This window comes from Carettochelys insculpta, chromosome 9 (genome assembly GCF_033958435.1).
Source record: "Carettochelys insculpta isolate YL-2023 chromosome 9, ASM3395843v1, whole genome shotgun sequence".
NCBI classification, from domain to species: Eukaryota; Metazoa; Chordata; order Testudines; family Carettochelyidae; genus Carettochelys; species Carettochelys insculpta.
The window spans coordinates 13,925,082-14,054,974 of record NC_134145.1 but is presented as its reverse complement, the minus strand read 5'-3'; the positions used below and the strand labels follow the sequence as shown (position 1 = coordinate 14,054,974).

General features: G+C 43.3%; 1 protein-coding gene and 1 long non-coding RNA gene across 2 annotated transcripts; one reads left to right on the top strand and one right to left on the bottom strand.

Annotated features, from left to right (window-relative positions):
• Positions 1 to 21,729: 21,729 nt before the first annotated feature.
• Positions 21,730 to 28,162, bottom strand: LOC142017462 (uncharacterized). The gene is made up of 4 exons (XR_012646535.1): positions 28,024 to 28,162; positions 26,685 to 26,871; positions 24,982 to 25,098; positions 21,730 to 24,880 (listed from the first exon to the last, which is right to left on the bottom strand). It is a non-coding gene; the product is annotated as an uncharacterized LOC142017462 (long non-coding RNA).
• PLPP3 (phospholipid phosphatase 3) lies at positions 27,911 to 96,375 on the top strand. The gene is made up of 6 exons (XM_075002331.1): positions 27,911 to 28,563; positions 64,458 to 64,615; positions 75,034 to 75,314; positions 76,515 to 76,572; positions 87,452 to 87,628; positions 96,157 to 96,375. The coding sequence occupies exons 1-6, from the start codon at positions 28,425 to 28,427 to the stop codon at positions 96,280 to 96,282; spliced, it is 939 nt and encodes a 312-aa protein (XP_074858432.1). The 5' UTR covers positions 27,911 to 28,424; the 3' UTR covers positions 96,283 to 96,375.
• Positions 96,376 to 129,893: the final 33,518 nt, after the last annotated feature.

Below are 129,893 nucleotides of genomic sequence, written 5' to 3'. Positions count from 1 at the left end.
GTCCGCCATCTATTACTGTCAGCGGACTAGTAGTCAGTTGCAAATGGCTGATCTTTGGCTTCAGAAAGATTGTGAAGAGCAATAATTCAGACATCATGGATGCCACTGGCATCCAAACAGGTCTGTAAACAACACCAAAGGGATTTCAATCTTCCAAATGCAAATTCAATCACTATTCTGTGCCCATGGAGAGTGTAATTACAGGTTGCACCTCCAAAATCTGGCATTCTCTGGTCTGGCAACACCCCCTATCTGGTAGGATGAGGGATTCTCCTGGACCAGAGGGTCAGCGCAGGAGGGCACCCAAGCTGGCCTCTTGTCAGCCCAACGGGAGGCAGCGGGGCTGAGTCCAGAGTCAGTGTTGCCTGGCAGCCCCACGTGGGGGCCAGGACTGGGGTGCTTGCATCCCCCTGCAACTCCACATGGAGCAGGGGCCAGAGTCTGGGTGCCAGCATCCCCTAGCAGCCCTGTGCAGAGCCAGGACTGGGGAGCCAGCATCCCCCAGAAGTCCGGTGCAGAGTCAGCAGCCCCTGGCAGCCCTGCATGGCTGCATGTGGCAGGCCAGTGTGGGCAACCAGAGACCAGAGGTCAGTCACCTCCCCCAGTCTGGCAAAATCCCTCATCCAGGACCATTGAGGGTGCTGGACCAGGGATGGGCAACACGTAGTCCTTCTTTTGCCAGGGCCTCTGAGACCACAATTTGATTTCATAAACAAAGCAAAATGCAGGTACGTGGATCCCATAAGAGTGAGGATGGTAACTTTGTTTATGACAATATCAAGTGGTGGGAATGACCATGAATGTAGACTGCCAGTCATCAGAAAACAGGCATCAGGAACTTTTGCAGCACAGGTTATTGTGGCAGCCATACTTCAGCAATAAGGGCCTGCATAATGAGTAGTGTGGTATCTCGTGGTTTAGATACTCGTGCTCCTTTAGGGATGGGGTGTGTGTGTGTGTGCGCATGCAAACTATGACCATGATTCCCACCAATGGCCGTGGCATCGTTTGGAAAATCCCTTCCCTCAAAACCAGCATTACTTCAGGCCTAGTTTTTATGTCTCCCTTCTCTGAGTAAATCAGATGCCTGCTTGCCTCAGAAGCTTCTGCCACTGCTTTGCCCACACTGGGCTTTCCAACCCCAAACTGGTTAGCAGCTGACCTATAGCTGTAGTAGTCTGGTGTAGCCAGCTTCCAGATGCTCATATCTGCTTGTTTCTGGACCAGCAAGGCCACCCTCATGCATGTGTTGTGATGCTAGCGATTCGGGCAAGCTGCTTACAAAGGCCCAGACATGTTGTGAGAAGGTGGGTTTCATGCTAAAGTTCTGGAACAATTGCTGGTCATCCCAGGTCCAATGGATGATGGGATTCCATCCATTCGTGCTTGTGGATTTGTGAGCTGTATTGACAGTCACACCCAGAATGATGTGCAGCATCAGCCAGTTCAAGTATGCCACATCTGTAGTCTCTTCCTCCTTCTCCAGATGCTTTTGGCAGGTGAAAAATGTCACTGAATTTTCCACCTGTGTCTCCTAGATAGTCTGTCGATTTCCTAAGATAGGAACAAAAGTCAAACGAATTCTTCAAGTGGTAACTGCTCTGTGTTCTTGGCTTCTGCGGCCAGAATTTGCATCTTCCTCCCCACTTTCCATCCTCCAGCTTGGATCTAGAGGCACAGATTCATTAGGGGTTCAATTGACAATGACATAGAATAAATCAAGCCTTGTTTGAACCTAATGCATGTTCTTCATTTAGAAGCCAGGAATACAGAATAAGCCTTTAGTTTTATGCATCCCACATCATGGGCTTTTGTCCACTGCATTTTCTTTGCTTTCTCATTTATCATATATCATTCATATTCTCACCGTTCAGGCATTAAACTGGGACTCAGTTGATCTTGCTTCAATTTGCAGCTCCACCACCTACTTCCTGTATGATCTTGGGAAAATCACTTAATCGCAGTGTGTCCAAGTTCCCCAGCTGTAACAAGATGGTAATAATCCTTCCTTTCTCCCACCCTTTGCCTGTCTGTTTAGACTGTAAGTTCTCTGGGGCTGTATGTATAGTGACTTGTATGGTGGGGTTCCAATCTTGACTGGGACTCCTTTTGTAACACAAAGAAACAAAATGATTGTAGTACATTTTAAAAATATTTTAGTAATTACTTTTGTGCCTGTTTTTAGAATCATTTGCTCTAGCGTACTTTATTAGCAGATTGCTAGGATAACTGGGCGTTTCCATCATTATTGGTTTTGTTACAGCTCCTGTGGTCTGTAAGTGGTCCTTAGCAGTCTCCAGGTTTTCCCTAATATCCACGTGATACGTTTTTTTAAGCATTAATGTGTGTGTGTGTTCAATAAGTGCATTGTTTCAAATGAAATGTCTCTCCTTTTGGGTCTTGTCCCTTTGAGAATCATTCATTCCCCTCCATCCCCATTCCAATGTCAAACTAAAAAAAGTTTCACTTTAGTGAATGGTGAGAGGTAGGAGAAAGGATTTATGAATTAGAGAAATGCATTCCTGATGTGGAAAAGGCACATTCCACATGGGTTCTCTATGCTCAATACATGTGCCATTTATGTGGCACCTAGCCAAATGTTTTATAAATAGGGTCCTTTCTCCATGTGCTCGGAACCATTCTCAAATATGAATGAAAATTAAAGCACTTCTTGAACATTTTAAGCACTCGTAGTTTTGCTATTTTGGGTCTCTGGTGTGGTGTTTTGTGTCAGAAGTCTTGGTTTGAATGACTTCTTTGAAATATTATTAAATAGCAAAAACCAAACGCACCCAGAAGATGTATTCATTACCTGATTTGAAATCTTCTTTTCACTGGTATCTGTATTGCTGCTAACCCAACGTAATTATTTTCCTACATTTGGTTGAGAAGATTAACATTCATTCAGATCACTGTTGATTATCTTACAGATGATCGTGTTTTTAAATAGGTACATGCAGTATGCACCATAAGTGGTAAATTAGTATCAATTGCGGCTTTCACTGAGTTGCATTTTGACTGCTAAATTCTCTCCAAACTAAAAATGGATTCAGTTTTCAGTGGGAGATGTTAAAAATTCAAAACAGATCAGCTGTTTTCACACTGGGCCAATGGTGAAACCCATAAGCTGCATCTACATTGGCCCCTCCCTTTCGAAAGGGGTATGTTAATGAGGGAGTTTGGAATATGCTTATGAGGTGCTATGAACATGCAGTGCCTCATGAGCATCTTCCAAACTCCCTCATTAACATGCCTCTTTAGAAAGAGAGGGACCAATGTAGATGTGGCTATACATAAGTGTCTGCAGATAGGCTCACCTTTTTCTCATTGGGCCTCATTCACTACCTTGAAGACGATAATTTAGTTTTGCATATATGAGAATAATAAATAAGAGGACACTCTTTTAATATTCAAGCAAATATAGGGATGTTTCTAAGGTGAATGGCTAGTGCGTTACTACTATGTTTGGTTACTTTAGGGCCTCATCTTAGGCCTATAATTGACTTCAGTGGGACTCAATCAGGCCCTTAAAGTACCACATTACAGGGCTGAATTCTGGAGTAAATTGTCAAAAAAAATAGAGATTTATACCTCTGCATCTTTGGTTTGAATCCGGACCTGTCTGGTAGTAATCAAAGGTTATACTCTGTTGACTCCTTGTTGACTTACATTAAATGATCTGGTAGTTTACACTTTGGATGTGTCTACGCTAGAGAGTTTTGTTGACAGAAGGGGCATTCTGTTGACATAACTCAGGGAGCGTGTACACACATAAAACGTTCTGTTGACAGATGCTTCTAGTGTAGATGTAGCCTGACTGTTTACACCAGCTGGCAAAGGGCACATCCAATACATTTTTCTTCAACTATTTAGCTAGGGTTTTCTAAGATAACATGTACAACCAGTGACATGCTGACCATGAATATCATTGTCTCATGTATGTATAGGCTGTGCATAGCTTTGTGTGTGGGCTGGAATTATGTTTGGAACCTGTGTTTTGCAGTCTGCCCTAGAATATGTAGGTTTTTGTCTACAAGGCTGGATTACAAGCAAAGGACAATGGGAGTACATTTACATCAAATGCAAATAAAGTGACTAAGCCAATGGACAAAGCACACTGATGAAGACAACATAGCATCTGCACCCCTAAGGGGGAGAAGGACTTTGTCTGGGGTTCACAGTTCAAAACACCTGAAAGGTTTACTGGACTGTGAAAAGAAGGAAGAGAACCTCATAGTTATCCATCACTTAGGTGACAAAGGAAGTAGCATCCTCTGAATCTCTGAAGAGTGGATCCCACTACTTTAGGGCTGGAGAGGCTGAGAGTTTGGGGGACATGAGGAACTAAGGAGGCCAAGGTGGTAGCTTGCTGAAGTTATGTTTTAACCATTAGAAAAGCATGTTATTTTTGTTTTGTTTGTAGCCAGAACTGGCTGTTTTTCTCCTCTTTGTAGCTGTATTTTTCATTAATGGACTTTTCCCACAGTTTTACTATAAATCACCTTAGTGCTGTCATATTAAAGTAGGCTACACGTCCTCAGCCCAGTGGGCTGGTGTGTTTTCTGTCTCTTTAGACTTGGTGAATGTCCAAGGAGAGGGACTGGATGCTGCAGAGAGATAGATACCTCTGGGGAATTCAGTAACTGGGGTTAGCTGATTAGGCAGAGACTGATATGGTAGGAAGGTTTTGCATGGTTTATACCCCAGCACAACTCTGAGACAGAGCAGCTACATGGTGACTTATACTTCTGGGTGGCCTGAAGAGGGCGGCATCACAGTTGGAAACTAAGATTAGGAGGTTCTAGGAATATATCCCCTCAGTTTGAAGTAGCCTATCACTGAAAAAAGCAAAACCACTGCAATTAGCGCTAATGATCAGCTTTATTTGCAGTCTCAGAAAGAGGTCAAGAACAGCACGGGCACGGAAACTGAATTGCCTTCTCAGCCTTGGAGATGGGGCCACTCGGTGATGACTGAGAGACACTGGTGAAACACGGTGGGGAAGTTTGCAGTCCTTTTACATTTGCTTGTTGAGCAGAGGACTTAACTCTCCCAGGCTTTTATTAAGACATATTTTGAAAGTGTGTAAAGCCTCTAATTTATCTTCTAAGGCTTAGGGTGTTGCGGTCCTCTCCCACCTAAGTGTCTCAAATACTGTGCAAATTTTAATTTCACAACAGACCTGTCAAGCAGGTGTCTTTAATGATAGGAAGCTAAAATACAAGCCACATAAAATCTGGGCCTAACTGCCACGCCTGTGGTTTGCCTGCTAACCCATGCTTCCTTTGTCAATCCACCAGTGTATTCTGAAAGCAAAGCCAAATAACTTTGGCTCTGATAACTTTAGCAGTGTATGTGAGTGCGGTGGATTTCAAGACCTCTTAACTGATGTGTGTAATGATACTGCTACATCATGCAACTATAGAGATTATTTATCACATGCTCTCCTGTGTGTTTACGCATCACTAAATTTTTGCAATACTACGCAATGCATGTTTGAAGTCAATGGGTTTTCTATTGCCTTTAATGTATGCTGGAGCAGGTTCTCCTGAATAATGCAGGAAATGGGCATTTTTAAGGTCATAAAAATATACTCATTCACGCTTTTGGATTAGAAACCTGCTTTCTTCAGCAGAGAGATTGGCTAGTTCCAGTGCATATTGAATATTCGTCATGCAAAGGAAAAATCTTTCCAGAGCTGATTTTTCAAGCAGTTTTTCTCTGTCCTCAGGAGATCTACTAATCTGGTTTCAAAGCTGTTAGGTATAGTGCCTTAGACTGCTCTCCAGGGTAAATTTAAAGTCTACTCTGAAATCAACAGAAGCAGCAGCCTCTGGAAATATTTTCACAATCTACTTGAAACCAGAATGTTTTTACGCAATTTGCTGAATCAGAAAAGGAGAAAAATGTTACGGATACATACATTTAGTTTGAATTCCCTTGAACTTTTGCAGTCATACCCCACATTCCCCCAAATACAAACAAATTCAGCCTAATGACCACGCAGCTGGAAGCCTAGATGATTCAAGGCCAAATTTTAGTACCAGTGAAGCCCCCAGCAAACAGATTTCACTGAGACCAGGTTTAGGTCTTCTGTGAGGAGAAAGCCTATCCACAGGGCTGAACTGGTACTTGCAGTAAATAGGCAACAACATTTTCTGTCTTTCATATCTTAAATCAGTATGGCTAATGTTTGCTAATTAAGACTGTTACAGAGATGCACGTTAAGCAAAGCAGATTACAATACGCTCACTGATTGTGGAAGAAGGGGACCATTTTTCCAGCTAGAAATGGAAGGATAGTGAAAACAGAAATCTTTGGGCCAAATTCAGCTGTGCTCCTCCTATTTTTTTTTTTTTGGATGAGCAGGTGGTAAACATGGCCAATGATTGAATGATTAGTTGAAAAGACATTTTAACCTTCTTTAATCAACGTCACCCACTCTAATACTAAAACATTAGCCTTTAATGGGAATGTGTCAGCTGAGAGAATGCAGGCACACAACTGAAAGGAAGGCTGATCTGGAGAAAGATTTCCCGTGAGTGGAAATGAATGAGTAAGACAAATGCAGTGAAATAACCACAGAAAGGTTATACTAGCAGTGATCATTTATTTTATGGGGGCAAATTATGTGTCCTCGCTCACAGGTAAACCTGTGCATTGCTCCTATTAATATAGTTATTTATTTATTATTTGTGTTACCATAGTTCCTAGAAGCCATACTCGTGGATCAGGAGCATGCTTGGCTGGGCATTGTACAAACCCACAACAAAAAAGGGGGTTCTGCCTATTACAACCTATATAGAATATGCATTCCCTTTCTCTTGTCTTAATTTTCCCCATATAGTGGAATGATGCAGCAGCTGCTGAGGCTTGCCCTTTATGCAACGCCGTTGGGGTGGACTACAGAATAAAAGGTCAAATCCTGAAGTCTTTTTTCTGACAAAATTCTCATCAATTTCAGAAATTCATTTTTAAGGCCTTCATGATTCAGGTTGTTGAATTTAGAGATTTGCAGGTTGTCTTCATTATCCGGTCCTTAGATTATAAGATCTTTGGGTCAGGGGCCATCTCTTTTGCTATTGTAACCTACACATCTACCGGATGTGGTTCATTGTCCCATATAGTGGCGACTAGATCGCTTAAAGACAGAAAGAATGAGTCTCCTTTACTGCCTTAGCTGAGAGGTAGCTGGCTTTTAGCTCAAGTAGTAGATGCTCATGCACTAAACTCCAGAGGCGTCCCAGGTTCAGTTCTGCCTGTTGGTATTGCACTCTGTGATTTTGTAGTACTTACCATGATGGAATCCCATTCCATGTCTGAGGTTCCTCCGTGTTACTGAAATGTAAAAATAACAGAGGCTTGTTCCCTGCAATATACTGCAGTGCCAGTCTAGTTTTAAGTATCTGACAAAGAAGGTCTTTGCTCACAAAAGCTTATGCTCCAATAAATCTGTTAGTCCTTAAGGTGCCACAGGACTTCTTGTAGTTTTAAATATGCATCTGACATTCTGTATTCATTCTTCATCACTGACATGTTTCTCTGTAGCACTTTTTAAAAACTGTCTCACTCTCAAGCTGTTGGAATGTAAGTTTTAGTAACCACAGGAAGATTTGATAAAGAATAATTTTCAGTACCAAGGGATTCATGGCTCCATAGGGTCCCAAAAGGTACAGCTCTACTCGTTTCATAATCCAGAATATCTGTTTGATCAGGAACACATAAATCCTAAGACAATGTATACAGTGGATGTACTGCCTAATAGGAAATGGGAGACTGCTCTCTAAGACTCTTCTGTTTGCTCGCGCACATGAACGAAGAAAGAAGGTGAGTACTTTGTTTTGTAAACAAAGGTTGATGGAGTATGTATATGAGCAAATGAATCACAAGTTGTGTGGCTCCTGATTCACGGACTTGAGAAGGCAAGTGATTCATGTACTGTCACACACAGGAGACAAATACACTCCAGTTCCGGCAAAACAGATCAGCTGAACAGTTCTTGAAATGGCGGTATCACTGAGTAGGGTCAGACAGAAAGAACAACCCTGGAATCCGGCATCAGGAAGTTCCATGAAATTGCACTTGCAAAAGAGTGAGGGTGGTACAACAGACAGAAAAACCAATTGACTGACAGAACTGTCATTCTTATAATTTAACTATTACATTGCAATGGTGCTGTGCCAGCAATGGGGCAAACATATAATCAATGGCAATCCTTCCCCGCAAAGTGCTTACAATCTACAAGAGAAAGCTTCCTGTGAGAAGAACATGTGTGTCTGCTGAGTTGTGCTGCCTTTTGCCTCTAAGGGTCTGGGTGGAGCTGATAAAGTATAGGCCAGAAAGCAAATGCACAACACTAAGATAGAAATTATCTTGAGCACGTAGGGCCAAATTCAAAGGAGAAGGTCACTAGTCTGTGGAGTAAGTCTAGCTGATGCCATTTATACTTTCATCCGACACTCTAAAGGTGGCACTGTCAAAGCTGCCCAAGGAATGTGCAACAGCAACGAAGCATCCTGTGGCACTTTATAGACTAAAAGAAAAGATTTGAGCATGAGCTTTCGTGAGCACAGACTCACTTCATCAGATGCTGGTCTTGGAAATCTGCAGGGCCAGGTATAAATAAGCCAGAGCAAGGGTGGGGATAACAAGGTTAGCTCAGTCAGCAAGGGTGAGGCTTGCTACCAGCAGTTGATCTGGAGGTGTGAACACCAAGGGAGGGGAAGCTGCTTTTGTATTTAGCCAGCCATTTACAGTCTTTGTTTAAGCCTCAGCTGAGGGCGTCGAATTTGCAGATGAATTGTAGCTCAGAAATTTCTCTTTGGAGTCTGGTCCTGAAATTGTTTTGCTGTAGGATACCTACTTTTAAGTCTGCTACTGTGTGGCTTGGGAGATTGAAGTGCTCTCCTACAGGTTTTTGTATATTGCCATTTCTGATATCTGATTTGTGTGCATTTATTCTTTTACGTAGAGACTGTCCAGTTTGTAGGTCCCTTTAAAAATAATTGGTCATGGAATTCTTCTGGAGGTGTTGACAAGTCTTTTCTTCTTCTCTCTTCATTTTTTAGAAGGTTTTATTAAGTTTACAGCGGAACGTTAAACAGTAATATAACTATGAGGTCACTGTATTTTACAGTATGTTACCACAGAACAGAATGACCACTTTCCTCAACGCAGAAGATTCTACCGTCAATGGTTAAGGGTTTCCCTACGTACAAATTTATAGCAACCTACTTAGGTCTTGACCACATGAGAAAGTTTCACTGGTTCTGAAATAGATTTAAATAAATGACTGCAATCCCTGGTGCAGACACTTCTTTTGTTTATTTCAGGTTAGCTAAAACTTCCTTCTAATTGACCCATCTGTGCTACGTCTATGCCATCGGGAGATTAGACATCACATATGCTGACAGAAAGGCTATGTGTACACTACAGAGATCTGTCGACAGAAGTTACAGTCAGAAGATATCTTCCAGCAAAACTTCTGCCAACAGATCATGGCCACATACGAAAGGGGATCATTCTGTCAATCCGCTCTGTTGACTGAGAACAGACAGATTGCCCAGCTGCTGTCTCGACAGAATGGCCAGCCAGAAGCACAGCATACAGGGCTGCCCAGTGACCCTGAAGTGGGACCCCCTAGAATGTACACACAGCTTTTTTGTCAACAGGTAATGCTGAGCAAGGCATTCTGCCTCATGGGGGAAGAGGCAGAAGACTGTTGACAAAAGTGCCGAGTTCTGTTGTGGACACCCTGTGAGTTTTGTCGATGAAACCCTGGTTTTGTCAACAAAACTCTCTAGTGAAGATGTAGCTAAAGAGCTTTGGCAGTGTGGGAACACCAGCTCAATGAACAACATCACCTATGCCAACAGAAGACATTTCTGTGGACTCAGTTGCATCTACACTGAGAGCCTGGGTGATGTAGATATGTCAATAGGAGTTGTGGGTTCTTCACACCTCTGACTGTTGCAGCTATGCTGGTATAAGTTTAAAATGTAAACCAGCACTTAAGCCAAAATACATGCCTTCATAGCCTTCTGCATGAGTTCAGATCTTTTTAACGCCACTGCTTAAATTAAACTTGTATAATTCTCTCATGTAGACAGAATTTAAAACTGATTTAATTAAATCATTTTAATGTAACTAGTGCAAATCCCTGTGTAGACATTATCATTTTGGTTTAAGAGTGGCTTAGTTTGGCTTATCTTAAACCAGTCCCTAATCGTTATTATCACCATCATCCTTTCCACGTCATCAGGTGCATAAGACAGAAGTCAGATGGTACCTATCAACCTTCTTCTGTGCTCATTTTTCCATGTTCTTTGTATTTAGATGCAGTTACACTGCTTCAGCCATTACTGTGCTATGGAGTATGCACTATTGATGGAGGTTGGCCTCTCTTGGACAAACAGTCCTGTGGCACCTTAGAGACTAACAAATTTATTAGGTCATGAGATTTCACTTCCTCAGATGAATGGAGAATATTATTTTTAAAATACAGCACTTGCTTTTCCTATTCTGGCTTTTACATCAAACATGCCATTACCTGTGTCGTGAATGATGCTACCCAGAAAAGTAAACTTATGAACATTTTTCAAGGCTTCACTTTCCAGACAGATAAAATCATTGGTAGTTCAATTAACTTTCGTAGCTTTCTTCTTTGATTTATTGATTCTAGGCCCTATGTACTTGGCAGAATTTGCAGGATTCATGTGTCTTTTGCTGCATATCTTCATAAGACGGATGTTCTCTGCTAAATCTCCAGTCTCACTTTTTTTCCCCATGCAAAGTCAGTTTTCAATCATCTCCCGCTAAACTGATAGAAACCAATTTTAAACTCATATAAGATTGTCCATCTAGCCTTCTGCACCAGTTTAGACTCGTCTATTTGAGAAAATAGACAGGCAGAACTCTACTAGTACAATTATACTGCCCTAGCTGTGCTGGTATAGGTCTATTCTCATGCTCCCTTTTGCATTTTAGAGTGGGTGTGTGTGTGCTGGGGGGAGGAAGGGGGATTATCTTAAATCACCTCTAAAGTGACATGATCTCAACAGAAGAAAAATAAGAACCGCAATTCTATATCTAGAAGTAGAATGTCAACATGACGGATTACAGCTGCATCGTTATGGTGGTATAATTATATGGATGTAGACCTGTCAATGAATTTCCCCATGTAAAAAAGCCCTTAGGTTCCTTCTGCCCTTAGTTATATTCTTATCCAGTTTTTCTGGTGGAACTTACACTTTATATATCACCTCTGAATTTGGCTCACTAAGTATATGGGTGGCTAGCTCTGCAGTACAGAGTTTTGTCAGTTGGTTTCGGCATGAAAAACCCACCATCTCTAACTGCCACAGCTATGCTGCCAAAGCCCCTATGGAGACCCAACTGATGCCATGAAAGGGATGGTTTTGCCAATATTCTTTATGCCTTTCAGGAAGATAGTTTTACAAGACCCGCAAAACTCCTTTTGCCAGCAGAACCTGCATCTCCACTAGGGGACAGTATTAGTACAGTTACTTTGGCAAAGCCTGTGTAATGTAGACTAGCCTAGAGGCTGAGCTGCTTTTGCTCACACCAGGAGGGAATCAGAAGAGAGGAATGTTCAAGAAAAGTAATTAGCATGAGCATGCAAAGAAGCCCTCACCCTGTTCCAAATTACACTTTCTTGTTATAGCTCCTCAGTTTGCAAAACCAGGGCAACACTATAAGGTTTGTTAACATGGTTTTTTTGCTTAGGGGCATGACAAGAACTACAGACACTGTGAACATAATTATTCTGGCAAAAACCTCAACATAGATGCAGTGAGGCTGACCAAAGAGAAGGGCAGACAGACCTTTAGGGAGGAGGGACTCTGGTTGTGTTGTGAAAGAAGAGACCCCAAAAGAGAAAACAGCCTTAGAGAGAAGGAAGTGGGCCCAGCTGAAATGGGAATGAAGATTGTATTGGTGTGAGTTCTATTTGGAAAGTCTTTATGCAGGACTTAATAACTGGATTCCAGGAGGGGAGCGCTTTTAATATATGGCCTGTGTTGACCTTTTAAGGGGCCCTCAGTGAAGGGGGAACTGAATGCAGGCCTTAGCAGAGCTATGTTGGCCTGCAGGGGGTGCTCTGGGCAGGTGCAACCACTGACAACGAGACAGGAAGAGGGTGTGGGAAAGAGAGCACGAGAGAGTACAGACACAGGGGAATGGTTTGCAAAAGGCACATGAAAATATTCTATTAAATTCTCTCTCTGGTTTGTTAGGCAGCGGTTAGCTAGCTGGAAACCTAAATGAAGGTCCAGGAGCCAAACCATCTACTTACACAGGGCAAGCAGTGAGCATCAAGAGTGCCAACCCACTTCTCTGGGGCACGTGAATATAAGGCTATGTTGGAGCCCTGACTTTCATTCCCCGTGTTGTCTTATGTAGCCAGAGCCTGGAAAGTGAGCTAGCTTTCACTGGTCCTTCACCCCCTGCTTATCCTGACATCAGAAATGCAATTGCTTTGATAGGCCCTTAACAAAATGTTTTTGTAGACAAGTCTTTCGGTTCCTACAAGCCAAAGTTCCTAACTTCTGAAAATGGGATTTAGACTCCTAAATCACTGAGGTACATGAGAAAAAAATATCCTCAATTAAGAGGACACTCTCCAATCTGCATGTCCATCTGGGATAAACACATGAGTCTTAGAAAAAACATCAACACAGGAGGAAAAGACTGACTCTGTTCTTATTAGTTGCTAATGGATGTTTTCCTAAGTTATGTTTCCATTTCCACTAGTAACAGTGAGTCCTACTGAAGGTTGAATGTGTCTAGTTGAGCATTTTTGACAATATTGACCTCACATGTTTTGGCAAATTCTCTGGTTCATCAGTGGTCAGGCACTGAGGGTGCTGAACAAGAGTAAGTTCAACTTGTGTGTATCAATTTGTTGACTTAATACTTTTATTTTTAAGTCATTGCCATTCTGTTTAATTATTTGTTCTTTCTTTATTTCCTGCCTTCATTTGTTGTTTTTATTTCTTTTCTGTATCTCAATTTTTTTCTGTTTTTCTTCCATTCTCTCCTCTCCTCTCTTATGCTCTGATCTGCAGAAACAATTTCCCCCCATAGACAAGCAGCTAAATCAACATTGAATAACTGACTTTTAAATTCACTCAGCACAGTATCAGTAGGCATCCTTCAGTCTGCATAGACTATGGATCGTGCCCTTTATAGTTTCAATTGAGGACTTCATTTACAGTGTCTACTGTGACTGTGAAGGCCCACACGAGAGTGACAGTCCTTGCTGCATCTCTTGCAGACGTGGTGGGTGTCTGGCAAGTCCTTATTGTGCTTTCTGTGCGCTCGCTTCTCCTCTGCTAGCTGTCTGATCCTCATCTTGCCCTTCTGAAGGCCCTTGTGTAACCCCTGCCTCCATCTGCTGCAGTCGTCTGCTAGTTTTTCCCAGTTGTCCAGCTCGATGTCTACCTCTCTGAGGTCTCTCTTGCAGACATCTTTGTAGCGCAACTGGGGGTGTCCGGGAGGTCTTTTGCCAGAGGCTAGCTCACCATACAGGATGTCTTTTGGAATCCTTCCATCATTCATCCTGTGGACATGGCCAAGCCAGCGGAGCCGACGCTGCCTGAGGAGGGTGTGCACGGTTGGGATTCCAGCTTGCTCGAGGACAGCGGTGTTGGTCACTCTGTCTTTCCATGATATTCCAAGGATGCGCCTGAGGCAGCGCAAGTGGAAGACGTTCAGCCTCTTTTCCTGGCGGGCATGCAGGGTCCAAGTCTCGCTGCCATAAAGGAGGGTGCTGAGGATGCAGGCTCTGTAGACTTGCATTTTGGTGTGAGTGTACAGCTTGTTGTTATTCCACACTCTCTTGCTGAGTCTGGACAGAGTTGTGGCCGCTTTTCCGATCCTCCTATTTAGCTCAGTGTCCAACGACAGGGTATCAGCGATGGTGGACCTGAGGTAAACGAACTCGTGGACGACCTCTAACGTATAGTTGTCAATGCTGATTGATGGGGATTCAGCAACATCCTGACTGAGTACATTTGTCTTCTTTAGGCTGATGGTAAGCCCAAAGTCCTTGCACGCTTTGGAGAGCTAATCCAGCAGTTTTTGAAGCTGGTCTTCTGTGTGAGACACTACAGCAGCATCATCTGCGAACAGCATGTCTCTGATGAGGACTTCCTGCACCTTAGGCTTAGCTTTCAGCCTTGCTGAAACAGTTAAACAGTTTCCCATCAGATCTTGCGTGCAGCAAGATGCCCTCTGTTGAAGATCCAAAGGCATGCTTCAGGAGGAATGCGAAGAAGATCCCGAACAATGTCGGAGCAAGCACGCATCCTTGTTTGATGCCGCTCCTGATTCTGAAAGCATCCGATAATGTGCCATCATATTGGATGGTTCCTCTCATGTCTTCGTGGAACGACTGGATCATCTTGAGTAACCGTGGAGGACAGCCTATCTTGTGGAGCAGTTTGAACAGACCATCCCTGCTGACCAAGTCAAAGGCCTTGGTCAGGTCGACGAAGGCTATGTAGAGTGGCTTCCTCTACTCCCTGCACTTCTCCTGCAGCTGCCTTAGAGAGAAGACCATGTCAACGGTTCACTCAGCACATTGGCTGTCTTTTAGGAAATGAGTGCATACTATTGTGCTTGCTTCTGGCAAGCTTTCTGAATTTTTGCTAAATTGATTTCCAAAGACTGCTGCTTGCCTGTTTGTGTTACCCTTAATGTTGTGTAATTTAACAAACAATGGAGAAGATATCAGAAGCCCCACCTCCGAATAGCAGATATGATTTCTGTTAAAGTCCAACAAAATTCAACAAGAAAATCCAGTCAGACATGGCAAACAAACTCACTGAAAAATCAGTTAGGTTGACAACACGGAAAGGAAATGACAGCGTAGGGCAAAATCTGTGAACAAGGAGGACAATAGCAACTATCCCAGACAAGTGCTGAACCTGTATGAAAGTGTTTTAGAGGAATAGCTAAAATTGGGGTAGTTGCGGAAGACTTCAGGCATGAAAATATCCATTTAACTAACCAGCAGTCTGGCACTGTGTTTGTTTGCTTTATTAGTTCATTGCCATTGAGAGAGGTGAAGGTTGTCTCCTGAAATTTGAAGACAATTTCTTGCATGGGGTAACTCTATCTAATGGAGTTGTCTCGAAAATGAATTTGGCTCTTTATGTCTTGACAAGTCTGCATTTGATAGTGAATGAACACGATGGCGTGTGAGTCAGAGAGTTGAAGAAGCGGGTCTTTGCCCAAGAAAGCTTATGCTCCAAAATATCTGTTAGTCTACAAGGTGCCACAGGACTTCTTGTTGTTCTCGAAGATACAGACTAACACAGCTACCTCTCTGATACCTGAATTCTTCAATACTGTTCAAGCCTCTGCTTGGAAAGTGATCCTTACAAGGGTATGAAAAGAAAAAGGAAAAAATGCAAAGACTGACTGATTTTACTATGTGCTGAGTATATCCAGTACACATAATGAGCTCCTGCTCTTTTACTTCTCCAAAAGACCCCTCGGCTCTGTATTACAATCATTCATTCCCCCCAGCCTAGGAGAAAATAAGGTATGATGTCAGAAATTGACTCCATTTGATGCTGTTCTGTTTGGAAAATATCTCCTGAGGCAGACTCTCTCCCCAGATTTCCCTAAAAATATCTGAACTGTCACTCCACCCTGCTTGTCTCCCAGATTACACAAGTTGTGACCACACCATCAGTGTGGTCTGGAACAAAGCATAAAGGATTGCAGTGATGGGCAGCTTGAGGTCAGCTCATTTGCCCACTGGTGATGTCTCCTCACCTGTTATTTTTGCTACAATGCAGGAGAAAATTCATAGGCTTATCAGAACCCACCCCATCTCAAAAAAACAGAGGTAGAATAAACATTGTTCATCACAGGCTGGTTGTGGAGAGGGGTATAATTCAAATACTTGCAAAATCTGACTCCAAATATAGGTGTTTGCTGGGATGAATGAGCCACCTAAACTAGACACTCTTGCACATAAGTGAGGTCTTCCACAGCTAGCTCAGTGCTGTGATACCTCTGCTAAGGAAGACCCCAGTTCAAGAATATTGTCAAGCGACTATCTTATACATTACGGCTGTGTCTACACTGGCACATATCTTCGAAATAGCCATATTTCGAAGATTACTAATGAGGCACTGAATTGAATATTCAGCACCTCATTAGCATTAGGATGCTTCCGGCAGCGGCGCTTCGAAAGCACAGCTTTCGAAAGCGCGCGGCTCGGCGTGGCTACACGGGGTCCTTTTTGAAAGGACCCTGCACCTTTTGAAATCCCTTTATTCCGATCAGTGATCAGGATAAGGGGATTTCGAAAGCTGCGGGGTCCTTTTGAAAAAGACCCTGTGTAGCCACATGGAGCCGCGCACTTTCGAAAGCAGTCCCTTCGAAGCGCCGCGGACGGAAGCATCCTAATGAGGCACTGAATATTCAATTCAGCGCCTCATTAGTAATCTTCGAAATAGCCATTAGCATGGCTATTTCGAAGATTTGTGCCCATGTAGATACACCCTACAAGGGCAATTTCCCCACATTTGATATTTACAGGAATGGGACACATACTAATTTGCTTCATCAGCTGCTCCTACTAGTGACATGTAACCCTTCCTTCACTCCTTCCCTCCCTGCTATGCAAACCCTGGATTCTGTTTCTCTACTCCAATCATCTGAAGAAGTGGGTCTTACCCTTGAAAGCTCCTGACCTAATAAATTTGTTTGTCTCTAAGGTGCTACAGGACTGCTTGCTGTTTGTGAAGCTACAGGCTAACATGGCTACTCTTCTCAGACTATTTAAACACAGAAGAGAGACAAGATGAGGGAGGGACCATTTTCTGTTGGTGAAAGAGACAAGCTTTGAAAGTTCCGCAGAACTGAACTCAAATGTTTCTTCAGGGTGGGGCAGAACAAAGTTAGATTTAAATAGATAATATCTCAACTCTGCTATGCAGAAAAACACCTTTCTCCTTTTCTACCCTATCCACAGTCACCAAAAACGGAACAAAATTGAAAAAGGTGGGTAGGTGAGTGCAGAACCTCTAGTCTGCAACATGCATAATCCCAACCAAGAGCCTCATCATCCTCTCTCTTCATCTATGAGATACATATCTCCATCTGACTAACAAAGATGTGGAAGTATCCACTTGGCATCCTTTCCTGAAGTTCTGTCACGTGGGTGGTTAGGTTGTCTTGGTCTCCTGGAAATCGTTTCCCATTTGAAACACTGTTGTGTATAAATAACATGCACATTCCTCTACTCTGAATAAGGCTCTGTGCAAAGATTCAAGAGAATTATTTCAGGGCCCTTTACAAGTTAAAACACTTTTCTTTCAAAACAAGCATATGCCCATATGAAATGTCTTCAGCCCAAAGCACTGGGCAATACTTATTCACCACAGACTACTATTTGTATGCCCTGTTCTGTTCCTTTCAGTTACGGGGAAATTGACATCTTGTAACCAGTGCACATGTATGAATAGTCATATTATTTATTATTAGTCCTAGAGGTGTGTTTTTCTTCAGATCATATCTGCACATATAGGAATAATAATAGGCTTTTTGATGGATCATGAATTGGCTGGAGCTTATTACTGAAGACCCTAGAGCTTTTGAAGCAAGGTCCTGTTTATTGCCTTTTTTTTTACAAAAAGATATTAAAATGACAGTCATGGCTAAAAAACCTTCACTTTTTCCAGCCTGAGTTGCATAAGGGCAGACTCTTGCAACTCTGCTGCCCTTTCTCCACCAGCAAAAGGCTGTCTCTTGTTACAGCATGGTGCTATTTTAAGTCTCCCCTTTTAGAGAATTAATTTCTTCTCTTCTCAATTCAATAAAGGCTATTGCACTTGTTGACTTTGTATTTCACTGGTTTACTTTGTTCCACCAGACCCCTCTCAATCCCAATGAGCATGCATAATTTATGGAGTGGCAGATTCTGATATGAAGATACTACAGTGACAGGTATTGTAGGAAAAAAAACGTAAACAGATTAGGAGGATTAGAAGCAGACATGGAAAATATGCCGATTTCTCCACAAGAGCTTTAAGTAGGGACGTTGGCAATCTTTTCAGTGGCAGCAGATAAAAATCAGCATTTGAGTTCATTAGTATTCATTGGTAACATACCAGCATTCTTCCAGGCTAATCATCAGACACAGATAGGCCTCTACAGGACCCACCTTGATAAAGAGTCTGGCAATGACTGAATGAAATCTGAAAAATAAAGTGAATGTAAAGAGATGCCATGAGTCAGACCCATGACTGGTAGTTATGGCATCAGGTAAACCACACGTCTGAAGCGTTTCAGGATGTTTGATTTTTGACTTCAAGCTCCAGCTCTTTTGAGACTATTTCAATGGGGTGGGACTTTTAGCTTTCATTTGTAAAAAAATGTTTCTTGCCCTTATGATTGTGCAGAAGCTTGAAAGTGGGTCCCAAATGCACCCTGTAGGCTGCAAGCCCATAGGGCAAATAATAATAGCCTTAGTATTTATTAAAACTCTGGTGATTTTTAAAGGGGTATGGAGGACTGAGTTATGATTTTTAACTTTTGCTGTTGGCAATTGAGATAGCAAGGGATGTGCACAAGGAATCTGGGAACTGCCAGGTCCAGGATGAGGCCCAGTGCTGGGCCCCTGGAAGGGGTGGGACCTAAGATGGAAAGGATGGGCTGGCGGCTAGTGTCCCCCAGGCAGCCTTTCAGCACCCTGTGACTCACATGGCCTAGGGATTTGAGGGTGATTTAAAGGGCTCCAGCCCCTGCTGCTGCTGAGGGTGCTGTGGTGGTGGCTGGGAACCCCAAAATTACTGGGCCCAAGGCAGCTGCCCCCTTACTTCCCCATTGGTGGCCCTGGGTCTGTGCTTTCATATGTTTCCAATGTGTTTACTGGTATTGCCCTATCAGCTATTCAATAGCCCTAGCTTCAGAGAGGATTCAAAGATTTAAAGCCAGAACATAGATAAACAGGTCCCAAAGTTTCATTCAAATACCCCTGTATTGAACCCCGACATCTCTAGGCTTGGCAGCTCATAGCTCCAACACCTCTGGGCTTTCCACACCAGTAAAACATTTTTAAAAAGTGTTTGAGCCTCAGCACCTGATTGCTTGAGCCCTGGCACCTCTTTCATTATAAATTAAGCAATGTGGAGAATCCACCACTTCCTCTGGTACTTTGTTAGGTGTCTTATTTCTAATCTGAATTTTTTTGGCTTTAACCTCCCACTATTAGACATTTGAATATCTAAGGCATACTTAGTAAGATAAAGTAAGCCGATGGCCTTTGTTGAAGTAGAAGACAGCAAAATGTTTTGATGATTTGCTGAGAAGGCAACATCAGCAGCATGCGTCCATCAAGTGATTCTGTATTCCATACTAGTGGCCACACAAATTTTATCATGAAGGCAGCCAAGTTGTCTCAGGTCAGTCTGAGTTCTTCAACATCATTTGTCTCAAAAGGTTCTTTCTTGGCATTTCTGCAGCCTTTCAAAACTGGGAGCTCCACTGTGAGGTTTAACTGGCTCAGGGAAACAGTGGAAAACAAGTTTTGGACACAGGAGCCTGGAATGAAGCTGGCATTGGTCAGGAGTTCATTCTGGCTACAAAAAAAGAAGATGGCTGGAGAAGCCTCCCTCATGAGACATCCTACAGAAGTAGGCCCCAATCAAAAAGACAGGCCCACACCCTTCGTAGGTATTTGAAATCCACCTCCAGATCTGAACATAAATTTTGTACGTCTTCTAACTTTATAGTGGAAAAGCCAAATCCCTATATCTAAGTACTCCTAAATTGGGTGGCTTGGACCTATCTTTGATCACAGTTATCTGAACCCCTACATGAAAGTATTTAGAAGACAGTGGGGCTGACAGGTGCTGCAGGTGTGGGGGGGCCAGCTCCATGTCCCTGGAAGAGGCAGAACCTTGTGCTGAAGGGGCGGAGCCTTAGGCAGAAGGGGCATAGCCAAGGACAGTCAGCTCTTAGTGACACCTGGAGCATAGTGGTTGGCCTGCCCCACCCCAGCCCTCAGAAGTTGTGCAGAACGCCAGAGTGTTGCTCCTGCACCATCTTTCATTGAGGCAGCGGTGATGGTTGGGAACTCTGGGCGCCTTTGTGACACCAGGCCCCTAGGCAGTTGCCCCCCCCAAAGGTCCCCTGAGGCCTGTCAGATAGCAAATGAAAATCCTTTGCCCAGATTTACACCAACCCGTCTTCTCGTTGTGTAGGCAGCTTGGCAGGTTTTGTTAAGGCCTTGAAGAAAGAATGTGTCAAGATCTGAACCATGAATGAAAATGTTACTATAGCAGGGTGGGTTATATAAAGCTGTACTTCAGGGAAGCGCTGGGTAAATTCAATGAGAGCTGTCACGCAGATTTTGATTATGGGTAAGATTGTGTCCAGACCCTCTATGAGACGGAGCACAGAACTCATAGCCCAGAGGAATGAGGTAGGTAAGGTGCTTTTAAGAAATCTTTGCACTCTGTTGCTCCTGAAGAGGCACCCGGCATAATGCAGGCAGCTAAGTTCTGGCAGCCTTCTTTGGACTGCTCCATCTGCAGCTCTGCCACAATCCCTGCAGTGCTGTGGCCTTGTTCTTTTAACCTCCTTCACCCAGCCTGAGCTGCTTCATCCCTCTGCCAGGCCTTGAGACGGCCTTAGAAGGCGGACTTCTGACAGCTGTCTTCCAGAGCACTTGCATCTGGGGAGCATCAACCAGGCAGAAGTGAAGCTTTTATGGCCCTTTGACACCACTCTGGCTCTTCTGTGTGGCAAAAGAGAGCTGAAGCAGGCTGAGGGGTGGGGTGGGGTGGGGTGGGGTGAGACACTCACCCTCTGGGCCTTGGCAAATGTGCTAATGACGTGGATTAACCTGCAGTGAGTTAACTGTGGTAAAGACTCTGGTGTAGACATATCCCTGGCAAGAGTCACATAGAAATACATGACCCAGCTCTGCAGACCTCTCATATGTGGACATCTTACTGGCACTGAAAGGCCCAATCTTGAAGTCCTTACGCAGGCAAAGCTCCCATGATTTCGGTCATGCTCAACTGACTCCAAGACTGGACAAATACTAGAAAGAGAGCACAGGTAGGGACTAGATATGTTATTTTCCTTATGCCTCTTTACTCTTAATCGATGTGTCTATATATATATGTTTGCTTCACATTCATTTTAACAACTTCCTGTTTTTCAGTAATTCATCCAGCCCCCCATCAACATCAACCTGCAGGTGGGTTTGTCACCTCCATAGAAGACCCTAGCCTACATGCATAGTTTTCAAAACCCACTTTTCAGCGCTCATTTACTTTTAAAAGTGTTTCAGTGAAGCACAGATTAAAAAAATACACCCAGGACATATTAATCTTCTCTCTGATTGTCATGAATGTGACATATTCATCTTTTAAGGCTTTACCAAAAGCTATACCATCCTATAAAATGGGATGCTGCTTTAGTACAGATCTGGAAAAGGGATTTTTTCATTTGCTCTCTGCATACTTTCATCCCGAATATCTGGAAAATTTATGATCAGAGATAGTTCGAAGCCATCCGATGTAGGAGTGTCTGTTTGTCTTATTAAAACTCCAAGTTTGCATCCTGGAACAAATATCTGGGGAATGTCTAGACTAGACTTTAGCAATGTGTTGGCTACCTTGAGTTAACCAGCAATCAGTTCAGAGATAAAAGCTCCAGTGTAGACATATCCTGTAAGGCTGCTGTTTACAGTGAGGCTTTCATTGATACGCTGACCTGTGAACATAAATTAACACATGCCACATCACTTGAATCTCACACACACCTCTGGAAGCCATACAGAAAAAAGCATGAACTCAGATTTCACCAGCCTTTACAAAGACTGTGAGATGATGTACCCCTTCTTCCTGAACAATTGGATGTGAAAATACTTGTCCTGGGTATGTTGCACATCAGGCACATACAACTCTTTAAGGTTTTCCTAATAAATTCATGAAAGTATTTAGAAGAAATATATGCAAATACTGTCATGCATACACTCTTAAAAAATTCTCTAAATCGACCCGCTCACTAAATCAATAGAATGACTATGGTTTTGTTCAGGGATTTCTAACACTTCATGTCCGTGCTTCCTAACTAAGAATCCAGCCTTGTTTTCAAGGCAAAACTTATTCTAATTCCTTAATAAATGCTGTACTTGACCAGAATGACATTTTAGAAATCCAGTGGTAAGAGCCTGAAAGATTTGAATGGTGACCCTTTGCGATCTGTTTCACTGAATTATTTTGTAAGAAGGTTCCAAAGAAGGACACTAGATGGTGCTATTGTTCTCTTTTTAGCAAGTAGGTTCTTTTCCTGCTTAAAATACCTATACACAGGCATTATTGCAGGTTACTGTTGCAGGAAGAAGTGCTGTCTGCCTCAAATGATCGAAAATCATATTAGATTCCATCCAATCATGAGATTGATTTAAAAAGCAGGAGGTTAGATGAAAAATAATTATTTTTTACATAAAAATACTAGGTTTCCTTCTTTTCCCTCTCCTCTTCAACCCTGTCAATGCCTGCTTCCAAATACACCAGGCTTTACTATAAAGCACAAAGCTCATTGTATCAGCAGGGTGTCAATCACCTAAGTAGCCTTTTAGATGAGTCAGGTGTTTGTAGCTCAATTCCTCATTTAGTTATACCAGTTTTACCTGGTGCTCTATGTGGTTTAGCACCGTAGAGAATTAACACCCCCTTCACAGTATATGGACTTGTGCAAATACATGTGCATAACAGAACTGATCTTGTACTTACAGACTGCTGGACTTTTATTTAGCCACAGTGCCAGACAGATATTGTGTGGAATTCTGATGGCAGCTAGATATTTGGAAAGGTGGATGATATCTGAAAGTAGGCACAGCCTGTCGTGGAGCAGCCAAAAGAATAAAACACCACACCAACACTGACTCAGAATAGGGTTAGCAAGCCCTTAAGAGTGCTTGAATGGTATCGACTCAGTTAATATTTCCTCAGGATATGCAGCAGCCTGTGGTGTGAGAAACGGACACCAGCTGAAGAGTTAAAATCCATATCTGAATTTACAGAAAATGTGGTGCTGTTCTGGTCTGGGTCTTTGATTTAGGCCTGTCTAGTACACACAGTATATCCCAGCTCTGTTCCTCCATTTAGGGTTGCCAGCTCTGTTTGACTGCCCTGTGTAGATAACAATCAATGAAACGAAGATCTTTCTTTCTTTCTTTCTTTCTTTCTTACTGTCTTTGTTGTTACATACTTGGCACTTAGTGATTTAAAAACAATAATATCCAGGGTCTGATTCTCCATTGTCTTCAATCTTATGAAAGTATTTACACATTCAGAAAGGATCTGAAAGCCCATGAAAAAGTCAGTGTCTTTTACTGACTTCGGTGGACCTTGTAGCAGGCTGGAAGTAAGATTAACCTGAGTATAAAACACTACCACTGGTCTGAGGAGAGAATTCTGATCGGGTGGTATTTTACATGGGGGCAAATGAATACACAAGGAGCATGCTTTGATAACAAAAAGACAGGAGACATAAATAATTCCTTCTTCTGGTGTAGGATGTTGGCCACAGAAGGATGAGCTTTGGAGCACTGGCCTCAAAGCTCTAACTTCAATGATGGGGACAGATCTGTTCTGCATTACTATTCAAAGCAGCTCTCCTCTTCCATCCCGTCTGCCCCATGAAGAAGAGCCTTCAGGAAGGATGCTCGTCTAAGGATGTCTTTTCTGCCTTGGATCTCTTGCATCTGAAGCAAAGCTAATTCTTCTATCAGACTTGGGGTACTGGATATAATCTTTGATAGCTGGCTCTGATTACATGGGTGAAATTCCTAGTAATGTTAAAGATAGCCTAAGCAGCAGGAAGTTGGAGAGGAGAGCTAATGTTCTGATCTGAGAGCAGCAATTCACCCGAAGAATGGGTAGGGTGCAATTCAGCTTGTTAAATGGAAGCACATTCAGCAGCGGTTGTTGCTGTGGAAAAGCTTGCTTGCCATGGTAATGGTCACTTGTATAAATAAGTTACTAGTAAAATAAATGATCCACCTAAAGCACAGAAGGGAAGTTTGAGAGTACAGGAAATGCCAGACTGGAATAAACCTAACATCAATCTAGTCCAGTATCATGTCTCAGACAGTAACCAACACCAGATATTTCAGAGAAAGGTGTAAGAACCCTGCAATAGGCAAGTGTGGGCTAATCAGCCTCTTTCTCAACTTCAGGTTTGATTTAAGCTTTGACACATATGATGTAATATCCCTTTCAAAAACTATTATCATGAATTATCCATATAAATGTCCAAACCCTTTTCAAAACTTGATAAATTCTTGGATTGAATGACTTCCTGTAGAAATGCGTTCCACAAGTCTGAGTCACCGTGATTAGCCCCCTGACTTTTTCCCTATCCGAAATTTCAAACTACTGTGTAGAAATTGAGAGCGGAAGATAAAGATGCAATTGGAGGAGTCCATTGGAGAATGAATGGAACAATTCTGGGCTGAAATGCTCTCTCAATTTAAAGTGAATATGACTGAATGGAAAGTTATTAGTGATATTGTTCATTAAACTGAGCTATTCTTTACAGGAAATTATTCATTCAAATATCAAGATTAAATACACAAAATTGCCATTTTAAGATATGTGTTTAAAATATCCCCGTTAAACAGATATATACAATTTGAGTCCATAACAACCTTTGCTGTGAACATAGTTTAGCCTGCTGAAGCCTGCTGTGGCACTCCTTTGACACCCAAGACCGAAGCTTGTCTCTGTTGAAGTGATGCATTTTGTCAGCAAAACACCCAGGGTCAAATTCTCTGCTGGTGTAAATCAAGTGACTTCAGTGACGAAAATCTGGCACCCATCTGAAATGTTGATTAGGGGAAATAAATGACCGATTGGACCCTAAACTGATAGCGGAAGCATAATCCATTTATGAAACTGAATTTATGAATGAACAGCATACCTCATTATTATAAATCTCTCTCTGGCATTTTTTGAAATAAATTAGTAAAGATGATTTTCAGTGTTAATAGTTTGATCAGCTCATGCTTTACAATGGTGAATTGTAGCGTTCTGTTCCCTGAGGGAAAAAAATTGAAAATTTGGACTTATTTGTGGGCAAACACATACGTCAATTAACAGGACAATCATTTTGCTATGAAAATGTAAACATTGACAGACTGAAGGGTCTTTTAAATAGAAATGAAAAACTTTAATTGAAACACCCCTGACTTTCCCTTAAAGTACAAAAAAGGCCTTTTTTTTTCATTCACTGTTACAGTACCAGTTCTCCCGCCCCCTCCCCCAACCACCTTTAAAAGGCAATTGAATTTAACCCAGAGAATTTGAAACTGGGATAATCTACAGTCAACATATTTTGAAACAAGCTAACGCACAGTGCTGTGAAGCATTCTTAAACCATTAAATTCATCTCGTGGGGCACGAGCTTTCAATGAGTGAAGGCACATTTGACGCAACAGTACTTTTGCTGTTTTTCTAGGTGTCTAAAACTGATTCAAGAAACTCTGCAGGTTGTTGACTGTTATTATGATCCCAGTTGCAAATTTCTTAGAGCTCGATGGGACCTCTAAAAACAGCCTTAAGCAAGGTACCTTGAAGTAGCACATGAAGACACTACTCTACAATTTCCTGGATGCTTCCTTTTGTTTTAGGGCAGGGATGTCCAATATGTTCACCACTTGCCACATGTGGCAAATAGGACTCTGTATTGTGGTGAATACAGTTCTCAGCCTTCAAATGCAGTTCCTCCTGAGATCCACATGTGGGGAGTTCTGTCTGCCCGCTCCATGCACATACCCCACCCCTTGCTAGGAGAAGCGCATGGCGGTGGTAGCCCAGGCAGCTCTGGTGAGTTGCGGGCATTCAGTTAGAATGGGAGGGGCTGGGGCTGCCTGGCTCTGGGGAGGGGGTTTATTTAGTGGTGGGTCTGGCAGTGCTCTGGAGAAGGAGTGGGGGGAGGAGGGGGAATGTGGCAAATATGGAAAGACAACAACCACAAGTGTGGCGATCTTTGAATTCCTATTGGACACCACTGTTTTAGGGGAACTAATTAGCTCATGATACAGGCCAGCAGCAAATTATGGCACTCCAAACACCAGATCAAATGAGCACACTGTACTGTAGAAGATGCATGATTTCTGCTGCAGTGGGAGAATAAAGTGAAGACACTTACTCTAAAATCTAAGGTCCAGATAGACCATATTGAGCATAAGAGAAGTTCCTGCTAAATTACACCTGATAATGAATTCAAGGTCAAAATGAGAGTAAATTTAATACTTATTTCAGACAATAGTGAACAAATTGTGTGTGACCATATATAAGTAAGGCAAACAGGATTTGGCCTGACATATATGGATGCAGGCTTAATGTTATCTGCAAGACCGGAGGAAATGTACACTTATGGAGTTTCAGGTTCATTTGGCTTTGTCTAAATAAGGTCAGATGAACTTTGGAGGTTCCTACCCTGCAGTCATTCACATACAAAATTCCCCTTGATCTTTATTTGAGTCTTTCTTGGACTTTTCAAACTTCATTGTTTTCGTGTTGCATGTTATTGATAATTCCACACTTGGATGCTTGACCTGGATGTGTTTCCTCTCTGGAAACTTACTACCCTCTTATTCAGGATATACACAGCTTTCTTACAGTATGGTTGCTCTTCTCAGAGTTGCTTCTTGTTAATTAGAAAAACAGTCCTTCTGAATGCACCCTGGCAGCACTGGGATAGCACCAGATGTAAGACAACACAGGATTTGGTAGAGTGGGTGCTTTCCTTGCAAGGACTGAAGGAACCACTCCAGCATAAGGAAGAAGGTGTTGGGAGATGTCATCTCTAAGTAGAAGCAGAAGAGCCAAGTGTAAGCTTGAAAGCATCTCTCTAGTATCAACAAAAATTTGTCCAATCAAAGATATCACTTCAATCTCCATGTCTCTTTCATATCTTGGGGCCCACCTGGCTATAACGACCCTGCAGCCATACCCTTAACAGTCTCCTTTTAATTTAATTTCAAAGCATCTTCATGCTTTGGTCTCCCTGCCTTCAACTCAAGGTTGTTAAAAGTACAACCCTGCCAGTCAGGATTCCCAGGTAGAATTTCCATGACTTCCTAGGCAAATTTGAATGAGATCAAAGGAGAGACCAACAGATGTCATAGTCCTGTGTAAACAGTGTGTGAGCAGGCATATAACTTTGAGACTGTTCAAGCCAAAAACCCAAATGCTTTAGTTATTCCAGCTTCATTAACAAAACATTCCTCCTGCAGCAAGGCAAAGCAGCCAACTTTGTGGAGGGTTCATGCCATTGGATTAACTAGCCAGGAGGGATGTCTGTGGTCAACCTATTCCCTACATACCATGCAGTGGTTCTGCCCAGGCCCCCAAGAGCAGTTAAGACCTATGGTTGCTTCCGTATCCCTGCTTGTGGTCTTGCATAGCAGGGTACTTGCAAAGAGATTTCAATAGGATTCAACATAATCCCCACGCTGGGGCACGGGGCACAACAGAGCAGCTGGCTCAGAGGGGGTTGACCTCTGCACTCCTCACCTGCAGGGCTGATCAAAAGATAAACCCCATGGGGAGATTTAAAGGGACATTTAACATCACCTCTCCACCCCCCACCCCCCCCGCACACCACGTGGAAATGTTTCAGCCTCAAAACATTTCACTTGGATGCTGAACACTAGGGGCTCCCTCCTGTCGGAGAGAAACTTTCCCTGACTTTTTTTTTTCTTTCCCTTTTCTTCCCTCTAGAAAAAAAAAATGTGGAGTTAATTATCCTGTGTCTATGTCAGCCTCAGGAAGGGGGCTGTCCTTGGCTAGCCCATCCGAGGCAGAGTGACAGCGGGTTTCTTTTCTTTGCTGGTGTGTTGTGAAAGGGGGTGGTGGGGAAGGCCGGCGTGAAATAAAAGTACAGACACCAGCCTCTGCCAGCCGGAGAAGCAGCAGGAGGAGCGAGTGAGCAGACCCCCCCCACACACACACTCACCTCAATCAGCAGCCGCGCTCGGTGTGAAAGCGGCTGGGGGGGGAAGTTGCTTTGCAAGATCCCGGCTTCCATTCATTGAACCAGCCTGCAAAGGCGCTTCGGGGCCGCTACTCCAGCACCCCCCGGATCTGGGGACTCTCTCGGTCGCATCCCCCCTCCTCTCCGCCAAGGACACTGCACGACTCGAGACCCACACGACCGGGGCCTCTCGCCTCCCTCCCCGCTCGGCGCCCGGCCGGGGAGAAGTTGATACAACTCCGAAGCCAGCAGCCGCCTAAACAAGGTCTGCCCGCCAGCCAGCCAGCGCCAGCCCGGGCAGCGCGCCCCCGCCGCTGCAGCGCCTGCACCGCCGCCCCGGGGCGGGTTGAGCACCCCCTTCCCCCCACCCCCACCCCCAGACCATGCAGAACTACAAGTACGACAAGGCGATCGCTCCGGAGAGCAAGAACGGGGGCAGCCCTGCCCTGAACAACAACCCGGCCAAGAGCAGCAGCAAGAAAGGGCTGCTCATCTGCCTGGATCTCCTCTGCCTTTTCATGGGTGAGCCGCAACTTCTCCTCTCTCGTTGGACTCATTGCACTTTCGGGGGGACGGGGAGGGGGGCGCCGCGGCTCTTGCTCGGCTCCCCCTGCAGCTCGCTGTCTGCTGAAGCTGAAAACGAAGCGCTTCGGGGCGGGACGGGGGGGCTTCGCCTTCTGCAAACTTGCTAACTTCTTCTACCTCCGGCTGCTCCTGCGGGGAGCAAGCTTTGTTGCAAGAGCTATTGTTGTGTGCGCCCCCCCTTTCTCATGTGTGGGTTCCCAACCGGCCCGCCCTGCCTGAAAAAGTTTCTCCCCCTCCGCCAAAAAAATAATAATAAGAAAAGTGCATTGCAAAGATTTGCTAGACTGGCTGTGTCTAACCCAAAGCCCATCCAGAGTGGTTGGTTACCAAAGCGGGGACAACGCTGTGAAGAAGTCGCTACTGGGGGCAATTCAGAGGCATCTGACTTTCGAAGCTTCCCCTCCCCCTTGAAAGCCACAGCGAGGTATTGAAAACACAAAGTAGTCCTGGTGTCAATCCAAGTAAAATGGATGTCCCAGCTGCGAGCAGAGACTGCTTCTGTCTGTCCTCAGTATGTAAACACAGCACCCCCCATCCTGGCTACTTTGGGAGCAGCTCGGGGGACAGGCACGCTTTTCATTTGGCTTCTGCCTAAACCACGGTTTGAAAGGTGCCATCCCAGATTTACTCTCTTGGGAAAACGTGCCAGGCCCCCTTGCAGAATACAACAATCGCAGGAGGGAGAGAGAGAGAGAAAAAAAAGCAGCAAATGCAGTTTAGAGATAATGTGTGGTTTGTCCTACCAGGTGGTTGATGTCTTAAACGTTTTAGGGTTTTTTGTTTTTTTTCCAGACAGCAGTGTGAGTATGTGCAACTCAGCAAAAGGAGGGGAAACACATTAGTTTTATAGGTGGACTTACTTAGTACTAACACAAAAGTTGACATGTCACAGAGCAGCGTAAGTGGCTAAAAGGAGGGAGACACGGTAGTTGAGAAGTTACAGGGCTAGCAAACACTCCTCTCCCACTGTGGCGGTGGATCTTGTTAATTAGGAAACATGCTGGTTTTGCCTTCTGAAAACTCGAGAGAGAGAGAGCTGGCTAGCCAGGATTAAGTAAGGAGATTGATGAAATCAGTTGTTACCTGTTGTAGGTCTAGCTGCCAAGCACTATTTTGACATGATCACTGAGGTTTGATAGAGAGGTTAGGCTGATAAAGAATTCAGACCAGGCTTCCTCTTGAATCGGCCCAGGTTGGGGCATTAAAAGATGATGATCAATCCAAAAACTGGAGTAAACTGGCACCATGCCACTGACTGCAATGGAGGTTCACCAATTTACACCCCATTAGGATCTGATCATGTGCTGAGTAAATTGTGTGGATACTGTCCAGTGTCATGACCTGTTGCCTGCATATAACCTCTTAAAAGCGCTTTCATATTCCTCATAGTACCTCCCCAGGGTAAATTAATGCAAGGACAAGACAGAAGTCACTCTTGTGAAAACACCCCCCCCCCATCCCCCTCAGGCGCTGTATAGTTTGTGAATGCCGACTCAGATGCTATGTCAAGCTGTTCGGCTCAGAGACATTTCAGGAGGTGAAAGCTCTCCCTCATTACTCTATTATGTGTCGTATGATGATTAAGGCTTAAACTCAAAGGACTGAGACCAAGCCTCTTAATCCCAGAACGACTTCTGTCAGATGCTCGTTTTCTCTTAGGGACTGTGTGTAAAGAGATAAGAATGTATTAACTATTTGCAACAACCCATCCCTGACTCACTAAGCAAACTCAAGAAGAGTATGCATGCCTGTGTTGTGGTGGCTGCAAGGGGGTGCGCAAGGTGATTTTTTTTTCTTAACCAAATATAACCCAGATACTACTCCCTCTGCCCAGAAAATTTTGCTTGAATGAAGTAGGCTCAGGCCCCCTGTTTTTCTTCATACTCTCTTAGTCACAACTTTGTGATGCTGGAAAGTAGCAGCACCAGCTTTTCTGACAGCTGTAATTGACAGGAGTTGAACTAGTGGTGTAGGTTTTTATGTTGATTTTTTCCAAGGAACAATTCGGTTCTCTCCCCACAGGGAAAAATGCACATAAAATGTATAAAATACACGTGCCAAACATAGCATTGAGATGGAAGAAAACACTTGGGATTTATTGCAGGTTTTTTTTTTTCCTTGTTTGTCTCAGGATGATGTATCACAACACACTGTGCTGGCAACAAAAGAAAAGGGATATGGCTCTAAACAGTGTCCAGGGGGCACTGTGGTCTAATGGATCAACTGTATGGCTAGAAAGCTCAGACCTGGGTTCTAATCCTGTTTCCAGTGCAGGCTTGCTGTGCATCCTTGGGGAATTAACCTTTCTGTGCTCTAGATATTCCATCTGAATAACCATACTCCTTTCACTTTAGTAAGCTTGAAAGACAGCTGCAGAAGGGGAATGGCTCTGTGCACCTAAGAACCTAACAAAGGACTAAGCATGCACTTCATGAATTTTAGACCCATCAAAGCAGGAAACGATAGGCACTGCAGGTTACTTTTGGCTGTTGGGATACATCATTTGCTCTGGTCTAGTCTTCCTCTCAACCCTCAAAGGTACAGATGTCTCATTATATGTATTTATGGGATAAAAATAAGTATTTCCTTGTCCTTTTGTGCATGCTCTGGAGAAAGTGATTTAAAGCACATTGTAGTAAGAGATATCTGGAAATCTCTTGATTTGCTTTGCTAGAGAAACTGTTTTTTCACTTAAAGTATAACATTGTCAACAGTTTTTCTCAAAATATCTTGCATGCTGAAACAGCATTGGAAGCATTGGAAAACAGTTATATATAAGGTTGAATATTTAGTTCATGCATGCAGGAAAAGTCAACTGGCTTCCAACAAATAAATTAACAACAGAAGCATGTGATTTTAATATTCAAGACACCCCAGCCTTTAAAACAATTGTTTCTGCTTAGAGCACATTTTTTCTGAAGACTGTCAGTTTGATTTAATTTTTACGTAGCTTATTGATCATCTGGTCTCTATTACTAGCACTAATATATTAAGAAGAGAGACATGGTTTTCTCTTTATATTCCCACAGGAAAACAGACTAGTGCAGAAAGCTTAATCTTCTTGTATCTGGAAAAAATAAAAGATATGATATGCTCTGTATAAACCTGCATAAGTGGAAAGAGATAAACTAGCTTGACTAACTTCATTCTTCTAAACAGAAGGTTAAATTCTTGGTGAAATGATTCTTACAGGTCAAGTCCTCCAAACGGTCACAGGAGTTCTGATGATTCTAATGGCACTTCTCGAACAAGTAATACCATTCCCCGCTCTTTCTACTCTTCTATCTGATTTGCCAACCTTGATAACATTTTTTTCTGATTTGTCAACCTTGATAACCATTTTTGGACCTCTGTGCTTTATATATTGAGTCTGTTCTGGTAAGGCTATAGATCTGAAGAAGTGGGTCTGTCCCAAGAAAGCTCATCACCTAATAAATTATTTTGTTAGTCGTTAAAGTGCTACACGGCTGCTTTTTTGTTTTGATAGAATACAGACTAACATGGCTACCTCTCTGTTACTACTAGTTGAATGAGTAAAGCGTTGGAGGCTGGAGTCTTACCCTAAAGGAATTACCTGACGTATGTTAGCAAAGCACCAATTTACAACTCATGTTAGCATTGGATAGGGTATGCATTGTAGCTGCCCCCTTTATGTCACTTAGATGCTGATAATTTCAGGTGGGAGCAGAAGGTGAATGGTGAATATTCCAGTCCATCTAAGTAACATTTGAAAGTGAGAGTATAATTGGTCAGCTAAAGGAAGGAGTCTGTAGTCTTGCTTGATCACCTGCAGATGCAGACAGCTGATAAAACAAAATAAGACAGTTCTGTAACCTGTAACCATGATGTATGTGTGTGAAAGGTCTTTGAAAATGTACTCAAATTAGTAATAATTTCAGGATTGTTGAAGGATTTTTCTGTGACACAACTACATCATGTTAATACAGTACCAAAGATCACCAGCTATTAACTCAAAGAGAAGGAATTTATCTGCTGATCATCTGATAGAAGATAAATCATTACCTTCTAAATACAATCTCATCCAGGGAAGAGAATCAAGTAAAATTTTGCAGAGTTTGAGTGCTTGATTCCCATCTAATCCTCATTACATACCTTGCAGCTTTTAAGAAAAATGTGTGTTTTAGTTTGGTGTGCCTTGTGCTCATTTGGTTTTTGGTGCAAAGAAGGTACTTAAGTGAAATGAAATGTGATCTATGGCAAAGATGGGACACATTTAAGAAGATGAGTGTTTAGTTCTTTAGTAGGTTGAAGAGTGGTGATTCCTCTTTAGAACTATAATGAAAAAGTGATCTATTGTAAAGTGGTCGAAGAGAGTCATAAAGACACTGAGCCACTACAAACCATCAAAGCCCCATTGAATTCAGTGGCCTTGTGCTGTTTTATACCATCTGAGAACCTGGTGGGTAACATTCAGAATGCAAGGAGAAAAGTCCTTAGGCTCTTCTGATTTGGAGGTAGATCATAAAACTATTAAAGCTTTCCTTTTCATTTGCAATATTCTATAGTGACATATTTCCTTCTAACAGAATATCCTTTTAATCTAATGTGAATAAATGTTTGGGTGTGGGGAATATAAAATATTCCTGAAATTTCCATTAAAAACATGTTTTCTCCTGTCTCAGTTTTCATGAGTTAGTTTTGCATAGACATCCTTGTTTAAATGCATAATCAACCTCCTTCTGAGAGCAAATTACCAATGATAAAGAGACTACCTAGCTTTTTCCCCCCTAGATTTGAAACCCTTATTCTGAGACAGTCAGATGGAAATAAATAGAGTAGTAGAGTAGCATGTCTCGGGTACATCTTTTAACTTAAAGTGTGAGGAGGTATGGGAACCTCACCCACTCTTCCACTCATCACTAAGTAAAATGTTTATCTTGGTGTGGGGAAGAATGGTAAACACTTAAAAGAGGGACTCATATCTTTATTACAGAGGGAACACTGGGAATAAACTAATGAAAAGCTTGTGGGAAAGGAGTCTTTTTATTGGCTGTCAGTTAATTAGTGATTGCATGGATTAGAGCTTAATGAAGAGCTTTTGAAACAGACAAAATCACGTTTCTTATTTACATATTTAACTTTTGTACTTTATTATCAGAGTGAAATTTATTTGAGTCAGTTAAAGCTTATAATGGCAATATCTCTATCGGTACTGAGTAACTCAGGCACAGGTGAGGGGATCTATTTCAGGAATGGGTGGGTGAGTTTCTGTGGCCTGCCATGTATAGAAAGCCAGACTAGATGATTATGATGGTCCTTTCTGACCTTAACTTTCATTTTTGGCATTAAGCCATGTCCACAAATTTTATGTCAGTGTTTTTATTCATGGACAGAAAGAAGTTTGTTACTTAGCTGGACTTTAAACTAGGTTATCTGAACACTTTCCTCACCGCCCTCAAAAACTCTGTCTCCTTCCTCATTGCTCTGTTTAGATAATAAGAGGATATAACATCAGGCAGCAAGCAAGCCAGCCAAGAATTCCTAGTCATCCATCCTCATGGTTGCTTGTTGTGTTTGATTGCTTGGTCAGAGTCACTAGCTCCACCTGTGTATTAAGCTGTGCCCAATCATATATTCCTTTATCTTTGCTGACAGTATTTGACATCTCCCCCACCCTCTACCTTGCCTCACAGAGCAGCATTTGGCAGCAATAATGCATAGCAAAAGGAAAAGCATATGCTCCATGAAGGCCAGACATGGAGGATGAGAGACAGCTGTCAGCCAGCCAGAAATTCTGGGCAGGCAAACTGCCCTTAATTATGTCAGGAAGGATTACAGTATAACCGTATTGTGGTGGGCTGTTGAGCATGTGCACTCAGGATAAAGTGCAAAAGCAACCAACATCATACAACCGTTCCTGGAGACCAGACACAGGATAGTCTCCACGGTCTACCTCATGTTCATATTCACTACGTCTCTGTGGCCATGTCTACACTAGCCAAAAACTTCGAAATGGACATGCAAATGGCCATTTCGAAGTTTACTAATGAAGCGCCGAAATACATATTCAGCGCCTCATTAGCATGCGGGTGGCCGCAGCACTTCCAAATTGACGCGGCTTGCCGCCGTGTGGCTTGTCCAGACAGGGCTCCTTTTCTAAAGGACCCCAGCTACTTCGAAGTCCCCTTATTCCTATGAGCAGATAGGAATAAGGGGACTTCAAAGTAGCCAGGGTCCTTTTGAAAAGGAGCCCCGTCTGGATGAGCCACGCGGCAGTGAGCCGCGTCAATTTCGAAATGCCTCGGCTGCCTGCATGCTAAGGAGGCGCTGAATATGTATTTCGGTGCTTCATTGGTAAACTTCGAAATGGCCATTTGCATGGCCATTTTGAAGTTGTTGGCTAGTGTGGACGTAGCCTGTGTGTGAAAGCTTCACTGTCAGTGACACTGCTGCCCGAGCATGATGATATGAAGGAGTGGCAATGTTTTCCTGGCAAGTAATATGCATAGATGTAGGCAAACTAGTGAAGGGGGGAATCCATGTTTGGCGGCAAATGGAATTGACCCTTCATGAGGAAATGTATTTAGTAAGGTGAACTTGTAGATATTCGGTTACTCCATCTCCAGACTGGTGGACAAGCTGGACCAGTTGTCTGGAGAATTGGTTGGCTGTAAGTAGTTGAGTAATGGGCCAGATAGTCCCGCCTTCCCACTTTGCCTCCTGCTCAGAAGAGGCCTTTTCTCTTTATCCTGTAGATGGGCTGCATTGGAAGATGCCCAGACCATTGTTGAATGAAGGATATGCTGCACAAATGGCCTTTTTTTGCTGGTTGGGTAACCTACATCAGGAGAGATGTAGCCACCTGCACTTTCTCAACAGGTGTTCAGCCAAGCATCAGTTCTATGAAAGCAGGGAGGACACTGTCAGCAAGGTTGATAGAGCTGAGCTGGATCTTCAGGAACTTTTATTACACACGCGCAGTGATTTTCCAGAGTTCCTACTGGTGCCACATGACAGTCAGATTTCATTTAGCCTACCTGATTTTTGGACTTGTGGAGGTCAAATGATTAGACTCTTTTGAGTCTTGAGGGTTATGTTGATTGCTTTTTACACTGGACAGCTGTACTACACTGTTTTCTCTTATACTTTTAACTTGCTACCTTTCTCATTCCTCTGGATGTAGCTTAAATATTCTCCTTCACCATCATCAGCTCAGGGCAGTCATTCCAGTGGAGAGTTACTGCATTTGGTAAATCTGGCAGCCTAGCAAGTGTTTGAAAATCCCTTCACTTTCCTCAGAGGGCTTCATATCTTTTTAGAGAGAGTGAGAGAAAAATTTAGTTCTGGTTTGATCCTAAACTGCATGTTGTAAGGGCGAGTATTTACCTCACCGAGGCTGTGTCTACACTTGGCCAAAATTCTGAAAGGGCCATGCTAATGGTCAAATGAGAGAATACTAATGAGGCACTGAAATGAATATTCAGCACCTCATTAGCATGCTGCTGGCTGGAGAACTTCAAAAGTGCCACGTGTCTATCGCACGTGGCTTGTCTACATGGGGCCCTTTTCGAAAGGACCCTGCAAATGTCAGCTGATAGGAATAAAACCACCAACATCTGATGAAGTGAGTCTGTGCTCATGAAAGCTCATGCTCAAAACTTTTCTGTTAGCCTATAAGGTGCCACAGGACCCTTTGTTGCTGATAGGAATAAGGGGATTTCGATGTTTGTGGCCAGATCCTCAGCAGCTTACACCTGTTTAGCTCTACTCCACTCAACTGAGGTGCAATGATCACTGAGTCAAAGGAAATGAAACACTGTAACCACTTAACTGTCATATGCAATTCCTATTTACCAGTTGTGGCAGTACTCAGTACTGGATACCTGCAATCTAATGGAGGAATGGGTGTTTGTTAATGTCAAAAGTCCATAAAAACCTGAATGGTTATATTGTATGATGATGCACTGACCTTCCCAGCCCCTCACTCCCTCCTGCCCCATTCTTTCCCTCATACCTCCATCTCCCTTTCCCTCTTTAACTTACTGGGAGGGGAGCTGCATGCTAGCCTGGCTCCTTCCACCTCCTGCAGCTCTCACCATGCTCACTGCTGCAGCTCTGGCCCTGGTGATCTCAGCCACTGTAGTGGCCCCAGCTGCTCTGGCAATGGCTCCAGCAGTGGTAGTGGCTCTGGTGAGTTGCCAGCACATATTTAGGTGTCAGTGGGCGTGGGGGAGCTGGCCGACAGCATCTGTTATTTCTGAAGCCTGTTAAATTGAGGGTTTACTGTATGTACATTACCTCAGTTTACAGAGAGCACAGAAGTGCGAGTAAAGCATTAATATTCAGCTGATTCATTCTGAACTTTTAAAATTTCATTTGCTCACCCATGACTTTTTAGGCAATTCAGGTATGCTTTGGTCGCCTCGCTATATGCCAGTCTCACTATTTTGTATCCTGAACAGCTGATCATTGCAATTGTTTGAATGTTTATTGTGAAAATGACGTAGGCAGCTTTTAGTGGGCCAGCCGCTGAGAGGTACTGAGATATGGCAGAGGCTTACTGTCAGGTTGTTGCAATCAGGTGTTATCCAACACACAATGGGCAAACTGTTAATAACCTGACTATCCCCTTTTGTGCCTGCAGGTTAGAAGGTAAGACATCTACATACCCTCGTCTGGGCTGGAAATGCATGGGGGCTGATGATTTGAGAGTGCAGAAAGGAAAGTTGAACGAAGGTTCTTCTAAAAATTAAGGACTGTGGTTTTGATAGAGCAAGCTCAGTCCTCTATGTTCCACTCTCACAATACACTTGCTGGTGCCACTGGAGTGAAAAGCAACGACCTTCCCATCCTTTCGGTAGACTGTTTTTATGTACATACAGAAAAATTATAATGACCTGAATTCCCTATCTGAAAATCCTACATATCCAAATCCACAATGTGTCCCCCACCATGTATCCCCATGGTAGGTCAGAGCACTTCTCTTTATGCAAATGTCTGGTTTTCTGAAGTTTTCAGGTATCGCCTGGCCATTTGGATACATGGGATTGTACTGTACATCAATGCAGTGTCTAGCTTGGCAGCTGTGGCCAGTAGGAGCTGTAGGGGTGGTGCCTGTGACTGGATGCAGTGTGAAGAGCTCAAAGCTGAGGGGGGGACACATTGCTGCCTCTGGGGAACCCCGAAGGAGAACACCACCGAGACTCCTCCTTCTCCTTCCTCATCCAACTCCCGTTCTTCTCCCTCCGCCAAACTTCTGCTGCTGCAGTGTGGTGGGGAGGCCGTGACAGCCCAAGACTGCCTCAGCAGTGGCCAGCACGGCTGGCCCAGGGGCTGCTTGAGTGGCTCAGGTACTCCCTGGGCAGTCCACCCTGTCTGCTGGAAATTCACAAAATCCATCACTTCTGTGATCTCTGTGACAAACTTGCAGCCTTCACTGTGGGTTCTGGATCTAGCAACACACCAAGGTGAGGCATCCCACCATGGGGACACAGCCTGAGATGGTTGATCCTCTCTATTAACTCTACAGTGAAGACTTGCCCTTACTGAGGCCATAGTCTAGCAGACTTATGCCTGTGGGTGAACATGAATGGGCCCACCCTGAAATTAATGGAACTGTGACTGTGGTTAAATGCACACAAAAGTGTCTCCAGGCTCAGTGCAGTAAGGACTGCAGGATCGGGAGCCACTTTCTTTTTATCAGTAACCCCCATGCCAGAGCAGGCTTATTCTTTCCTTTCACTTCCTTTCACTAGCTCTAACAGTGAAGCGAAGATTGAGATTCGCTGGTTAGCACTTGTGGGTGTACCATTCTTTCATGTAGTAAATTACAGGTCTTCTGACAGCTTGCTCCTTGGAAGAGTGGTAGTTGTTGATGCTTGCCACCACAAAAAGGAAGTGACAAAATGGTAGCACACCTATATGTAACTAACCACAAAACAGTTTTAGTGTAAGCTAGTCAAAGTTACAGCTCCTTTGGAAAGTTTTTACCGTGTTGCCCTAAGGTCTGATCATGCCTGGGTTGAAGCTGGGATCACAGAATATGTATGAATTCCATCACCACTGTTCTTACTTATTACACTTCTTCAGAATTTAAATGTCATTGCATGGTTTATAATGTATTTGCCTAAACATTTAATTGTAAAGTGCAAGTGGATATGGTGGAAGCATTTTCTTCTTTCACAGTCTCTCTGATACTTTCAAAGTAATTACAAGTCTGCATTTTTGATGTTATACCGCTTTCTTTAAACCCTCTTGCAGAGATCAGTTCATGCTGTACAGAACTAATACAGAAGGTGGCTCCAGTTATCTTTCTCATTGTTGTTTATAGGAAAGTCTTCACTAGAGTTATTGTTTAAGCACAGTATCCATAGCAACTGACCAAGAACCCCCAACACTTCTGAGCAGCACTGATTCAAACTCCATGGCTCTTTGTGAAACCCTAGCAAAAATATACTGCTCTGATCCTTATGTTTAAATGGGCATTTTGATAAGGCTAATGCTACTTAAAAATATCCCATTATGACCTTGTTTTTACTAACCCCCTGTTGCGTTCTTTTTAGTGGATCTCCCTGTGTTTGTGTTCTAAATGACATTCTGCAACTGGCCTAATAATTTGGGGCAGATCCTCAGTTGCTGTAAGTCAGCGCCACTCTGTGGAAGTCAATAGAAATAGGACATTTGACATCAGCAGAGGGTCATGTACTTTCTGTTAAATGAGCTGGCCATATGATTACTTTAAGCTTTAGTTCTGGAGGGTTTTTTCCTCCTCCTAATGCATTATTTAGTATTATTTTTGTATCACAGAAGCACATAGAATGCAACTGAAATCAGATCTCCTTTGTGTTAGATGCTGTAGAGATGCATAATAAGAGACAGCCAGATCAAGAACGGAAAAAAAGGGAAGGATTTTTATCCCTCGTTTTCAGGTGTGAAACTGAGGCACGGAGAGATTGGGGGGCACATTTTAGAGGTATTTTAGAACATCGAGATACAGAGGAGCCCTAATCGGATTTTGAAAAGTGCCTACGTTACTGACTCCTATAGGAATTAGGTGCCTATGTGCTTCTGAAAATCCAAGTGGATGTCTTAATACTTTGCCTAGAGTCACATAGGAAGCCTTCCGACAGAATCATAGAATAGTATATACCTGAAGGAACCCTGAGAAGTCATCAAGTCCAGTCCCCTGCGCTCATGGCAGAACCAAGTACCATATATACCATCCCTGACAGCTGTTTGTCTAATATGCTCTTAAAAATCTCCAGTGATGGAGATTTCACAACCTGTCCACATAATTTATTCCAGTGTTTAACCACTCAGACAGTTAGGAAGTATTTTCTAACGTCCAACCTAAACCTCCCGTGCTGCAGTTTAAGTCACTCCATTGTGTTTAACTTCATTTCAAAGGAGGGATGCATGTGACTCATGTTAATATTAATGGGAGTTGCGTGCATCTATGACACCAGACTGCTAGGACTTTATTAATGTTTGATTAAGCAGACCTATTAAGGTTTACAAATTTCAGTGACCACTTCATGTTTGCTTCTCCTTAAATAAGGGAAAATGGGTGCCATGCCATCCTTTTTGCATTTGGAACTGGCATGTCCAAACCTGGAACATAAGAGTTGTGTTGTAGCTTGTTTAAAAAGTGCATGAGACATCTGTTAAACAATAACACATAATACAAATGATTAATCCTAAAGAGAAATGATTTACTGAAGTTTAATCCTACTTGTATTTGACAGGCTGACAAAAATATTCCCCATTTGCCTAACCACAAAAGGCTATGGTTTTATTTTAGGGCCTTATACTTCCTTATACGAAGGTTTGCAGGACTGGGCTGTATATTCCATTCAAATGTGTTTGTATTTCATTTACAAAGTAGGATAATAAAATAGATTTTCATTAGTCAAGAAATCTTTCTCGCTTTCATAGCCCCACAGAAGGAGGGCAACTTTAGCATGCAGCTGTCATTCTGGTGCAGATTCCACAAATGTATTAAAAACCAAGGTAACAGCAATATATTGAGTGAAGGGGCATGTAATGTGGAATAGGTTCAGGGTATTTCTGTGGCATTGTTGGAGTCCTATTCAGTCTGAAACTGAATAGTAGAGTGATTAGCATGTGGGCAAGTTTCTAAAGGATTGGTCTCTTGTGTTTTTTCTTAAAGGACAAGTTTTGTGGCATTTATTTTTTCTGACTGAGTTGGCATGAATCTTTGACAAATACAAACCCGAAAAAAAAGTCAGATGGGGTTTTGAAGAAGGCCTATTTTGATAAAATCTGCACATTCAAGGTTACAAAAAAGCTTTAAAAAGAGGGTGCTCCAAGTGCTGTTACAGAATGTATTCTAGAAACAAAAAGTTTTTTTTAATTAGTAGATGGCTACAAATAGGATATTGTACTATTGACCGTAGGCCTCAGTAGATTCCCCTGCATGGGTATAATGATGCCTTTGGACCCTGATCTTGCTAGCATTGAAGTCGGTTGCAAAACTGCTTATTCTCTGTCATTGGCAGGACAAAAACTGTGAGGTTGATAGGAGTTAAATTCTGGTGAAAGCACACTGTCTTGCTTACAGAGAGGGTGATTAAAGTTACAGGGCCTGAGGCTGATTTCAGACAAGCATAATTTCTTTGGTTGTGGGAAATTTCAGATCAAGACTAGGTGCCTTTCTGGACCATAGTCCTTAATCAAATACAAGCTGAACCTCTCTAGTCTGGCGCACTCTCATCCAGCAACATCTATAATCCGGCATGATTTTAGTTAGTCAGAGAGCCAAAGACTGTCCCTGCCTCCAAAGGTACAAGTGAGAAAGGCAAGCTTATTATACTCATATTTCCAGGTGGGGCACAGAGGCTACGTCTACACCTGCATTCCTCTTTTAGAAGAGGAATGGAAATAAGGGGAATCAGAATGCAAATGAAGCACTGAATTACAAATCTTGTCCTTCATTTGCATAATCTCTTTTCAGAAGAGATTCTTTCGAAAGAAAAAAAAGGATTGTAAATGGGGCTCTTTTGGAAATAAACCCCATCTTCGAAAGCCCTGTCTGCACTGCTTTTTTAATTTCGTAAGAATCTCTTCTGAAAGAGATTATGCAAATGAAGGACAAGATATGTAAATCAGTGCCTCATTTGCATTTTATTTCCCTCATTTGCATTCCTCTTTCAAAGGTGAAATGCAAATGTAGAGGTAGCCAGAGAGATTTAGTGATTTCCCTTAGGTGGTACAGAATGTCTGTGGCAGATCCAGGAACTGAACCTGAAACCTTCCTAATTCCAGTTCCATGAGTCCATGCTTCCTCTCATGCGGTGTGGTGCCAGTGATTGTGCTTTCAGATGAGGAAAACACACTTGATTTTCATTTACCTTTGAAATATTTCAGCTTTTTGAGGACGAACTGCATTTCAAGCTTTCTGGTGTATCTTAACCCGTATCATTTACTATTCATTAAAGCTATTATTTAAACTGGGGGAAAAGGTGAGGGAAGGAATGTAGCTCTTGTGGTAGCAATTAATGATTAAATAACTTTGTAATATTTTTTTTTCTCATTTTTAACTTGAAATGAGTTCCTTAGCAATGAACGTGCCCCATCCCAGAGGTTTTGAAAGCTATTACAGGCCCACAAACCTGCTGGAGGATCTTTCTGCTGCCAAGGTTTCTGAGCATTAAAAAAGCATAGGGGCGGGGTGGGGGGATTCAGACTGAGGATATGCTGATTTGGAAAGAGAATACAAACAAAGAGACTTTTCAGCAGTGAGGCTGAGGTTTGGCTTCTCTCTAGAGCAGTTTAGGGTTAGTGAAGCATCCAGGGGACTAGACTGATGTGAGATGGAAGTGGGAAAGTACAAGACTGCGCAACACAGCAGGGTTTTGTTTTCCAGGCGAGGGAATAAGCTGTAGGTGTTTGTCTCCTTTTTCTACTGGCAGGGGAATTGCCAAAGGCACTGAATATAGTTGTGCATTTTTGTAATGGGAGAAGAGGAGATTCTCTTCCCAATGGGACAGGTGGATTTCTATGCCCCCCAGCAGCTGGAGAGCTATGCACTCAGCCCTTTACGGGAGGTCAGACAGCCAGGGCCCTGGCTCAGCCCTTCCCTGGATGCTGGAGAGCAGTAGCTGTGGCCCCAGCCCCTGCCATTCTTGGGCGTCAGAATAGCTGTGGCCCCAGCCCTCCGTGGGCAGCTGGACAGCCACTGCCTGGATTCTGGCCCTCCCTGGGCAGCTGAGTTGCTGCACTGTAGTCCCCAGCCCTAGCCTTCATTAGCAGCTGCCTGGCCTTGGCCTTAGCTGGGCAGCCCTGCTGCGGCCCCTGCCTTCCCTGGGCAGTTGGGGAATGTAGGCAGTTTTGGGAAGGCAGTGCCTTCCCTTGCTTACATTACCCAACACCCATAATGCTGCCACGATCCCAGCACTTCACAGTGAGCTGGCCAGGAAGGGCCAGCTACCTCTGAAATCACAATCCCGTTGCTGGTCAACTAGGGGAGGCAGACATGGAAAGAGATTTGGAGGAGCGCTCCCTAGATATTGTATGTTATACGTAGCCAGAAAAGATAAAGGAGACAAAAGGATGGCGATGGAAGAGAAAGCACTGTACTTTTGTTCCCAACAATGATAACGGGCTGCAGGAGAAAGGAAAGGGGATGATGAGAGATGCAAGGGTCTGTGTCCATGTTTGTCAGTGTTCATAAGGCAGCAGCTGAAGGTGGAGTGTTGTAAGATCTTGGGAGAAGGAACTGTGTTTTCATTGTCTGGGTACAGCCCTTAGTACAAAGTAGCCCCAACCCCTCTCCCCCGCCCCAGCCAGGGCTTCTGAGTGCCACTACAATACAAACATATAATACTAATGTTAAGAAGGTAGGTGCTATGATGTCCCAGTACAGTCAACTGGGTATTTTTTATGGATATCCGCTGGTTTGAATGGGGTGAACTCAACTGTTTATGACCCCCTCTCACATCGTGTTTGTTGTTTTTCTATTTGTGGCCAGGATAAAACCATGCCCCAGAACCTGCAAGTAAATGAGAGGGACTCAGTGTTTTGATGCTCTCCCTCTCTCTCTTATTATAGTATTAAGTTTTAATCCCACTTGGTTTTCCCATAAATCATCCAGGCAGAGATAGTTGGCATAAAGAGTCCAAGCATTAAAACAATCGCAGTTACAGATTAGTATGAGTGCAAATTGAAGGAAACATAAATATGTACATGTAAAGCATAAGGAAGCAAATGAAATGTCAGGTCTCTATTTTCACTTCCTTTTTATTAAAAAATTCTCATGATAGTCAAAAAGCTTTCATGGCTGAACAAGACCTGTATCCTGTCAAACAGATTGAAAAGTTTATTAGCAAATTGAATGCAAGGGTTAGGCTAAACTGCAGGCCTGTGCTGACATCAGCAAGCCTTGAAGTGTAGGCTTTTAAACACAGTGAAAGTAATATTGCAGTGGCATGCCAGAAGTGGAGAGGTAAGGTCAGAAATGTTGCTTGGCAGCTCACATCCCCTACTGATAGCAAAGAACACAAACATTTGGAAATGGGGTGTGTGTGTGAGTGGGGTGCGGGGGGGCGGGATGTGGATTTTTAAAACCCATCAGAAAAAATAAATTCAGTGAAGTAGTTACTCCTGGAGAAGGATGTAGGTAAAAGCTACAGAATGAAGACTGAAATCTTTCCTAGTTAATGCCAATGAAGGCCCCTTTGTACTTTAAAATATACCTGACAGGCACAAGACATTCCAAAATACTGCTCTTTCTCCTTTTGATTTTTCTGGGAGCAAAGTTAAGCCAGTGCTAACAGCTTTGGAAGAATCTTACCCCTCCTGTGTATTTATTGTTATTTCTGTCTGAGCACTCTAGGCTAGGGTTTCCCAAACATTTATATAGTTGGGACCCGTTTTTTTTTTATTAGCTTTTTTTGCGTCCCGAAAATATAAATGCATATTAAAAAAAAAGAGTGAAAAATGAAAACATTTTAGCTGTGTCTACACGTGCATGCTACTTCGAAGTAGCGGCACTAACTTCGAAATAGCGCCCGTCGCGGTTACATGCGTCGGGCGCTATTTCGAAGTTAACTTCGACATTAGGTGGCGAGACGTCGAAGTCGCTAACCTCATGAGGGGATCGGAATAGCGCCCTACTTCGACGTTCAACGTCGAAGTAGGGACCGTGTAGACGATCCGCATCCCGCAACGTCGAAATTGCTGGGTCCTCCATGGCGGCCATCAGCTGGGGGGTTGAGAGATGCTCTCTCTCCAGCCCCTGCGGGGCTCTATGGTCACCGTGGGCAGCAGCCCTTAGCCCAGGGCTTCTGGCTGCTTCTGCGGCAGCTGGGGATCCATGCTGCAGGCACAGGGTCTGCAACCAGTTGTCAGCTCTGTGTATCTTGTGTTGTTTAGTGCAACTGTGTCTGGGAGGGGCCCTTTAAGGGAGCGGCTTGCTGTTGAGTCCGCCCTGTGACCCTGTCTGCAGCTGTGCCTGGCACCCTTATTTCGATGTGTGCTACTTTGGCGTGTAGACGTACCCTCGCAGCGCCTATTTCGATGTGGTGCCGCGCAACGTCAAAGTTGAACATCGACGTTGCCAGCCCTGGAGGACGTGTAGACGTTATTCATCGAAATAGCCTATTTCGATGTTGCTACATCGAAATAAGCTATTTCGATGTTGGCTTCACGTGTAGACGTAGCCTTTCACTGCTTATTATTTATTCACAATAATAATAGTACATAGTGATAACTTGTATATTTTCTAAGGACTGGTATTTTTTTTTCCAAGGACTGGTGCTGGGTTGCGGACAACACTTTGGGAAATGCTGATTTAGGCACTTCTGGCAAATATTTAAAACACAGTAAATCCAAAAAGCAACAGCTGTTCCATACTAGACAATAATAGCAGATAATGAGTCAACACCAAAAAATAACCCCATAATCCCCACTTCCCTTAAATTTCATTGCCAACAGATGTGTGTCTTTATCACCTCTCCTGAAAAGATGTGGGTTATAGCATGTCCTGAAAGTCCACAGGTGTGGGCTATTTGGGACCAAAGGTCAGGGTAAATGTATTCCAGATTAAAGTTTATGTGTATCGTTATTCCGCACATGTCCAGTCCAGTGCTCAGTAAAGTCAATGGAAAATCTCCAAGGGTGTTCGCTGTGTTTAGGATAAAGCCCCAAAAGCCAAGGTTTGCTTTTCAGTAAGTTTTAAGACCTAATAACAGAAGCCAAAATGATTCTTTTGGAACAAGTGCAATTTACTGTCAGCTACATTTACTGTGTATACGTCCAGCATTCTATTATCCAGAACTCTCAAATAACTGGCATTTTAACAATAAGTAAATTTTAGTTACGTTTTCCATAAGTACAGTATAGTGAAAGTAAATACAAGTAAATGCAGCAAATACAGTGTGGCTGAGTCTACATGAGCAAGTTCTTTCAACAGACTTTTTGGAAGACTTTTCAAAAGAAGGGGCTTCTTTCAAAAGATCCTGTGGTGCGAAAGTAAATTGAAAAAATGCAGCACTCCCTTTGAAGTTGCTCTTCCTTTCTCGTTTCAGGAAGAGCATCACTTTTCATAAGATTCTTTTGCTTCTTAGGGCCCTTTCGAAAGAGCAGTCCTCAGGGTGCCTGATTTTTTGACCCCGGGCCCATTCTTTTGAAAGAGTGGGGAGGGGGCTGCGTGGACGTTTGCTTTCAAAAGAGCAGATCACTCTTTTGATCCGCTTTTTTGTGCGTGGTTGCAATCCTTCAAAAGAAGTTCTTTTGGAAGAGATCTTCTGGAAGTTCTTTCGAAAGATCTCTGCAGTGTAGACGTAGACTATAAGTTTACAATGTACAATACTACTGTTTTTGGTAAATAAAATACTCTGCGTGCATTTTTGTTTATTTCTTAATATCTAATCTTGTTTTTCTTTAGCGTTATGCATTGCTAAGTATACCTCTCTATTATCCAGAATACTTGAATATCCAGCAACCTCCCAGTCCTAGGGCTGCCAGATATGAAAGAGTTTACTGTATTCTTCAATTTCTACTCTAATTATATGTGTGAAACTCAGTTGTGGCTACTGGGGTTGTTCAATCTTTCATTCTTGGCAATTTTTCATTTTGTATTTAATAAAAAGCTCCACTATTTGGAATTTTGATTTAAAGACCCCAGACTTTGATTAGCTTCTGCAAAATAAATATTAAAATAATAATATGGCATCTTAGCCATGTTATGCCCGGCAGCATAGATCTCTATACGCTTTAAAAAAAATTTTTTTTAATTGTCTCAGCCTAGATCCCGTATTTACAAATCAGCTAATACAGCTTGAAAATTGGGTGAAACATGGGGGAGTTCAGTCAGGCAATATTTACTGGTCAGGATGATAGGCCTGGAGTTTAGTGGTCTAATCTGCAAACCCCTATGTGCTGAACTCAGTGGAACACCTCATTTGCTTACAGTGAAGCATGTGCATAGGTGTCTGCTGGATCAAAATCTGAGTAGACCAAATTCTGCACTGCAAGTGGTCACAGTGTTTTGTTCACGGTATGACTGGAAAGTGCAAGGATTGCATTTGCCGATCAATCAGCCACTCTGCATATAATTCATGGCACAAAAGGATTACAAGGGACAGTCTGCACTATCAAATTTATGTCAGATTTTTTTTGCACACTGTTGTTACAAACACCACCTATGATGAGTGCAACAGAAGTAAAAGATTAGAGTAAAAAATACTTTTCTTTTTCACCCCAGTTTGTTTACACTGTGTGATCAACTGCACAGGGTGTCTTGTTGCTGACTTCAGTACATCCAAGATTTCTGCACATGGTCAGTGTCACTCTTTCTCCTGTGCAGTCCTGCAGTCATGCTTCATGCCAGGAGACCCCCTTGCTCCAGTCCTTCCCATGCTGCAATCCACTGCTGTACTGGGAGCCCTCATCGGTTTCTCCTCTTGTTTATGAGACACTTTCACAGGACAATAGGGAAGAAAAATATTTGTATTAACAGAACAAAAAGTGATTGTAAAACCACAGAAATGAGCAAGGGGGCTCAGCAGGAAACCTGCAATTGCTTTTCAATCATTTCCCTGTTTTGTTTTTTGAAGTGGACCAGATTAAAGCTTCCCCCAGCTATTCAAAATCAAATTAATTGTAGTGATACAACATATTGCAGTATAACTTTCCTGCCACAGTGCACTATTATGGAAGGTTTAACAGACTCTTTAACATTTATGTCTCATATTAGGCACATATGCTGACAAGTGTACGTCTGTAAAGCTCCAATTGATCTGTTGAATGGCATCCAAAATACTAAACTCACTGGGGTCCAAGAGCATGTTCATAGCAACCCTAATCAGTTTTTAGATACGCTTTATCATTTTCCCATTCTCTTGTTTCCTGTCTTCCAATGGATTCCCCTCATAGGCTTCCAGAACAGGCTACCTCTTAGCTGTGAGATTGTAACCAAATCCAAGAGAGCAGTGGAAGTCCTTATGCTTTTTCTTGGATTATGCCTAGCAGAACAGCCTGGAGGGAGAATGATTGCACAATCTATCAGCACATTGTTCTCAGGACTAAGAATTTGCAAACAAGATAACAGAGGTTTCCTGCTGTTGTTCTCTGGAGTCATTGGTTTGTTGGTGCCTCTGCAAGTTGTTGGCTAATGCAGGAGTCAGATGGAGACTGATGGTCAGAAGAAGACATTTGAACTGTAGAAGCATTATCCAAATCATAGAGACTGTCAAGTAGGATAAGAGAGAAGAGATTTTCACATGGCAAATCAATCGTTATTGATAAACTGGGGTATCTGGAAATCTCTCTCATTATTTGTATCAGAGAGGTAGACGAGTTAGTCTGTATCTTCAAAAACAACAAGAAGTCTTGTGGCACTTTATAGATTAACAGATATTTTGGAGCATGAGCTTTCGTTGGCAAAGACCCGCTTCATCAGACGCATGAGTGACTATTGCATGAGTGCATTATTTGTAGACTCTTCTGATGACTGTAGGCCAATATAGGAAAAAATTCTTAAATCATAGCGCTTTTTTGCACTGAATTGCAGTTCCAAGTTTCCAGAACATGTATCATTTAGAGGAACTTTTATATCTATGAGCTATCAACGTTTTTCTTTTTAAATTAACACTGAGCCTCTGAATGAATAGTACCCTTTTAAAAAGATCTCTTGAACAGTTGCACTTTTGCTCATTATTTTTTCCAGGCTATAAATGAATGTGTCAAATTCTGCATATACTCATCTCATAGGTAATCACATGACAGTCAAGAGATGACAGTGCAGCTGCTGTTTTGGGACTGCATACAGCCCGTTAGATTTGATCCACAAAGATTATGACTTGATTACAGCTGTCAACTGGAAGACTTAATCTTTTATATCTAGCTACAGCAACTCAGGCTGTAGTTGTTGTGGTCCTGGGTTCAAATCCCAGTGACATTTATGATGATGGCCTTTACAAAAGTGCACGTGTCAACCTATGGAGTATTAGTAAGATGGACTGTTACATTTCTAGTATCTTCTACCTGACTTTAGCAGCTCATTGCTGTCTTACACTGATATTTCCTTTTGTGGACTGAATAAAGCAGAGAACAAAAGGCGGCAGAATTGAAAAGTAGCTTAGAATGTGGTTGGCTTTGAGTGTCAAAAGTTTAGAATTGGTTTCAGACTCACCACGAAGGGGCCAGCAGTGTCAGTAACCAATCAACTTTACTCAGTGTTCAGGAAGAAAGAGGATTCTTTGGTTAATTTTGTAGTGTCTTATAAAATAGATTTATTCCCTGAACCCTCTCAGGCATGACTCAATTTGTCTTTCTGTCCAGGAGTGGGAAAGACAAGAGACATTCCAGGAGTAGGTAAAGAGCAGGTTAACTTCAAACATCAAGGTTACAGATTAATAAACTTTTGCTTAGTTAAAATGAATGATGTGCTTTCTTCTGATAGAAACTCACGGTTAGTACATAATCATTAGTTCCCACATAGTTGCAAAACAACTGCCTCCATGTATCATGCTGCACTGAATATTAGGTGGAGAGTGTTTCTTTTTTAGTAATCTGAGTAACATGCATTCTTGGTAGGAAGGTTGAATTTAACATTGGGAAGTGCAGGAAGAAAGCAGTTTGGTACATATGATTGGGAGAAGAGGGTAGATTTTGCTAAAGAGCTGTGATACTGAGTGGAAAATGGCACCATTTCCCATAGTTTTGAAGGAACTGGTTGAGCCTTTGGCTAAGATTTTAGGATGCTTTTAGGAAAGTGTTGATGGGGGAAGTAATAGTGGGTTTGATATATACAGTAGCTTTTTTGCTTTTGAAGACCTACATTGAAATTCTAATCAAGTAAGTCATAAAGATAATGAGTTGCATTGTCACAATCCAGTTCCCAAGGGAACGTTTGCCTGCAGGAGTAAAAACGCCTTCAAAGTACGGCATAACTTTGCTCATGAAAGAGAAGAACAGTGAAATGACTGGGTTTGTATCAGATTTAGGGTCTAATCCTTCAGCTCTCATTCAGGCAAAACACCTACTACTGCCTGGCCGTATTGTGAATTTCACAGGAGTTTTGCCTAGGGAAAAAAACTGCATGTTCAGGCTCATTGATTTGTGTCCTATTAACAGAAAGAATGAGTATGGTTATTCAGTACTCTCCTATCACCTGTCATGATAATGTCTCTTTTTCTTGAGCACCACTAAAGTTCACTGCTTTAAAATATCAAATGAAATAAGCACATGAAGTTTGGTGCGTGGGGCATATAAGACTTGACATTAACTACCTGTGAATCATCCAGCAGCATGTTAATTGGTACCCCTTAATAGACTGAGATCTGGCATCAGGTCTGCATATAATTATAAGCCACACACAGAAAAGACATGGGCAGCTCTTGCCAAACCCAAGTCCAGTTTCTGAAGCTTTTGAAGTGTGCTGGTCTTTCAGCAGTTTATATAGTAAGCATATTGAAAACCATCACATCTTTCCTTTTGACAGGATTTAATAAAGGCTAGCTTGTTGAATAACTAAGATCCTCCAAATCCCAGTCTGAAGACTAAAGCCTCTATTTGCTTATTTTTGAATGAGGCAGTGATTGGAAATAGAAGACATTCCTAAGAATTCTCAGAGATCCTGTCTCTTAACAGGGCCAGAAATATTTCTTTTTAAGAAAATAAGCTATCTTTTATTAGAAATCATTAAAAAATTAATGGTGCGGAAAAAATGCTTTCATGTCATTAGAATGCTTCAAATACTTGGCTGTGAAAAGACATTTAAAATGCATTTTCTATACCTCCACTAAGCTTAGCGTTATAAGGTAGGTGGTGAAGGAGTTTGAGAACGTTACTGTCTGGGAAGGGAGTATACATTTTAATGAACTCCCGGAGCCGTATTGTGTAGTGCTGAATTCAGAAGTTATTTGTGCTTTTCTCATAGTTGCTGTGGCATTTGCTCATGGCTTTGTTCCTGTGATTAGATTTCAGCCTGAGCGCTTCTCCTCCTCTTTTCATGTCTAATTTTACAAAGGGAGTTGTTGTGGAGGAAAAACAATTTCAATGAAAACCTACGATTTTCAGGCAAACATACCAGGCAGATTTCATGGCAGTACCATGGTGAAGAGGAATAATGTTACTTGGCACTAAGCCCTTCTGAAAAAAATGGAGAGAACAGTGAAGGCTTTGTCAAAATTTACCTCAATGAAGAAAAAGGGATTGCCATTCCCTTGGGCTTCTTTAACCTTTTTTCCCCAATTTATTCACACATTGCTTGACAGCAGGGCAGTGCATTGTTACAAGAGGTCTGAAAAGGGAAGTTGGGAGTTATCCATTTTTGTGTTTAAAAGAACACTACACACATTGTGTCCCTGGAGTAAAACGAATAGCAGGCTAGCTGTTGCCTGCGCCATTAGAATTAGGAACAAACTCAGGTCTGGTTTAAACTGTAGTTGCTGGAATGTGCACAAAACAGCACATTTACCTGCCCACTTGCATAATGCAACTGGGCAAAGCATCAGCCCTTCAAATGCACTGTGATTGTCATTCCAGTGTTGACTGCAGCCACATTACGATCAGAGCTAGTTTGGTAATAGTGCAAGAGTATGCCAAAATGTGAGACACAGAAAAGATCTAAGGCTGCCCCTTCCTTACATGGAAGCAAAGTCCTGAGTTTTTGAAAGGAGATAGTATATTTTTAAGTACCCAACTTGGTATGTCTACAAAGGGCCTGATTTTCAGAATGTTAAGTGCTCAGCAATTTCTGAAAACCCAAACCCATTGAAGGTACCTGCAGTTTGGGCACCCAAAAATAGAAGTGCACAAAATCCCTGGTTGCTTTTGGAAATCTAGACCCAAAGAACGTTGGGAATATAAATAACGTGCATGGTTTTGATTGGCTGCTTAAGGACCCGGAGGGGTGGGAATGTTGCAGGGGGAGTTCATCCTCTGGTGAGGAAAGGCCGGTTCAGTCACTGAAAGCCTTTTGCTGTAGGTTATCCAGCTACTTCATGCCAGAGTAATTGAAACCATGAAAGGTCTGCCCTTTTACTGTGATGTGGTTGTATGTGAACCTGTATATCACATGACAAATCCAGCAGACTTAGCACTTCTGTTTCCCCAGTGAAACCAGGACACTGAAGAGACTTAAACCTTTGAAAATCTCATTTCAGTTTCATCCCTAGTTAAAATGGCTCAAAGGAGGTGGCTGATTTAGTTCTTTTCCCCCGTTATCCATTTCACAGAAGTCCATGTCCTCAAGGCACTATATTTGCTCAAGAGATCTGGTTTGGAGCATCCAGGCAAACTAATTGCCTGCAGCAGAACCCAGGTTGGTATGAGAAGAGAATGGTTAAAAGGCTTGAGGCAGGGTGTTCAGAACAGGGTCCATAATCTCTGTGGGCAATTTATTTCTTGCTCAGGAAGGCTCCCATGGACCTCAAAAAGGTCTGAGCAAGGACCTCAATATTGGCCTTTGTTATAAGAAAGGTTTTATTTAGGTCTGGTTTACACACACAATAAAAAATTCAGTTGTGGGTGTGATTTTTCTTTTTTTTTTTATATTTGGATCAATGCGACCTTTAATGTGCAGAATGTTTTAGTGGGTTAAAGGTCTCTTATGATTATATAGCTTATTCCTCTTCCTGAATAGTAATGTTATCCTGATATAATCACCTTTATGCTAGTGTAACTGCAGTGTGTATGAGTGTGTGTGTGGGTGTGGGTGTACGCGCATGTGTGTGCATGCACTGCTTTAACTACAATAGCAAAGTTAATTTGGGACATCTTCGGTGTGTAGACTAGGCTTGGAATCATAGAATCACCAAATACTGGAACTGGAAGGAACCTCAGGAGGACATTGAGTCCAGTCGTCTGCCCTCACAGCAGGACCAAGCACTACGTCATCCCTGTTAGATAGTTATCCAACCTGTTCTTCAATATCTCCGATGATGGAGATTCTACAACCACCCGAGACAATTTATTCCAGTACTTAACCACCCAGTTGGCAGTTAGGAAATTTTTTCTAATGTCCAGCCTAAACCTCCCTTGCTGCAAAGTAAGCCCATTGCTTCTTGTCCTATTGTTAGGGGTTAAGGAAATTAATTTTTCTCCCTCCTCCTTTTAATGCCCTTTTTAGGTACTTGAAAGCTGCTATCATGACCCCTCTCATCCTTCTCTTTTCTAGACTAAACAAATCCAGTTATTTTAATCTTCTCTCAGAGATCATATTTTCTGGACCTTTAATCGTATTTTTTGTTCTTGTCAGGTCTCTCTCCAGTTTCTGGACATCTTTCCTAAAATGTGCCCAGAACTGGACACAGTACTCCAGTTGAGGCCTAATCAGCACAGCATAGAGCAAAAGAATTACATCTCCTGTCTTGCTTGCAACACTTCTGTTAATGCATCCCAGAATCATGTTTGCTTCTTTTGTTTTTTACTGTCTCAGACTTAGCTTGTGGTCCATTATGGTCCATTAGGGTCTAATTCAAAGTTCATTAAGGTCAAACTCCTATTGATGTCAGTTGGCTTTGGACTGACCCCTTAAACACCTGCCTTTTTCTCTTTGTTGTGTGCTGCATATTGCTCCTTCGATAGGTTTATGGAAAATGTACAAACCCTTGATTATCAGGGCAGGGGGGAAGCTTCACTTCCCTTTCATCATGGGAGTTGTGTAATGCCATTTATTCCTGGGGAACTTCCAAAAAAGTGTATTATCTAAGGTAAATATATCAAGAGGAAACAAATTATAAATAAAAAGCGATTAGTGAACTTTTAAGTAGAAGGTTAAAAGTGTTTTTTTTGTTGGACTACAAAATTTTAAAGCTTTCAGTACTTGTATTCGGTTACAGAGTTATACTTCCATTATTTGTGCAGGTGGCCGCTGCTTCAAATCTGAAGAAGGTTTCTGTATTTACAATAGGTACATTGACAGAGCTGCATCAGAAAAGTCCTAGCTGCAATCTCTAGTGCTACAAACACAGGGCTTGTCTTACCCTGAGGCTGGAAAGGGGAAGTTGCTCCAAAAACGTGCTTAATTACAGCTGAAACGCTTGGACAGAAATCTTGGGGAGAACAAACAAAGCTTGGGAGTAAAATAGATGAAACTGAAAATTGTAATTTTATAAACGGCCACACACGGACAAGGTGAACTGCCTTCACTTTTCTTTCTAAAAGCTTCTGCATTCACCCTTTGATTTTTTTTTTCAGTGTTTAAGAAGTTATTGTGAATGTCAAAATGTGGACTCCTAAAATGATAAGGGTGTTATAATAAACATAGTAAGAAAAGTAGCCAGGAGAAACGGAAAAGATGTCATAGTTTGCACTGTTTGAGGACAGTGTACTGAGATACCAAAGCCGCTGTACGGGATTTGCATATATTCAGGGCAAGCTCCATCAGTCCCTAGACAGGCAGGACCACTGGTTGGGGGCTGAGGGCAGGGGTGAGAAAAGAAGTCAGTTGCCCCAGGGCCTGGTGTTTCAAAAGGGCCTGGCACCCCGTCCACCTCTGCAGCTACTGGGGTCTTTAAATCACTGCCAAAGCGCCGGACTGCATGCTCCAGGCAGCTGGGAGGGGGTGTGGCATGGTGCAGTCACATCAGTTGTATCTGGCTGCTGTGCAGCCCCACCCCTTCCACCTGAGGCTCTGCCTCTTCTGGGAGTATGGAGACAGATACCCCTCCCCCCACCTTGTCTGGGGGCCCAGCAGCATCCTCCCCCTCTGTCCCCTGGTCAGAAGAATAATCCAATTGAATTTCAGCATGCATAACAAATAATGGAATAGACCTAATCTTGCCACCACTCCATGCACACAACTCCCACTGACCTCAATAGCGGGGTATAGTCCATAATTATAATGAAAAGTCCGTGGGTACTTGGGTCTGTTCATGATTCCTGTTTGTGTCAATGGGAATAGTGTATGTATCTCAAGGAGAGAATAGATGCCATTTATTCTTAAGCCAGTTTAAAGAGGAACTTAATCATGGGATTCCAGTCCAGAGGTCTTATTGTGGTCTCAAGCCATTCCAGGAATGACAAGTCATAGTAGAGCAATTTATACACAAATATGAAGAAGTCATGCTGAAGCACAACTCATTCCAAAATTCCATTGACCAATATAGTAAGCTACATTCACTACATGAATAACTGAAAACATAATAACCTCAGAATATTTTTCACATGGTACAGTATATTTGCCATGAGTACTGCAGACCCATTTTAAAACCATTTCCCATTGTAGTTGGGACATCCAAAGTCAACTATGTCATATCTGGCTATTTCTTCCAAACTGTCAGATTTATAGAGGTGTCTTGTGAGATTCTGGTGCTTTGGGTTTTTACTGCATATCACATTTTATTCCTTGCCCTAGGCCATCTAAAATGATACCTTTGTTTGGACTGCAGCTGACTCTAAATTTAGCATTTAAAATAACTTTTGTATTCACCATGTCCAGCATTGGTTGGCCTGCCAGTGTTGTCTTTGTTTTACCACATGAACAAAAAAGTTTATATACACCTGGGTATTGTGTCTTGGACAACGATTTTTAGTTTTTATTGGTGCATATTCACCCATTAACAAATAAAGATGCACTTTAATATAAGCCTTTTCTAATATATAGAGGCCATGTCTACACTAGCCAAAAACTTTGAAATGGCCATGCAAATGGCCATGTCGAAGTTTACTAATGAAGAGCTGAAATACATATCCAGCGCCTCATCAGCATGCGGGTGGCCGTGGCACTTCGAAATTGACGCGGCTCACCGCCGCACGGCTCGTCCAGACGGGGCTCCTTTTCGAAAGGACCCCAGCTACTTCGAAGTCCCCTTATTCCTATGAGCAGATGGGAATAAGGGGACTTCGAAGTAGCTGGGGTCCTTTCGAAAAGGAGCCCCGTCTGGACGAGCCGCGCGGTGGCGAGCCGCGTCAATTTCGAAGTGCCACGGCCACCCGCATGCTAATAAGGCGCTGGATATGTATTTCAGCGCTTCATTAGTAAACTTCGAAATGGCCATTTGCATGGCCATTTCGAAGTTTTTGGCTAGTGTAGACTTAGCCAGAAACTCCTAGAACTATAAGAAGGAATACCTGAGTTTTTAGTGTTCGATATTTTTTTGTGTCATTTCTTTTCTGTCTTTGCATGTGCTGCTTACCTCAGTAAATCATCAACAAACACTTTTAAGGGCTCCATCTTCCTCCCACCAAAATCAGTGACAAAACTTCCATTTATAGAATTGGGAACAGGACCTGGCAGCTTAAGATTCCAGTAGTATAACTAAGCTTTTCCTGCTTGGATGATGAATCAGAAAGAGTTTCATGATGATGATCTTTCAAATATTTCAGTATGTGAGAATGATTGGCTATTTATTTTAAAGATCAAAACAAAAAAGCAGTCCAGTAACACTTTAAAGACTAACAAAATAATTTAGTCTTCTGTGGGACAGACCTACTTGTTCAGATCATAGCCATACCAGAACAGACTAGCATGGCTTTCTCTCTGTTATTATTTTAAACATGTTTGCTACAAAGAACTTTTTCTATATAACCAGCCCAGAAAGCCAATACAGGTAATTGCTGTCAGGATCTGATGTTTTAAAGGTGTTATTCTTACAGCTGTACCTCAAAATCACAACACTTTCATTGCTGTTTTCCAGATAAATGTATTTCACCCATAGGTGGAGACATAGTTTACTTTGGACTAGCAGCTCCCAAATTATTGATTCACCTTCTTTAAAAAAATTATTGTGAAGTGAATGGGTGGAACATCAAGCTCAAGTCTGACAACATCCGTCATCCAGCATGATTTTAGTTAGCTGGATGTCCACATCATGCTGTGGCCAAGTTTCCCGTGCTCCCATAAAGATTCTTTATAGCCACCAGTGCTGGTTTTCAGTGTTCTGTACTGTTACTTAACTGTAATTTACCCCTAAATGTCTTCTAAAAGCCTAGTAAACAGTGGAAGTTGGAAGACAGGATACTTATTGGGTTAAATGGACCTTTGGCCTGACCCAGTATATTCTTATGTAATTCTGATAGACAATCTTGACCTCTTGTGATTCAGCAAATTCTCTCATTTGACATCAGTCAGGTCCTGAAAGTGCCAGACTAGACAGGTTCAACCTGTAGTGAATTCCTGCCTTGGGCCCCAGCTCACCAGTGGCATTCTCTGCATTAAGAGTTTTCAAACTTTTTTCATGTGTGGACTCCTAAGAATTTTTGAACGGAAGTGCGAACCGATTTGGAAGTCTTAGACGTCGTCTGTGGACCCCAGGGGTCTGCAGACCACAGATTGAAAACTGCTGCTCTGTGGCAAGTTAGAGTGTCATTCACTTCAGAAGGATCACACGTGTGCATCAGGATCACTGGTAGCGCATCTCGCTGGGACCATAAACATTACAGGGACATTCATGGAGGAATTACATAGTCTTTCCCTCCAGATTATGTGGAAATGTACTATCATGTGAGAAAATGGAGACAGAGTAACATCCTTCAGAAACCTTGAATAATGAGCTAGTCGCAAATAATTAGACAGCAAGATTGACGTCTTGGTCACAATTGGTTGTGCTTTCTCATTAGCACACTTCTGCATTCTGTAGCAGTCTGCACATGCTTAAGTTAAATTATGTCTCTGCCTATTGGCTTAAGTGAATTTGATAATGTGGTAAAAAAAAGGTGATATGAAATGTCACCTTTTTTGTGAGCAGAAGGAACACCAGACCTGACTAACACAGATAGAACCAAAGGTTAATGAGTCACGAAGCAAAAGCTGTTAGAAAATAAACCAAAATCTGTATATTTTGGTTAAAATCAACATATGGTATCATATGACTTTTTCCATAAGTTAAACAATCATACTGAATATTGAGTGATGACTTTCTGTAGGATTTGCAGGATTCTAAAGCGGGTTTATGACACCTATTAAATTGAGTGTGTTTTTAGAGTCTTTTTAGCTCTGTTTATTTCTGTTGGAGGTTTGCAGATGGGAGGTAGAACTGCTAATTGATTTGAATGAGGAGTTCTATTTAAAATGTAGATGGTAAAATGTGGCCACTTGTTAAAGAAATCAGATCAGTTTCTACGTAGATGAGGTCAGAGAGTTGTCTACTGGGCTGCCAGAAAGCAAAGAAATATCAATTAAAAGAAGCAACAGTTAAAACATGACAAAGTGATTTCTTTTACGTTCAATAAGACACAAATATTAGTAATTTAGGCTGAGAGATCCACAGAGGACTGACGGAGTTAGGTACCCAGATTCGATGCAAGTTGGGTATTAAACTGCCTCAGATGGCTTTTGAAATCCCAGATTTAGGGCCCAATACAACACCCCTGAAGTCAATGGGATGCTTTCTGTTGATTTCGATAAGCATCGGCTCAAGCCCCTGAAAACTGTTTTACTGTTGATAGAAATCCCACTAGTTTCATTGTCGCAGAAGCCCATTGGGAAGGCTGGGATGATAGGATTCCCTGTGTGTGACCTTAATGCTTGAGTCTTCTTCCAAATATTTGTTTTCTAAATGAGCAGTGGTGCTGACAGCTGAGTGGGCCCCTGGGCAAGGTCGGGGGTGACCCTGGTTCTGTGCTCGAGAAAGGGTGGGACCCAAGGCAGAAGGGGTGGAGCCTAGGGCATTTGGCTCTCAGCACCCCGAGATTGCAGTACTGGGCACCTTCCTGCCTCAGAACACATAGCACCACTGCCATGGTAATTCAAAGGGGGCCAGGGTCAATTACCCCCTTTTCCCTCCTCTGTCAGTGAGCCCGCAAATGAGCCATACTCCAAATATATCAAATTAAACCCAGCCAGGGTCTTTTTAAGAGCTGGGGAAAGCCTCAGTAGGGGCCCGTCTTAGTCTAATCTGGATTTTATCCAGCCTTCACAGTCTGAAGAAATATTGTAAACCAAATACGTTTTATACATTTCCATCCCAGCCATTAATTACTTTAAAAGGAACCCCGTCACTTATATGTAACCCAAATATTTATACTCTATGCCCACAGTAAGGACTCAGATACACCACACAGCTCCACCATATAATTCAAAGATCTTTTTCAACTTCAACTATGGAAACCCTAAAGAAACAGAACTTTAAAAACCTCCATGGGGGTTGAACATCATAGACTCTAAAGCAAATACAATGCCGAATACTCGTAGTAAGGGCTCAAGTAGCAGTTGCTGACATTTAGCTGCTGAGATGCCTGTGATGGGAAATGCAATTCTTGCTGACTTGTGATGTCTATAGAGAGCAAAGAGTAAAGATTCTTCCAAGGATTAAAAAAAAAAGGCTGTGTTTAATTTAGTGATTTAGTGCAAAGGTGAAACTTTGGCTGGGAAGATCAGAGCTTCATGGTTGGGTCACCAAAGAAACACCTCCCATGTGACTTGATCAATGGGTGGCCAGTGAAAGCTTATCCTATTTTTTTTTAAATCTGCTCAAGTGCTGGCTTTCCAAAGACTCCAAGTTTCAAAGCCTGGAACCTCACACAGAATCCTTTCTTCAGTCTTCGATTTTACGCGTTTTTGAACCTGGTCAGTGAGTATGTTTTTCTCCCTATGGTTTGGTAGCATTCCCAGGAGTTACTGAACATTAATTGATTGCTGGGAACAGGCATTAATAAGCAGGGGAAGAGATGTCTTTCCTTAGTACTAGATTTGAAGACCTCATTGGCCTCCAGGCTAATTTGCTTTATTAAATATAAAGGCAAATATATTTAAATCCTTTACTTGAAATATCTTAGCATAGGACACCAGCAATTAGGGGTAAGAAAATCTCTTCCCCTTCCTCCCAACAATAACTACATAATTTTTCAGTGCACAGCACGAAAGAGTCCTGCAGGGCCTAGCTGAATTCATTCATATCCACACCTGCTTCACACTGCATTTAGCAGAGATTTAGCTTCAAGTGAAATCAATGGGTAAGCTCCCATTGGTTTTAATGGTCCAGGATCAGGCTTCAAGAGAATTCTGTTATGTTCATGGTTTGGGGCAGAGCATATCTAGTTCAGGGTGTGTGGCTGGAATTTCACTGTTATTATTCCACAAACACTTTCTATGACCTGGGGAAAAATGCCCTCCATGGACTAGAAAGTTGTTTCTGCAGGTAAGAATCTGGACTAGGAATCAAAATAACCTGGATTTATGTCCCAGCTCTGACGAAACTCCCTGTGTGACCTTGGGTGAATTCCTTAATCACTAAATGGCTCTGTAGGTAAAATAAGGATAATAGCACCTCCCCATCTCACAGTGGTCTGGTGAGGGTAAATCTGTAAGGTGAATGCCTCAGGGCAAATTTGCACTACCATGCTGCAAAGTTGCGTTGCTTTAGTGCATCTGCTGACACCGCACTATGCCAATGGGAGAGCACTTTCCTGTTGGTGTAATTACTCCCCCTCAGTGAGAAGCATAAGCTGTGTCGGTGGGAGAGCTTATCCCCGGGCGATGTAAGTTAGATTGACTTAACTGTTAGTGTAGACCTGCCTTCATGTATGAACGAAATAGTACTTTCTTGAAACATTACAATAAGGTCGGCCTATCATTATTTAGATGTCCAGACAGGAACTATCAGTAGTAAAGAGGATGTGATCCCTTAGTACTGCAGCAGTAGTAGACAAAAGATGTGTCCACATCAGGGGTCATGGAGGATGATAGATTTTAAAAGGTGGGTGCCTTAAAATGTTGCCCATTTCTTGAATTAGGATGCCCAAATCAATTTGTAAGGGCACAGTGTGACTGTTTAAGGGAAAGTATTAATATGTGCACCCAAAATGCAAAATTTGGATGTCTTATTAAGATGCCGCAGTAGAAACTGTGACTTGCCTTTTTATTCTCCTTATCGCACTAGTACAGCAAAAATGAGGGGGATCAAACTTTGCTCTGTCACTATTAATGCCATTGATTTAACTCCATTGTATGTCACCCTCCATGATGCTTGCTGTCTCTTTATAATAGACAACTGAAATCTCTCTAATCTGGAAGTCTACTCTCTGGTGAATATTCCAGTTTAAATGAAAGCAGAATCAGGAACATCTCTGGGAAGAACTCCTAAGGGGCCTTTCCTTTTATTCCTTTACTGTGAGTGGTGGCAGTCACTTAGACAATCAGTGCTCAGGGAGATATCTCTTCAAATATGGGCCATCTTTAGCAGGGAATCTGCTAACACTTTTTTTTTCTTGAGTGGTGCCTACTATCACTTAGATAATAATCTTTGAAAGAACAGCCTCTAGCCCACAGTCTAGGGTGTATTATATCTTCTAAGCAATATCTGTTCATCTATTTAAGGTATTTTTAAACTTCTTTTGTTAAAAAAAAAAAAAAAGGAACAAAGAAAAGAAGGGAATTTGAGGTTACTGTTTTGCTGGAAAAATGTCAGAAGTCTATTGGCAATATTCCACTAAACCACAAGTTTATAGGAGAGAAAACAAAACTTTTGGATTTTTCTAAACTACGTCTCTGTGCATTGTAAGAAAATATGCACAATATATGCCAGTTACACTCTTATTATAGCTGCGGTAATCATACATATAATTGAAGACACAAATACTACAACCTCATGCTGTTCAATGAATGAAGGGGAAATAAATCTTTATTACCCTGGATTTCATGTAGTGCACAGGAACACTATTGTTCTTTCTTTCTGTCTTTCTGTCTGTCTTTCTTTCTTTCTTTCTTTCTGTCTTTCCAGTTTTAGCTTTCAGATGTGTTTCATTGGCTGTGGGAACATGTGTTTTACAGACCTGTCATGTGAAAGCTATTAAAAAGAGGAACTGGCGAAATAACAATAAGCCATGTAACTGTGGTCTATCTACTCCCCAAGTTCAACTGTTGTGCTGCTGTTTCAAGTGGTGGTGAAACAGGATTGCACCAGACAGAGTTAGCTTTTCCACTGTAGTTTTTCATCAGGATCCTCTGGATCTTTTAAGGACGGCTGTTAATATCATATTGCCGGCTTAAGAGATACCTTTGAGGCCCAGTCTGGCTACTTTTCAAAATGCTTAGAGAGTGGAATGAGGATGAGCTGGAGCCACATGAAATGTCCAGTTTTATTTGCAAAGACTAGATGAGGTGACGAGGAATATTCTTAGGCATTTATACACCGTTTTCATTATTATGTTGGAAAACAGACAACCCATAGCAGGCAGCCGGTGTCTGTGTGTGTTTAATATTACCAGCTGCTTATATTCTTCTTGAAAATCTCACCCAATAACCCAGTACAGTGTCGAACTATGGTCTTGGCTATATTTGAGGAACTGAGAACAGAATTCAACTGTCTGTGCTATGGCCAGACAGCCAGATCATTTTGATGTAACAGCTGATATTTCGAAATAACTTTGCTGTCACCTACACTAGGCATTTGCTATTTCAGAATAAATTCAAAATAGCAGGTGCGTTATTTTGAAATCAGTAAGCCTCATTACAGGAAGAGTAGCACCTATTTCGAAATAACTATTTTGAAGGTATTTTGGAATAGCTATTTTGGAATACCGTATTTTGAAGTAAGGCTGCTCTGTAGACATAGCCTCTATGTGGCTGTGGCCACACTATCCCTCCCTTTCAAAAGGGTCATCTTACTGAGGGATTTTGGAAGATGCTAATGAGGCACTGACATGAATACGCAGTGTCCCATTAGCATAATGGCAGGTGTGCGCGCTTTGAAAGTACCTCTTTTGGAATGTACGCCTCCTGTGTAGCTGAGGGGGGGGAGGCTTTCAAAAGGGCTCCCTGATTTTGAAAGCCCTTTCTTCCCAAAACCAAATAGGATGAGTGATAGAACCGGGAAAGAATCCCAACCCCCTTCACTAGCTTATAGACAATGTTCCATTCCTCTGAAAGAGCGTTATTATTGCTATTATTCTATGTTTGCATGACCCCCCCCCTTTTGAAAGGGGGATGCTAATGAGACACTTTGGGGTATGCTAATGAGGTGCTTCAATGAATATGCAGCACCTCATTAGCATAATGGCAGCCATGGCACATCAAAATTGGTTTTAGGAGTAAGGGGATTTCGAAGTATGCAGGGTCCCCCATGTAGATGAGCCATGAGCATTTGAAAGCGGCACTTTCAAAGTGCCATGACTGCCATTTTGCTAATGATGCGAAAGGCAGGGGCTGGTGTAGACGTAGCCTTAATGAGTTATATAAGCAGCATTCTAAATTTTATCTTGTGCCCTAATCAGTTTCTATTGGTGTGTGATCATATATTGCACATCTGGTTTAAAGTTCCAGCTATGGAATGGATATTAAGGTCTTTAAAAAAGTGTTTAAAAACACATATCTCATGACTGAAGCCAATAAGATCTGATGTGGTTTCACCAGCTGTTGTGGATGGGTAGACAGATGATGGCTACATCTACACTTGAAACAAAAATAGGAACAAAATAGGAAGAAAGGTTCTTTCAAAGATGGGGTTTATTTTTGAAAGATCAGCATCTACACTGGTTTTCTTCTTTTGAAAGAAGCTATTTCAAAATAAGAATATGCAAATGAGATGCTAGGTATGCAAATGTGTACCTCATTTGCATACCATTTGAAAGAGGAATACAAGTGTAGACACAGCCAAAGGCATATTAACCATGGAAATACAGGTATTTTTTGTTTGCATACCTTATCAAAGCCTGTATAGATGGGCTTAGCTTTGTCAGTATGGCAGGAAAAGCATGACTTGAAATTAGATAGTTCACTGTTCATTTACTCAGTAACTCCTCCTGCACCCCTGCTGAACTCGGCTTCCATCATGTGATGTCAGAGAGATGTTTTGCTGCTCTATTCCTGACACCAGATGCTGTGTGGGGACTAGTGTTATATTCTTTTCTATGAATTCTTGCAGTGGGACTGCTATTTGGCTTTATTTCCTGTAAATTAATATTTGCAATGTGCAAGCTTACCATGCAGTATGTACCATGCAGTATGTACATCTGATAGCCACGGCAGAATATGTACTTTTCTCCTGAAGAAACTTATTAAAACAGTTCCCAATGTTTGGAAACTCATTAGGAATGAAAGAAAAGTTGTACTGCATTGTGTTTTGTTGAATTGTTTGGGAGGTCTCTTCAGGCATGTTTATTCTTCCAGGAAGATTGACTCTGTCAGGGTCAATCTTCTGGAGTTCAATTTTGTGTGTCTGGTAAAGACATGCAAAATCCATCTGTCCAGGGTCAGCAGTTGACCTCCTGTTCTCCTCGTTATTGTGAGGAGTAAGGGAGGTTGACAACAGAAATGCTCCCATTCACCTTCCTTAGTGAGGAAGTCGATTTCTGATACAGCAATTCCAGCTACTCAATTGCCATAACTAGAATTGCATTCCTGAAATAGACCAATTTTTCTAGTAGAGGTCAAACCTTTATTGCTCTTTGTTCAGCCTTGTCCATATTACTGATTTTTTTCTCTTTTGTTTTGTTCTCTGTTGTTTGTCTTTTCTCTCCCCAAGCTGGTCTGCCCTTTCTGATCATTGAAACCAGCACAATCCAGCCATACCAACGGGGGTTTTACTGCAATGATGAGAGTATCCGGTACCCTTTGAAAAAGGCTGAGACGATTAATGATGCTGTGCTGTGTGCTGCAGGGATTCTCATTGCCATCCTTGCTGTAAGTAGAATCTGTCAGACTCTTCTGCCTCTTGACAAGACAGTGTTCCCTCTCATTTTTTTTCTGTCCAGGGTGGAATAAAGTTTGTTATGTGCGCAGAGGCATGTGCAGATGTGCACCACCAGTACAAAGCTGCTGGCTGTGAGAGCTGTGGGTGCTCTGCTAATGAGCTGGGCATCACCTGAATGTCTCCTGGATGGTCGTCCAAGTGCTCAGCTTACGCTGGAGAGGACTGTATGTTTGTCATGTTTCTCCTAGCGAGTGTGCCAGTCAACGCATAACCACTGTCAGACAATCTCAGCTCAACAATTAATGATAATAAGCCTTAGGGCTTAAGATAGTTCCTTGAACCAGTTAAAAAATCTCCCACTACAGCAAGAAGAACAAGAGGATGTTGGTAATAGGGGTAATTTGTTCAAAATCAGTCCAGGTTAGGGACTGACCCTCATTTACCCTCCAAAGGCAGTGTGGCATCCCTTGTGACTTTAACCAGGGGTTAATAATTTGGTGGGTAAGTAGGGGATGATCTGCTTAGTTTGTAGCAGAAGATATACCCATTTCAAGTAGTGCTATTCTACTAGGCACATTAATAGACAGGTATTAAGGGCTTCTCTACACGGCCAGTTTACTTGACTTTAACTTGTTCAGTCAGGGGAGGGATAAAAACTCCCAGCTCCAAGCACAGCAAGTTTCAGTGCAGTAAAGCACCAGTGTAAACAGTGCTGAGAGCAATGCTCCTCCTAAGCCTTTCCATCCATTTGTGGATTTTTTCCAACCATGTGCTGAATAACTTTGTTTTTGGTTGTTGTTGGTATGCACTGAGGCATGTGTGAATTGTGCCACCAATAGACACACAAAACCTAGCTGTGGGTGCCCTGCGAATTAGGTGGGGGCATTTGAATTTCTCCTGAGTAGTCGTCTAAGCACACAGCTTACACTGAACACTGGCTGGGGGGCCGTGTTCCCAGCAGTTAGCTACTTCCCACCACGTAGGTGCCTCTTTCTCACTCCTCAGGCTTTAATAACACTGCTGTGTTATAGCATTGCCACAGCTGCGCTTTAAACTTAAAAGCCTAAGGCCTAAGGTTTGTTCCAGCATTATTGAAACCAGGGAGTTTTGCTGTTGACTTTTAAATGGATATCGATTCATATCGTACAGGTTGGCCTTCTTTCCATGTTTGATTGTCAGCGTTGGGCAGAGCCATCCTCCTAGTGTGCCTGTGTGTGTCTGAGGCTTAAATTTCCAGTGCTGTTAATCATCTTCCACAACACACACACGCAAATCTGCAGCCATGTGTAACTGAAAATTTACCTCAGGAAGAGCAAGATTGCAAGTAAACAAGTCAAATTGTTTGGGCATGTCTGCAAACTTTGCACTATAAGATATAGTTCATGTTCCAAGGAACATTCTCAATACAAGGAGAAAGATTTAGTGCTAATAAGGATTTGGCACTTTGTGCCCCTATTGGAGACATTGCTGTGGTATTTACATATTCCACATTTCATGCAGTTTTTAAAAAGAGGTTGTGCATTTGTAGCCAACTGCTGCATGGAAAAGTGTCCAAGACAGTATTAGGCTTTAATAAATAGAATGCTAGACATATATTAAAGGCCAGAGCTGCTGCTGTGCTCTTACTTGTGTCGCCTTTCTGATTACTGTTAATTTTTTTTCATATTAAATTTCCCACTACTGTGTGGAGGGATTATGCTGTATGTGAACATATTTGCTTTATGTTTCAGCAAATGGGCCAGCTCCAACCCTGGAAGTGTCTGCTGCGTTGAGGCTCCTTAAACTAGCACAGGGCTCAGCAACCAAAATAGCTAGAAGAGCCATTTTTTTTTCAGATTCAGTAATAAACTCAGTAAATGTGATCCAAACACAGATACAGTACCGTATCCCAAAATGCACTGCAGATATTAAAGGAGGGAGTTATCCAACATTTGGAGATCATATATCATTTGCTATTTAGAGATGAGTTATTCATTGTTGGGCTTTTAGACGTTCATCATGTATTGAAAATAATCAGGAGGGTTTTTGGTTTTTGGTTTTGTTTTTTTTAAACTTTGCAATTATGGTGTTGAGAGCCACAAAGAAGTCCTTAAAAAGCTGGTTGAATAGTAACAGAGAGGAAGCCGTGCTAGTCTATACACTATCAAAACAAAAAGCAGTCAAGTAGCACTTTAAACACTAGCAAAAGAATTTATTGGGTGAGCTTTTGTGGGACAGACCCACTTCTTCACACCACAGCCAGACCAGAACAGCTGGTCTGGTCTGGCTGTGGCCTGAAGAAGTGGGTCTGTCCCACGAAAGCTCACCCAATAAACTCTTTTGCTAGTCTTTAAAGTGCTACTTGACTGCTTTTTGTTTTAAAAAGCTGGCTGCAGGTTGCAGACCCCTGCACTAGCACATTTGTCAGCTATGTCCTAAAAACACTTTGGGCTAAACATGTAACAGCAAGCCTGATTACACGCATGTCACAATGCTGTACTAAGCTTTGACAGGCATCTGCATGCCATCACGAAAAGCTGAAATGATTTGTGTGTTGCACGAAAGCTCATCACTTAATGAATTATTTTGTTAGTCTTTAAAGTGATACCTGACTGCTTTTTTTGTTTTGTTACAATACAGACTAGCATGGCTACCTCTCTGTTACTGGCCAGGACAATAACAGAGAGGAAGCCGTGCTAGTCTATACAGTATCAAAACAAAAAGCAGTCAAGTAGCACTTTAAAGACTAGCAAAATATTTTGCTAGTCTTTAAAGTGCTACTTGACTGCTTTTTGTTTTGGCCAAGATAAGTTAAAGCAGCTTGCAATCTGCTGTAGTGCAAGACCAAAGCTCCCCAGGCCTGGGAAAGTTCAAAAGTGGATTTAAACCACTTTTCTCCTCATCCCCACAGGTTTATTACTGAGCTTCTTTTGTCCAAACGCAAGGTTCTGGCCCTTAATTTTAGTTTGAACGTTTACATAAGATGTGATTTCCCCTCCCCCCAGCATTTTTGCATGAGGAGTATCTAAGTTTCCCTTTATACCTGCTTTTTGACACGGCTCAGATTTTACTTTAAGAATCACTTTCATAAGCACTCCTTTGCTTCCTTCTGTCAGGTACAGTACTGTATTATGGGAGGGTAGATTAAGGGTCAGAAATTATTTTAAGTTTCTATTTCCTCCTGGCTTTCATTCTTTGTCCTGAAAGCACTGACATGTCCAGTATCTTTAGCATGCCCTAGCATTATACTGTTCATTCTTATGGACACTGGTGGTTCAAATAGTAAATTGTGCACATGAGTTTCCCATTCTTTTACTCCTTCGGCAGCTACAGCTTTAAATTCCCATTGCCTGTTTGATTAGAAGGTTCATGCACTCTGTGTAGAATTCACTTTGCCTGCATAAAGGCAGAGCTGTTGGTCATTGCATGGATGAACTGCAGATGGTGGCAGTGGCGAGGGTGAGACATGGGGAAGAAATGGCAGGGAGCGAGTTGCTTCGGTGAAATCCACTTCCCAAGGGCAGCAGCCTGACAAACTGGTGAATAGCTGCTTTGCAAGCCTGTGGGTACAGTATCATACCTTGTCTACACTCCTGCGGGCCATCAACCTAAATTACACAACTTTACTCACGTGAATAACATAGCTGAAATCGATGTATTTAGGTCTGCTTAGTGCAGTGTCTTCATCGTGATAAGTCAAAAGCTGACACTCTCCTGTCAACTATGCTTTCTTGGAGAGTGCTCGGCAGTTGATTTATTGTGTCTATAGTAGACAAAATAAATTGACCCCTGCTGGATTGATCATTGCCCCTAGATCCAGCCTGTAGTGAAAGATGTGCCCTAAGTCATCCTCAGATAAATGTGGGCTCTGTGAACCCTCCCTGTGATCTGGCTCCAACACTGTGTTACCCACTAGTCTTTTCAGGGCCATAGGGAGAGAGCTTAGTTTGAGCCACTTCTGATGAGTACAAGGACAGTCCCACCCCTCCACACGCAGCAGCGCAGCCTGAAAGTGCTATTTCTAGGCTGCACCTCTCCAGGGGAGTGGGGATTACCCAAACACCCACCGAAAGCAGCTCAGCACTTCTGTGAGAAGAGGTAGATGGGTGAGGAGCATGAATGGGAAAAGGGCGGAGCAGAGAAAGGAAGGGGTCAGGTTATGGGCAGAGCAGGCGCTGGAGGGGAGGGGCATAGGTGGAGGCTGGGCAGGGGAACTTGGCTAGCGCATCACCTGAAATCTCTGCACGTGTGTATAGTTTGGGGTGGTATCTGACTTATTGTCTTGTGTCTACCACACAGATGGCTGATTTCTTTTCAAAGTCATCCTTGGGCTTGGTTTTTTCCCATTTCCAAGATAATTATTGGTTACCCCCTTCCACTCTGCTTCTCCTCCCTCCACCCTATCCCCAAACAGAATTGAAATGCAGCCAGATTGCAGCTTTCATTGATTGCAGCATCGTTTGCCAGCCAGTTTATTCCTATAGTCACGGGAAAACAGTCCCCGTAATTCTCTGTCTCTCATTTCAAAAGTGAAAGTGAAAAAAAAAATAGCTATAAACAAGAAGGTATTTTACCCTGCAGGTGAATTACCCCCAAGTATGGAAAACCCATAACATAAAATGAAAAAACATCTAATTTTCATGTTACTGCCTGACATACCGTCATGTCGGCTCCATGCAGAATCTGCTTCTGATCAGCAGTAAGCCAGTGGCAAATACATGAGCTGGAACTGAAATCGGAAGCATAATCAGCAGACTAGTTAATTCATCAAGTTTCTAACATGAAATGGCAGGTCAATTAAAAAGAAAAAAAATCCTGAAAGAAGTGGATGTTTTCTCAGAACAAAAGTAATTTAGTAAGGAACATACAGAAAGCTTAGTTATTTGTTGCTGAGTGATATAAATGGCTAACAAGTGATTTATGGAAGAGATTTTTTTCAGTTGCAGAGTATATGGACAATTCAAGTTATTTCAACCTCTTTTTCAGATGTAACCCACCTACCAGAATTTTTGTAACATAATATGAATTCCTTCCAAATCCATAATGCACCAATATCTCTCCTTTCATTTGAAATATTTGCTTTTCAAAGGCATGACTGTGGGTAGGGGACAATTTGGGGCAATAAATAAATGTAACAAAAATTCACCCTTCCAACTCTGAGTTTGAAATACTGGTGCTGGCAGAATCTTTAGGCCAAAGTGAAAATTTTAGGTTGTGTTTTATATGTCTTGAAGACTCCCAGAGTTCTTGCTAGGTAGACTTTAGACACAAAGATTCCTGTATCTATCAGGACATAGGAGGATATGCATTTATGTTCAGTGCTTATGTATTTACTGACTGCCCTTAGTGTTACACATGCATAAATCCTTGGAGATACTAATTGCCCTGGAGATTTTTTGCTCTTCAACCTCTGCTAAATGATCATAAACTTATAGACATTAAGGTCAGAAGGGACCATTGTGATCATCTAAACAGACTTCCTGCACACTGTAGACCATGGAACCTCTCCCACTCACTCCTGTAATGGACCCCTCACCTCTGTGCTTTTACTTATGGAAAATATTGGACCCACATGGACACTGAAGATCTCTTTTTATCCATAGACTAGGCTTGGCATAAGCTGTGACAATACAAGATTCTCCACCGTGACCAGCTAGTAAGCATTAAAAGCCAGTTGTGGAGAGACTCCCACTGTAAGAGAGAGAGTAGGAACATAAGAACTGCCATACTAGTCAAACCAAAGGTCCATCTAGCTCAGTATTCTGTCTTCCCATAGTGGCCAATGCCAGATGTCCCAGAGGAATGAACAGAACAGGTAATCGTCAAGTGATTCCCTCCCCTGTCACCCCCTCCAGCATCTGACAAAGAGAGCCTAGAGATACCATTCCTGCCCATCCTGACTAAAATAGCCATTGATGAATAGCAATTGATGAATCTATCCTGCATTAATTTATCTAGTTCCTTTTTGAGCCTTGTTAAAGTCCTGCTCTTCACAACATCCTCTGGCAAGGAGTTCCACAGGTGGATTGTGTGTTGCATGAAGAACTTACTACCTATTCATTTCATTTGATGACCTCCTAGTTCCTGTACCATGGAAACAAATAAATAACTTTTCCTTATTTACTTTCTCTATACCAGTCATGATTGTATAGACCTCTATCGTATCCCTCTCCTGCTTAGTCTCTTCTTTTCTAAACTGAGAAGTCCCAGTCTTTTTAATCTGCCCTCAGATGGCAGCCCTTCCAAACCCCTCATCATTCCTACCCATTCAGTTCTTGGCCTCTCTGTTCCAAATGCTAGCAAGAGAGGGGCGCTTGCTTGCTAAAACTGAAATTCAACCTGCGGAAGCCAGCACAAGCATTATGCATTGTTGATGTCCTCAAAAGAGATGGTATACAGCTTTTTGCGGCTTTTATGCGTAGAGATGAGCTGTGCCCTGTGATTTTGAATGAGGCCACAAACCCATTTCACACCGGTCACTGAACTGGTGGCAACAACTGGCAAGCACTTTGAAGCCAACTGCATGTAGTATTGGATCTTTTGAAAAACAAAACAACAAGATTGGTTTTCTAGGTCAGTTTTTCAGAATACGTATGTGGATACTTTTACTTTTTATATTTCCATGTTAAGTGCTCCCATTTGTCAAGACGCAGAAAAAAAAACACCTTGGAGACAAAACTGATTAGAAAGACCCTGAAAGTGTAATTACTGGGGCAACTGGATAATTGATGCTAATTGCATATAAAACTTACGCTTCATCAGAAAGATTATAGAAGAGACCAAAGAGAAAAGTTAGAGATATTTATTTCTTACTAGTGACTACAGAAAATGTTTCCAGCAATTCACACTGGGAAATTCTCTATATATACCACATGCAAATTATTTGCTGGAGACACAAGTCAGGAAAGGAGATTAATACCTTAAGCCTTGTTTGTTCAGGATGAAGTTTCAGTTTGTGCACATCTGTGCTGAATTAGTTTTCTAAGTCCCTCTTTATCAGCGAGAACATTGCCAAAAAAACAACTTTGCCCTATTTTAGCTTTTCCTTAATGTTCAAGCATGATTTTAACTAAAGTGGGGAGGGGTCATGACTACCCAGCAGTGTGTTAGTGGGAGATTGAAGTCTCCAATTTACAATCTGCTACATCTGTGCAATTACCAAGACCACCAGCAGTGAGAAAAAATATTAATCCCTAGACTTGGTTGGTCCCTGTTTGAAATAGTCACATGTCTAAGCTTTAAGGGGATCCATTTGTGAACTCTGTGACTAATGTTACACACTGTGGTGTTATGTATCATCCTGAATTCATTTTATGTCCCTGCTGCAGTTCTAAGCTTTATATGAAGTAGGCACCTCTTCTCTCTCTGATTATGTGCACCCAGCCATCAAAGAAAGTGGCAGTAAGCAGTTGGGGTTAGGTTTCCTCCAGTACAATTGTGGACTGTCCACCTTCACACTGATGGTGGCACTATCCACTGCCATCTCTTTGGATACGTCCACCATATGAGTGGCACAGCTAAAGCTTTGTGGCTGTGGTGCTGTATCATAGACACTTCCTCAATTGATTGAAGAAGTTTTCCCATTAGAATAGGTAATCCACCTCCCTGGCCGTGTCTACACTAGCCCCAAACTTCGAAATGGCCCCGCAAATGGCCATTTCGAAGTTTACTAATGAAGCGGAGAAATGCATATTCAGCGCTTCATTAGCATGCGGGCGGCTGCGGCACTTCGAAATTGATGCGCCTCGCCGCCGTGCGGCTCGTCCCGACAGGGCTCCTTTTCGAAAGGACCCCGCCTACTTTGAAGTAGGTGGGGTCCTTTCGAAAAGGAGACCCGTCGGGACGAGCCGCACAGTGGTGAGGCGCACCAATTTTGAAGTGCTGCGGCCGCCCGCATGCTAATGAAGCGCTGAATATGCATTTCACCGCTTCATTAGTAAACTTTGAAATGGCCATTTGCGTGGCCATTTCAAAGTTTGGGGCTAGTGTAGACGTAGCCCCTGAGCAGCTGGAGTTAGCCTAGTGGCTATGTTGGCTTAACTATAGCTAAGTCAATGTAAATTGTACATAAAGATGAGGTCTTTGTGTGGAGTGGACATAAATGCCTGAGTGCCCACAAAACCCAGATGAGATTCCTAAACCTCTTGTTCACAGATGAATGAGCTAACTCAGAGGGAAATTGCAATGACAGTGTCACAGAGAAGATCTGCCTCCAAAGGACAACTAGAAAGCATGAGTTCCCTTCCATGACACAAATGAACCATGTTCTCCCATGGTAGAGATGTTCAGGTACTCTTTCTTGGTCCTCCTGCAAGTATACTTCCTGGCTCACAGCCTGCACTTAAAGATAATTCAAAATCTAGATGAACCATCACCTGCATGGTGTTTGGATTCTGTCAGGATTAAAATTACTCTAGAATACATCAGCTGCAAGACCCTAGACAGCCTCAGCCAAGCCCATAGGGAACTCAGTGTTAATATTTTTTTTGTAAAATGGAGCTTTGGCTTATAAAACTTCTATTGCCGGTCAGTGGCCCTGATTTCTTTCTCCAAGAATACAGAAGTATAAATGCTGTCTTGCAGTATTTTGGGGTTGTTTTTTTTTTAAACTTCTCTTTGATAAAGCCTGTGTAGCTATCATTTCAGTTACTTTTGGTCAACCTTTTTTTTTTTTTCTCAAGCCATGGCACTTGAGACTTCAAACCATGATAGAGTTTCATCTCGTCTTAGCCTAATTGCAATACTTTTCCAGTTTATTAGTTTCCAAAACTTGTGCCAAGTTTTTGAAAAAGGTAGGCAGGGGAGAATTCTCCTCTGCATGGAGTTGGCTGGCTGCCATGCTGTGAAGAATATTGCTAGCTGTTTCAGAAAGGGATTAGCATGAAGGCATTTTCCTTGACAGTTACATTTACATATCACAATGCTGCTGACTGGAACAGAAAAGGGGTGAGGGAGGAAAAAAACACCTCAATTTATTACTCAGGTATAAAAACATTGAAAGTAATGAATAAAATCCTAAAGCTGTAAATCTGAAACTCAAAAACTAGGCATGTAATGTGACAGAACAATTTAAGCCTTTGCCTTTTTTGGAGAGGTGAGACATTTGGACTTTATTTCACGGCCTGATTTTCATTAAATTGCCCTTTAAGAGTTAGGATTACAAGAAGCCAGGTTCTTCTGGTTCATAACTATGATTTACGACAATGGTGTCAAATCCACAATGCTCCACCCATGTGGCACAAGAAATGCATAATTTGCTGCTTAAGGACTACTTGCACTCCCAGGAAAGTCCTGTGTTTATGGAAGACTTCTGTGATGTAAATGGGGCCTGGACACGACAAATTTTGGGGAAGATTCTAAATACTTTGAGAATCTCAGAATCTGATTCTTTGTCCTTATTTTTGTTTAAGTTCTGAATCTCATAACTGGCATTGACATATTTTAATTTGGATTGCAGTGGGGTCTCTGCTGTGGGGAGTTGACGGGAGAAACTCTCCCATTAACTCTCCTCATGATTCTCCTTCACAAGAGAACACTCCGCAGTCAATTTAGTGGATCTTTACTAGACCTGCTCAATCAAACCCCAGTGAATCGATTGCCTTAGCACTGACCCCCCTCTGTCTCTATCATCCGCCTCTCCCCACCTCCACTCCCCTCCCCTCCCCGCCTTAAGTGTGGACCTGCCTACTCCCTTGCTCAACAGAGTGACTCAGGCTTCTTGGGAAGCTTTCACTTTCTGGAATCATTTGCTGTTGATTTGATCCACAACTGCACCGTGTATCTTGCTGTTTCCATGTAGCAAGTGTTCAATCACTGATATAGTGATGCCAAATCTTTTCAGTGTGACTGACTCTTTTGTTGACACAGTAATATGGGATAGACAGAATCTACAAACAAAAGAGGTTAGACTAGTATTTTCTTGTCTCTAGGAACGTGGATATTAGGTGCAAGCTAATAGAGGTAAATAGACTGGTAAATGCCATTTTACAATATGCTCTGCAATGAACTCAAAGCATTTTGTCTTACCCTATGTTGCATTCTGAGACAGAATCGTGATTCGGAGCTATATAATAGAATCTAATAGCTTTCAGATGGGCAAATTGTTCTTGGAATTCCTTCAATATTTATTTAAGTTGAGTCTGCTTTTAAGACAGGATTTATGAATAAATATGCATTTTCAGAAACATGTTCACCGTCTGTATGAAACAAAAATTCTCTGACTGGAAGTGTTAATATGTATCTGGCCTTAAGCGTACCGTAATTAATGGAGCTCTGAAAGACTTAAATGCAGGACCCTGCAGTTTATTTCTTAACAAATGCTCATTTATTCTGAGATCTTATTGTGTAGATGTACATTTACCTCATGTGACCTCTGTATGCAACATGTGGTTTTTTTATTTATAATTATTTTTTTAAATTTCTCCCTCAGATCATAACAGGAGAGTTCTACCGGATTTACCACTTAAAGGAGAAGTCTCGATCCTTCATCCAGAATCCATATGTAGCGGCTATCTACAAACAAGTGGGCTGCTTTGCCTTTGGCTGTGCCATCAGCCAGTCCTTCACAGACATTGCCAAAGTGTCAGTTGGACGCTTGCGACCTCATTTCCTGAATGTTTGTGATCCAGACTTTTCAGCAATTAACTGCTCTAAAGGCTACATTGAAAACTACACCTGTCGGGGAAATGACAGCAAAGTCCAGGAAGCCAGGTGAGAGCTGTTTCCTTGACCATATAAAGGGAGCGGAATGGTTGTTTCTGCCAAAACAGTGTCTCGCAAAATACTCCTGTGGGTCTTGCTGCCACCAATGGATCATTTATAAACTTCCTTCTCTGGGAGGACTGTCTCTGAGTTATCTTGACTGGCAATTTCCCTACAGAGTTACTGAAGTCTGCTGAATAATACTTCTCTTTCCTTCTATTAACTCCCACGCCACTGTTTCATGAGCGGTTGCTCAGTGTGGGAATTTCCCGTCAGAGCTGACTTCAGAGGTGGAATGGTTTGGCTCTTCACAGCAAACGGTGTCAGAAACTCTTTTTCAAACTCTTTGGCTGTGTCTGTACTAGCTCCCAACTTCGAAGGGAGCATGGTAAGTAGGGTGTCAGGAGATTACTAATGAAGTGCTGCAGTGCATATGTACTTTGAAGTGCCCGGGCAAAATTTTGAGGAGTAAAGGGACTTCGAAGTAGCCCGGGCACTTCGAATGCATGTAAGCCAGCATTTTGAAGTTTGCTGCTTTCAAGTTGCCGCGGGGCAGGATTAGCTTAATGAAGCGCAGCTTATGCACCGCAGCGCTTTATTAGTAATCTCCTGACACCCTACTTACCATGCGCCCTTCAGAGTTGAGAGCAAGTGTAGACATAGCCCTTATGTCAAGTTCATGGGATATTTAATTTTGATTTTTTCTTGGGTGAACTTTACAAATTATACATAATGCCTCTGAATTGGTGTTTAATTTTATTTCTACGGAAATTCCCAGATAGTAGGGGCTAGTTTATGAGTTACTAGTCTGTTGAGTATATAACGGTTCATAGCTGTGCTGCCCCAAAAGACAACCAGGAAGGGAATGTGGTCCTATGATGTTCCAACTCTTGATCCAGAGAAGTAGTATTTTGCTACTGGTCTACTTGTCATGTTGCCATTCCCAGCTGCATTGGCTGGAGTGTCAGGATGAGGGTGGAGCCAGTGTTTGATATATATCCTGCCTATCAACTCACTCTCCACCTGGCTGGATATGGGGATAGCAGCAGCTCCAAAGATGTTGCTAGGCCATACCGAAAAATAAGGATGTACCTTACGTCTCTTAATTCTGGTGTAAGAGGCAGGTCATAGTCTTGCCTCTTGATTGTTCATAGGCAGATTCAATCTAACATTATAATGGCTGGATCATACACCTTCTTTGTCTTACAGGAAATCCTTCTTCTCCGGTCATGCCTCCTTCTCGCTATATACCATGCTTTATTTGGCGGTGAGTACCCTCCATCTTCTGTGAGCTAAACCTGTTTCCAAACTGCAGTGACCCCACTTGGGATGCTCATACCACTTGTGGCAACTTGGCATCAGAAGACTACAGGGAAGGAATAAAAACCTGCCACTGAAAACTCAAAAATACTTGAACTTTTTAGCATTGTTTGGTCTTGTGACTCCTGAAATTTCAGCCTGGCTGTGCAGACTTTGGCTGTATCAGGACTGTTACTTATGACTCAAGGTGAATCCTGCATTCCTTGCTCAACTTCCCACTGATCTCAATGAGAGTTTGGGGTGAGCCAAACAAGGAAGCTGCATTGCAGATTGATGCACAGGGGCTCTATTTAGAGTATATTAGGCAGCTTGCTCTGTCCTTGATGAATATAGAAGACTAAATAGCTGCCTCTGTAGGCTAAAGACTGGTTTATATGTCACGTTTGGGAAAGCAAAGCACATGAACTCGCCTGCCCACACAATTTGATCCAAGCCGTGGGCTGGTCTGTTTTTCTTTGTCAATGAAAAATGGCTCTGCCCTTCCTCTACTCTGCCCTTGAGTAATGCAGTGTGCCAAGGTGCTTCCTGCCTTTAGCACTCATGAAGCAACCCAACACAGGTCAATTATGGGTGGAACTACAGTCAAGTTTTTGGAAAGGGGATTTGGACAGTGATTTGTGTAAAAAATAATTAGGGAAAAGGTTTTGGGAAACTTTCAAAGATTTGCGGCCCCCATATCTCCTGTAACCTTATATTGGAAACCAAAGAAGCAGCCCTGTTCTTAGGGAAACATTAAACAAGAACTTTTATTTATCCATGAGCAGTTACCACCTGCCCCCCTCCCCGGTACCCTACTCTTTCTTAGCCATCAGAAGAAAGAAATTACCACTGTTCCCTCCTGGTTTTTAATCTCTGGATTTTTACCCTTCCTAGGCTGGAAGCGGATTCCGGAATTTAATTACTGGGGTTTTAAAGTTTGGGAAGGGGGTTCTATTAATTTATATCTTCTTTTGCTTTTTTCTTTTCTTGAAACATTTCAAATTGATTCTGGAAACCCTTATGCCATTTCCTCTCAGTGACGTGAAAATGTCAGTGAACAGCTGAGGATGTCTGATGGGAACGAAATTGGACACTTTCCACCTACTCCTCCCCACCCAACATTGGATTTAATATTGTACATGTATGTAAGAGAGAGAGAGAGAGAGAGAGAGAGAGAGAGAGGACTGTAGCAACAGTTCTGTGCTACTGGTTTGTGAATGACTATTTTGTTATACTCATCAACAAAAATCACATAAGTTTTCTGTGAAAAAGTAACTCCCCCCTACCAACCCCAAAATGCCTTCCGTGAGTGATCTCTGTTTATACACCCCTAAATGCAGCAGCTTTCATTAAATTTAAAAGGCTAAAATTTGCATTACCATGGCGGCGGATGAGGGGATCATTCATAGTGCCAAAGCCAATGCCTTGATGGTTCACAGAAATCTAAGCCCTTAACGGCTGATTTTTAAAACTTTCCATACTAAGCTTGGGAGATACCACTTGCCATGAGTGTTAAAAAAGATTCTGTAAGCAGTCAAGCAGGTTATCTGTCAGCTTTGGTTTCAGGAAATTCTTAAGGACTGGCAGCTTTAATTAAACAGGTGACTAGTTTTGTGAGAACCAGAAGCAAGACTGGTGCAATGTTGGATTCTTTCTTTGCATTGTTTGCTAGATTTTGCTGCCATGCGTTTAAGGCCTCTGCTGATCCTGATACCGCAAAGGAGTAACTTCCACTCCAAGATTATAAGGCATCTCTCCTGCTGCTTCTTTTAGTAGAATACACGGGGATGAATGTGGGAGTGCTTACTCAAGCAAGACCTCTCTCCTCCTGCCTGAGTTTTGCTGGGTATCTTTGACAAAAGCAAGAGATGCAGGTCAGCATCTTGCAGGATTTTTGCCCAAGTGGCTTCAATAGAAGTAGACTGAAGGTTTCTGGGTTTATCCCTCCTGTGTTAAAAGCATTGGGCAGGTTGTTTTACGCAGGACTCACCCAGCAAGTGAGAAAGAAACTGGCTCAGAGACTCAGATACACAGGCTGGGCCTGACTGTCTACAGCTCCATGCACTGGGTTCCCTGCAGAGGCAAGAGACAGGCCTGGAGATGGTATCTTGCATAAGATGCTACCGTGGGCCATTGTGAACAATGCTTATTTTGTCCTCCCATTTCTCATCACTTTGCCTCAGTGTCTGCCATGAATTTTTCTCCGGGCTCCATAATAGGGTCGGATGTGGTTTTTAGCCACTGCCCCATATTTGGGGTAGCACACAGCTGATTAATTGCAGCCAAAGAGAACTTCTGCTAGACTCCTCCAGAGGGGGAATCTATTTGGCAAATAGACTGGGTGCAGGGCTGGTGAGTGATCTCATGGCGCCCTGGCGGGAGCTGGCTCTGGGCCCCTGGAAGAGGCGGGACCTTGTGCAGAAGGGACGGGGCTGAAGCTAGCCTCCTTCAGCCAGCCCCTCAGCGCTGCCAGGGCCATAGGATACACGCTACTGGGTGCTCTGGCAGCAATTTAAAGGGCTTGGGTCTCCATCTGCTGCCAGGCCACAGGGCAGTTGCCCCTTTTACTCCCCTGTTGGTGGGCCTTGACTGGGGGACACGGCCCCGGCTGCCAGGCAACAGTGACACATCAGAGAGACAGCAAGCTTGCAGCCACAGCCCACACCAGCAGTAATCGGGCTCTGATTTCGCTTCCCCCTCCCTGCCCCTGCCCTTCCCATCATCCTCATATGGAAGCACTTCGGCTGTCAGCGCTCTGCAGTGTCTGCCTCTCTCCCCCAGCCCGCTAGAGACTGAAAACAAAACATTGCGGAAGCTGGCTTTTGACCGGCACAGCTTACATCCTCTGAGACGGCAGTCTGCAAGGCACCGACCTCTGCTCCTTGGCTGGGTTATAACAAGCTGACCTGCGACACTGGATTGGTTCCATTTATCCCTCTGGGTGGAGGATGATTGGCCCAGAAGTCCCTGCGGTTTTTAAGGCTTGAAATACCAAGCTGGGGTTTGTAACAGGCCATCAGGTCAGATGTTGTGTTCCTAGAACTAGGGCAAAAATTCTGTTAAAGGGTTTGATAGCCATTTAAAGGGGCAGGTGGAAGAAATAAGCAGAGACATAGGTGGGAATAGTGTGTGTCTGATGTCAGGAAGCCAATCTGTCTCTCTGCCATATCTCTGCTTCCTGTCAGCATGAAAGTCGTTTGCTTTGTACTTGCTGCCACCAATGGCATAATGAAAATGTACCACCCCAGGCACAGAATCCATTGTACTGAAAGGCTGGTAACGGTAGAAAAGCTCATGAGATTTTATTAGCAGCATTGTTTCCAGTAAGCTAAGCAATTGGGTGACCACCAAGGAGAAATTCAGGTGTGGCCCAGCTGATTAGCAGAATGCCCACAGCCACACACAGCTAGCAGCATGTGTTTCTACTGGTGGTGCACGTGTGAACATGCCTTGGTGCACATAACAAAATTTATTCTACCCATGGATGGAAAGAAAAATAGTGGGAACACTGATTAATAGGTGTTAAAAAACTCTCTCTCCTTCCCAGGTGATTGGGGGAGAGGAGCTTTGTAAGACTTGACTGATACATAGATAGGTCCCTGCAAAGCACTATTGTGTCATGCGTCCGCCATGCCTGGGTGTCAGTTATCTTGATATAAACAAATCGTGGGCCCTCTGATTCCTGGGAAGCTGCTTAGCAAATGTTTGGCTCTTGCACAGCTCAGGGCTGCTGATCTGATGGGAGGCTTGGCAGGGGCCTGTGAAAGAGGGAACTGGCTGCACGTTTTTCAGGCATCTCCTGCAGACATCGGGATCAATTGGATCCTTTTTTTTTTTAAAGACATGCTTGGACAAATATATGGGGGCTTAGTGAACAATGCAGAATACACACTCAGCAGTGACTCGCACGTTCAGCCAAGTATCTCATTCTCAAATGATCAGCCCGAGGAAACTAGCAAGAATCTGTGGGTGGGTACTGCAAATAATTCATTGATCTGCTGTATCCTCAATAAATATATACTGTATACAGTTCTCCCAACCCTTCCTTTTCAATGGGTCTACGCCATTCATTGGTCAGATCTCTGGCCAGAAGAGCTTAAATGGAGACCTCAAACACACTAGGAAGTATGTATTTGTGTGAGGAGACTACACCAAAAACTAACAGACATCAGTTTTACAAAATGTCTAAGTTTTGGGGAGTCAAAATAGGCCATGGACTTAGTTTCCTGAAAGGTGCCCTGACTCTCATTTATCCTCAGAACCGATCCATAGTAGTAAGAACAGTACATGCTTCCCTACGACCTCCACCACTTCCTGACCAATGTGCTTCAGTTTTGAGCAGGAAAGTCCTAGCTCTGGAGATGAGAAGATAGGACAAGTCATTGGCTTCCTTGCTGAGGCTGTCAACTGGTGTGAATTGTAGTGGATTTCTTTTTTCAATGAGAACATTTATCCACTGGGAGCTGGACTGATAAGATATCCAAATAGGGCCAAGTGTTTTGTTACTATTTGCCCCCATTCATGAAATAGAAATAACTAGTAAGCACCGAAGGGGGTTTTATATTCCAGATCTCTTGGCAAGTGCCTCCAGGCAGACATTTACTATACACAAAAACTCCTGCGTTCAATTTGAAAAATAGGTTCAGGTTTACCCTTTCTGTCATTTTCTTGTGATCAAATTCATGCAATTAGTATCACTTGTTCTGTGTAACAATTTATAAAGGAAAATGACTCTGGTATTCCCTTTGTACTAATTTTTCTTGCCTTGTTACCAGCTGGCTCAGTAGAACCTTACTGTAATTTTTATAGAGGGGAGGTTAAAAGGGAGATACTGCATGCAGCTCTCTGATTTTTCCCACATTTTTTGGTTTGGAAATAGATGAGACGATTTGCATGTATTTGAGTGCACAATAACGTTGTGTCTTTGGAGGAGGGGGAGGTAGAGGAGAGATGTGTTCTTTGTTTAGGTTAACACCAGGTAAAACCCTACTGAAAACAAGGTGGGTTGTAGTTTTCACAGGAGTTAGCAAGTAAGCTTAAAGAATGTGGGGACATGTAGCGTTTGTTTCAACCAGTTAGCATGTGAAAACTACAGACTGCCTCATTTGCAGCAGGGTTTTACTTCTTGGTAGTCAACCCAGTTTAGGAATACACCTTTAGTGAAGACAGAGGGTAAGGGTGAAAACTCTGAAGATCAGATAAGGCCCATAAGGATGTTGAACTATGAGGATGCAGATGGCTTTGTACAATAGGACTTTTTGGCCCAGGTGGATCATAGAGCTAAGCACAGTGGGACGGAAAGGGGAACCCCGGGGGATCCTAGAGCTGTCGTTGCCCTAAGAACCATCTTTAACTATCTTAGTTCTTTTTTACTGCAGTGATCCTCATTCTTTCCTGAGAACTGGAATGCCAGCAGTTACTGCTGTGGTTTGCTGTTATGATGTCACCTTAGATTAACTGACTGATTGCAATTCTCTTTAGCATTGTTCTTTGCTTGTGGCTCAGTGGCGGAGCTGGGTCATTGAATACTCTCTCCAGTCCAAGAACCGTGCGAGTTTAGTAGCGTGCGGCTACACACTTGGGGGAGGTCTGGAGTGATTTAAAAAACACAAGTGCTGGGTTCAACTCCTACTTAGCTGATAGTTTGGGGTTTCAGAGGGATTGGGCCAAAATGTGACTGCTCAGTACCTGTCTGCAATTAGATTTCAGTTTATACAGTTGACAAAAGAAAGAAAATGCAAACATCCATTTTGCTCTTATGAGGTCTTTTGTGCTCCTAAGCTGCAGCTCACAGTCAGTCACCTTAACTGCATCCAGTCAGGCTAGTGCACTTCACCAGGGATGAATTTGGCCTCAGGCGAGGTCTATGCTAGTCCTGAAAATCGATCCTAAATAAGCAGTTCCAGTTTTGACAATTGTGTGGCTGTAATCCGTGTATCTAGGATCGACTTAGACATCCATCCTTGTAGAGGGAGGTTGTCATGAGAAATGCTCCTGTTGATCGACCTCCCTAACTCCTTGCGATAATGAAGAGTACTAGAGTCAACTGGTTTGTTTTGGTCCATCTCCACTAGGTGCGTAAAATCAAACCCTGGAAGATCGACCTGGTCCTGGAAAGTATAGACGTACCCTCAGAAAGTTTTGCCCAAATAAACGTTCCAAGATTTGTGGCCTTTTCCAAGAGTCTGAGGGGAAGGCTTACCTGGAACATAACTTCAGGTCAAGTGTAAAGAGTCCAGTCAGGGAAACTTGCTAAGGCCCTGCCATTGCTTAGACTGAAATCTTAAGAAAGAAAATGACAAATTTCCAAGATCTGGCTGAATGCAGATGTGTGGGACAGATGGGGTGAGATGGGAGTTCCTTTTAACCAGCACAGGGGCAAGCTTTACTCAGCACTTTATACTCTGTACACCCGTCCAAAGTATAAAGTGTAAATGTTCTTCTCTTCCTGCCTGCTCCTAACTTGCGATCCTAGAGCTGAACACAAACTGTTGTCTCATTCTGTTTGCTTAGGCTCACTTGTTGACCACAGTCAGCTCCCACTGACATCAGTGGAAGTTCCCTGGCAGGAAAAAAGCTATGCACTGCTCGTAAGGCCATCTGTTCTGTGGTAATGCGGCTTCTGCCAGTACTTCTGACAATGGGCAGGCTTGCTAAAGAGCTATGACTCCATATGTCACTTCATCCTTTCTTCCCTCACACCTTTTGTTTGGCCTGTTCCTTTTAATCATGTGTTACTTTACTTTGTGGGGCTGCAGTGGAAGTAACATATTTTATATGATTATTTCACCTCCACCCGTGCTCCCCATAAACTCTTCTCACGTGGCAGCATTTAGACACTTAGCAGAAGCCAGTTGCCAATTCCTTACAGTCTGTTCTGAAAAAGGTTTTCTGAAAAGCTGCTGGGGGTTTCCTGCTTTATCGTTATACCACTGATTTTTCTGTGCCAAGAGACTCTGATCCCGTCTGTTTTTCCTTTAGCTTTTGGTTTTGCTTTTCTTGGCTCTTCTTCACAAATTATATGTGTTTCACATACATCAAGGACTATGGTTTCAATATAGCCTCAGTCCAGCCTCCTAAATTCATGCCTGAAATATTCGGTTTTAGGTGTTATCTGTTATGTATGTATCCTCACAACTTCCTGCAAGGTAGGGAAGTCCAATTATCTCCATTTCACAAAGACAGAACTGAGGCATGGGGAGGCTAAGTGAATTGCCCAAGGTCAGTAGGCTGTGGCAGATCAAGAAATTGAATTGTCGCCCCTCAAGTGGCAGGTGTAGTACTCTGACTTTTGGACTGTCTTCCCTATTTCACTCAAATATTTTTTGAATGTCCCAAATTATATGTGTATGCCTAAGAACATAAACTTGGCCAGTGTTGGTCCAGTCTAGCTCAGTATCCTTTCTTCTTACAGTGGCCCGTGCCAGGTGTCTTAGAATAGACAATCCAAATGATCCATTTGAATGATCCATCCCTTGCCATCTACTCCCAGCTTTTGGCAAACAGTGGCTAGGGACATTCAGATCATGGGATTGCATCACTGATCATCCTGGTTAGTCGCCATTGATGGGCCTGTCCTCCATGAACACACCTAGCTCTGTACTTTCTGAAGCCTTTTTCCTCATGATACCCATAGTGTGTGGCTCTTTGCACTCTATCTGTGGCTCTTCATCCCTAACTGGTTGGCCACCCCTGCATTACTGTTTCTTATGAAACATTTAAAATTTATTTCTTAAGGAACTGGAATGAACATGGCAAAAAGCTCTATGCATTAATTTAGTTCTTGAGTTCTTCTAGCAAAGCAGAGGCGCACTGTACATGAAGTGTATGCAGTGCACAGGATCCAAGCTTGTACCTGAATATAACAGAGGCTGCAATCTTGCATCTGAACATCAGTGGCAATGGAAATGTAGTTGGCATCCCTGGGCTGCTTTATAAAACACTGCTCTGATTCCCAAAATGTGGACTGCTACGAGGTAACACTGAGCATAAGCTTTCGTGGGCAAAGACCTGCTTTGTCTTTGTCTGACGAAGCGGGTCTTTGCCCACGAAAGCTTATGCTCCAAAATATCTGTTAGTCTATAAGGTGCTACAGGACTTCTTGTTGTTTTTAAACAGCTTCAGTCTTCCCCTTCAGACATGGCTGCATTTTAGCTGTCTCTGAAGGGCTTTTGAGGATGAGCAGTGCTTTTAAATCCATCTGGATGACAGATGCAATGTGTTTATAAAACTTTTTTATGATTAACCAAGTCTTTGCCTGCATATAAATTACTGTTAAAAACTGAAGTACAAATATGTGGAAGTGAATTCACCAGCATATATGGTGATGCAGTCCATAGACTCTGTAATGTGCTTTGGCCAGCATGGAACTGCCTTGGTACTGCTCTATTCCATCGTAATTGGCTGCCAATTTGGATAATTTGAAGCATGTGCTGGATTGGTGCAAAAGCTTCTTCGTATCATTTTAATGCTCTGCTGTGTGCTTTTTCCAAAAGAGGTAGATGATAAGTTTGAGGAACAGACACACCATATTAAGCCATTGAGTTCAGCTTTCCACATTTGCCTTTGTACAGTGTTACTGTGTCTTTTTGGGATGCTATGGAAATATGCCTGGGTTTGAGTGTCATTTACACTAAAGCCGCTTTACACCATTCGCCTGGCAGAGTGCCTGGCCATGAAGTTTTATTCAGTCACCACTTTTTCCAGGTGGCTATTTGCTGTATTTTCTATGTCATTGGTTGGAATGGCAGAGCTGTTTAGCTGGGCTACAGTTCTAGACAGTAGGCCGTTTTGTATTCTGTCTTGCAAGTGTTAATGAAGAAGCTGGTGGACCTGTCCCCTCCCTAGACACCCCCTCACAGACCCCAGACAGAGCTATGACTTCCTGACTTACATCCTTCTCCCCCTTGCAGCCTTCCCCACCCCAGTTTCCACTTCCTCATGCATGCACCGGAAGAGAGCCCTTTCTGGGAGGGCACGGCTCTTCTTGACTCTGCCTTGGGGGTGATCAGCCTCAGGCAACTTTGATTAGTGGACAGAAGGTTCCAGTTTTCCTGTCGTCTCTTCCCCTTTGGCTTCCCCAGTTCCCACAGGAACCTGGGAAGTAGGTTGTGCCCACCGTTTGCAACGGAAAAAGAAAAAAAACCAACAACCCTCGAGATAACTGTAGAGGGGACAATACCCATCTGACGTCACTTCAACTTTTTCATTTCAGGTCAAGTCCTTTTGTTTCCCTTTGTAAGTAAAATAACATGCCCATCCCCCTCCCAACACACACATGCCCCTCCCTAGCACACAAAGGCACTGCAGAATTTTGTGTGTTGACAGACGAGGGCTCAGTCTGGCAGATAGTTTTTCCTGATGGGAGCAGCCCCAACATAACCTACAGGCCTGCTGATGTCAGTTGTGAGGGCACCCAGGTCCCAATGTACCATGTCGTGATTCCGAAGCAGGGACAGCTCTTGTTGCACTATTAATTGTCCAGTTGTTGCAGAGCGAAGGAGGTGGATATAGGCATAGTTGTAACCAGCCTTTTCTAGCTGAAGAGTTCCTGCATTAGAGAAGCAGCTTGCTGCCTCCCTTTCAGATTGGCTTTTTTAATGGGTGAATGTGAGTAAATGTCAAGTTTGTGGTGGTATTGGCATTTTAATGGCTGTAAAGCATCAGTGGGCGACAGGAAGAGGAAGTGGGCCCCATGAGAGTCCCTCTTTCACCTCAAGGGGCTGCAGCACCCTATGGATCCCTGTCTGCCCCCCCATCCCCCACGTGTCTTTCTCCCTGGGAGAAAGAGGGAGGAGTTGGAAGTGTGGGGTTCTAGTACCCCAGTGCATGAGATGTGTTATGGGGGCAGGCAGATAGGGGTCTACCAGCTGCAGGTGGAGCCCCAGTGGATGAGGTCTACCACTGTTATAAAGCTTTAGCTTCTTTGAATCTGTAAATTGCCATTAAATAATTGTCTGACTCGCCCATGCCCAATTTCCCACCATACTTAAATCCTATCATTTCTCATAACTGAACAATGACATTAATAAAAAAAATTGGGAAAATGCTTAAAAATAAACACTGATAAGATTGTCTGAAATTATAAAAATAAAACAAAAAATTGAATTCTGCAAAGCCTTTTGCTGGGTCTGGCTAAATAGAAGCAGGAGTGTTAATAGGATCTCTCAGTGCTCCGCTCAGCAAATGTGGGAAGACTGTCGTTTTACCTTCTGCCTTCCACAGCCTTGTCAGGGAAAAGTGATCTGGAATTGGGAAGAACAATGAGAACAGGGGAACGCACAGGAGTGTGGACTGCTTTCTTGTAGCGTCCATCTGCAGAAGGACTGGCTGCCCAGGGCAGCCTAGCACCACAGACTCAGCGCCTAGCACCACAGACTCAGGCTCGTGCTATGGTGCTAAAAATAGCCCTAGGTGAAGGTTGCAGCTTGGGTTGGAGCTCAGGTTCTGCAGCCTGGAGGCTGGGGTTAGTTCAGAGCCTAAACTCCTCTGGGCTAAGCCCCCTCGAAATCTCACTGCCTCTCAACACGGGATTAGAATCTCACCACTTCTGCTGCTATGGTGACTTCCTTGGGCACCAATGTCAGGCAGCTTTTGTTGTCTGAAGTCATTCATATCCTTTAATACCACCCACCTCTCCCCACATAACACAGTGAAGGCCAAATTCTGCCCTTGGATACGTGCATGAAATTCCTGCTGTATCCAACGGCAGCCTGCCTCTGAGGGCAGAGTGACAGTCCTCCGCTCCGTTTCTACAGCTAGCTAGTGCATTGGTTCTACATTGCTGCACACACTGTGGCAAGGGCGTGAAATTAATTCTCTCCTTTGTTTTTCTTTTCTCTCCTTAGTTATATCTGCAGGCCAGGTTCACGTGGAAAGGAGCCCGCCTGCTACGCCCCCTTCTGCAGTTCACCCTGATCATGATGGCATTTTACACAGGATTGTCCCGTGTGTCTGACCACAAGCATCACCCTACAGATGTGCTGGCAGGATTTGCACAAGGAGCCCTGGTGGCTTACTGCATAGTGAGTAGCATCTCTTACTATTGCACTAATGACATGGAAAGAGTGTTCCCTGTAAGATGAGTGCATTGAGTGGCCGCCCAGGAGAGATTAAGGCGCTGCCCATCTGATTAGCAGTGCCCACAGCAGACAGCATGTGTTTCCATTGGTGGTGTATAGCCACACATGGCTTGGAGGGATCACAAAATGTATTCTGCCCATGGATGTTAAAAATTAGAGGCAACAGGGCCTGGCAATCCTGGTAATGTTGGAGATGCTGATGGGCATAGTCTGTGATGGAGACTATTTTCCCTGTTAGGAAAGGCAGCCACTTCCAGGCAGCTGGGGCCGTTGAGAGTTACCATTTACATCATGGGTGTCCAACCTTTTGGCTTGCCTGGGCTGCATTGAGTGAAGAGGAATTGTCTTGGGCTGCATATAAAATATATAATGTAGTTAATGTATATAAATCACATAATAATCTTAAAAGTTTATGATCTTGTGGGGCCGCATTACTAGCTGTCCAGGGCCGCATGCGGCCCGCGGGCCACGGGTTGGACATGCCTGATTTACATGGTGGATGGCTTTCTCCAGGGGGCTGCAGTATGGAAGATGCAGAGTAAACCAAAATGCCTCTGCAAAACTTCTTTTTGTTGTGGGTGTGGATGATGCATGGAGCAGGTAGGGAGTGTTGTGAGATGTAAGGGGGCTCAGTCCTGAATCAGACTCCTGCAACACCACCCAGTTACTGCTGTGTAGCAACTGCTGTCAGGCATAAGTGGAGGGAATAACTGTTAAGCCCCTGTGTCCTCAGCTGTGCACGTTCTCCACCCCTGAGCCCTTGCAAATAAGGGAGCAGGCACGCAGAGCACTTGACAATGCTTTACAATGAGGATAACTACACGTAGTGCTTACCCCTCCTTTGCACTAATGAATAACAACCTCGGCAATGCACCAGCCAAGGATTAGCAGGATCAAAGCCCATGTGTAAAATGCAGAGAGTCTCATTTGAAACCTAGTTATGTAGAACCAACACAGAATCATAAGTGAAGCAGCTGTGTGCTACTCCTCCCTCGGAGCCTTACGGTCAGTATGTTTTCAAGGATCCTTTCCAATCCAGCCAAGCTACCAGTGCAGCTCAGGGACGTTAACATGCCAACAGTGGTGGCAGTTCTTCAAAGGCTAAACACTAGTTATGCTGATGTTTTCCTGTGTTGCTGGCTGTACATGGTCAAACCTCCGCAGAGGCTAGATACAGAAAGTTCTCAGTAAGTCTTGTGGGTGGGGAACATGTATGTGCCCTGAGTTTAACCAGAAAATTTCCCTGCCTGGGAATGTGGATGTTGGGTTTGTTCTTTTGATTGGAGCCTTTTTTTTTCTTAGTATATCACAAAAAGTTTGTGAGAAAATGGTTTACAAAAGCCATGATTGCTTGTCTGTCGCTGCCTGGCTTGTTCTCATGCAATTTACTCGCAAAAGAATGACCTGATTGCATAGTCCTTTAACTCAAAGTGACACATGTAAACGTTTAAAGAAGGAGGAATGGGAGCTGGCTCTGGGTAACGATGTGATTGTTTTCAGTATAGCTATCTTGCTGAGAAACAAAGGGACTGGGAACTAAAGTAATTATGTGGCTTTAGAAACTCTTCAAGACAAGTTTTTAAAAGGTGACACACTTTGTTTTGCTTGATCTCAAAGTAAAGTAAACCTCCAGGCAAGGAATAAAATTCACTAGTGGTTTATTGGCAGGGATGGAAAATAGGTTGTCCTTATCCCACTTATTGATAAAATGCTAAACCTGAGCCAAAAACCTGTAATCTAGTTGTTTAAAAAATATTAACCCCTTTGGGTATGGCAGTTGGGTTCTGCTATTGCCAAGGCAACATTACGGCTGGGTGTTAGCAAATCCTAAATACCAATGCCAAAGCGTTAACTGGTGGAAGACTTCCACATAGGCCACTGCCGCACGTGACTTTGTTTCTTATATTTGCCTCTTTAATCCATAGTAGAAGCAAAATCATTATGGCTCACATATCTTTTGTTCAAATGTCAAGGTATTTCTCAAAGCCTTGCAAACCTTTTATTGTCCTGAGCAGCCAATTATAGAAACAACGCATCCCTTTTGAAAGCTCTGGGAGCAAAAAACAGTTTTGGGCAAACTTTGAAATGGTCAAGCAGTTTTTCCTACTTCAGGTGCTTCATATCACATCATCAGGCTTTGTCTGGATACAAGTTGTGCATGTAGTCAAGACCGCTTTGTATGGGTAACTTTCTAAATCCTCTTTGCCTTCTTTTTGTCACTTGAAAGCTTTGTCACCAGTAACGGGGAAGACACATGTGAACAACATGATAAAAGGATGAAACGCACTATCAATCTCAGTGCGTCTGAGCAGTGGCTTCTGAAAGACAATAGGGGACCAGATGCTAGGGATGGACATTTGTATATTTCCTTTCTAATTGCAAGTTGCAGATTTGGTGGCCTCCTCCCTGACCCTTTAACAGATGGCAGATTGTACTGTGCCAGGAGGAGGGTGAGAATGTTGTTCCCTGGCTGATTTTCCTGTGATGAAGTAAATCACCATAAGGAAGCAGCTGCCTGATTATTTCACAGGCAGACTGAGTCTTTCCCTTCTCACACAGAGCACGCCCACTCTACTCACTGCTCTTTTGTACGCTTCAATTCCTAGCGTGGAGCGGAGGGGGTGGGGGGCACTTATCATTCACTGCCCTCTTCCTACTGCCTGGGAAGAACGCAAGTGGCTTGCAGTGAGATTCAACCCAAACCCCATATGTGGCCAGGTGCAAATAACAGCTACAATGGTCTTGGAATCCTGAACTTGCTTGTTTAAAAAAACGAGGGCCAGGGTTTGTGTTTGCTCAATATGGGCCTACATTTCTTCTTTTGGGGGAGATGGTTTGGAGCTCCCTTCCCAGTAAGGTTCATTGTCCCTAAAAAGCTGCTAGGCTGCTGCCACTGGGAAGCATTGGAAACCACACCAGGGTTCCCTGAAGTCAGAATCACAACAGTGGTGTAGGAATGAGCGATCATCCCACCTCCTGCCAAAATTGTCAGGATGTCAGAGGACTGGGTCACATGAGTAAAGGATCCAAGATCAGGCTCTTAGTGATGGTGGCTTTAAGCTAGTGGCCCTCCTTTATCTCAGTGGGAAGCAAGATTGCCACAGTGAAGATGGTTGCCTGGGATAGGGTAGTTTGGCTAGCTGTGCTTGCATAGCTAGAATTTGCGGGGTCTGCCGACTGAGCCATAATCATGCTGTGATTGGACGCAGAGGGAGCGCACGGCTCCCGCAGTCAATGCTCTGTGCAGTCAGCACACACCTCACTTCACATGTCTCACTTTACACGTCTGTCATGGTACTAATACCAATAGGAGAAAACCTAGGCTGCTGGAAACCAGTGGGGTCTGGCAACCCCGCGCATGGGCAATAATAAACAAAATGTCTTGCAAAGCCAAATGTGGCCCATGGGCCGCAGGTTGCCCAACACTGCTCTAAGTCCTACCTTAGACATTTCTCTTGGAAATGATGTATTTTTATTTTCATAATAGAGTTCAGTAGCTTCCCATTCCATCCCTTGCCTAGGATCAGACTCACCCCCAAATGACAGCTGCAGACTCCGTAAGTCTGCATGACCCATCTCCCACTATGTCCCAGAACAGCTCGGAGATCACAGGCTTGCATCCCTGACATCACCCTGCAACTTCAGAGTCAACTGTCATTGGCCAGCTGCACAACTTCCCTCCTCCCCATGCCTAGCTCTTCATTTTCTCTTCCTCCCTCTCCTGCCCAGCTGCTACCTGCTTGCACACTAGCTGCTAGGCACTCTTTGCAGGCTGTCTGCCCACCCCTAGGGGGTGAGGCTGCCTCCCCAAACACTGTCTGGGCTGAAAGCCGAGCAGTGGCATCATGCTATCAGCAGCTCTGCTCTACAGTTTGGGGAAAGCAGCACACTTCTACCTAATCCACAGTGCACAGCCATGGCCAAAACCTGGAGGCTGTTCAGTCTCATGGTCCACATGCATGTGTTGGGACTAAGAGCTCCCAACTCGCTTCCTTTTGCGCACCACCAGGTCCTAGCCACCCCAACTTCCACAGCAACCTCATGACCCCTCCCCTCTCCCCAGGATTCTGCTACGCCTGGGGCAGGCAATAAGATGGTGGCGGTTCAGCAGGATGAGCCCCTGACAGATCACGGCCACTATATTTACCTGTGGGTACTTGCAGCTCCCATTGGTCACGGGACTCTCTTCCTGGCCAATGAGAGCTATGGAAAGTGATGCAGACCGGGACACTGCTTGTTGCAGCTCCCATTGTCTGGGAACGGCAATCTATGGCCAGTGGGACCTTCAAGCACCTGCACCAGAGAACGCACAGGTAAATACGGCAGTGGCCACCCACCAGGGGCTAACCCTGTGAACTGGATCCAGCCTGTGGGCCAATATTTGCCCACCGCTGTGCTATACCTTTGCAAAACTGATTCACACCCATTCTGAAAGCTGGCAACTCACTGAAACCAGGGAGGCAGGGACACGTATTGTCTTTAAATGGATTTCTAGTTAATATCCCCCATTACATGTTACAGAATTCTGTCTTGCCCTTTCCTTTCTGAGCTAATCAGCTTTGCTCACAGAACAATAAACTCCTGCTTGTCATGGAAACCTTTCTGGAGATGCATACTGAGTAATTTCCACTTCACTTGGCCGGGGCTTTCTCTGTTATGTTGCTAGCTGGTGAAGATGAGAAAGCCAGACTTGACCTTTGATTTGCAGGACATTCAAGGCCTCCTTGCTTAGCCACAGTCTTATCATTCCTTACTACATTGTATCAGAGAAGAGTGACTCATAATCATTTCTTGCCCCACTCCGTCTGAGGAACAGCCTGCGCTGTGACTCAAGAACTGGGAGTCTCAAGCTGTTGATATTAAAAGGCCATTCAGTGAAGCAGCAATCGTGCTGTAATTTTCTGTGGAAGCCAGCTATGTGTTTCATCGCCAAGGGTTACCAAAGCTAAAAGTTGTAACAGACCCATTTGTCCTTCTCTGCCTGCAATAACAAACACAAGAAGTTTGTGTCAAGCACTTCCAGCTGATGAAACATTTTTACTGGGTTCCGACGTGAAACACAATGAGAATTTCCAAAAATCAAAATATCTCTGACATGCAGCATAAGCAGTCTCATGGGTATCACTTAATTTACATCCCTTCTGACAGATGGGAAGCATTTAAAGAGACAAGATACCTTTTGGTGTCACTTTTAAAAGCCATGTAAGTTTGTTTTACCCTTGTGCATCTGAATATGGATTTCTTTAGTCTGAAGAAAATAAATGGAATGATTGAATGGAAATATAAGATTTGTACAGTACAATTCCAGTTCTCTGCTGTCAAATTTTCTTTATGGGTGGAGAGCAGCTTCTACAGGAAGTGGAACAAATCCAAGTAAAAACTTTAACATTAAAAAGGGCTAATAAATGTGCAAACAGTTCAAGCATTAGAAGGCTTTAACACACTGGTTTGACCCAAGAAGATCATGTTTCATGATTCCTGTAAGTGTTTACATAGCCTCAAGCCATGCTAGAGAGAAATATAGTTTAAAGGGGAATTAAAACTACTACCAAATATTTGAATTAAGCCCTCAAAAGCAATGAACTTCAGAGTAAAGGCAAAAAAAAAAAAAGACCCCCAGGATGATACTTCATCCATAACTTAATCATTTACAAAACAAGAGCCACATTCAGTCTAATCCCCATCTACCTCCTGCCTGGAGCAACTGCCACCTACCTCCTCCCACAAATGGATGTCTTCTGGATTTGTTGGTGTAGAAATTGGACAGCTTTCTGACTGAATCCAACACTAGGCAGCAGGCATGTGGGATAAATACTCCAAAACAAGATATTTATTTTAGTTGGGTTTTTTTTATAGTTCTAACAACCCGAAAAGAAAAATACGTTAAAGCAGTACATTCTCGTGAGACATTCTGAGCATGTTTGCTTCTTTTAAAAAATGTGCATCCAGACTTCTGTTTTCATGGGTGCTGTTTTTCTCCCTCATTTTACTGCAGTGCAAATTCTGGCATTTAGTTGTCTAATCAGCAGATTTGTGGGCAAAGTTATTTAGCCAGACATCTGAGTGTCAGCATTTTCCCATGATGAAATAAAATATTTTAAAAAGTTAAGTCCTCTTATACTTTTCTGCTCCAAACGAATATTTATGGATAAGTAATAAAACTTGAAAAGGACTCAGGTCCCCAAATTCCCAGTGTTAGATGTAGCAATAAATTCTCATTGTAGATCAGACCAACTGTCCATCTAACTTGGTTTCTTGTTTCTGATATTAGCTTCGAAAAGATGTTGAGGAGGAAGAGTAGCACTCCTGCTGGAGTACATAGAGCAGCTGGGAAGCTATATGATACGGAGAGGCGTTAGAGGGAAATGCCTTCCAGTAAACCACTCTCAAAACATGTGGCTCCTTTATTTGCATTACATGTGGTATCCTTTACTAGAATTAACCAGTGTCAATGTGTAGTCTAGGCTTATTCCTGTAAGCATCTTATCCCTTTTCCATTGTACTGTGTTAAATCAAAGGAACTTTGAAAAACTGCAGACGAAGGAGATACAAATACATTTCTCAGTTTAAGGTTGTCATCCTATAGGGCCTGATTGGAATTTAGGGATGTAGGACTTGCTATACCAGGTTAGATCAGTGTTCCGTCCAGTCCAGGACCCCATCTCTGCCCAATACTTTAGAAACCCTGTAATGGACAATTAAAGGATACCTTTCCTTAAGGGAACATTAACCCAACAGAGTCAATGTCTGGCTTGTGCTCTGAGCTAATCAGCTGCTATGGAAAGTGGTGGAATGCCCAGCACTGGAGGTTTTCAAGAACAAGTTGGACAAACACCTCTCCAGGACGGTTTAAGCATACTTGGGTCTTTCCAGCCCTGCACTGCTGTGATTCCACAAATGTTAAAATACCTTGCATATATCATCCTCCCTGTTGCTTTGGCTAAAGTGAAATGTGTTGTGTTATTTACAGACAGCTCTGAAACATCAGGGTCAAAGTAAGTTTCAGCTCAGATGGGAAATTCTGACTCACATACTTAACTAAAAGGGGGGTTGTGAAATAGCCTTGGTGCTTGTCGGCTTTTGCGTTCCCCAGTAACTGAAGTTTGGTTCTGTTTACATCAATCTTATGGGGCTGAATAACGATGAGTCCACTCTTCATTTTGCTGTTTACGGAGAGTTATGCTGGGTGACTGTTTTTCCTTCTGGCTTCAGGTTTAAGTTTAGTAACAGAGAAAGTGTCACAGTCATGCTGGACTGATAAGGGTTAGACCATGGCTGCCAAGGAGGAAATGAATGTTTCCTCCCAGGACTTTGTTTCTTATTGTGTTTCTGCCTCCCTAAATTGTAAAAGGCTGGCCTTTTCTTATCCGGTGAAGCGGCCACGTCACCGGGTATTCAGGAAGAAGCATTCAGGAATATCTCTCCCTTCCGTTGGTCTCTGACTGGTAGAGAGTCACCCTGCTTAATCTTTAGTTTTGTAGTCATGTGTCATGGAACAAAAGAGACAGCAGAGTACAGTAGATTCTCACAATTTGGAAACTTAATGTTCGTGAATTCACTTGTTTGCAAGCAGCCGAGTGGCTGTTTCCCCGTGGCCCTGGGCAGGAACACTGGCTGCTGCTGCTTCCCCTGGGGCTCCAGGCATCCCCGTATTTGCAAAAAAATCAACATTTGTGAGGGTTCTAAATATGGAACCCTCGCTAAAGTTGAGACCATACTGTACATGAAGCAGTCCTCACTCATTACAGATAGAGTTACTTGTAAGCAGTTTTAACTTTAGGGCTTTTAACTGCCCAGTGAAGATCATTTTAAGTCTGCGGAGCTACTTGTGTGAGTCTGGCGAGCAGGATTTAAACTTTTGGGAGGTTCTTTCATCATAGTATGTTAATCATTATTACTATTATTCATTTGTATTACTTTAGAACCTAGAAAGACTGTGCCTGGACCAGAACCCTCTTGTAGTAGGTGCTGTAGAAACAAGAACAAAAAGGTGGTCCCCGCACAAAGGATCTTATTTTATTTCTGGGTTTCAAGCCTGTGCTATGAAGTTATATGTTATCAGGCTATTTATAGCGTATATAGCATAAATGCAGTCTTTTATTAATGCCCACAACAATTTATATCAAGCCATCATTTCCCGACACCCTAGGTGGCTGTTAGTCTGTTACTGTACATTTCTGTTCTGCACCTTGGAAAACAGCCATACATCGGTTAAGGGCCCAATCTTATAAAGTTTTAGGTACTCTCAAGTTCCATTGCCCCTACTAGAGTCTGAGACTGAAGACACATGATGAAGGGGCCAAGATGAGGGCTCAGGAATTTCTAGGTTCCAGTCCTGCCATTTGCTAACTCAAAGAATTTGATTATAGTAAAATAGAACATGAATACTCTCTCACTGATAATCTGTCAAATAGTATTGGAAGAATACTTCATCAGATGTTGATACATTGATTTCTAAATTATATTTACAGGTGTTTTACGTCTCAGACCTCTTCAAGCCCAAGATGAAGACTTCCCTGCCTCCTCCTCCAATCCGGAAAGACATCCTTTCACCTGTGGACATCATTGAGCGGAACAATCACCACAATATGGTGTAGACTTTTGCAACCCTCCTCCTTCCACAACCCTCTTTTTTTTTTTTTTTTGGTTGCAAAAATGACTGCTGACAGCAACTACCTGCTGCTCTCAAATCTCATCAGACAGTAGAATGTAGGGAGAGACTTTCTTTTGCCCAACTAATAAGGCCTTGCTCTCTGGCCTTTTCATTTGCAATAATTGCATGAAATGGGTGTTGTTCAACTAAGTCAAAAGCAACAATGGGAAAAAATAAACAAACAGCGGTGCCGGAATTCTGGATGTGCAATTGGTTGAATGTTCATGTTATAGTGAACCCAAATTGTTCATATCATAATGAACACTAAATGATTATGAAAAGCCGGCCAGCTTAGCTTTTACTACCAGGATTTCCAAGGTCTGTTAACAAAACTCACAATTATATAGCACTGTGTACAAGAAACCGCACTGATTCTAGATTTGGGATTGGTTTCTCAGTGTAACCGCTCTCCCATCCCCTCCCCCACAGCTTCTTGTTAATATTGCTTTGTTCAACTCCGTTCTATACTGTGATGTTGGTTCAGAAGAAGCTTGCCTAGTCAAAAATGTCAAAAGTGTGCCTGACTATACAACTTTAAAAAAAAACAAACCACAATCTAACTTGGCTCCACAAGAAATTGAACATGAATGAATCCGTTATCCACTTAAAAGCCAAATCTTTTCATTTCCAGTGCATACTTGGTGACATGAGTACTATGTATGAGGCATCAAGCCTATACAAAATTGACAAATGGCCTAATTTAAAAAAGACTCCCTCCAATACTCCGAGCCTGGATAAATTGAAGAAAGATTTTCTGTGTTGCCGCTGCCACCTTTGGGAGTTTATCTCATATGAATTGTTTAGTGGTCGATCGTGTTGAAGATACGTGAGCACTATGAATTTGGGATTGAGTCCCAAGAAACATTGAGTCTTCAGTTTTAGGATGGGCTGCTGGGTGGAACGTCCTAGTCTGGATTTTAAACAGTTTTGAGCATTCCCTCATCCTCTCTGTGTAGGATCTTGTTAGAAGCCATTCAGTAGACATTAGGCCAAATTCTGATCTCAGTTACATCAGTAACATATCAATAGTGAGTAAAAGAGAGCAGAATTTTGCCTACTTCTCTTAGCTTCTTACCTTTCTGACTGAAGTTAAAGATCTATCTTAAAACTTTAAAAAAGCTAAATTGAAAAGGGATCATGCAAACCACGTGGAATGGCCATTTGCACATCTATATTACACAATCCGTCCTATCATTTCAACTATAGCAAGCTATGATTTTTATATATAAATATTATATAAATAATGTATAAAACATTAAAAATTAACTATGTAAAATATTATTTCTTAAACAATGTTTTAGATATATCCACTATGATTATAAACTGTGTCTTGACCTGTGTTATTTACATTTTGCTGCTTAAAAAAGCATTGAATTAATTTTTTTTGGTAGTTAACTAAAATATTGTAGGTCTGTGGTAGTAATATTTTAATGAAAATAACTACAGCTAGAGACAATTGTATAAAAACATATTAAATTGTCTGTATTTTTGTAATGTTTCATTTTTGTAAAGAGAAGAATATTCAAAGACTTTTGTAGAATACAAAATTGAAGTTTGTATCTGCGAAATTATTGCTGTATAAATGTGCTTTTTAAATAAAAGCTCATAACACAACTAAATATCCTATTTTAATCATGTTCTGCATTTGTGTTGTTCTTAGCTTAATCTGAAGACAATGCACTGAGACGATACAGCCAGGACTTTATGTTTCACTGGGTAGATGCTTCATAGATCTGTTCCAAGTTTAAAAAAGCACTCAACCTGCTCCCACTTTAAATGAGAACAAAGCTGTGGGGTCACCAAGGGCATGCCTGCCCCTGCTGTGGGCATTACAGAAGCACCACTGCAGCGCCATAGGATAGGTGATTCCTATGTTGATAGAAGGACTTTTTCTGTTGAAGGAGGTAATCCATCTCGTTGAATGGTGGTAGCTAGGGCAAAGGAAGAATTCTTTTGTTGACCTAACTTCCTCTGTACCAAGGTTTAAATCAGCTTGACTGCTGCACTCAAAATGTACATTTGACAGGCTAGGCCTGTCTAAATGTTGTGTAGACCAGGGCCTTGTGAGTGAAATAAGCCTAAAATGGAAGCTCATAGCTAAATCCGTATTTACATAGTAAGGATGAGCTCTCTCCTGGCCACGCATCTTTCATACCCAGTGCTTTTGTGTACAAGTGAGTGGGGTGCTCAAGGAGCTTGAAATTTACTTCTATTTATTTATGTTAAGATAGGCCTCTCTCTTCTAGACACCATGTCGATGGCAAAGGCAGCTTTTCAACACGCTACACTGCTTCTAGTTAATGTTAAGGGCAGCCAGCCAGTTGACCTTACACTGCCCGTGTGTTACCTTCATACTGAACTGGGATAGATCCACTGACAGGGGGAGCCTGGAACCACTCTACAAGTGGCTCAGAGGGACCATACGAGGCAGGGCTGACTATCCCAGGCCCTGCCCCTTCTAAGCTGGAAAGCCAGGCTCGCCTCTTCCACCTTGCCCTGCTTAGCACAGCTGGTGCTGGGGTACAACAGCCTCAGGCTGTATGTTGTGCAAAATAAATAAATAATCCCCTCCTATACACATGCACAGAGCTTACATTTAAAAGTCAAGCCTTCTTTCCTAGCGTTCACTCCAGCTTGAAGCACTGTAGCAGCAAAGTTGCATGACAGTGTGTGATAGAATGGAAATTCCACATCAACGTGAAATACCAGGGGGAAAAATAAGCCGGCCCAACATGGCAGGAGTTATCACTCATACTGAAACTTGGTATAGCGAGGTAAATCCTCCTAGACTATTTTTAGATTAATATTTGTGGGCAAGATTCACCTGAAAGATAACATCTCTAACTGCACTGTGCAATCAATAATATCTTTAGGACTTCCTCAGAAGGACGAGTTGTCCCATATTGAGTCATCTTACGCCCTTTGAATTTTCTGCTGAGGGAAACCCTGGCTGGGCTAGCAACATGCAGCCCACAGACTGTATTTGAATGCAAAATTCTCTTAAGTATTATGAAGGCAAATGTAAGGAAGTTTTTATAATTGGCTTAAATAACAGGCTTGCTTGGATTTTTGTCTTAGGTTTTAAACCTCCTGGACAGGCAGGCAGGATTAAAGATCTGTGGGTGAAAGAGTAGAAATTTGAAGAACGAAAGGGAAAGGGATCCAGAAGAGGAGATATTAGGGAGCAGCGGAAGAGAATGGGGTTTCTGGGTGCTTCCGAGATATATTAATAATTGCAAAATGAGGAATGGCAGAAAGACTGGGTTAGTCAGGAGAGCAGAAGAGGAGGACTGAAGTGGAAGAATCTAAGAATGGCTGCATGGGGTCATATCAGTGGGCCATCTAGTCCTACATCCTGTCTTCCAACAGTGCCCAATGGGAACGACTTCAGAGGGAATAAACAGAATAGGGCAGTTACTGAGTCATGCACCCCCTGACATCCACGCCCAGCTGCGGACAGTCATGGGGTATGTCTATACTTACTGGGGTGGGGGGTGGCATGTCACGATCAATTTTCCGGGGATTGATTTTGCTGCGTGTGTGAAGACATGGCAAAATCAAGCTCTCTGGGCTTGGCCATTGACTCTAGTACTCCAGGCTGATGTGTGGAGTAAATGACGACAGCACAAGTCTGAAGCAGTCCGAGCTATACCAGGGGAAAAAAGTAGATTTTGATATGCTGATTCTAGCTAAGCAAATGGCGTGGCTAGAATTTCGAATCTGGGCTCAACTGTGATCCCCAGGGTAGACCAGGCCTGAGGTTTAGAGACATCAAGAGCATCTTGGCTAGCAGTCATTAATGGACCTATCCTCCAGGAACTTTATTCAATACATGTTTCACTGGTTAGGGTGCCAGAATAGTCCTCAGAAAACCCAGGCTCTATTTCTGGCTGTGCCTCAGATCTGCTTCATGACTTGAAGTAAGCATAGCCGCTTCTGGGGCCTATTTTTCCTCTCACCCTTTGTCTTGTCCACTTATATTGTAAGCTTTTCAGGGCTGGAGCTGTCTCTTTCTTTGTGTATGTATGGTGTCTAATGTAATGGGACCCTGACACCCATTCAGGCATATAGGCATCAGAGCAATACCAATAATAATAATGGTGTGGAGATGCATCTAATGGAATATGCAGGAGTAAGTTCAGTTTAGAGGAGTGTCCATAGGGAGGGAATGTTAAGGAGTGGGAGGGTACGGTGGGGAGGTGTTCAGAAGCCACAGACAGAAGACAACTTAATAGAGGAAGATTTAGCTAATGGGGGTGGGGAGCAATAGATTGCTGGACAAGGGGTAAGGTGGATTATTGAAGAGCCCATTAAAGCAATGGAGAATAGGTTTATGGGAGACAGGTCTGTAAGAGGAGAATGAATTGATGAAAGTTAACAAATCAGGGGGTTTGAAGTGTATTATGAAAATGAGCTGTGGCGGTTTGTGGCAGTGTCTGGCACCACTTGAGCAGTTTCCTGACTTTTACAGTGAAATGAGGTTTCAGAGTTAAGCAGATCAGAGGCCTTCACTAATGGCAGAGAAGGTGTGTAATTTAGCTTGCAATTATTGTAACACTAGCAGGCCGTAAAAAAGTATATTAAACGTCATGTAGGTGTGGGTGATACAGCATAGCTGACTTAAAATAATGAGGCAAGAGGATGAAAATTATAAGTTAAAAAAAAAAAACAACCACACACACCAGAGAAGAGAGATGAGCAAAGTTCACTCACAAGCCAAGGAAGTAACATTTACTTCAGCAGAACCAAACCAAAACAGAAGAGAAAGGGAGAATCTCATGGGGTACAAGCTACAAACCAGATGTCTGGTTACAGGAACAGGGTTAACTGCAGAAAGGCCGGCAAAGCCACATGACTGTATCCAAAGTAGCAGCACTATTGGAGAGGAGAAATGGAGGGCAGACTGGCTTGCACAAGTAAAAGTCAGCAACCTACTAGACTAGTATTTCTTTAACTATGTTCCGTAGAACACTGGTGTTCTGTAAACAACTCACAAGCGTGCCATGAGCATTTGACACTTTTTTTAATATCATACACTGGTGGATATATTTTCTGTTATTAAAACCAGATAAAATGTTACTTCTTCATTGCTATGATACCTGATAAAATTAGTTCATTTTGGTTTTTGCTGTATGTGTTGCTGGGGTTTTTTTGGTTAGGTTTTTTGTTTGTTTGTTTTTGTTTTTGTTTTTGGTCTGACAACAGTTTCTTTCTTAAAGAAAATTTTCATAGCTGTTTCACATAAAAATATTTTTGTTCTGTGGTCCCAAAGGCTGCGTCTACACTAGCAAGTTCTTTCAAAAGATTTTTTCAAAAGAAGAGGGCTCTTTAGAAAGAGCCCATGGAGCGTCTACACACAAAAAGCATTCTTTGAAAGAATGAGGGGCTCCTTTCAAAATCATTCTTCCTTTCCCGTTTCACGAAGAGTGCCCCCCTTTTGAAAACTTCTTTCAAAAGAAAATGTGTAGACCAGACGTCCAACCCGCGGCCCGCGGGCCGCATGCGCCCCTGGATAGCTAGTAATGCGGCCCCACAAGATCGTAAACTTTTAAGATTATTATGTGATTTATATACATTAACTATATTATATATTTTACATGCGGCCCAAGACAATTCTTCTTCACTCAATGCAGCCCAGGCAAGCCAAAAGGTTGGACACCCATGGTGTAGATGCTCTGCAGGCCCCATCTTTCGAAAGAACAGTCTTCATTTTTGAGCCCTGCCGATTCTTTCAAAAGAGTGGGGACTGTGTGGACACTCTCTTTCAAAAGAGCAGATCACACTTTTGGTCAGCTTTTTTGGGTGTGGACTCACTCAAAAAGTTTAAGAAACGCTGCTCTAGAGTACACGATGAGGGCAGGCAGTGAGTGGAGTAGGCCTGACTGAAATGGTGTAGATTCCAGAAAGGGCAACAGACGATGCAGACAATAGAAGATTCATGTGGCGAAAGACAGGTAGGGTATGGTCAAAATGTAGTTGACAGAAGGGATGTGGATGAGAAGCCAGTGAAATGGAGAATCAGACAAGGAGGTAGGCAACCAAGGCAGCAGACTGAAATACAGTGAGGTAAGTGAAGCCTTTTGGAAGTGGCCAAAGGTCAAAATCTCTCCAGAGGAGATGGTATTCAGATAGCTGCTGTAAGGCTATATCTACACTACCTCCCTACTTCAAAGGGAGGATGGCAAGTAGGGTGTTGGGGGTTTATTAATGAAGTGCTGTGCGGCATATGCAGCACTTCATTGAGCAAATTCTCCCCTGCGGCAACTTTGAAGTTTTAAAGTTCGAAGTGCTGGCTCACCCGCCGGTACTTCGAAGTGCCCTTCATACACAGCACTTCATTAATGAACTCCCAAAACCTCACTTCACATGTTCCTTTCAAAGTAGGGAGGTACTGTAGACACAGCCTAAATGGGTGCTGGGTAAAGGATGGCCAAATGCAGCCTGCTTTCTCCACAGCATGTAGATCCTGCCCACATGGCTATTTCCTTCACTGGGTGAAGTAGAGCAGATACAGAATTTTATTGCTGATGCACTCAATCCACCAGCCATTTCAGATATGAGTACTTGGAGGGTTGAATAAAAAAATTAAGCACATCTGTCCGCAAATTAGGGCCATTGCTCTGACCCCAGATAAGTTGCTGATGTGGTCAATAGTACTGCAAAAACTTGGAATATCATGGTTGTAAGTTATAACATTAGCCCCTAGAGAGCATGAAAAAAGTGCTTTCAGCCATTGATCCTGTGGGCTTTCGGTGAAAGTTGCAGAACTGTGGGAAAATGTTGCAGAACTGTGGGAAACACCTACAGTTTTGCATGCAAACATGTTTAACATATTTGCATGTGTGTGGCTACATGCAAGTGCCCGAATTTCATTGAGGAGAGCCTTTGGGTCCAGACTCCAACCTAGGAATTGAAACTTTCTGTGACAGTAAATGGGCATCTGCAAAATTAGGTCTAAGCAATTTTGAAACATTAAAGGCATTCCCATACTGTTCAATAATTATTTTGGTGTGTGTAGCTTTCCATGCCAGGAGTAAGGTCACAGCATGTTGCACAAGGAGAAGCAATTTAATATTAGCAAGCTTTATTTTAGATTTTTAACACACCACTGTTTGGACACAGAGCTTTGTTAGCTCTTTGTAAAAATAAAACCAAGAACAAAATTTGCATCCAGATTCAATGAACAAACACTCCTAAATTCGGGAACTGTGGTTTTGGGCCAGACTTCTTCTAAGATTGTACATAGCCTCAAGCCAACAAAACTTTGTGAACTTCCAAAGACATTACCTCCTGCTTCTGATGCCACAATCTCTTTCTTTCTCACAACATACCCATAACCCCACTTCTCCCTACTCCTTATCTCTCTATTCTCAGCTCCCTATGAACTGATTGATCTGCCTTTCATCACCACCTTTTATAGACATGTTTATACATCCTGGCAAATATTTCCAGTGTCTAATTGATACCTGTGAAGGGAGGTTGACATTCTGTCTTACCCAAGCAGGAATTAGGGAAAGTTTGCGGGGGGGTGGGGGCAGAGAGGATCAGCTAAACATCACCGTCTAAGACATACAACTCCCTAACAATCTTTCAGCAATGATCTTTGGACTCTACCCCCAACGCTCATATTGGCTCCAGATGCATTATGTATGTCTGAGATGTGTTATGTCTAGATTGTAAATTCCTCAGGGCACAGACTGTCTCTTTATGTGTTGGTGTCATACTGATCAAATTGTCAGCAATGACTAATTGCCCAATCCCTTGTTTTCATCCTATCCAAAGCTGATAAGGGAAATGATCCTGAATTTCTTGGTCACCCAACACTCTCAGGTAATTCACAAAAGAGATCAATTCTGTTATGCACACATCTCATTTGTTTCCCTAAAAAGTTTATTGTCTACTTGTGGAACACACTCATAGAATATAATCCCAGACGTTATGACAATACTATTAATAATAATGTCAACAAGTCACTAAGTAATTATCTACATTCCTAGTAATCATGGTATCTGTGCTGCCTCAAGTAATGTTGTATCTTTTCTTTCACCTAGACATAAACTTGATCTTTCTGTAACCAGATAATAATTTTCAGTGCTTTGGGATACCTCACAATACAAGTCTGTTAGTGAATTCACTGGTAGGAGCTAAAATACCAGGATATGCAGCCTGTAATGGCAGGAGGTTTACAGTTTTTGATCTCACTTTATATTAAAAGTTCATAAGCAGAGGGAACAACGAGCTGTTATTTTAAGAAACACCTTTTAGTGGTCCCATATGTCAGCAGAAAATTATAAATATTCTTAGTCCAACTCTGTCACTATGACCCCTTTGTGCAGAGATGAATTCAGACCACTTCGGATGGGAATCTTTGAAGTAATTAAAAAAGTCCAGACTATGCCAAAAACTTAACTGGTGTAATTTCTTTCTCCACCCCAAACTAACAGAAATCCATTTTGTTTCTGCAGGAACTAATACAAATAGTTTGGCTTTTCCATCCAAAATGTGGTGTGTGTGGGGTGGGGGTGTTCAGTTCTGTAGAGTTGGATGAGGTCATGCTGAGGTATAAATTAAACGAGGTATCACACAAACATTACCCTATGCTAACTTCTTTCCCAAAAGAGATCCCAAAAGCGGAACAGTAACAACTATGCTGTTTTAATAAAGGTCTCAGAAATAAAGCTGTTTTTGAGATTAAAGAAAGGGATTGATCCTCAGCTGGTGCAGCCGAATTGACTCAGAAGTATCAGAGAGGTAGCTGTGTTAGTTTGTGTCTTAAAAAACAACAAGAAGCCCTGTGGTACCTTATAGAATAACAGATATTTTGGAGAGTAGGCTTGCATGGGCAATGACCCGCTTCAGCAGATGCATTGATTCAGAAGGCTCTGGCTTGCCAAGTGTACTGAAAACTAATGGGCAGGTATTGTGTTCTCGTGAATTTATACTGGAGAATGAATACTTTTTCTTTCAGGAAAATTCGAGGGCTGATGGAAGATGCAAAAATAACTAACGTCTTTGGAGTTTTTAAGGACTTGTTCTCACAATAAAGTTGCACCAGTTTGACTTAAGATGTGACTTTAAACCAATGCAGTTAAGCCAATGCCAAAGGCTGTGTGTTTCATGTTTAACCAAACTTATTGCTGTTTAGTTTAAGTTGGTTAGGAACAGGATTGAGTTAAATGAAATAATACTGTTGAAAACAAAATATGGACTGCTTGAAAATTTTCAATTCATAGAATCATAGAACACTAGGACTGGAAGGGACCTCGAGAGGCCATCGAGTCCAGCCCCCTGCCCCAATGGCAGGACCAAGTACTATTTAAACCACCCCTGATAGACATCTATCTAACCTGTTCTTAAATATCTCCAGCGATGGAGATTCCACAACCTCCCTTGGCAATTTATTCCACTGTTTGACCGCCCTGACAGTTAGGAACTTTTTCCTAATGTCCAACCTAAACCTCCCTTGCTGCAGTTTAAGCCTGTTTCCTCTTGTTCTATCCTCAGAGGCCAAGAAGAACAAGTTTTCTCCTTCCTCCTTATGACTCCCTTTTAGATACCTGAAAACCACTATCATGTCGCCCCTCAATCTTCTCTTTTCCAAACTGACAAGCCCAATTCTTTCAACCTTTTTTCATAGGTCACATTCTCTAGACCTTTAATCATTCTTGTAATTGAAACTTTTTTGTCTGTTTGTTTTTGTTTCTTTTTATACAAGAAATTTTGATTTAAAAAATGATTTTTTCCCCTCTGGAAAATTTCAGTTTTTTTGAAAAAAAAATCAAATACACGAAAACTGAAATATTGAAGCTAAACACCAGAATATTTTGCTTCAGATATCCCATGTTTGTGCCTCCTGGGTGTTGTAGTTTGGTTTTCTCATGTCCCACTTTTCCTCTGTGGGCCAGATTCCCAGTTGCACTACATCTTCCACTATGCACGAGGATCAGGGTCTCTCATGATGAAACCACCTCACCTTGCCCATGGTTCACCATGGGAGATGGAATCTGATCTGGCACCCCAACCTTTAGAGGCAAGCGGTGAGTCCCACAAGGCACTGCATCCAAAGCTGTCCAGTCCATAGGATGAGGTGGAGTGGCTGCCCCAGGCCCTGCACCTTTGGGGGCTCCACGCCAGCTGCTGTGAAGATTGCCTTGGGCAAGGGCAAGTGGCTTGGGCAACAGCAGCCAGCCCCTGGGGTCCTGTCACTGTGGGCTTTGTGGCTCCCCCTAGGGTCCCATTGGCCCCACAGGCTCTTTCAGCCCTGTGGGTCCTGCTGTCTGCTAGTCCTGCCATGGGCTCCACAGCCTGCTGGCCCCACCAGCGTTGTGGTCCTGCAGGCAGCCCAGGGTTCTCCTGTTGTCCCCAGCAGTGACCCCATCCTGAGACGGTGATGACTGCCACCTTTTCAGGACGTGATACCATTTGCCAGTAGTTGGAAGCCCAAAAGCAACAGCTCTAAAGTTGTGGGGTGGGGGGAGGGTTCAGCTCGACACCCCTACTCCAGAAATAGTTCCAGTGCCACTGGATGTAAGTTTCAGGTGATTCCCATCAAGTCAATTGTAAGACAAAGGTGCAGATTCAGTACAACACTAGATTTAGGTCTTTGGAGCCTAGTTCTTCTCATGTCAAGTAAGGAGGTGAAGTCGGAGAGGTGAGCTGTCATTGGAAGCAGATTTTGTCCCATGGTGATGAACACCCTTAATATTCATGCGATAGGAGTGTTAATAATTTCAGCTTTCCAGGGCTGCGCAGACACTTTGTTACAAGGAAATGATAGGAAATCCACACAAGGTTCTTGAAATGCAACTATTTGCCTGCAAAGACACAGCTTGGGCAAATGGAGTATTGGCCTTGATCTGAATAAACAATTGTACATTGTGTCAACAATGGAAAACTGGATAAACATTGGCTCATGTAATCTGAAAATAATTCGTCAGATTTTTCTTATTGAGTGGCTGCTCCCTGACCTACTACAGGGAGGTAGTCAGTGGAAGGTTGTTAAGGACAAGATCCTATATACCTTCTGGTTCCCCAAGAACAGCATTTACAATAGGGTTGTAACTTGTATTTCCAGGCTCTGGCACTGCGATTTGGATACAGCAGGCAAAAGCACACAGGATGTTAATCCATGCATCCCGTCAGGCAGGACATACAACAGCTCCTAACAGCAGATGTGGAATGGGGTTGACTATACATATAACATGCAGATTAACTCATCAAAGGAAATACTTGGGCAGAGCAGTACCCCTGTAGCACAGCTCTTCACACAAATAACTGCATTGTGAGGCTCAGGTATCCTGAGGGACAATCATTAGAAAAAAGGAAGACCCAAGGAGAAGACTGTCCCATCTGAATCCAATTCTTTGTGATGTATCGGGGAACAACTGTTTGAATATAGCGGTGTGACGCTTGGACCATTTAGCATCACTAATCAGGCTGGAGGGGCCAACAATGCATGAACTATAACAGTGATGTGCAATATATTGACAGTATGTTTACACTAGCTTTCCTCTTTTGAAAGAGGCATGCAAATGAAGGAAATTGAAAATGCAAATGAGCCACAGATTTACATATCTGGCACCTCATTTACATTTTCTGCTTTCAAAAGAGCTTCTTTCGAAAGAACAAAAGCAGTATAGATGTGACTCATTCGAAAGTAAACCCCATCTTCGAAAGAACCCTTCTTCCTAAAAAAATAGGAAGAAGGGTTCTTTTGAAGATGGGATTTACTTTCAAAAGAGCTGCATCTACATGGCTTTTCTTCTTTCAAAGCCCTTTTGAAAGAATATACAAACGAGGTGCCAGATATTTAAATCAGTGCCTCATTTGCATTTTTGATTTCCTTCATTAGTATGCCTCGTTTGAAAGAGAAATGCTAGTGTAGATGTACCTGAATGTTGTATATAACTAAGCTACCAGTATGCCCTACTTACATAATTAGAAGCAAAATACAAATATTTCCAAGGCAGAACACTTAGGCTATGCTTACACAAAATAATGTATTTAGAAATAACGTGTCCACACACCAAATGAATTCTGAAATAGCACTCAGCTATTTTGGAATAGCTTTTCTGGGTTCATAGTGCTATTTCTAAATAGTGCCATTGGAGCCCATTATGACTTATTTAGAAAAAGCTCTATTTCATGTCTTAATAGTGCCTATTTCAAACTAGGCATTATTCCTTGCAGACTGAGGCTTATTGGAATAGGAATAATGCATACAGGCTGTGCGTCATTTGGATGCTACCAAAGTTATTTCAAAATAACTGCTGTTATTTCAAGATAACTTTACTATGTTGACACAACCTTACAGTACTTTGTTTGCTTGCCCTGCTTGGTTAAGAAATCATTTTTATTTGTCTGTTGGAAAAAATTAGATCAATTTCCCCAACACCCATCTCTTTCTTTTTCTCTACTATTCTGTCCCCTCACCCTTCCCCCAGGATACTCCAGCACATAGGGATCAACACAGGACAAGGAAGAAACAGGCCTATGTTCATATAGTGGCTGCCAAACTTCACCTATACTGGGCTGAGGGAATTCAGCAGGGAGGGGGAATCACAGTATACAGGATAAGAGATTTAATAAATAGTTTGAAAGGGATGCAAATGTAAGTGGAAATGGGGCAAAGGCACCCATGGAGGTTAGCATTCATACATTGCCTTCTTTCTCCTCAGCCAATGGCAAGTCATTGACATTGCACTGGAGACACTGTGAGAATTCAAGTCAGTTGTAAGCAGTCAGAAGAGATGTATCCTCAAGGGATTTCTGCATGTTCCTTCCTCCTCGCTCCCCTCCCGAAGGGAAGTTACTATTGCTCAAGACAAGAGTAACTTGTAATATGATTCAGTCTGGCTTGAGCAGACCAGGAGGCGTGCAGCAAGGCCTCTCTGGCAGGGATGGAGATTAGCCCCAAAGCAGCACAGCGTGGTAGGACCAACAAATTAGTATTACAGGTGGACCTCTGATCTGCACAGGGCCCATGAACTATGCATAATGACCCTGCTCCTGCAAATTTCAGCCTTATAAAAGGAAGATCAGCGTCAGCCCAGGTCTGTCCATTATTCTACTGCAGGCCCTGCTTCCAACAGATGTTGTGGAGCACAGAAGCCATGTCTCTGTCCTTGCCTTCTGGAGCTTTTTTATTCAGGTTGCAACAGCCCTTAGCAGTCCCATTGTGCTAGGTGCTGTACAAACACATAGTAAGCCATTCCTTGCTTGGGACAGTTCATAGTCTATTCAGTAGCCTGTAAAAAGAAACATTATTATTCATTTACAATTGAAAACTGGGGTATAGATAGATAAAGTGAGTTCCCTAAGGTCACAGAAAACGTGTGGCAGAGCCAAGAATTCAGCCCAAACCAGAGTTTCAGTCCAGTGCTTTCACCACAAGATCCTCTTTCTTCCTCTCTTAGGATGCATTCCTGCATGTATTTCCCTTTATAGGATGTTTCATCAAACTATATTCTATATATATATTTAACGAGACTCCTACGTTGTCTTATCTTTATGTCTGATTTTTTGGTAGCAAGGGGTAATTTTCAATGTCGAGAATAATTAGCCACTGGAGCATATTACTAAGTGTTGTGAAGGTTTCTCCATCAATGACAAATTTTAAATCAAGGTTGGGTGTTTTTTTTTAAAAGATCTGCTCAGGGAATTATTTTGGGGAAGTTCTGTGGCATGTTTTAGACAGAAGGGCAGACTAGATAACCACAATGTTCGCCCTTTTGGCATTGGAATCTATGTATTATATGAAAACCTTGAACTGAGTCTCATAACGATGAATGAGAGAATAAGACATTCATTTATGTCGCTTAAGAATGAGTGACAATCTGAGTCCAGATATCATTTTTGGTCAACCATAATACATTATAATTCAGCAGTAATTGTGTAGTCTTGTATAATGTACTAGAGTTATTTGATGGCAGCATATATACTAGATGTATTTATTTATTTATTGAGGCCACATACATATAAAGTTTCTCCTACAGATTCTCGTAATCACTAAAAGTTGGTCAAAAATTGGAATTTTTAACCTATAAGAAATTCTGATATTTTGATTTATTTTTTATTTTTTTATTCTGAGTTAGGACAAAAAAGTCAAAATACCAATAATTTTCATTGGTATGGAAAATGCTGAAAAACTTCCCTTTGAAAATAACAAATGTTTTGTATAGACATTTTAAGCCAAATTAATTGCTTTGACATTCTTGATTCAAAATGTGTAATTTGGAGACAATTTGACATTAAACAGCCTCTATCTGAGCTGCTGAAGTACCTTTGGTGCCTCATGCCCCATTTTGAGCTGGGTCCCTGGACCAGACTTCCTCTCCTATCATGCACTGATGCTAGTAAACCTCCTTGATGCAGCACACTGGTTCCACAGATGAATTGTGCTTTCCTTATGGCAGAGGGAAGTGGAAGAGGGAAGGGAAAGATTTTTGCAGAAACAAGTTTTCCATCAAAGAAACATTGACAGAAAATTCCTAACCAGCTATACATGTTATTTTGCATATTGCAGCATTGATACTGGTTCCTCCCCACCCCCCCAATATAGCTCAGGGCCCCAAAGAACTAGGCAGCATACTCATAACAGAAAGCCTGTGCTTGTCATGAGGCGTTTATACACTAGGAGTTGTTTATATTTGATTTTATTTACTCTAGAAAGTACCTCCACATACCGCAAAGCAATAGAAGGGATTTTTTACCTAGGCTAAGTGGCAAGACTCACCAAGAGGAAAACCTTCACTAGTGTAAATGGACGCTGCTCCATGAAAGTTTATGAGTGTATGTACACTGCAGATAACCCCCTGTGTCTGACTGGGGCTTGGGCCAAGGGGCTGTTTCATTGTGGTGTTGATGTTCAGGCTTGGGCTGGAGCCTAGACTCTTGGACCAAATGTAGGGAGGGCTGTGGGGTGAACAAGGCTCCAGCCTGAGCTGAAATGTCTGCATCTCAGTTAAGCAGCCCCTTAACCCAAGGCCCATGAGCAGGATTCAGCTGACGAGGATAAGCTGTGGGTGTTTAACTTTAATATAGTTAAACCTGAAAGGGCAAGGCCCATTTTCACCAGCTGAGGGGCTGGTCCAATGTATTTACTCAGAATGGACCTTCAGAAGTAGATGTCGACTGGAGATGAACAGGCCCACACGCCAGGCCTCTGAGGGTTCTTTGTACATAGTCCTTACCTGGTGCTTTTCCTTCATTCCCACAAACCTTCTAGCAGTTCTTGGGTAATCACCAGTTGATTCTCAGTGTAAGTTAGCCTTGAGATCTCCCACAGAACCCCAGAAATAGGGGTGTTGGAACAATTTGTGTGTGTGAGCGGGTGGGGGCTGAGAGCTATTCAGACAATCTATTCACCCTGGATAGTGTCTACACAGGCAGCTTCTGTTGACAAAACTGGGCTTTTGTTGACACAACTCGCTGAACATCGACACCGTTAAAGTGCTCTGTCAAGAGTTTGTCAACAAAACTCAGCTGTTCAGCTGGCAGCACTCTGTCTCCCCGATCAGATCAGGTATAGCTCCTCTGTTGGCAGTGTTTTGTTGACAGAATACCCTTGTAGACACTTCTGTTGAAGGAGAGGGCTCCCGTTCCCAAGGCAGCCCTGTTGCAGAGTTTCTGGTCAGCCATTCTGTGGAGAGAAGGCAGGGCAGTCTGGCTGCTGTCAACAGAGCAACTTGCTGTTTCGATATGCTTCTGCGTGTAAATGCTATCTGTCAACAGAGGTACTGCTCAGTTTTCTCTGTAGACAGTGACTTCTGTTGATAGAGGCTGCCTGTGTAGACATGGCCCCATCTAGAATGGAAACCACTTCACACCAAGAACTGAGGCAGCATTCCAGTTCCAGCACCTATGGCCTAAAACCTCCATAAAAGTGATGCCCACGGTTGATTCTCACTTACTACAGCAACCCCTTTGCAAGAATGTAACTCCTCATAATAAAGCAGGCCCATTGCTCTGTCACTGATATAGTGTGCATGCCTACAATGCCATCACATACAATACTTAGAGCTGCTTAATCAGAGAGCAGGCAAATGAATCATCCTTTGCTACAGTACGGAAACAATTAAATCAGAGTCAAAATCCTTGCCCTCAGAGAAAGTGCAGACTGATTGGAAACCTCATTTAGGTATGGAAGCAGAAATGTGGCTATCCTTACTGAAAATAGCACCTGTCAAATGGTGTTCAATGTTTGAACAAACCCTGTCTAAGTCAAAGGCCACATGTACATTAGCAAGCTCATTTGGAAAATCAGACTCTTTTTCGAAAGAACATGTTATGCATATACACACAATGCTCTTTTGATCAGAAATCAAATGAATGTTGTTCTTCTTCCAGAAGCCCTCTTCTGCTCCTGGATCAGGAAGAGCACCTCCTTTCAAAAGCTTCTTTTGAAAAAAAGCGCATGTGGACACTCAGTGGCTACGTCTACACGTGAAGCCTACATCGAAGTAGCCTATTTCGATGTGGCGACATCGAAATAGGCTATTTCGATGAATAACGTCTACACGTCCTCCAGGGCTGGCAACGTCGATGTTCAACATCGACGTTGCGCAGCACCACATCGAAATAGGCGCAGCGAGGGAACGTCTACACGCCACAGTAGCACACATCGAAATAAGGGTGCCAGGCACAGCTGCAGACAGGGTCACAGGGCGGACTCAACAGCCAGCCGCTCCCTTAAAGGGCCCCTCCCAGACACACTTGCACTAAACAGCACAAGATACACAGAGCCGACAACGAGTTGCAGACCCTGTGCATGCAGCATGAATCCCCCGCTGCAGCAGCAGCAGCCAGAAGCCCTGGGCTAAGGGCTGCTGCACACGGTGACCATACAGCCCCACACGGGCTGGAGAGACAGCGTCTCTCAACCCCCCAGCTGATGGCTGCCATGGAGGACCCCACAATTTCGACGTTGCGGGACGCGGATCGTCTACACGGTCCCTACTTCGACGTTGAACATCGAAGTAGGGCGCTATTCCGATCCCCTCATGAGGTTAGCGACTTCGACGTCTCGCCACCTAACGTTGAAGTTAACTTCGAAATAGCGCCCGACGCGTGTAGCCACGACGGGCGCTATTTCGATGTTAGTGCCGCTACTTCGAAGTCGCGTGCACGTGTAGACACAGCTAGTGAGTCCTTTTTTCAAAAGGGCCTCATGGTGCAGGATTTTTTGACTCCTGTCCCACCCTTTTGAAAGAGCGGAGGCTGTGTGGATGCTGTCTGTGTGGATGCATTCTTTCAATATGCTTTTTTTGTTGTGTGGATGTACTCTTTCTAAAGAAGATCTTTCAGAACAGATCTTCCAGAAGATCATCTTTTGAAAGCTTGCTGTAGTGTAGATGTGGCCAAAATGAGAATTAGCTGCCTGGACCTGATGATATGTGTTTTACATTAAGAAACTCTTTGAGAGGCCTAAATCATCAGGTCTGTCCCCTTGCAGCTCAAAGAAAGAATAGCTTGTAATATTAAGGAAAATAAACTTGGTCTGAGCTTAGTTCTCACTGGAACGATAATTTTCATCACAGAATTTACACTTCACTAGGAAAAGATTGGTTCACCTGAAAAGGCTGCTGACTAAACTAATGGGAAATCTGAATCCCATATAAACTGCTTGAATTAGGTTTTGTAATCTGCGATCAGGAGGTTACTCTTCAAGGACTTGTCATCATAGGCCTGCTTTCTGGGTTTCCTTTTGTTTATCCATAACCTTGAAATAGAACTTTTTGATTAAACACAGGCAAAGGCATGAAAAAATGATAAGAAAAGCCAAGGATATGGAACACAAATAGCAAAGGAAATAAAGGTAAATGTTAAGATAGTCTTTAAATATCTGAGGAGGAAACCAGAAAGGAGCCAGTAAGACGACTCGGAGACACAGGCTGGAACTTAATGACGGATGATACTGATATTACTAGGAAGACGAATGGATTATTTACGGCCACATTTGTGAAAAAAGCTGAGCATCACATCCTTGAGACTGGAGATGTTTTCCTGGGAGGAGAAGAAATTCTAAAAAGATTTTAATAGCTTCTGTCCAAGAAAGTTAGGCAACAAACCTGACTATTACAAGGTTACAAGTAAACATGTCCCAATGAATTACATGCCAGAAATGTGAACAAAGTAAAGGAGGAGGAGTAGTATGCTTATTCTGACTGGGTATGGCTACACAGCAGCCTTATAATGTCTTGTAACATTGCTACACACAAAAATGCATTTTGAAGTAGTACTTAGCTATTTTGAAATATATTGTCTAAGCACATAGAGCCTATTGCGAAATAGATCCATTGGATGCACTATGGCTTATTTCGAAATAGGTGCTATTACCTGTCTTAACAGCACCTATTTCAAAATAGGCACTATTTCTCATGAAAAGAGGTTTAACAATTTCAAAATAAGACATCTGCTATTTCAAATTTATTTCAAAATAGCAGTGACATTATGTAGACACTAGGTTAGTTATTGTGAAATAACTTTCCTGTATAGACCTACCCACTGTGTGTCAAGTACAGAGGAAATGTCAAGATGTAAGAGTATGGTTAGATGTAGTGGTTCCCAGTCCTATATGTAAGAGCTGGAAAAGATAAGGGAGGAAATTATAGGCCCCTACAAACAAGTATAGACCTTTGCCTCTGATGTAGGAAGCTACTGACAACACTGATAATGGATTAAATTGCACAGCAGTAGCAAATAAGACCTACTAACTCCCATTCTGGACCAGTCTGCTGTGTACATCTAGTTTAGCATCTTGTCTCTGACATGGGACAGCATAACATGTCTCAAGGGAAGGTGCAAAGAGCCCTGAAGTGGTTAGTTATGGAATACATCCTTTACAGGCAAGTTACCTTTCTAACCCCATTGTTTAAGTGTTGGTTTCTGCTCTGAAACATGAAGCTTTAGAGTCCCTCTAATGTTTTCTTTTTAAATAGATTAATTTAATAAATTAAATCCTTCAAATTTCCACAAAATAAAGCATGACTGCCTCTGATTCGAGGCAAAATTATGCTGAGACACCACAATAATGGGAAGCTTGTAGATACGGTACACTCATGTCCCAGAATTCCGCAAGCCAGCAATGTGCTGACAGCTGTGATGTAAGACTGAACATCTCACCATCTGTGCCACAACATGAGACTGATGGTGTTTTTTGGTTAAGAAGAAACATTAATTAGTCCCATTGCTCAAATAGGAATTTAACTATGAGTATTCTCTGCCTCCCAAATCAAACCCTCAGCAGGATGTCAAAATATTGGAGTTCAAAACAGTATCAAAGGGTAGGAACTTGAAATGTGGTGAAAAGTGGTTCAACAACAGCTGGAACGTTTATGGTTCCTCAATATTGGATTATTTAAGAATTTATGTGAATGTTTAAACTTTGCTTCTCTTCTGTTTAGACCTGGAAAAAAAATCAGAAATCCAAAGACCAGCTTCTGAGATCACCAGACTGTTTTGTGTTAGATAACAATTGTAATTAAACTTTACTTTGCATCTTAAGATTGCAGAACACTTCACAAAGGTGGCCAACTATCATTATTTCCATTCCACAGCTTGGTGAAAGGAGGATCAGCAAAGTTAAATTACTTGTATGCAGGGTTACCCAATGTCTTGAGTTTCCCCAGTCAAAGTCTCTCTCTCTCTTTCGAGTGCCCTTTCTCTGTGTGGGGAGGATTTAAAAAATAATAGTAACGTTGCAGATTTCTGCAGAGCAGACAAGCCGCAGCTCAGAAAGAGGCCCAGTTGGTTTGCTTCTTGATTGGTCCCTTCCCTGTATCTGCAGCTGATTGGTCCATTCACCTGCAAGCACCAGCTTCTGGATCTCACTTAACCAGGCCCCAGTTCTCAGCCCTGAGAGCAGGACCTGCAAAAGGCACTGACTGATGCCTGTCCCTGCATCCTAGGATTGCACCAGTCACCCTGCCACTGTGATGGGAGGGTGACACTGGCCTGCCTCCAGCGAGCACCCTGCTAGAGGTCTTCTCTACCTCCCAATCTTCCATCCTCCTCCAACTTCTCTCCAGTGGCATCCATTTTTTCAGAACCTGAAATATGGTAACCCAACCTGTGTGTTTAAAGACCCACAGCACTGCTGAGAAGCAAATCTTGCTTTCCTGAGATCCAGTCCCATTCCTTATCAACTGGACCACAAGGCTGTTGCTCAATAGATTGCATAGAGTCTCACATAGGAGTTTTCCTGCACATAATTTAACTTTCTCCAGGCATTTCCAGTAGTCCTCATTTCCAGTAAAAGAAAAGGACAAAAATAGGTAAGGAAAAATTTCTTCTCAGCAGTTAAATTAGGGTTATGTAAAATGAGTAAACACACACAAACACACACACACATACACACACACACAGCGTGCCCTCTTAAGAAAGACGTAAACATTACATTATCCGACCTAGAGACTTTAGTTTCAAACCACTTCATAATTAATCAGTGTTCAATGCCATTCCAAGAGCCAGCTCTAGGAAAAATATTAACTAGGGTTTCTTTTTTTTGACAAGAAACACTGCATCTTAAGGGGAATAAAAACCCGCAGTGCAGTTAAAAGAAATCAACTTTTGGAACAGCTCTCCTAATATTTGATCAGGGATGGTTTATAATGTGTGAAGTCATTTGTACTTTGGGTTTTGTAATGTGTTGGGTTCTTGCCTGTGACTGGGTAACCACTGTGAAGCAACAAAGAAAGTTGTAAAGATCATTTGGGTTTTGTAATACACATTTTGGCGCCAGAGGATATTTGGTATGTAAAAGATGGAAAAAAAGTAATGTCCCATAACTTTGGCAGTCTTCATATGCTTTATTAATTGTATCAGTCAATCATAGGAAACTTGTGTCCTCCTTGTCACGTGTATAGCTTGAGGATTAACACCAAGTATAATATACTAGCATTCTAAAGTCCTTAGGAGTGTGACAGTGTAAATTTTGCCAGTTTTTGTTAAGAAAAAAATATTAAATCAGTTTCAGGTCATTTAATTTTAATCCTCAGAAATTGTCATGTCTGGTTTGATCCCAGCACAGTGAAGGGGAAATTACAAGTTCGTTTAATTAAGTTCTGTGGTTAACAAAGATTCGTAAGAATTAAGAATAACAGAGTATGTTGAACACAGAAGACATAGGCCAACATTTCCCGAAATGTGGTCTGCGGTCCAGTACCAGTCCTTGGAAAAAAAATACCGGTCCTTAGAAAATATACAAATTATTGCTATGCACTATTATTATTGTGAATAAATAGTAAACAGTGAAAATGTATTCATTTTTTATATGAATTTATATTTTTGGGCTGCAAAAAAAGGTACTGAAAAGAAAATGGGGCCTGATATAAAGTTTGGGAAACCCTGATGTCATCGGCCATTGTGGCACTCGCATGTTCACAGAGGCACAGTTGTCTCAATGTATACTGACAAGAGAGAGCTCCCACTGACATCATCAAAACCACATCCAATGAACAGTTGTAACTGTCGGTGGGAGATGCTCTCCTATGGACAAAGCTCTGTCCTCAACAGAACTTCTGTTGGCATCACTTATGTTGTTCAAAGGGGCGTTTCTTTCATATGCTTGAGCGACATAAATTATACTGACAAAATGTTAGTATACACATTGCCTTCCCATCTGACAAAAGTTGCCAGCAGAATTGCAAAATCAAAGCAAAACTAGAGAACTCAGTGTCAATAACATTATATTTTAGGGAGAAAAATAGTTTCTGAGGAAACTCATTACACCAGTGACAATTGGACCTGTCTCAATGAAAGGTTTATGTACGCAAGTACATTTAGCACACAAATCACCTGGTTTCATTTCTCATTTTGAACCTGAAAATTGAAATTTACCAAGTTTTTCGTGGCTTCCTGTCTTACAGATCTCGCATGATTAAAGAGAAATTGAATCAGACATCAGGTGATACCCATTGCCCGGAATGCATACGTGATGCATTTAGGTGCTAATGGTCATGATAAATGGATCAGCGATAGGAGGATGTGGAGAGCTAGTTTTCTGATTATAGGTTAAAGGCATGTAACTCTCAACTTTTCACCACAACAAATGTTTGAGCTCTAGTAAACCTGGCAGAGAAAACAGTTCTCAAGTTAATTTGGGAAATGAAGTTAGTGTCCTGAATAATCAATATAGGGGTAAGGAAAGACTCAGACTGGGATATTCAAAAATTGTCCTCATTCCCTTCCAGCTCCAGTGCCAGGAATTCATAGCACCAATTAGTGGACATCAAATAAGATGAGCAGATACTTTAGAGTTTCAGATACAGATATAAAATGGAAAGGGAATGAGATTCCTGCAGGCCTGTGAGAGAGAAAATAAAACCAGGGCAGCACGAAACCCCAGCTAACATCCTTCTGAAATACTGGTAGAATGCCAGGTCCATACAAAAACAAGCAACATTCCAAACTAGGGAAAAAGGTTATTATCAACAGCCTGAGCTGCATTGAAAAGGTGAGCAACTCAGCTGATAAGGTCCAGAGACGTAGTCCTGTCAGTCGAGTGGCACCATAAACACTCCTAAAATTCCAAGGAGATAAAGGAGCTCTGAAAACCTTATCCATTTAAGACTTTCTAGATATAAATTTGCATCTAATGAGTAAACACATTTTATGACTCTTGACTAACCTACTCATTTACCTCAAGGAATAAATGACCAAGATTCCCTTTGCTTGGACACGAAATCTGTGAAGGCTTTTTAATGTTAATGTTTTAGTTTAAGCCGTTGAAGAGTCTATCTGGTGACTGAAGACACTCAAAGAAGCTTTTACTAAATGGTCTGGGCAAACCCAGTCCCTTTAATTTGGCGTTTAACCACTGCACCTGGATTTTAATGGCTGAATCCATGTTCTTCCCCTGCAATAGATACTCACTATAATGCTCTCTGACTGTAATGGAACATCTGACAAACATGCCATTCACACTGGATCCTACTCAAAGCAAAACTTGTAAGATGATGCTATGAATAACCTGGACAACATTAGGACATTTTAGATTACTGCACCATCAAACCATACAAATATGTTTAGCAGTGGTGCAGCTTGGCCCTGAGATTTATACGTATATTTATATTGTTTTGATCATTATATATAATAAGGAAGCACAAAACTGCATACAGAAAAAGCAGAGAATGGAAAAGCCACATACATAGTAGGCTGGTTTGGTTTTATAGTAAAAAAAAAAAAAAAACGGGATTATAACATGATGCTGGAAGCAAGGGAAAACTTCCAAATATAGTGAGGGAATATGTGTGAGAAGAGTACTGAATTCTTCAGCCAAGTGAGGTAATGTAAACAAGACCTTCTCTTGGAGCAATCCAGAATGATATAACATGGGTTTGAATAAATACTGTGAGCACTATGTCCCTAAACCTGGACTGATTAGGAAAACTTTTTTTTTCTACAAACACAAAGATTGGAAGCTCATTTGAGGAGTGTTTTAGAGCTCTCATTACTCTATCAAGTTCTTTCTTTCTCCACCAAAAAAGGGCCAGTTCTAACAGGGGTGTAATCTCTTTTGAGTCTTCACCTCTCTGGAACACCCCCGCTTCCATGTTGCCCTTTTTCTGTAAAACACTATTTTGCGCAATGTACTGCCACTGGGGTCCTGCAAAGAATTTTGTGTGTAATATGAAACATGTGCCATTCATTTGTGCATGGAGTCTTCTAAGAGCCGTAGAACTTAGTACTGAACTGGGATCCTTCTCCATGGAGAGCACAGAGGGAGGGCAGCACTATGAGGCTATGCCTACAATAGGCAAAGTAAGTCAACCACACATACACAATTCTAGCTACGGCAATAGCACAGCTAAAATCAATGTATCTGCATTTGGCTAACTTGGATGTCCATAATGGGGAAGGTCAATGGGAGAGTTTCTCCTGTCAACCTACCTTACTCCTCATGTCTCACAAGGAGTACAGGGGATGACTGTGACTCCTGAGAGGCTGATTTTGTGCATCCATACTAGGTGCACGAACTTGAACCCTGGAAAATTGACCCTGTGTAGGTCAATCTTCCAGGGTAGTATAGACATAGCCTGAGAAACTTGTATAAGAGGTGATGTCTTGGGTGTTTTTGTGTCTTTCATAAGTGAAGAATCCTGCATATAAAGATTATGAGAAAATTCTATTTTCTTTTTGGAAGAGGAAGGGTTGGGTGATAACATTTGACTATAATGACACAAAGGAAGGCGAGGGGAGAGAGAGAGGTGTAAGAGACACTGTAGATTACAAGATGGGAAAAACAGAATAATGGGGACATGGCATTCAGCAACAAAATTCCCAAGACTTCCAGGAAAGAGCTAAAGTCAGAGGTGGAGACAGTGGAAGATGCAGAATTTACAGGAAGATGATAATTTTCTCGGTGATTTATCATCGGGTATGTGGGGGGAATAAAGACAGAGATAACTATTCTGAGCTGGTTTTATTCTTGGATTTGTTTATTTGACGTTGTTGGCTGAATACAAAGGAGACATCATATGGCAGTTCACAGCACAGTGACACTAAGCCCAATTCTCAGCTTTGTTCCAGCAATACAAAGCAGCTGTCCCCACGCTAACAGCCTCTGGATGGATTTTCTTTCAGTGAGGGAATCCCGGGGGATGCAGAGTCAGCATAGTCGCTCTGCATCAATTTTCCTCTTCGGCTTTGGGGTGTTCCCAGCAGAAAGAAATCCCTATGACTGAGTGCTCCTCAAATGTCTGAATGTACTCAAATGCTGTACATGCTTCTTGGCAGAATGAATATGTAATTAAGAGGAGCACTAAGGGTGCTCTAACTTATACCAGGCCTTAGCCAACCACAGGACTGAGGAGGAACAAAAGATATAATGAGCTGCACACAGAAACAGCAGTTTCCTCTCATTCAGCACAGTTGTGGTATTGTATCTCAGCTGCAGCCAGCATTCTAGCTACTAAGACTTCATAGAAAAGGGAAATCTGAGAAATAATGACAACTGGAGAAGTGACCGTAGCAGAAAGAAGTAGTGGGTGAGTAGGTGTACAGATGTGAGAGAGCCAGGGAAAAGCTATTAGCCCTATTCCCCAGGTTTAGGGAGAACTTTATGGTACAAGGTAGAATAATTAGAAATGAGGTGCATGGGTCCAATTATCCCAAGTAAAATGACAATCCATGTAATTTTGGTGTGACTCAGGCATGGTCTCTAAATGAGCAATCCAAGAAACACCTAACAGACATGATTTTCTGAGCTTTTGCAAAGGACCCATTTTTATAACAGGCAAGACAATTTTAAGAAAGGGCTTCGTAATGTGACTGAGCATGTTATTGTCTAAACCAGCAGTCAGCAAACAAAATAGCAAGAAAAGCCATTTTTTGTCCGAATTCAGTAAAAAGACTCAATAATTCAAGAGCTGCAATGCATGTTAATGCATGACGGTCCTTAATAAATAAAGTCAAGCCATACTTTTTCTAAGCCCTAATTTCAGAACGGTGCACACAGTGATTTGTAATGTGATACTGCAGGACTTTAACAAACTTTTTACATATTCTATTTCCTCACACTTTACAAGTGTGTATTTGTAGCACTTTCTTCCTGACTTTCACTCCTGAAACTACTTTAATTATGCCAGTTTTACTTCATGTTTAATTTCAGTTTTCTTTCTTAAAATGTGTGTTGCCCTTCAAAGCAGGAATGCCACAAGCTTCCTTCTCCTTTTCAAAATCAAGACTTGTTAGGAGCACGATCAAAACACATATACAAGATCATATCCACAATGCACTGCACATATTAAAGGGGAGTTATCCAACGTTTTGCAATCACATGTTGTTTGCTATTTAGATATAAGTTTTTCATTGTTGGGCTTTCAGATGTTCACCATTTATTGAAAATAATCAGGAAGAATTTTTTTTTCCCACTTTGCAATTATAGTATTGGGAGCCACAAAGAAGCCCTTAAAGAGCCTCATGCAGGTTGTAGACCCCTGGTCTAAAGAGTTCCCTTGGAAATGTCACTGCTTCTTATATTGTCTTCTTTCCCCAGTTCTCTTTGGCTGTGTCTACACTACAAAAATAACTTCAAAGTTGCTTACTTTGAAGTACAACTTCGAAGTAAGCAACTTCAAAGTTCAGCATCTACACACACCCTAATTTGAAGTTAAACTTTGAAATAGGGCACTACTCCATTCCTGGGAATGGAGTAAGGACTGCAAAGTTGGGCTCCCTACTTTGAAGTTAACGTCAAAGCAAGGGAAAATATCAAAACAAAAAAGCAGTTAAGTAGCACTTTAAAGACTAACGAAGTAATTTATTGGGTGAGCTTTCGCGGGACAGACCCATGTCTTCAGACCGTAGCCATACCAGAAGAGACTCAATATTTAAGGCACAGAGAACCAAAAAGAGTAATCAAGGAGGGCAAATCAGAAAAAAAAATGATCAAGGTGAGCAAATTAGAGAGTAGGGGGTAGAAGCGGGGGAGAATGCTCACCTTGATCATTTTTTTCTGATTTGTCCTCATTGATTACTGTTTTTGATTCTCTGTGCCTTAAATATTGAGTCTGTTCTGGTATGGCTACGGTCTGAAGAAGTGGGTCTGTCCCACGAAAGCTCACCTAATAAATTACTTTGTTAGTCTTTAAAGTGCCACTTTACTTTTTTATTTTGGTAGTATATAGACTAGCACAGCTCCCTCCCTGTTACTAAGGGAAAATGTGTGTAGACTCTCTGCTGGCTGCTTCAATGTAGTGCCTAACTTCAAATTTAACTTTTAAATTAGTTTCTAGTGTAGACACACCCTTCATGTAGCAAATATTTCAGTTAGTCCAGAAGATTACCTCAGTGATGCCATGTCTGGTTACCAGCAGCAGTGTAGCTTTGCCTGTGTCAGAACATACGTGCTGACAGGAACAAATGAACTGTAAACAGGGTAACCACCCTTTGATGCAAAACCCCAGGACACCTGAGGCTGTCTTTCAATGTTGTAGGTAACAAAGATTTCCTCATATGTTAGGAAAACAGACTCACAGGATTATACTGGTACAGGGAGCTGCTATCACCTCAGGAACAAGAAAAAAAGGAGGGAACCATCATAAAAGAAGATATGGAAATCTGAGGAAAGCCGTGTCTACACATGCACGCTACTTCAAAGAAGCGGCACTAACTTCGAAATAGCGCCCGTCACGGCTACACGTGTTGGGCGCTATTTCGAAGTTAACTTCGATGTTAGGCAGCGAGACGATGAAGCTGCTATCCTCATCAGGAGATAGAAATAGCGCCCTACTTCAACGTTCAACGTCGAAGTAGGGACCGTGTAGTCGTTGCGCGTCCCGCAACGTCGAAATTGCGGGGTCCTCCATGGCGGCCATCAGCTGAGGGGTTGAGAGACACTCTCTCCAGTCCCAGCTCAATGGTGGCCGTGTGGAGCAGCCCCTTAAAGGTCCTCTCCCCCTCCCTTCCTGTGCAGGAAGCTGAGGGAACGTGCAGGCGGCAGCCTAGACACGTGGCCAGCCTGCACGTCCCTCAGCCACCCAGAACAGGGCCAGCACCTGCCATGGCTGCCCGTCAGCCCCCCCCAGCGCCCGCAGGGGAGCCCCCCCCAGGGGAGCCATAGCAGCCAGGCCAGCCAGCCCAGCAGCCAGGCTGGGAAGCGGCAGTGGGGCCTCTCCTGGACAGAGGCCGAGCTGCGGGACCTGCTGGGGCTCTGGAGCGAGGAGGAGGTGCTCCAGGTAATGGGGAGCAAGAGGCGGAACGTGGATGTGTTCGCTCGGCTGGCCGAGGGCCTGGCTGCCCGGGGTCACCCTGCCCGCACTCTTGACCATGTCAGGAGTAAGGTTAAGGAGCTGCGGCAGGGTTACGCCCGGGCCTGGGATGTGGCCAGCCGATCTGGGGCCGCCCCCGTCACTTGCCCCTTTTACAGGGAGCTCAGGGATATCCTGGGCCCCCAGCACACCTCCTCTCCTCTGGCCACCCTTGATGCCTCGGCCGATGAGCCCCAGCAGGCCCTGCAGCCGGAGTCCGCCCCGGAGGTAAGCCCCGCACCCCGGGGGCCCCCCCTGGAGCCCACCCCTGGGCCATCGCGGCAGGAGGAGGAGGAGGAGGGGGGCTCCTCCTCTGCAGAGTCCGAGCTGCAGATCCTCCTCCCGCCCTCCTAGAGATCTCCCGGGGATCTCTGGACCGTGGGAGTGGACCGACAGGTATGTACCCCCCTCTGGTGTACACCCCCGGGGTTGAGGGGCAGGGGTAATAGATATGTGTCCAGGGCCCCCCACATGCCCACATGGCCAAGGTCCCAAGGACAGCAGGGCCATGTCCCTCACAGCACTGCATCAGCCCCTGCGCCCCCCCCCACCCCGCACAACAGTGCCATGGCCCATCCCCGGGGCAGGGGGGAGCGGAACCTCAAGGGTCCCCCGGGAGGAGGGGGTGGGACACCCCGCAGCAGCAGCATGTGATGGAGTGGGGGGAGTGCAAAAGGGAGACTCAGGCTAGATATGAGCAACAAGTTGAATAGCTCCCAGGGGCAAAGGATGATCCTGGGGCTACAGCTGGCAGGTGACATCTCTGCCCTGAACAAAGAGGAGGGAGGAGCCAAGCTGGCTTTGAATCGGGGCGGGGGCCGCAGGTAGAGGCTAGGGGAAGGGAGAGCTGGAAGGCAGCCAGCCTGAGGAGGGGGAAAGCCACACCCCAGAGGGGCACCCCTTGGGCTCTTCTCCCCAGGATGGGTTGGAAGGACTGTCTCTGACTGCTGTGCGGTCACTCCCGAGAGAAACCGGGCATCTGTGGCCTAAGAAACCTCTCCTGTCAGACCCTGCTGAGTGAAGTGAGAGTCACTCCCGCCAGGGGATGGGGTGCAGTGCAGGGGGACCCCGAACCCCATCCATCCCAGTAGCATCTCCCGGGGACGGGGATGGGGAACCTGCAGCACAGGGGTGGGGGGACAAGGGTCATGGCTTGGGGCCCACACTAACGCCTGTCTCCATTCTTCTTCCCCCCCTCCTCCTGTGTTCCGCAGCTGCACCATTGGAAGGACCGGAAGAGAGCGCTGGCGAGGCATCAGTGGTCCCAGAATCCCCTTCGGGGCCATCGCTCCAGGCAAGCCCCTTGGCGGAGGACCGAACGGCCCCACGGCGGGCTAGACGGCGGACCCCGCAACAGCACCCGACAGTGACGGACCCCCAGCTGATGGCCATCCATCGTCGGCAGCTGGAGGTCGTGGAGCAGTGCCTGCAGGTGGACCAACGCCGCCCGGCCCAGCAGGAGCGGACGCTGGCCTGGCGCCAAGAGGCATGGGCGGCCTACATGGAGACATTCAACCGTCTTATGGACTACCTGGCCCCCCATGCTGCGCCGGCCGCCGCAGCACCCACCCTGCCTGCTCCACCCACCTCACCACCAGCTGCTCCGCATGTCGCCGTCCCGTCCGCCGTCGCCCCGCCACCCACCACCGAGGGCCGGACCACTGAGGGACACCTGGGGCCGGCTGAGACTCGCCGGTCATATCTTCCCCGGTCTGCCCGTCCCCCAGCCAGCCCCGGACAGGGCTGTGGCCGAGGCAGGGCTCCCGGCCGCCCACCCCCAGTGCCGGACTTTAGGGGCGTGGGGCCCGGGACATGGCCCCCCACCTTGTATTTAGTTATATATGTCCGAGAAGAGGATTGTTTTATTGACCCATTTCATTTATATTTGCGCCCCCCCTTTGCCCCGTCCCCTCCATGTAAATAGTTCTCCCCTTCCTTATCATCCCTGGTTTTCTTTTTATTGACCAACGTATCCGTTATGTGCAATCCCTTTTATTATTGTTTTATTTGTACAGAATACTTTTGTTAGAAGAGGTCTTGTATATAGTTTGTTCTTGTTTTAATTTAGTTAAAAAAAAAAAAGTTCTAAAAGAAAAACCAGTTTAAGTTCAGCCACAAGTGCGTGCTGTCATTTGTCCAGGAAAAGTGTGAGGGGGGTGTGGTTGGGTGCTCCGTGGTGTGGGCGTAGGGGCAGGGAGTGTTGTGGAGGAAGGGGTGGGCAGTGGGGGGCCTGGCAGAGTTCACCCCGCGGCCTCATCATCGAAGTGGGCCCGCAGGGCCTCCTGGACCCGGGTCCCTTCGGGGTCCACCTGGCGACTGAGGGCAGTGGGTGGCTGCAGGTCAGCCCTGCCGGCCTCCACAGCCCAGCCCTGATAAAAGGTCTCCCCCTTGCTCTCCACCAAATTGTGCAGGGCGCAGCAGGCACCCACAGTCTGGGGGATGCTGTTGGGGCCCGCATCCAGGCGGGTGAGGAGACATCTCCAGCGTCCTTTCAGGTGGCCAAATGAGCGCTCCACCACCTGGCGCGCATGGTTCAGGCACTGGTTGAAGCGCTCCTGGCTGGCGGAGAGATGGCCCGTGTACGGGTGCATGAGCCAGGGCCGGAGTGGGTACGCTGCATCTGCGATGACACAGAGGGGCATGGTGGTGTCCCCCAGAGGGATCTCCCGCTGGGGGATGTAGATCCCCGCCTCCAGCCGGCGGCACAGGCCCGAGTTCCGGAAAACCCGGGTGTCGTGGGTGCTGCCAGGCCAGCCCACACAAATGTCCTGGAAACGGCCCCGGCTGCCCACCAAGGCCTGGAGGACCACAGAATGGTAGCCCTTGCGATTGATGTAGTGTCCTCCACTGTGATGCGGGGCGCGGATGGGGATGTGAGTCCCATCCAGAGCCCCGAAGCAATTGGGGAAGCCCAGCATGGCAAAAGCCGCGATGGTGGCATCTGGGTCCCCCAGCCTCACGAGCCTGTGCAGGAGCATGGCGTTGATGGCACGCACAACCTGCAGGGAAAGCACATGGGAGAGCACCAATGAGGGGTGAGCAGGGTGTGCATGGCCCTGCCCTGCCCTCCCCTCCCCTGCCCAGGCCCCCCTCCCCTGCCCTGCCCTTCCCCCGTGGGTCCTCTTACCTCCATGAGGACAGCCCCGACGGTGGCCTTGCCGACACCAAACTGCTGTCCCACGGATCGGTAGCTGTCTGGAGTGGCCAGCTTCCAGACAGCGATGCCAACCCGTTTCTCCACAGGGAGGGCACGCCACATGGCAGTGTCCTGGTGCCTGAGTGCGGGGGTGAACCACTGGCACAGCTCCATAAATGTCTGCCGGCTCATCCTGAAGTTCCTGAGCCAGCGGTCATCGTCCCACTCCCCAAGCACCAGCCGCTCCCACCAGTCGGTGCTGGTGGGGTAGCTCCACAGGCGGCGGTGTGTGAGGTGGGGGGGGGGCGGGGTGCTGCAGGGTTTGGGGTTGAGCCCTGCTGCCCTGGGGGCAGCTCCTCCTCCAGTGTAGCAAGGAGGTGCTCAGCTGCCTGCCGCATGGCATGGAGCAGGGCGAGCTGGGTGGACCTCTGGCTGCTGCTGCTGCTGCTGCTGCTGCTGGGGGTCCATGCCTGCGTTGCCCGGGGTCTGTGTGCCTATGGCTCCTCAGACCGCGTGCTGTGCAGGCTGAGTGTGTCTGGGAGGGGCCCTTTAAGGGAGCGGCTAGCTGTTGCCCCGGAAGCGCTAGTTCGCCCTGTGACCCTGTCTGCAGCTGTGCCTGGCATCCCTATTTCGATGTGTGCTACTTTGGCGTGTAGACGTTCCCTCGCAGCGTCTATTTCGATGTGGTGCTGCGCAACGTCGAAGTTGAACATCGACGTTGCCAGCCCTGGGGGACGTGTAGACGTTATTCATCGAAATAGCCTATTTCGATGTCTCCAAATCGAAATAAGCTACTTCGACATAGGCTTCACGTGTAGACGTAGCTGAAGTGGGTCTCTCCCAGGATACTTCATTACCTAATACATTTGTTAGTCTGTAAGGTGCTATAGGACTGTTTGTTATTTGTGAAGCTACAGACTATCATGGCTACCCCTTTGAGAATATAAAAGAAGGTAAACACAAGATGGAAGACAGACGCTTGTGCCTGTAGCCATCAGAAGCACAATGGCTACTTTAGTGCTGAAGCTGGCTCTCTCCCAGATATAAATGGCCACAAACACCTGTCAGGGATTGTTAGATGGTGCTTGATCCTGCCACGAGTATAGGCTCTTATCTTTGTCACATTCTGGGGACACAATTGCAGGTTGTGACTATGGTCAGTGGATAGCCCCACAGCCTGGGGAGGCAAGCACCCCCCCAACCCTGCCCATTCTGCCTTAGGCCTCTTCTCCCATGAAGGTCACTGGCCTTTGCCCAGCCACCCCACACCCTCAGACACATACACAATGAGGCCTCTGAATAGTGTGGCCCCAGTGTTCTGAGGAGTGGTCACACAGCTGCAGTCTTCTCTGGCACAGATGTAGCCCTCAGTCTGCCTTCCCCAGCCTCTGCCACGCACAAAAGCAGACTGGGGGAGGGAACCTGGCTCCCTCCAATGGAGCAAGGGAGATGGTAGGTGAGGCAGTTCGGGAAGGCATTATCTTCCCCCACCTATGATATCCACCTCTGATGGTTGAGACCCGGGGAAGCAAAACCTAGTTCCAGACCTCAAACATTCTCATGGCTCTTTTCTGAACCCTCTCAAATCTGTCTACGTCCTTTCTGAAGTGTGGACTCCAGAACTGGACCCAGGCCAGTCTTGTTCCCACCATGCACAGTGGTGATAACTCTACTGTCACACTAAATAGAGGCCTATGACTTTGCTTGGTTTTGCTGTGCTATTTTGCTGCTGTAATAAATGTCCAAAGGAATCTGGGCATCTGTTGTATCTTTTGGTTGACATTCATCACCACATTGGCTCAACAGAATAGAATCATATTTTTACATACATGCCATATAAATAATTCTTGATGTCAGTGTTACTTTTCAACTGCTGCTCTTCCTTTTCTATCTTTTTTTGCCTTTCTCATCCACACTCACATGCTTGCCTTATTTGTCAAGCCTATATTTTACTCCCTTGGTTCTAGCTTGAGTTTCATTGGTAAGGGAAGTCTTGATTACATGGTACAGCCTATAGACAGAAAAATGACCACAGAGGAACATTCCCTTGAAGTCAAAATGTAGTCAGCACTCTCTGATGAGGCATCAAGCGTGTTTCCAAAAGAGCTCTCAGGCACAGTGCCGATGTGCACCTTCTCTTTGCTCCAGATGACCTTATCCCTGAGTGTAAGGATTAATGCAGCCACACTACTTCCTAACGGGAAATTGTAAACATTTCAAGTCCGACTAAGCTGGGTGTAGGTCTATTTTTTCAAAAGGGCTGCAATCTTTGTGTATGGGAAGATTCATATATGATTCCAACACTGGGAAAATGTAGCAGCAAGGAAGTAATATTTATACAAGTCAAGGAAAACAGTGTTTCCTTCTTCAGCAGGAAACAGCAGTTATTCTCGGAGCTTCAGTGATAGGAGGAGAAATTAAATAAAACATTGGCAGCCAATACTTGTTTTATTTCTGTGGTTTTACAGACTGAGTCAAAATAAACACATTTTTCAATCTCAAGAGAATTATTAGGGTAATAATTGAGAAAAAATGTTATTTACAAGTTTCAGTGAAACAGTTCAGCAAATCATTTCAACTGAAACAAATGATTCAGTGCAAAAACCTGTGTTTGTGCAATCATCTAGTTTAATTTTTTAAAGCATTAGGGCTGTGATCTGGCAACCTCTG

What these genes read in the sequence shown, in the direction of transcription:
- PLPP3 (XM_075002331.1), top strand. Translation starts at nt 28,425, where the DNA reads ATGCAGAACTACAAGTACGACAAGGCGATCGCTCCGGAGAGCAAGAAC. An exon ending in ATACCATGCTTTATTTGGCG is followed by an intron (nt 76,573 to 87,451) that starts GTGAGTACCCTC and finishes TTCTCTCCTTAG; the next exon opens with TTATATCTGCAGGCCAGGTT. An exon ending in CCCTGGTGGCTTACTGCATA is followed by an intron (nt 87,629 to 96,156) that starts GTGAGTAGCATC and finishes TTATATTTACAG; the next exon opens with GTGTTTTACGTCTCAGACCT.